This window comes from Podarcis cretensis (assembly GCF_951804945.1).
Source record: "Podarcis cretensis genome assembly, chromosome: 4".
Classification (NCBI taxonomy): Eukaryota; Metazoa; Chordata; class Lepidosauria; order Squamata; family Lacertidae; genus Podarcis; species Podarcis cretensis.
The window spans coordinates 88190794-88334972 of NC_137173.1; positions in this window are offsets into that span (position 1 = coordinate 88190794).

Below are 144179 nucleotides of genomic sequence, written 5' to 3' on the forward strand. Positions count from 1 at the left end.
AAATGTTGGGGTGGAGACAGAGGCAAAATATGGGAGTCCTCTCTTTATTCCAGCCATGCAAAAGTCAGAGTTTTCTTCCATTCAGACAAACAAGAAGTCCAATGACATGATGGTAAGAGCTTCCCATGTATCCACAAACCGATCAGCTTGTTGAAAGAGTATAGTGAACATGGCAATGTACCCAGACTGCTTTGCTGCATTGGAAGGGCTGTAGCTGAGCCATAAAGATGAATGGCAAATTGATTAAGAAATAAGATAAAGGGGGGAAATATATGTTTAGTTCATTAAATCAGAACGTATTTCTGAATGCTTTTCCTGATCTGATCCCCTAATCATCATCACCATCCATTGTGAGTGGGGTGAAAACCACAGCTGTGATATAGAATACTTTTGACATATTTCTGTCCTTTGTGAAATACAGTAGCTGTATTGCAGTACTGTAGGACCAGCTGTGCCTTTAAAACAACCCAGGTTCAATCCAGGTAGGTCTGGAAAGGATTCCTGCCTGCAACCTTGGCAAGTCATTGTTGACAATTCTGAGCTAGATGAAGCAATGTTCTGATTCAGCATAAGGCAGCATCCTATGATCCATCTGCAGTGCAATCAGGATTTCACACTACTTGACTTCAGCTATATGTTTACGTGTAATAAAATTACGATCCGCTAAATTCCATTTATGAATGTTCAATTGTGCTCTAAATTAGGTGTAATGCATTTAGACTGAATGTTTTATATAATTATAGGTGGAATATGTATTATTCATCTTTAATATTGTAACATATTCCTTGGAGCTGCTATAAAATTTAGCAGAAATCAGTATTTATGGAATTATTAACACTCATTTTATTGGATATATATTTTTCAAAGTTTATGAGTCTCAGAATGATATTGAAGAATTTGAGATTCCTTTTCTGTGTCTTTTGTTTCGGTATTCTTCGATACCCAGGAGAAATCATTTAACATTTGTTATCCACAGACTTCTTCTTCTTCTTCTTCTTCTTCTTCTTCTTCTTCTTCTTTTTGAGTTCCTTTTAATCAGATCTTTTCATCCTGGTAAGATTACTAGCTATTTCATTATAGGAATATAGTCACTACCACTGCAGTCCAATGTACAATTAAATGCATGCAAATACCATTGTTACCAACAGAGCTTAGAAAGAATAACAGAGGGTCAGCAGTGCAAATTGCAAAAAACGTGAGATGACAAGAAAAAGAAGAATCAGAAAAGACGAGGCAATTGGACTTACGGAAGGGCTAGAGCAAACTTTTCCAGAAGTGTCCCTTAAAAGAAGTGCCCCTTAAATCAAAAGAAACAAGTGCATTGAGCTAACTGGTTAAAGTAACCCATTGTAAATTGGAGCAGACAGGGCCATACAAATGACAATTTATCAGAATGAAGTTCCAGGTCAGGGTGAAGGCAATCAAAATGGCACATAACTCACTTTGGCAAGACTTTGAAAATCAATAGAGGCCAATGTAGCATAGGGCTGTGCAACTGAGGCTGAATAGGTGGCAGATGTAAGCTATCCGCTTCTTGTTTTTATATGTAGAATGGGCTCGAAAGCAAGTAATTTAGAAGATGCTGCTTGTAGAGAATGAAGTCTCCCCACCATCACCCCACCCAACAAACGCACAACTGTTCCAGGATTTCACCAAGGGCTTCTTCACAATCACAGGTTAATTCCTAAGCTGAAACCATCACTGACATAGGCAAGGAGTTGCTGCTCTTCTAGACTCTCAGGATATGCCAAGGCAGAACTATATAGCTGGGTTCTAAGAGCTTTAAGAACCTATCCTTGAGTTTGCTTTTCCCTCCTCACTTCCACTCATTTTCCCCTTGCATGCCTTGCCTTTTTAGATTGTGAACCTGAGGGCAGGGCAGTGGCAGAGCTGAGTGCAGCACACATGCCATGCACTCATGGGGCAATCCGCCCATGGGGAAGATCCACGCAGCTGTGCGATCCTCCCGGGGGGGGGGCGATCTTGGCCCGGGTGTGTGTGTGCTGAATGTCACCTCCCTTCAGGCTGAAAGGGGGTGACATTCGGCACCCCTCTCCCATGACTCTAAGGCCTACAGCGAGCCGGGAAAAGGGGGAGAGCGGGAGCAGCTGCTTCGCCAGTTTGCCCGCTTGCGCTTGCTGGGCTTGGGGGAGTTGTGGGCGGGGGTGCGAACGCCGAATGTCACCCCCCTTCAGGATGACATCCGGGGTGGCCTGCACCCCCCACACCCTTCCCATGCCCCTGGGGCAGGGACCATCTTAGTACAGTGGTACCTTGGGTTACAGACGCTTCAGGTTACAGACGCTTCAGGTTACAGACTCCGCTAACCCAGAAATAGTACCTCAGGTTAAGAACTTTGTATCAGGATGAGAACAGAAATCACGCGGCGGCAGTGGGAGGCCTCATTAGCTAAAGTGGTACGTCGGGTTAAGAACAGTTTCAGGTTAAGAAAGGACCTCCAGAATAAATTAAATTCTTAACCCGAGGTACCACTTTAGCTAATGGGGCCTCCCACTGCCGCTGCGCTGCCGCCGTGTGATTTCTGTTCTCATTCTGAGAACAGGTACCCTGAGGACCTTTCTAATTAAAAGGTGGAGTATACATCCCATACATATATACCTACATGCATACATACATACATACTACATTTGATATTATATATATGTGCGCTTTGAATTGTAAGTAAATTATGTCATGCATCCATCATATGATATTATGAATCTCTGTTTGTTGCTTGCTGGAATCCTTATTCATTACATCTTCCCATGCAAGAACAGCTAATTTGACCTGATACAAACTACTGAAACCAGTGGAAGTCTTCAGCAGAGTGATCCTTTTGGAATATTTTAACAGCAGCTTGCATGAACACAGATCCTCCAAGTTTCTATTTTCCAGGGACATACCTGATTTAGAAAAGCCATTCCAGATTCTGATTTGAACCCGGAATGTCCCACTTTCCCTGAGGATGTCCCTATTTTCATTGGAGAAATGTTGGCGGGTATGGAGTTTTCTGATCCCCGACCTGTCTGAAGGCAATCCTGTATAGGAAAGGGTTGGGTTTTTAAAAATATTTTAATGTTTCTTATGTTTTTATATATGTTGAAAGCTGCCCAGACTGGCTGGGGCAACCCAGTAAGATGAGAGGGGTATAAATAGTAAAATTGTCATTATGGAATGGGATGTCCCTATTTTCAGCAGAAAAGTGTTGGCAATTATGTGCACAGCTAATCTGACCTGATCGAAACAACTAAAAGCAGTAGAAGTCTTCAGCAGAATGATCCTTTTGGAATATTTTTAATAGGAGCTTGCTTGTTTCTGCAAGGAATTCAAATGAATGACTATGTTAATTGGAGTTTAAGGACATTACCAGGGGTAGTCAACACATGAATTGAGGTATGGTGACTGCCTTAGGCAGCAGGATTCACTGGGCCAGTAGATCCCAGTTTTAATCTTCCTTATCCCCTTGTTCCTGATGTAGATCTTCCTTCACCCCTTCTTCCCTAGCAGGGAGGGAAGCTCCATTTTAGGGTCTGCTTTAGGTGCCAAAATATCTTGAGCTGGCCCTGGACATTATTATTTTTCTTTTTCTTTTAAGATGCATTCACTGAGCTTGGTCCATTTAATTTAATAAACCCAACTCTTTACTATTGCATATAAATAAAAATGCATGGATAAAGTTGTGAATAGTTGAAGTTAAATAAAGTCACAACTGAAAGCAAATGGTGGGATATAACTTCTTCAATGCTGAGTATAATAAAATGAACATGAACTAACAGGCTGTGTTCTTGTTTTACAAACCCTTAAAACAAAAGGTTTAGGAGTACAAAACTGTAAAGTTCTCTCCATCACAGTTTGGCACAGTTTTTCTCTTATTCATATAATTTCATTAAGCATCATTGCAACACTGGCAGAGCAACCCAAACTTATTCATATAATTTGTGTTAGATATCCTTGCAATATTGTCAGAGCAATAATTTACACTGAGATAAATTATCCCAGCGTAACCTACCCCTATATCCAATTTTGTTCAGCAGCTGGCAGCTCCCAGCACCAGACTGCATTCAAAGTTCAATAAAATCAGCCATCGACAAAACATCAAAATGCCAAGTCATTTGTATTCCGATGGGCTTGGTAAAGGTAGAAAGGTTACAGCAGTAGTGAGGGCTGCCCAAAAAATGAAGGGTTGGAATTCAAGGATAGGAGAGCACTTGGTGAATTCATCCTTTCCTTTCTTTGGAGTAAATCTGTGCCTGAAAAATATATATTAGAAACTAAGCCCATCCATCAGCTTGTCTGTTGCATGTCATTCATGATGAGAAAGAGGAAAACTTCCTGAGCCATAAATCTGGGTTGTATTGCTAACCCTGAGAGTTCAATTGGTTTCCTTGGCCATGCCTAATGTGTCTGAATGAAGCTCTCTCAAGTGTCAAGAGGCCCAGTTTGACCGTTGATTCTTCAGTTATGTATTTTATCTTAGTCTGGGGACCAGACAGTTGTAACAGGTGTGTGTGTGTGTGTGTGTGTGAGAGAGAGAGAGAGAGAGAGAGGGAGAGAGAACCCAGCAGGTGCATCAACTACAGGGAGCCAAGGGGTCTCCAGGCCCCTCCATATCTGGGGGCAAGGGGCCAGCCCCCTGAATGTTGAGGAGGTGGAGAAGGAAAAGCGTGGAGCCAGGCTCCACACTCAGCCTTCTCTGACGGTTGGCCTTCCTGACCACAAGCCTCCTCCAATCATGCATACGACACGTGAAGATGCAATATGCTTTGTGCTCATCAGCAGGGTTGTGCTGGAGGGCTGGATCTTTTAATAATAATAATAATAATAATTTTTTATTTATACCCCGCCCTCCCCAGCCAAGGCCGGGCTCAGAGCGGCTTACAAGCAATAATAAAAACAAGATGAATGATTACAAACTTAAAAACAAAAATAAAATACAACATTAAAATAATGGAACATTAAAATATTAAAATGTAGCCTCATCGCAGGAGGAGAAGGAAAAGAAAGAAAGAAAAAAAGAGAGAGAGAGGGAGGGAGGGAATCAAATTGGCTGCAAGCCAAAGGCCAGGCGGAACAACTCTGTCTTACAGGCCCTGCGGAAAGAAATCAGATCCTGCAGGGCCCTGGTCTCATGAGGCAGAGCGTTCCACCAGGCCGGAGCCAGAGTTGAAAAGGCCCTGGCTCTGGTTGAAGCCAATCTAACTTCCTTAGGGCCCGGGACCACTAGGGTGTTGCTATTTATGGACCTTGAGGCTCTCCGTGGGGCAGTACTCTGACATGAGCCTCTGTTAGGGACTGGGCAGTGGAGGAATGATGGAGCCCGCCTCCCCATCCAGACCCTTCCAGGGAGGAGGAAGAGGGAGACAGTATAGATTTACAACAGGGGGTTGAGGGAGGTAGCAGCTCAGAGGCAGATGAGGGGGAAAGTTGGGAAATCATGGGAGAGCCAGAACAACACCCGGCTGATACATTGCCATTAGAAAGCATCCCAGACCCTCCATCTCCCAGAACCTAGTGAGCCTTAAAAGTAGGAGAGCAAAGAGCTCAAAGACAGAGGGCACCTAGCAGCACCCATAGAGGAGATGACGATGATGATGAATGAGGAAGTGGAAGAGAAGGGGGGGTGGAGATTGACTTGGGACGACACCATTATCCAAGAGTTGGGTTCTATAGCCTCTCTGTGTAAATTCTGAAATAAAAAAGGATGGTAAAAAAAATTTTTTTTTTGTCTTCATACTTTCCTGGGCAACCAGCTGGGAGCCACTTGGGAGTTGGGTGGTTGGTTGGAGTGGGAGTGAATTGGGATAGAGTCTGTGGGTAGGTTGAGTTAGTGTAGTGAAATAAGCTGAATCAGGAACAGTTAGGAGCTAGGAAGACAAGTAAATATCTGAGAGGTGGTTTAGTGAGTGAGAGCAGGTAGCGGAAGTTATAGGTCTGGATAGGCACCCCATGATTGTAATTGACCGATACCGTTTATGAAACCACATGCTTGTTAAACTGCAATAAATAAACAGAAGTTTATGTTCCAATTTAACCCTGACTGGACTCAGTATTGTACCAGGTAGGGCCTGGGTGGTGGCAGCAAGAAATAAAGTGGTGACACAGGGATCTATAGACGGTGAAACGTCCAGGGACCCTGTGTGATCACCACAATGGCATCCTGTGTGTGCGATGTCATGAGATGCACAACGCCCCCCCTCTATGTTGGGCACAACCCAGCATCTTAACCCTCCCTAAAAGCCTCCCAGCAGAGGTTTTTTATGGCAAGTATACAACAAGAAGTGAAATATAAAGCATGCCTGTTTGAACGACAACCAAACATTCTGGCTCTTTGATCCCCCTTCTTGGTATAACAGAATTGCAGTTCAAGTCACCCTTGGGCTCTTTGCATCACCTAATATTACATGTGGCTGGTTTCACCAAACCAGCTTCCTTTAAAATCACTGAAATCCTTGTGTGTGATGAGTTATGCCGGTCTGACCCTTTGAATGTCATCATCTAAGTTAATCGAATTGCCACTGTCCCAGGGTCGGCGTTGTGTTATTGAGTGGTAGCTGTCGAAAGCAATCAAAGGAAAGGGGGAAAGCTTTGCTGTTTTGAATGCAAAGAGTTTACTGCCACAGAAATTGATTGGATGTAAAGGATCGAAGTAAGCAGTGATTCAGTTAACTAAATCATACCCCCCTTTTTTAAAAAACAACAACAACAACAACAACAACCCAGTATCCAAGCTGACATGTTTGATGCCCTATAATGCTTGGAATTATGCATTGCCAGCAGTCCTTTTGTGGAGAGAATAAGAAAAAGAGAGCAATAATAATACACACACCCAATGACATTTCAAAAACATGCTACAAACATTTAACCCATTTTTGAGAAAGGCTTTAGTTGTGGGGATTATAAAAATCAGCCCCATGATAGTTCACTTCCACATCATCAAATACCTTGTCTATCCATACTTTAAGTGGGACATGCAAGTGTTGCAGGGTATTGGGCTTCTGTTCAGGGAACTAGCTTGTAATAAACCAAAAGAGAGAGGTCCCTCAACAAGGCATGCAAAATAATCAAGTCTCAAACCAAAGCATGGAAAAAATAATAAACTATATTGTGTATACCAGTGGTGGCCAAACTGGTATACTTATGTTTTGAGACTACAATTCCCATCACCCCTTGCTAACAGAACCAGTGGTCAGGGATGATGGGAATTGTAGTCCCAAAAAATCTATAGGGCCAAGTTTGGCCACCATTGGTGTATACAATAAGATATACTAAACAATGCAAAGTTGTGTCTCAGTGGAGCAATAAATAGTGAAGTAATAGTTTAAATGTATAGTTCTTATACATCAAGGAAGTGAAATAATTAACTGCTATGTCAGCTGAATAATACACCATCAGAATACTATACGGCAGCAGAAGAATAGTCGAAAACCCCAGAATTGTCTGCTATCCAAGCTCAAACCTCTTCAATATATCTCTATAGCCTTCAAAATAATCAAGGTGAAAACTGTTTTCTACAAAGAAATAATTATACAACCAATATGCCAAACCCCTCTAAAATGGGGCACTAAGATTCTAAAGAGAGGCAACAGGAAACAGCTCATAAAATGGTTTGTGATTTGTTATTTTGCAGGGATCCAGGGATCCAGCTAGCCAGCCAGCCCGTTTTCAAGGATACTCCATTGAATTCGCCCTCCCAGTAACAGACAGCATTTTGTGGCCAAACTGAACATGCTCAGTCTTCACTGGTCTGTTTTGGGGTGCCTTCTTTTAGGAGTCCCCCCCCCCAATAAATATTTTTTGCTTTCCATTTCTGCAAACCTTGGAACTGACACCTCCCTCTTGTGTGTAGTGTTTTTGCCAAAAATGGATCCACACTCAGAGAATGAGTTAACTATCAGTCCCTAGGAATGTGTACATCTTCCTCTGGTGTCCTGATTCTATGCAGCCAGAATGCCTGAAATAGATTTTGCTGACATGATTGTGTCACAATCTTGGCCCAGATTCCCTTCTAACCTCTAACAGAGTCAGAAAACAGCCTTCATGTTTCACTAGAAAAATTGCCTGTCTATAAATGTATCGCTTTGGCTTCTAGGCTTTTAACATTAATGGTTTGAGCTGAATTCAATGGAATTGGGTAGACAATATTTCAGATCATTTCAGACTGCTTTCACGCTGAAATATTGTGTCACTTTGCTTTGCAGCTGTCTCACCAAGACCAGTTTACAAGTTCACATTCCCAACGAAAGCTCCAGAAATGTAAATCACATGCTGCTCTAATTCAAGTCTTTTAATCTATATTGTGCATGCATGCATGCATGCATGCTGTTCAGTGCTATTCTAGAAAAAGAGGTGCCAGAACTTACCATGAACACCTCCCTTGTTCTCTTATAATGGCAATGGTACTGTGGCATTCGTACAGAGCCCCCGGTTGTTTCATGGACTATTGACCTGTACACCACTGCTTTATTCTTCCACTGCCACCAACCAAGTTTCTTCTGGTGAAATACTGAGTCTCAGTCAGGTTGTAAAGTCAACAACGAAGATTGTTCCCTCGTACCTACGGGACCACCTCTCCTGGTATGTACCACAGACGACCTTACGGTCTTCAAACAAAAATATCTTGGAGGTCCCGGGCCACATGGAGGTTAGGCTGGCCTCAACCAGAGCCAGGACTTTTTCAGCTGTGGCTCCGATCTGGTGGAACGCTCTGTCACAAGAGACTAGGGCCCTGCGGGACTTGTCATCTTTCCTCAGGGCCTGCAAGAAGAAGAAAAGAAGAGTTTGGATTTGATATCCCGCTTTATCACTACCGTAAGGAGTCTCAAAGCGGCTAACAATCTACTTTCCCTTCCTCCCCCACAACAAACACTCTGTGAGGTGAGTGTGGCTGAGAGACTTCAGAGAAGTGTGACTAGCCCAAGGTCACCCAGCAGCTGCATGTGGAGGAGCGGAGACGCGAACCCGGTTCCCCAGATTACGAGTCCACTGCTCTGAACCACTACAGCATGCTGGCTCAGCAAGACAGAACTGTTCTACCAGGCCTTTGGCCAAGGCACAGCCTGACCCCCTCCTTTGGTAATCCTCACAGAACTCTGGCCCAATGGTTGCCATTAATTTGATTTGAACTGATTGATAATGAATTGATTTTAGAATGCTATATTATTTTACTGTTGTTAGCCACTTCAGCTGGGGAGGGCGGGATATAAATAAAATTGTATTAGTATTATTATAAAGTTTATTGAGGAACCAACAAGTTTAAAATATGTTCAGAACAGTTTCTCAAATGCGCGCCCTTAATTAGATGTGGCACTATATCACACTGCCACACTCTTCTCTCTCAGTTCTATCCCTGTCTCTCAATCTAACTGTCACAACCACTATGTTTGACTTTTACTGCCTCTGTCTGACCCTCACTCCTCTAACTCCCCATGGTAAACCCCTGGGCTGAGCCTCAAAACCCGGTAGGCTCTGCTTCTGAGCTTTCTCATTGGTCAGTCTACATTAACCATTTCCATCCCCCTGTACGAACATAATCACAAGGAATGGGCAAACGCCACAGTATGTACTTTTGTGACCCAATGAAATCTTTAATAAAAACAATAGTAATAAAAATAATAATAATAGAATGCTTTTCATTTTATTGCTAGCAGACATCCAATGTGTTGGACAGCCTGTAAAATCCAGGTACAATTGTATCTCCCAACAATACATTGTTTATTAATAAAATGATGCCCCCCCCCTTTGCATGCCAGCGCTCTGAGCCAATTCATCAGATGGCATAAGTTAGCCCGGACCCATTGTGTAGCATAGAATGATTGTGATATAAGGCAATTGAGAGTTAGGGGCCTGGATCAATACACAAGGCATCGCTTTCTTTCTGCACGGTATGTTTTAAAATGTTTGTTTGAAAAGCCACAATTAAATGCCGCAACAGAAATGGAACATTCATATGCATTTAAATCACTTATTATAGATTTTGAAAGTTTTTATACAATTATGAGTTATGAGACTTTAGCATCCTAATTGGACGGCAGGACAGATGGGTAAAGACTTATTTAGGAGTGATGACTCCATTAGCATAACCCCTGCTATTCAATGGCTATTTGTTTATTCCTTTCTATCCTAATCATTACTCTCCCTGGAGCCTTTTAGAAGAAAAGTAAAAGTTTGGAGGAAATATTTATTTTGAATCGGGGTCACAATGACCTCGGGTAACAGTATATTTTTTTGCCATTCTTTCTGCATTCTTATACAAAGGCTTGAACATACAAATCATGACGATGAATAACACATCCTGCAACTATTGTGTGGCATCCTCCCACATAATTGTGCACCTTTTGTCTCACTCACACAAAGCCATTTGCAGTCTTCTTCTTACAGATTTTGCATGAACTAACCCTGGCGACCCTTAGCAGTTTGCAACCTGTTTATAATTTCTAAGTATTGTTCATATTTCCGGAGCTCTACCCATAATAAACAGGAAAAACAATCCATTATGGAGTTTGTCTATATTTTTACAACGGCGAGGGAAACTTCAATTAGCTTGCAAAATGTGTGTTGGATATTGGAGTGAGGAGAGCGTTGCGGAGGCAGCTGACAGCAAAGCTTTTTCATTTGCAGATTTTCTATCCTGCTTTTCTAAAGCGGGGGTGGGGATTGATTTCATTCATTATGAAGTAGCAATTAAGGTCAAAGGGTACCAGAATGAAAGACCTAAAATTGGTCAACAGGTCTTAGAGGTAAAGGTAAAGGGACCCCTGACCGTTAGGTCCAGTCATGGACGACTCTGGGGTTGCAGCGCTCATCTCGCTTTACTGGCCAAGGGAGCTGGCGTACAGCTTCCGGGTCATGTGGCCAGCATGACTAAGCCGCTTCTGGTGAACGGAAACGCTGGTTACCCTCCCGCTGGAGTGGTACCTATTTATCTACTTGCACTTTGACGTGCTTTCGAACTGCTAAGTTGGCAGGAGCAGGGACCGAGCAACGGGAGCTCACCCCGTCACGGGGTAAGTACATGTCATCCGTAGTGGTAACAAATGTGTTATTGAGCTAGGGACACCGGACTAGTACATTTGAAATGTCCTTAAGTCTAGTTAGCAAAATTTGGAGCCATTGTTGCTTCTTTTCCATCCATGAGTTAATCATCCAACCATGTGCTGTTGCATCCTGTTAAGCAGTACAGTTTAGCAGACAGGGATTGCTGGAGACACTGAGCAAAAAGCATTTGCCTCACCATGCTCTGCCCATTTGAACTGCACTAAGGACACAATCGCTTTAAGCCGATAGCATTGCGACCGATGGGCATGGCACCTGTCAGGTGCATACTGTACATTACTTTCTCAAGCAATCTGGGAGGACAAGAGGAGGGGAAACATCAACGTGCCCTTCAGCCTGAGCCTTGAAACGTCTTGATGAGAACATTTGAAAATTGTCAAATCGCTCCTTCACATGTCCCAGTACAACTATCAATTGAAAGATGCCCTTGAAACAAGCAGATCACGGTCTGCTTGATTGAAGGGATGTGAGGAACGAAACATCCTAATTTGCTTTATGTTATCTGGTGCATATTTAAATGATGGATCTCTCAAAATACTGGAAATGACACGGGCTCCTTAATAAAAGTCTGCCTAGTACGATAAGTAATGAAACTTGAAAATTGTGTTGACACTTCAGGCCAATCCATGTGACCCTTCAGCATGTTGCTGGCTCTCTACTTTCTCGCTGGGCTAATCCTTTTTGTCAGGCCAGATGCTAGGTCTCCTGGAGCAGAAGCAGTCTATATGTGGCACAAGCAACAGTAGTCCAACTTGCCACGGAAATATAGAATTGGATTCCACTTGATATAGGAATTAGAGACCCAGGGTGCAGATTATTTATATTTTTAAAATTTTTTCCAATATTAATTGCATTTAACCTTTGGCTAGAATGCATCCACAAATGATTCTTGCATGCCTGTATTTGTGACTCTTATGCTTTCCTTCTACCTTGCATTCCATCTCTCCCATTTGACCCTGAAAGTTGCACAAAAGTCAGGTAGTTGTTTATTTCCTTGACATATGATTGGAGGGCATTCCACAGGGCAGGTGCCACTACTGAGAAGGCCTTCTGCCTGGTTCCCTGCAACCTCACCTCTCGCAGTGAGGGAACTGCCAGAAGGCCGCTGATACCATATAACACCAGTCCTGAAAGACCTTCATTGGCTCTCTGTATGTTTCTGAGCACAATTTAAAGTGTTGGTGCTGACCTTAAAGGCCCTAAGTGGCCTCAGCCCAGTATACCTGAAGGAGCTTCTCCACTGCCATCATTCAGCCCAGACACTGAGGTCCAGCTCTGAGGGCCTTCCTTCACTGCGAGAAGTGATGTTACAGGGAACCAGGCAGATGGCCTTATTGGTAGTGGCACCTGCCCTGTGGAATGTCCTCCCATCAGTCATCAAGGAAATAAGCAACTACCTGACTTTTAGAAAACATCTGAAGGCAGCCCTGTTTAAATGTTTGAGGTTTTATCGTGTTTTTAGTATTCTTTTAGGAGCTGCCCAGAGTGGTTGGGGAAACCCAGCCAGATGGGTGGGGTATAAATAAACTGTTGTTGTTGTTGTTGTTGTTGTTAATGTGTTTGTATGCCAATTGTGAGTTAGCACCTGTGTCTCCTTGAGAGGTTCCAGAAACAGATACAGTGGTACCTTGGGATGCGAATGGGATCCATTCTGGAGTCCCGTTCACATCCAGAAGCAAATGTAACTAGTGACGGCACATCTGCGCACGCGTGCGTCACTTTTTGCCGCTTCTGCGCATGCACGTGATGCCATTTTGAGCATCTGTGCATGCGCGAGAGGTGAAACCCAGAAGTAACGCGCTCCGTTACTTCTGGGTTGCTGCGGAGCACAACTTGAACACACTCAACATGAAGCATATTCAACCCGAGGTATGACTGTATGAGAAAGGAATGTCAACAGTCCTCGTTGAAGGTCTAGTTGCCTAGATAAGTTGTAAGCTGAGACCACATGTTTTGGAGCAACCCAAAGAAGTTGATATCTGTAAGAAGACATTTTGCATCCCATGACTTGTAACCTCACCTTTCTTGATGTATGCAGAATGATGTTTAAAGATGTTTTGATGACTCTCTGTGTGCTGTGTGCTAGTAACCTATATAAGCTTTGTTCTGAAGGGCAGTCCTTCTAACTAGCAGCTGAGCAGCTGTTTGGCAAGGCTGTTCTATTGCAATAGTTTTAATTTAAATGCTGGGTCCCTCCTGAATGCTGGACTTGAATTAGTTTCCTTGGTTCTGTGGGCAATGAACAAGGTGGTGTAGAAACAAATGCTAACCACACACTTGATGGATTCCATATGCACATGGAATCTGTCTTGGTAAGGTGCTGTAGAAAAACCCAAGACTGGTCTTTAGCCTCCAAATTGTCAGTATTTTGTGGGAGAGATACAAGTGTATATTGAAACTTTGCATATTTAAAGTGCCCTGGCACAACAAATTCTTTCCCCTCCGACTTGGAAAGTGATTGGGGAAATTCATTTTTTAAGTCTATTTATTTACTACATTTATATCCCACTTTCCCTCCAAAGACCTTGAGATAGCATACATGGTTCTTGCTGCTCCACATCAACAACCTTCAAGGTTGAAGCCCTCAGCAAGCTTCAAGGCTGAATGGGAATTTGAACCCTGGTCTCCCAAGTCTTAACTCTGCCAACAACGGAATGCTGTGCTGAAAAGTGTAGAACAGTATTTTCCAGCCCTGGGTCTCCAGCTATTTTTGGACTACAACTCACATCATCCTTAGCTAGCAAGTGGTCAGGGATGATGGGAATTGTAGTCCAAAAACAGCTGGAGACCCAAGGTTGGGAAACCCTGGTATAAAATGAACAAATGATTAATAAGAAGGCATATAGACACTCCAGAAGCAAACCCTGAATGCATGCAAACCTATATCAAAAACATGGCCTAGCCAAGATGGCGCCGAGGTAAGACGCTCTTATCGGAGCTCAAAGAGATCTTTTAACTAAATGTTGCCGGCTCTCCTCCCTTTTGGATTCTATTTCCTTTCATTATTTCGCTGTGCGTTTGAACATTTTATCTTATCTTATCCTCCTCGGTGCCGGGACTTAATGAAGTTAAAGAAGTTTTAACGAAGGCTCTCAGACATTCCCTCTCGAGCACTAAGGCACTCCCTCCCAGTTACTCGTTACTTACCTCGCAGCAGTCCAGCTAGGACCGAATGAGAATTGAACGAGATTGTGACCAGAGAACTTTAGCACTTTATCATTCTATTTAGAAGTCTGATCTCATTGATTTAAGAATCTAGTAATGAGAAGAGGCAAAAGACCCAGGTGCCTTGATATAGAAACTGACACAGAGCCTTCTGGTTTTAAACAGAGTAATCTAGATAATTACCTGCTACCTCAAAAACAGCACGTATCTCCTCCCAAAACCTTCCTCAACTCCTTACATGGAAAGACAATTGAAGAGATATCCCTAGGAGTAAATGAGGACAAGGCTACTACTCCCATAACCGAGGCACAAGCACTAATTGATAGAAAGGTGGAGCTGCTGGAGGAATGCTGCCTATTGACTGCTCAAACAGTTCAAAAAATCTTTGAACAATTACAAAACATCTCCAAGAAGCTGGATAACCCAGATGAAAGGAGGCAACTCACTCCCTTTTTGCCATCCTTAACAACCCCTGGAAATAAACAGAACAAATACAAATTTATACCTCTAAATCAGTCAAAAATCAGAGGAAGCCCCCCTCACTCAATCAACCTGATACTGAGGCCATGTGAGATTGTTCTCCACATTTTTCCATATAGAGGACCCCTACCTTACTGGGAGTCATCTTTCTGGGCCAGACACCATCTAAATCTGCTCCTTGGTTCTGAGGGCGGAAGCATTGACTTAAAAGCAGTCAAGAGGCTCACTAACGACGGATATTCCAAAAAAGTACTACTAAGATTTGGTAGTCATAGAATCCCAACTAAAATCTTAAGGGTAAAGGCTCATTTAGCCCAGAAAGGAATTTTTCCGCGCCGACATTTTGAAGATATATCACCCAGACCATTGTTTGCATCTAAAAGACAGAATAAGATGAACAAGGCCATTCCACCAGAAGCCGACATCTCCCCTACCCCCGTGGAAGAACCCAGTAGATGGGAGAAACCGCAGTCAGCTACCCGGAAAATTACGCAAGAAAAATCCAAGCTCCCAAACCATGCGACTGTAGCATCAAATAACAACCTCGCCCTTGACACAATAGACTGGACAGTCCCAGAAGAAGAAGATCTGCTGAGTAATTTTGCCAAGCTACCAGATAAAGAACAAATAAACATACTCAGTAAATTGACGAAACTACAGGCCAGATTGACCGAAATTCACCGACAAGGTCAACAAAATGCAGTAGATACAATACACAATCAAACTTTACACTTGCCAGCCTTTTCCCCAAAATGCATAGTCAAAAAGAGAGCTGCAAATGGAACTTTCAAATGTATAGATGCAGAGCTACAAATCCAGCCGCCTTTAGAATATGAAACGGCAAGGAAAAACTCCAGTAATGAGACTACAAACTCCTGGCTGAGATATCAAATACTAGCTCCAAACGAAATAGGTACCCCTTATTTAAGTACCACAAAGGACTCTAACTTTGCCGAACAAAAGATGACCTCCAACAGACCTGACACACCGAGCTTAACACCTAATGAGGCCAAAGAAATGGAAGTAGAGACTAAAAACAGTCCTACTGTCCATAATAGCCCACCAACCACAGAAATCTCTCAGGAACAAGGAACAGTTAAGGAAGAAAATCAAGAAAGGGAGGAAATTCTAATTTCCCGCACTTTAAAAAAGAATCTAAAAGATCCACCATTACGTCCCCCACCGAAAGCAGCGACAAATGGCTGTATCTGCACAAGAAAAAATTCCTCGCTGGACTTAATGACAGAACTAGAATGACTAAATGCTGTCAACCAGCCACCAACCCAAAAACGGATCCTACGCCTGTTGTCCTGGAATATCGCAGGGTGGGGAAACAAAGACGGAGACCCAGACCTAATGAACTTCTTTAAGGATTTTGAACTAATACTCCTACAAGAAACATGGTCAACTAGAGATATTAAAATTAACGGATTCATCTCCTATACGAAACCCGCATTGAAAACAAACACGAAGGGCCGGCCGAAAGCAGGGTTCTGTTGTATGATCAAAGACAACTTAGGGTTTGAAATCAAGCAACTAGAAATATGTTTACCACTTGCACAAGCTCTACTTTTAACCCAAAAAAAAGACTCTTTGCTACTTGTAAATGTCTATATCCCCCCAACCAAAAACAACACCAGTAGTGAAAATTGGTCACAACTAACCTCTTATATAGAAAATCTGTCCGATAAATACCCAAATGCCTCACTGATAATAGCAGGTGATTTTAATGCCAGAGTGGGAACCAACAATGAACAACTATGTAGCAAACTAAATTGGAATACTGATAATGATATCGCACATGCCCTGAAAATAGGACGATTCTCCAGAGACAGGGTTGTTAACAACGAAGGCTTACGCCTACTTGAATTATGTAACAACTTTAATTTGCAGATTGTGAACGGTTCAACAAATGGCGATAGAAGCGGGGAGTTTACATACTTCTCCCCCCGAGGATGCAGTGTCATCGACTATATTCTTGTCCCTTATAATATTATAAATTCGATCATGGACCTCAAAATTGGAACGCGCACTGAAAGCGATCATCAGCCATTATTGCTGTCTATTAGCTTAAAGGACGAAACCAAAATAACTAAGCACAATATCATAGAACCTTCTCAATACAAACAAATGACCCAATTAAAATGGTCCCAGGAAATGAGTGCAGAAGTGGGGCATAAACTTACAGCTAACCTGAGAAAACAAGTATTATTCAACTTAAAGACCACTAATTCCTACTGTGATATTCCTAAAATTTATAATGAAATCTTCCAAATGCTTGTAGAGCTTAGTACTCCACCTAAAGTTTGGGAACTTAAATATAGCGCTAGCCCTTGGTTTGATGATGAATGTTTCCAGCTAAAAAGAAAACTGCGCCAAACATTTAAAAATAATCGCACTAAACTAGAGCCCTCTTATCTTGATGAAAAAAGAAAATACCATTATATTCTGGCCGAAAAGAAACAGAAATACGCAACCCAAAAATGGCTACAATTATTCGACTCAATTCAGAGTAAAAACAACAAAGCGTTCTGGAGCCTAGTGTACGGAGGACTGAAAGCCGAAAATCAACTAACTCTGCCACCAATTGCAGAATCCAAATGGTCCCAATACTTTACATCTGTATTTAACAATCTACACGGTGAACTTAAAGGAAATGAAACCATTAAAAATAAAATTAATAAACTCCAGGAGTGGCCAAGGGTAGAGGAAGAGGAAATTAGAGAGATAGTTAAAAACTTCAAATCGGGGAAATCTCCTGGGCCAGACGGTCTACCAATAGAACTATTTAAGACCTATATAGATTGGTGGGCAGAACCCTTAGCTCAATTGTTTACTCTTATAGATAAATATGGGACCATACCTGAGATATGGTTAAGATCAATAATTATTCCAATCTTTAAAAATGGCGACCCAAAAGAACCAAGGAATTATAGACCGATAAGCCTACTATCAGTGATAGGGAAAATCTACGCTAAGCACCTCTTATCTAAACTTCTTACCTGGATGAAAAATCTAAATTTACCAGGGAAAGAACAAATAGGTTTCTCCAAAGGTTGCTCTACTCTAGACCACTGTCTTACACTTATGCATCTGGTTGAAAAATACAGATCCCAAAGGCAATCTAAGATATACGCTGCTTTTGTAGATTTTCGTGGTGCATTCGACTCAATTGACCGCCCAAAGTTGTGGAGGAAACTCACAGAATTAAAAATTGATCAGCGCTTATTGATTCTAATGCAAAATCTACATTCTTCCAATACCTGTCAAGTCAAACTTAACACCAAAGGTCACCTCTCCTCAGACATCCCAAACTCGAAAGGGGTAAAACAAGGGTGTATTCTTGCCCCCTTTCTATTTAATTTATTTTTATCAGACTTGCCAGATTACCTTCAAAAAATAGAATCACATGCCCCTAAACTCAATCAGAAACCAGTTCCTCTCTTATTATACGCAGACGATGCTGTCTTACTATCACTAACGAGCTTGGGTCTGAAACGTCTTATATCTTCACTGATCCTTTACTGCGAATGTAACAAACTCTCTATAAATTATGAGAAGACAAAAATTTTGGTCTTCTCGAATGGTTGGAAATTAGAGAAATGGAAAATAAGAGGGCAAGAAATCCAACAAGTGAAAATCCATAGATATCTGGGAATCTTATTCCAGAGCAACTTAGGGTGGGCAACCCATCGCACAAATGCCATAAAACAGGCAAAGTGCATCTCATCAGCAGTTGCCCGTTTTTATTATCAGAAAGGTAATCAATTTATTCCTGCGGCCAATCAGATATTTCAAGCAAAAGTGCAATCCCAGATATTCTATGGTATCCCGCTATGGGTCCAAGCATATAACAGTGATATAAAAAAGATTCACTCCAGCTTTTTGAGACGTATTCTTGGACTCCCTCTTATGATCAAATATGAAACAATGTGTGCAGAAATAGGCATACACACAATGGAATACTGGGCATGGTCCACCTCAATAAAGTATTGGTTACGCTGCCATTTTCGCTGCCCTCCATCAAGTCTGCTCGCTGATTTGCTCAAAGACCCTTATAAATCAAGATGGTATCAGCACCTTGAAAAAAAAATTGAATCTTTAGGCATCGAGCTGGAGCTCCTGTACAATTCTAATGAGCAATATATTCTCCATAATATCCTAACTAGACTAAAGGATGTCGAGAGACAAAATATTATGGCAGCTGTAAACAAAATTTGCTCCCCCAGATTCTACGATTTAAATATCTTAGATTGCAGAGCCAATTACGTCTCTAAATTAATAATCCCAGCCCAACGTAGGGCTTTTATGCTGGCCCGTTTGAATGTTTTTCCCTCAGCATTTGTCTGGGGAAGATATCAAAACATTCCCAGAAGCAAGAGATTCTGCAGATGTTCTATGAATGTCCCGGACACTGTAGAGCATATCCTCTTTCATTGCCCATTGTACAGTACGCTCCGTCAACGCGTGCTGTCCCCCCTTTCGGGTGGTCTGGAACCCCAGCAAGCTGAATGTGTGGGACTCTACCTATCCGACGCTGACCAAAGGGTAACGGCGGGGGTAGCCGAGTTTTTGGCAGCAGTCCTCCAAGGAGCAGGTTAACAAGGAAAACCACTGATTCTATATGTATATATTTATATTTGTATGTAGCCAACTCCTGCCTTTTTATATATATCTCAAGGCTTTTATATGTTATTTTCCTTTTATGGTTTTACCTGCATAATGCCTAATAAAGGTTTGATAAGATAAGATATCAAAAACATCCTATGTTTTATCTCACAGATGACTGATTAAGCAAAATACTAGAGTCTTCTGAAAATAGGCATTTATTACATATTTTGACAGTTACAAATGTAATTGGGTTTTAATGCATGTTGAATGAAAAATGCAGCTATACATTTTGCTGAACTATTATTAATATTTTATATTGTACTATTATAGTACCATAATGGTATTATTTTTCCCAGTGTCCCTTGTAGAATAGTAGTCCATATTGTCTTTGTACTCGGAACATGGAGCCGAGCTTGGAAATGCAAAGTGAGCACAAAAATGTTCAGTTGCTAGCATTTATCACACAGCATCTAGAATTGATTCCAATACGCTAATGACGTCTAACATCCCCCTACTGAGAGGCAGTACAAAGGTTTTATAAATGATCCTCTTTAAAATATATTAGAGCTACTGAGTCTTTTGCTGCCAGCTTTTTGTTGTCATTCCTTCCATCCCTTAGGAAACATTAATTCCCACACCCTCTGCTAATGTGAATTGGCATGGCATTGAGTTCAATCAAACTCACAGAGCAGGACTTGAAGCAGCATGGATTGTGGTGACTTCACTTGCTCTTAAAATGCAAGAGTTGTGGTATTTATGACTTGCATTTCCAATCCCACAAATTTAAATCCATGGCCTGTGCCGTGTCTGGAGGTGGATAGAACTCAAGTTAAAAAGCAAGCTGATTACATTTCACAAATCTTGACGCAGATTTTTCTGCTTGCCCTTACTTTGTGCTTGTGCCTATGTGGATGCCAATATCTTACCTTGCTTTGTTAAGAATATGCTAGTGAACCAAGCTCGAAGTTTCCCCACAAATAACTGCATCACCTTCATATATGTTTACTCAACTGACACATGTATGGGGTCTTTCGGTGACCATCTTAATGCATCCCAAGGAGTTAGACATCTTTGTTTGCTGCCCCTACATATCTGAACTGATAAGTGAAGCCTGCCATCCTTTTTATTTTACAGTATTGTGACTGTAAACCACATGTTTTTCTTGAATGCTTTACCTGTTTTACTTCCTACAGTACGTACGTAGAATTAAATGCAGGTTTGTAGAAATGTTTCCCAGTAGAGAGAAATATCTGCCCACATGCAAAAATTGTAGGATGGTAGTTAAGCTGGAAAGCTTAGTCGGTAGGGCAGAAGACTCTTAATCTCAGGCCTATAGGTTCAAGCCCCATTTTGGGCAAAAGATTCCTGCATTGTAGGGGTGACCCTCAAGGTCCCTTCCAACTCTACAATTCTATGATAATTTCTTTGCACCCTGAAATTTTCCCGTGCCCACACTTTTTGTTTCATTGTACTTCATGAGGGAGTCCAAGATCTACTGCACTATTCCTCCTCCTTATTAAGTTAAAGGTAAAGGGTAAAGGGTAAAGGGACCCCTGACCATTAGGTCCAGTCGTGGCCGACTCTGGGGTTGTGGCGCTCATCTCGTTTATTGGCTGAGGGAGCCGGCGTACAGCTTCTAGGTCATGTGGCCAGCATGACTAAGCCTCTTCTGGTGAACCAGAGCAGCACACGGAAATGCCGTTTACCTTTCTGCCAGAGCTGTACCTATTTATCTACTTGCACTTTGACGTGCTTTTGAACTGCTAGGTTGGCAGGAGCAGGGACTGAACAACAGGAGCTCACCCTGTCACGGGGATTCGAACCACCAACCTTCTGATCGGCAAGTCCTAGGTTCTGTGGTTTAACCCACAGCGCCACCCGCGTCCCATCCTTATTAAGTTATGACTTCTTTATAGGGTGGTCACATGTCCTATTTTACAAGGACAGTCCTTTGAAGGAGGTATCCAGTTTATTTCTATTTAAATTATAGCATTTATTTCTAAACGTACAACTATGCACACACAAACATAAGTAGATGTCAGGCTTCAGGGAATCCGACTCTCCTCCCTCACGGTTGGCAGCCTGAAATGGGAAAACAAGAGGTTCTTACCAAGTCTTTTATTCAATATTTACAGAGAAAGACACAGGCATACTGTCCCTCTTGGATAATGGCATTGCTCTGAGTAAAGTCCCACCCCCTCCGTCTCTCCTATCATATATCATCCCTGTGCTGGCTGATCTGTGCTTTTTGCCTCTAAGCTTTGTGTTCTCCTACTCTCAATGCTCACCAGGACCTGGGAGAGGGGGGTCTGGCATGCTTCCCAAAGACTCTGAGTCTGTCAGCTGTCTCTCCCCTGGTGCTTCTTCTTCCTCCCTGCTCCTTTTCCAATATTCCCCAACTTCTCCCCTCTGCAGCCTCTGAACTGTGACCTTCTACAAACCACTGTTCTAAATCTATAGTGTCTTCCTCTTGTTTGGGAAGTGCAGGAGGAGGGGAGGGTCGGTCTCCCCCATTCCTCCTCAGTCCAGTCCCTGACAACAGAACCCAAAGTCCCATCCAGCATCTTGCTATCACAGTGGCTCACCAGGTGCCTAAAGGAAGCCCAGAAGTAGGACCTGAATGGACCATGTCTGATTCCTGACAACTGGCATTCAGGTACAACATATCCATCATGGTTGGTAGTCATTGATAGCTGTATCCTCCATGAATGTGTCTAATCCTCTTTAAAGCCATCCAAAATGGTGGACATCACTATCTCTTGTTCTATAGTTTAATTATGTGATGTGTTCTTCCAACATTCAACTTGGTTGGCTGGCTCCAGCTTCCAGTATCGTGACAACCCATTTTTTCAACATGGTGCATAATTTTATACTCCTCTATCATGTCCCCCTTTACTCTCCTTTCCCCCTCCCCCAACTAAAATGCCCCAAATGCTGTAACCTTTTTTCATAGATGTTCCAACCCTTTAATCGCTTAGGTTGCCCTTTTCGGAACCTTTTCCAGCTCTGTAAATAAATTAGCATGTGCAAATGTTATGCATATTTGTGCCCCCCTTTTTGATGATGTGTAAGGTTACTATTGGGACGCGGGTGGCGCTGTGGGTTAAACCACAGAGCCTAGGACTTGCCGAAGGTTGGCGGTTCAAATCCTCCCAACGGGGTGAGCTCCCGTTGCTCGGTCCCTGCTCCTGCCAACCTAGCAGTTCGAAAGCACGTCAAAGTGTAAGTAGATAAACAGCTCCGGCGGGAAGGTAAACGGCATTTCCGTGCGCTGCTCTGGTTCACCAGAAGTGGCTTAGTCATGCTGGCCACATGACCCCGAAAAACTGTCTGCGGAAGCGGACAAACGCCGGCTCCCTCGGCCTGTAAAATGAGATGAGAGCGACAACCCCAGAGTCATTCGCAACTGGACTTAATTGTCAGGGGCCCCTTTACCTTTACTTTTAAAGTTATGACCTTCCTCCTATTTCACTAGATGCTTCCCAGTTTGTAGCCAGGATCTGATTATCAGGTCTTCTTATTCCCCGAAGCCAGACTGCTCTACTTTCACACTCTTGTTTCTTCTGTACCGATATAAGGCTGATTTCCTGTTTGGCTAAGGAGTGTTCTTACCCTCTTTATCAAATATCATGCCTGCTATTTTGCTTTGGTTTTGTGGAGTCTAAAAAGCTTCATAAACACTGTATTGAATCACAGGGGCTCTTTGATACATTAGGCAGCAGAAATATAAGTCTGAGACAAAGTAAGGGCCAGTCAACACATTATGTGGAGGTAACTTTCCCCTGATATTTTGGTGTGTTGTGGTTTTCTTGTTTTTTGTTTTACTTATGATGAAAACCAGTCTTTTAAAATTGCAATCAGGAGCAGAGGAAAGGAGGCTGGAGAAATGATTCCAGACCCATTTCCTGCCAGCTGCTTGTCCTCTAAACACAACAACAATTGATCCATCAAACAAAATTGCCACCTACCTTCCTCGTCATGTGTAATTTGGCTGTACAGATCAAGTGTACCTGCATGATACACATCTTGAAAAAACACTTGTCTGTGGTTCGAGGACCCGACCCCCGCAATGTGGAATAAATACACAAGGACACATGATATAAGGTTAATGGGCAAGAATAATGCCACAACTTTATTGATTACAGCAGAGATAAGGTATTGGCTTAGGCATTGGATGTCTAAAACACGGGGGTTTATTCACCAGTAGGTGGAGCCTGTTGATGCTAATCCAACTATAGGCTCTCCCCTGATGTCACCGATGGTCGTGCCATGGCCTTCCGCCAAGCAGGCATCAGACAGAGTACACGACCGCTGGATTCCTTTAACGGAATACCCAAACATTGAAGGCATAGGCGATGGTCACACCTAGCTCTTCGACACACCACAACACATTAGTCCAATGCCTAACCTACCCACCAATACCACGAAAGTTGTGACGATTGGTATGAGGTAGGCGAAAAAAACAAAAAGCCTAATGCCAAATGGAAAAATTCCTACCAGGCCCCCTGGACAACCCGGGCGACCAACCTAAGGTCCATAGCAAGGCCAAGGAACTGAGACCCTGAGGTTAAAGGGAGTGGAGGGTGGGTGTCTCGTGACGGGACGACAGAGCAGAGAATGAGGCCGAGGAGGGGCTGGCGCCGCAGCACATAGGCTGCTAAACACGCCCCCTCGGCGGCACCTGGTTGGGTGCCTGCCGAGGGGAGTGGGCGCCAGCCAGGTGAGTGGGGGAGGCAGGGGGCTACTGCCCCCTGCTAGGGGCGGAGCTCGGGCTCCTGCCCACAACCACTCCCCTCTCTTCCAGGGAGGAGAGTCTTTGTTGCATCCAGTGCTATTTTTCTAGCAAAAGAGGTGCTGGAACTCACCATGAACACCTCCCTTGTTCTCTTACAATGGCCATGGAGCCCACCTGAGAGGTGCCAAAACTGAGTTCCTGTGAGTTCTGGCTGGAAAAAAAGCCCTGGTTGCATCCACACTTTTGATAAAGCATGTTCTCCTTCAAAGAGAGTACGTGTTGCAGTGGGGTCTGAACAGGCCACCCCTCTGTTGCTAGGTGGGTTAGTATGGATGACCATCCGCAGTGATTGGGTGGTTGGGTTACTGGGCAAATTTTGGTGTTGCCGTTTAGGGGGACAGACCAAAGGTTATAAAATCAAGTCACACAGCACTGACTGGGCTCTTTTGCTGCGTGCATCGGATCACCCGCCCACCCTCCCTAATCTAGGGCTATTGCGTTGACCTTGCTATGCCTGTCATGGGGTCGTCTGCTTTTGGGGCAGGGGCCTGGTAGGAATTTTGTCCATTTGGCTGATTGGCTGCTGCCATTTGGTTTTTACCTACTGCGTAGCAAATCATCACAACTTGTAAGGTTGCGGTTAGGCATTGGTTAAAAAATTGGTGGAGGGGTAAGTGCCTGCCCCTCCAATGCTGCTGCTAAAAGGGAATTCCGTTAAAGGAATCCAGGGGCTTGCCATTCTTTTGTCCGTACCCCTGAATGGGCTTAGGGCCACGCAAACCCCCGGCGGCATCTGGGGGGGGGTGATGAGGGTTTGGTGCCCGGCTCCATGCTCTCCCCAATATTGTTTTCCCTTACTGGCTTTCGCTGGAATCTGGAAGTCAGTTCTGTCCCTGGGCGTGGGGACAGATAGTCATAACCAGTGCCTAAGCAACCACTCACATTTATACATTTTAATAAAGTTGTGGCCAAAATTATGCCAAAAACCTTAAACAAAAATTATGTGTGAATTGTGAATTATTTAGGGGTGGCTTGGGGGACCTCGACACGCAACATAGATGTGCATCTAAACACATAAGTGTAGAGAGCCTTATTCTCCTGGTATGTTTATCATTCTTCCTGTTCCCTCAGGAATCTGATTATGATTAATCATTTATTGTACTAATAATTCATTAAGTCAGTCTACATTCCTAGAGAGTGGCCTAATACATTTCTATGTATCATAGCTTCATTATCCTTCATCCTGACTCAGTTTGGTATTTTAATGTACTGAAACAAATAATGCCATAAAGTTCACACAAATTCCTTTAAGGTATCCTCCCACCACAATGGAATGTTCAGTTCTGTGCTCCAAGCCAGTTATTTAAATTTCCCTATTATCCTAACCTTATCTAAGCACTAAAATGTGATCTAGAAATTCTAAGATGGGAAAGTAGGATATGCAATATGCAATTTCTCTTCTAATGAGTCGTGAGTGATTCCAAGCTATAATTGAGGGTTGTGTTTTGATTTTGAAATTGGTGTTGTTTCCCCTGTTTTGGCAATCCTTGAATATACTGTGTCAACAGTAGCCTGATTCAAACAATGTAATAAGCCAAGCCTTGGCTTAGTGAGACCGCACAATAGTATGGGCTGTAGAAGAGGAACTTGCAACAGTTTTGCACCTCCCTGGTCATTTTTGTTACCACACCATGCTGAGTTAATCCAGGCTTACAGCTCATGGCCAGAACTTACCCATAAGTCCCAGTTTGCCAAACTCAGTGGCTTAGCTCAGCAGAGTGTGGTGCAGCCACAAAAGGTCCGGGAGCAGTCTGCTCAGCCTCCCTGACGGGCGCCATTGCAGGCTAGCATTCCCCCACATCCCAGGCAGCAAAGGAAGCCTCTGGGCCAGATTGCTGCCTGGGTAATTGGTCCTGCCTACTCACCTAATCACCTAAGGGACGCAGGTGGCGCTGTGGGTTAAAGCCTCAGCGCCTAGGGCTTGCCGATCGAAAGGTCGGCGGTTCGAATCCCTGCGGCGGGGTGCGCTCCCGCTGCTCGGTCCCAGCGCCTGCCAACCTAGCAGTTCGAAAGCACCTCCGGGTGCAAGTAGATAAATAGGGACCGCTTACCAGCGGGAAGGTAAACGGCGTTTCCGTGTCCGGCTCTGGCTCGCCAGAGCAGCGATGTCACGCTGGCCACATGACCCGGAAGTGTCTCCGGACAGCGCTGGCCCCTGGCCTCTTAAGTGAGATGGGCGCACAACCCCAGAGTCTGTCAAGACTGGCCGATATGGGCAGGGGTACCTTTACCTTTACCTTTACTCACCTAATCAGGGACGTGGGTGTCGCTGTGGGTAAAACCTCAGTGCCTAGGATTTGCCGATCGTATGGTCAGCGGTTCGAATCCCCACGGCGGGGTGGGCTCCCGTCGTTAGGTCCCAGTGCCTGCCAACTGAGCAGTTCGAAAGCACCCCCAGGTGCAAGTAGATAAATAGGGACTGCTTACCAGCGGGAAGGTAAACGGCATTCCGTGTGCTGCGCTGGCTCGCCAGATGCAGCTTGTCACGCTGGCCACATGACCCGGAGGTGTCTGCGGAGAGCACTGGCTCCCGGCCTCTTAAGTGAGATGGGCGCACAACCCTAGAGTCTGTCAAGATTGGACCGTACGGGCAGGGGTACCTTTACCTTTACCTTACTCACCTAATCAGGACGCGGGTGGCGCTGTGGGTTAAACCACAGAGCCTAGGACTTGCCAATCAGAAGGTTGGCAGTTCGAATCCCCGCAACAGGGTGAGCTCCCGTTGCTCGGTCCCTGCTCCTGCCGACCTAGCAGTTCGAAAGCACGTCAAAGTGCAAGTAGATAAATAGGTACCACTCTGGTGGGAAGGTAAACGGCATTTCCGTGCGCTGCTCTGGTTCGCCAGAAGTGGCTTAGTCATGCTGGCCACATGACCTGGAAGCTGTACGCCGGCTCGCTTGGCCAATAAAGCGAGATGAGCGCCGCAACCCCAGAGTCAGTCACGACTGGACCTAATGGTCAGGGGTCCCTTTACCTTACTCACCTAATCAGCGTATCACAAGCAGGCATGGGCCACCAGGACGTGTGCTTAGCCCTCCTCTCCATTATATAACATAGGACCATGGCTTGCTCTGCAGCCACTTTTTGTTGGATCTCCCCCCGTCCCCTTTATATTGTTACAAAAGCCTGGTGCCTGCCCCTCTCTCTGCCAAGCATGCATGGGGCCACAGATGCACACACAGGGGCTGTGCCCCTTTGGATAATAGAAGACATGGGAGAGACTGTAATGCTTTTAGAAATAGGGTTTGTTTGCCTATTTACACCTTCAGTCTGCATGGAGGAAGTCCAGATCTTACAGCATATACATTCCCAGGGGCAGCAGCACAGGGATCCCTTAGGCTGCTTCCCTAAAAGATGGCTCAGAGCCTTACTTCTTCTTCCTTCTTCCTAGGAATCCCTGCAGGGAAAGGAGAATGTTAGCAGCTTTGAGACTCCTTAGGGTAGCGATAAAGCAGGATATCAAATCTGAATGTTCTTATGTGATGCCAATAAAGGTTACTTGACTTGACTTGACTTGACTTGACATCAAATCCAGTCTCCTCCTCCTCCTCCTCCTCTTCTTCTTCTTCTTCTTCTTCTTCTTCTTCTTCTTCTTCTTCTTCAAAACTCCCTCTTTCTGCCCCCATCTCCTTGACAATATCTTACCCCTCCACAGGCTCAATCATTGGTCAATCCTCAATGGCCAATCATTGTTCCCCTTAATGGTCTTAGCTTGGCCATGCTGGTTTGCATAAGCCAGCCCAGGAATTTCCCAAATTCCCTGTCAGGCACAGTTCTGCACTTTAATCCATATCCCAATTAACCAAAACCCTGGCATTTATTAATTTCTAGGGTTTCTCCATATCTATAGCAACATATTGCTGTTGCATGTTGTTCTGCTCTCCATGAAGTTGTTACAGCAAGTGCCACATTTTTAACCAGTGCTTTTCTTCTAGAAAAAAGGTGCTGGTACTGCATACCCTTGGGTACCCCAGAAAAAAGGACTATTGGGGGGATATGGTGCAGGCTTGGTTTAACATTCAATAAAGTGGTCCTTGTGGTTCTGGTTGGTTGTCATCCATCTGTCTTGGGAGACAATGGAAGAACTCACCTTCAGCAGTGAAGTCAAACCATGGGGGAGACATATTTTGTTGAAGCTGGGATCCAGTTGTGCTGGTGCAGACGTACCAGTGTGTTTCTTCTTTCTGTGCTCCTCACAGTGCTCATTCCTCCTCTGGTCCCTGCTGCAAGTACCTGACCTGACTGATTGTCTCCAGGCCCTGAGGTTGTCTACAAGGAATTCTCCCCCCCACACACACACACACCATGGCAGGGTTAATGAAGAAGTGGTGTTTGGATTTGATATCCCACTTTATCACTACCCTAAGGAGTCTCAAAGCGGCTAACATTCTCCTTTCCCTTCCTCCCCCACAACCAACACTCTGTGAGGTGAGTGGGGCTAAGAGACTTCAGAGAAGTGTGACTAGCCCAAGGTCACCCAGCAGCTGCATGTGGAGGAACAGAGACCCAAACCCGGTTCACCAGATTACAAGACTACCACTCTTAACTACTACACCACACTGGTTCTCCATCTGCCAGCCTCCATGCCACATTTGCAGACATCTTTCTAACACAGAGTTGATCTGCCAATGGGCCTGGTGCGTGAAGCCACCTCCCCGTATAGCACATCCTTGGGGATCCTGCCATCTTCCATTCTGTGTACATGACCAATGCAACCAGCTATTCATGCCTGTGTCTTCATAGCAGCCCTTGGCACCAAATCCTGGGTTCGGAAACACTGATGCCAATGCTTCTCCCCCAATGCAGTGCTACCCAGGATGCTTCATCACTCCTGTGTCCCGCTGTGCTGATGTGACCCATATCCAAGCACATGAGCACATGACACTAGCAGAGTCCAAGCAGAAGCTGAGCCTTGAGGTATGACATCTAAGCCTAATTTATTATGTGCAAAATCAAACGCAACAGAACAAGGAGAACATGGCTCCTCTCTCTCTTTCTTCCTCAGAGAGAAAAGCAAAGCAAAAGCTATACAGAATGGAACTTCCATTCCCATGACACCCAACACTGTGGAATGTAAACACAGACACGTGACAACAACAATCACACATCTGCAGCACGGAGGAATGAGATCCTGTGGTTAATCTGGCAGCAGGTTGTTTGTGTGTGTTTTTTTTTAAAAAAAACCAAATAGATAATTGTTTTTGATACAAATACTTATAACTGTGTGTGGGGAACCTCAACTTGCAAGAGTATGTCCTCTCCCTCTTCCCTTTGGTGAGGATGCCTTTTCAAAAATGATTCCTCCAGTAATGTGTATGCATGTGCTTTACTTTACTCATATGCTTATGATGGTCTCAAGACCAGTCATCTAGGATGTATTTTATCAGTGACACTGATGTCACTTATTCAGAACAGAACGTATTCTGTTTTTGTTGTTTTTTAAAAAATAATTTTTATCATGTATAGTATTTTTACTGGGCTCCCTTTGGGGAAGAATGGTGGGGTATAAATATGAAATAATGAATAATATACTTTGATGAAATCTAGCTTCTTGGTAGAAACTATCCCTTTGCCGGAAAACTGAAAACAGTAACAAGACGTATGTTATGCTTAGAACCAGAGGCTTAAAAACATTTGATGACACACAATGGCCACTCCCAACTAGTTTTTAAAGTCTTGTTTTCATTCAGCATTGAGTGCTAGCTATTTTGAACAAACAAAGCTTTGCCGAAGGGAAAGGGGGGCTCATATTATTTCCTTTAAAACTCAGCTTCACTGGAGAAGCTCACTTTATTTCTAGCCGGTATTAAATCATTGTATAAAATTATTTTCGTCAACAATTTTCCACTCTGGATGAATGGCATTTCTATCATTCCCTATCAAGCAATAAATTAAATTAACTACCGCCATGTGAAGCATACTGCTCTGCTTATTTCAGAATACTGCAGTCTACCTGAGCCATAAATCCAAGTGATCAATAGTTCACAAGGATGTGAATCATCTAATCACTTCTATAGGAATCGAGAATTGTTTCAGTCCCTGCACATAACTTCAAATCTCTGAGGCTGTAATTCCATTCAAACCAATGATTCTGTCTTAGTGAAAGCTGGTTACCCTTAACTTCCATTGCAATCAGTGAGGCTTAAATTAAAAAAGGTAAAGGGACCCCTGACCATTAGGTCCAGTCGTGGCCAACTCTGGGGTTGCGGCGCTCATCTCGCTTTATTGGCCGAGGGAGCCGGCGTACAGCTTCCGGGTCATGTGGCCAGCATGACTAAGCCACTTCTGGTGAACCAGAGCAGTGCACGGAAACACCGTTTACCTTCCCGCCGGAGCGGTACCTATTTATCTACTTGCACTTTGACGGGCTTTCGAGCTGCAAGGTTGGCAGGAGCAGGGACCGAGCAACAGGAGCTCACCCCGTTGCGGGGATTCAAACCGCCGACCTTCTGATCAGCAAGTCCTAGGCTCTGTGGTTTAACCCACAGCGCCACCCGTGTCCCAAGGGGCTTAAATTAGTAATGTATTAATTTCCAACTTAGTTTTACTCAGAATAGCCCCTCTGAAATGAATGGACTTAAGTTAGTCCTGTGAATTAATTACAAACGGTTGACTTTGGGTATGGATACAGCCCAATGTAGCTTAAGCCCAAGTGCTTTTCTCTGGATTGGGGCCAGCAAAGTCACACCACAAGACTAATAAATTGATTTGATCAGTCCAGATATTATACTTGCTACTCTGATTTTATCAAGAAGAAATAGAAAATAAAATACGTAACTTCATGATGGATTGTGCCGAGACTCTGAAGACAGTTTGTCGAGATATCCATAAACGATCTTTCTTTGGTTTTCATTTTACATGTCATCTCTCTCCTTTTAAAAATGGTGATGAGAGAGAGGGGAAAAACATTCCCAATTATGAATTAGATAAACAGTTTTCACTCTTTTCTCGGACAGCTTTATTCAGCTGCAACTTAAATATTTTTTTAAAAAAATCTATAAAAGCAGATTGTCAAATTGTATTATTTACAGCATATTTAGGATAACTAAAAAGAAAAAGCCATTTGTTGCAGATGCTGCAGTCAACAGCTTTGATATATGTATTGAGCCTGAGGCATGCTGGATTTCAATATTGTTTTCCATGAGAGGAAAATGTTTGATGCTGACAAAGGCATATGATCTTGCTTTTCTCTCATGGAGGATAATGGGGAAGAGTACACAGGGAGATCACTGGGATGCTACTGTTACCAGAGTCATGAAAACTTGCTCATGGCATGATTTTTAACTTGATTTAAAATAGGACAGGATGCCAGAGGATTTTGGCATTGGCAAATTCTAATGAACAAGGGCTGGCCTAAAATGATAAGAAGCCAATTTTCCCACCCAAATGTGTTCACCGTATACAGGAGTAATAACAAAATAACAGCTGGGGGAAGGGCAGGACCTGTGTTCATATCGGTGGAACATTCCAGAAAAAAGGAAAAATCAAACACTTTTGAGTGACTTTGTATTTTGTATGAGACATCTGTTTGAGCACCAATGCTAATAATCAGCAGTAACACCAGAGCCTTCATTTCCTCTGTCTCTAACATAACAAGATGCCTTTTTAAAAAAACCAAACTGTTTTCTTTTACCTCCTGCTGATAGCACAACTTTGGAGCTTCTGTATGTAATGCCATTGGTATTTCAAGACGGAGAGCTCCCTTCACTGTGGGAATGCAGGAAACTGCTTTGAAGGAGACAACAGTGCCAAGTGGGAACTCCCCAATGGTGTATCAATTATCTCACTGGAGGGCAGTGAATGAACAAGCAGACAGAATGAAGCAGTAATTTGGGAGAATGGGAAATACCCTTCCATTCATCCTGTCTGTGGAGGGGAAAACATTACTTGTCTCTCCCTTATGTATTATGCATTATTATGTCATAATGCAAACTTCAGATTGTCTAGGAAGAAGAAGGAGAAGAGTTTGGATTTGATATCCCGCCTTTCACTCCCTTTAAGGAGTCTCAAAGCGGCTAACATTCTCCTTTCCCTTCCTCCCCCACAACAAACACTCTGTGAGGTGAGTGGGGCTGAGAGACTTCAAAGAAGTGTGACTGGCCCAAGGTCACCCAGCAGCTGTATGTGGAGGAGCGGAGACGCGAACCCGGTTCCCCAGATTATGAGTCTACCGCTCTTAACCACTACACCACACTGGCTCAGTGTAGTTATGTTGGCACGCACATAATTACCCGGTTCAGAATGCAGATTTGTGCCACTTATGTAGGGTTGCCCTATTTCAAACAGTAAAAACCAGGACACCCCAAAAGTTGCTGAGCATTCTGAGGAAGACCCCAAAATTGTTACAAAAATGCCAAACAAAACCTGTGATATTTCAATTGACTTGCCTAAGATCCAGGACAAAGCACTACCTTTCGGAAATTCCCCCTGGACGTCAATTCTGCCTTTGAAATTCCAATAATGTCCGGGAAAATCCCTAACTTATGGCAGCCCTATGATACTTGACTGAGTTACATGAGTGGCATTTTCTAGATTGAAATGTATAATGAGGTTCTGTACTGGTGTTTTAGCTTTTCATTTTTATTTTTATTTTAAATTTTTTATTAGGTTTTCACATTTTATACACACACACACAACAAAAACAAAAACAAAAACAAAACATATATAATTTCATACTCTTACTTTCTTTACCCTCTTTCCTTGACTTCCCCCCACCCCCTCTTCATACATCCCAATTCCAATAATTAATTCAGCAAGTTCTTATTTCTCATCTTTAACATATTATTATTATTTTTAAAACTTAACTCTTTTTACTTGTCCACATTTAACTTATCCAATTCTCTTATAAACATTAAATCTTTTTTCTAAGGTCGACCTAATTTCCCTCCCACGAATTTCTCCCTTTATATTTTAATTAATTATATGACATAATGGCCAAATACAAAAATCATAAAATTTTAAAATTCTGTTCTCCCCTCCCTCCCTACCCCAGTTTCCATCCCTTATGTCCACAGAAACAGTTCCTAGCCCGGATTCCTCACATCCGAGGCCTTCAAGTCTCTGTCAGTCTCTCTCCGCCGATTTTGTTGGCAACCCTTTTTGTTGGTCCTCAGGTCTCGAAGGAGTTCAGTCGCAGTCACACCAAGTTTTCTTCCATCCAAAATACTTAAAAGTAGTTGCTGCAAAAGGTCAGCTGATCTCCCATACTCAAAGAGGAAGTCCCAATCATATTTCTTTATTCTTTTAAATTCCAGAATTCCAGGTACTCCAGGGACTTCCTCCTTCATCTTTCTCATCTTTTGCAGATTTGTAATCCGAAGATCTTCTTCTTTATTTCCTGACAGTATAGGCTTCTGATTGGTATTTTCCTTTTCCACTCCTTCTTTCCTCTCCACCTGTTCCAAAAATGTCAAGTTTTAGCTTTTCACTAGTCCTGTCAGGAGCTGGGAAGAAACAAAAGCTTGGCTTCCTCTGTACTGAAACCAAAGCTGTGACTTTGGGGACTCCCTAGGAACCTAGAGGAGGGAGATCTGTTGGAGTGTTAAAGCTGTGAGCTCTTCCATCTTCTGTTCACTCTGTATTTATCTGCAAATAAAACCAAATATTACAAAGACACCAGAGTTTCCAGTGACCTTCATTCCCGGGAAACTGAACCCAAAGTATGTGCTGGCACCCCTGAAGTCTCTCAGCCCTAATAGATTGGGGTGAGCCTAACACTATTTAATTCCTAGCCTTCCCAAGCATCAGTGGCAAATTGGGGGAGGCTGTTTTGCAACAGCCCAGAGTAGGTGAAAACATCTCCCTTTCCAAGGCCAGTAAGGAGGTCAAAGCTAACAAATTCCTACCCCAGCTTGATTATGCAATGAGTGGGCTAAAATGTCAGAAGTAAGGGATGTCTTTGAGACTTCCACTGCCACAGTGTCTAATGCAGTGTGAATAAGGGTTCTGTCACCCAACATATGTGGGAATATTCAGGGAGGTGGGAGAGGATATATTGTTTATTAATATCCTTCCTAACTTGTGCTAGCAAGTTCTATAACATGGCAGAGTTTTACATTCTCCTTTTTAAACGCACAGCAGATAGTTTGTTGCAGGCTTGTGTAAGCCTCTCACTATCATACAATTCAGTATTGAATTGTATATTCCTGGTAAATTCCCTTTTAATCCCTCTTAAAAAGAATAAACACGCCACAATCTGGTGTAAAGTATATAAAAGAAGTTTACTCACATCATCAGTTCACAGTTGGATCCCTGGAGGCAGACTTAGTTACAAAGTATGTACATTTGGATCTACCCCATAAGGGGGGATAACCCCAGTGACTGCAGACAGTTCACATGATGAAAGGAAGATGGGAAAAAGTCTAAAAGAAGGAAGTGTGCTGCCTTGTCCTTTTGTTACCTGGGCAGGTAAGGTCATACCCACCTGTAGTCACATGCAAGAGGAAGGATCCTGCAGGCCAGGAGGAAACAGGAAGTTTTTGACTGGATGGACCAAACTTTCCCCCACATGTCTTCTCTAGGAAAACAAGGAATGTTGTACTTGACTGCTACTTATGTATCACATCCCACAAAATAGTCACAGGCATGTTGGTTTCCTATGGTTGTGGATACACAAGATCAAAGCTACAAGGCCTAGGCACAGTTCACCATTAAGCAAGAGCCTTTGGCTCATCCAAACCCTTATGAGTTAGGAGAAAAAAACATACACAAACAGTGCAGAGAAGCTGCATTAGCACAGAACTCAAATATTGATAGGATCCCAAATTCAGAGACAGAAAAAAGGCATTTTTAATGCATATTTTGATCAATACAAGTTTTATATTTGGTTTGCAAAGCAGTCTGAAGTCAGAGTTTCATGCATGCAGATGCTTTCTCCCTCCACCTCCACTTTTAAAAATGGTGCCTATTTTGCAAGCTCATTCCGCTCCCCCACCGACCTGTTTCCAACAAAAGAAAGTTTTAGTCCAGGAAAGCGTTTTTAAACCAGTACGTCTTCCTGCTCAATTCTTAATATTAAAAAGGCATTAGTTTGCCTCTGCAAAACGCTTAACCTTTTTGGAGGCAGGAGGATCTATAGATCTGTTTATATTTGCCTCAGCATTCTGTCCTTCTCTGTGGCATTTAAATAATTAACCATGAACTATAATCTAGTAATGCCTCTTCTAGAAGCAAATTTCTTGCTTATCTTGTGTGTCTTTGGGAGGAAGAGATGTCATTTTAATTATACCTTGCCCATTCCGACTGATAGCAGAAAGGTAAATGAGGTGTTCATAAAACTGACCTTATATTGGAATTCCCAAGCCTGGTCTCTGGTTTGCATACTGCAGCTTCATTTAATCTTGCTCTTTAAGTTATTCCAATTGAGAACATTTGCTGGGCCTTCTGGTTCATTTTAAATTTCCAGAGCAATGTTGCCGGTTCCATCTTTAACCCTATGTGGAGAGAAAATGTATTTTCCACAGATTCAGAACCGTATTTCCCCCTGTCCCTTTCTTTCATTCTTAATGGGGAGGGGGCTCTATAGCCCTCAGTCTAATTTATTGAGGTGTGGAAGGGGGAACAGAGGAAGAAAATGGCTGTTGGGGGGGATACTGAAATGTGTGGGGCAACAGAAAAAGGAAAACATAACTGAAACAGATCAGTTCTGGCCTCTGGCATGGAAAGGGGGCAAGGGGAAGAAGGTTAAGTCAAAACAGACAGAGGGATGAAGGATGAGGGAACCTTCAGATTTGTGTCAGGATGATATGTACCAGTGTCAACATAGAGATGAGGGAGGAATTTGATTTAGTTTGCACTTAAAGACAAATGTATCAATTCACACTTTCCGAAACAACCCAAACTGAAACAAACTGAATTTTGCAATGCAATTCTCCATCAAGCCAATATTTACAACACACACACACACACACACACACAGAGAGAGAGAGAGAGAGAGAGAGAGAGAGAGAGAGAGAGAGAAACTGAGTATATTTGTGAAACTTTCATACAAAAATGCAGTGTATTAGGGAAAAACATAAAACTGCATATGTATAAGAGAAAAAATTCACAGTAAAATGTGAATGAAATTTCTTCAGGATTTTTTTTAGGGAAAAAAATCACAAATTTCAGCAGAAAACTGGGAACTGAATTTAAGATTGGAAAAAAGAGAAATGGAGAGAACCAAAAAGCTGGCATATCTTCTATGCCTACTCCAGCAGCTGTCTGAATAGGGGGAAGAGGGAGGGAGGAAAATGAACGTAAATGAAAGCATTAAGGCAAGGAGTGAAGTTGTTCTATCTGGTCTAGGGACACATTCCATTATAAACTGTAGAATTGTAGAGTTGGAAGAGACCACAAGGGTTATCTTAGTCCAACGCCCTGCAATGCAGAAGGGGCTCAAACCTACAACATTGAGGTTAAGAGTCTTGCAGTATGCCTGGAGTGGGCAGCACAAGAACCAAATGTGGGGAGTGCACCCTCCAGCTCTTTTCAGATTCTATATTGAATATTAGATATCAAGTTGAGTAAGACCTTGGATGTACTGGCTCTATCCCAACCTTTCTGGATCGAACAATTTACAACTGCATGCTCTTAGAAGCCTCTATGGAATTAGGAATCTCAACAGGGCAAGGTTTGTTTTTATGCATGGTCTTCTAAGCCTCTTTAGCTGAAGATACTTAGAGTCCCTCTTCAGAGCTTCATATCCAATGCACGAAGGCTAGGGTTGAACATGTGGGGGCTGTTGGGTGTGGAGTAAGCAGAACACCCCCATGGTCCTAGGCAGGTTTCTATTCTGTATCCAGGCATGACTTCTGAATATGGCACTGGACCAGAAGAAAGTCCATCACTCCTGTCTTCATTCTTCCATTGAAATAGGCAGCTACATTTACGGGTGTGAATATATCTGCCGAGGTGGAAATTCCAAAACAGCGGCAAAGCAAAATGACAGTTGACAGATGTTTCCTCTGCAAAATGGCCTGAAATAGTCACACTGAATCATGTCACTTTCAGAAGAAGTCACAAACGCCACAGTTCTAGAGATGCACAAGCACCCTGATGTTCACCCTGAAAAGTGTCAAGGCTCCCCCCCCCAAGCATTCCAAAAGAAAGTTTCTAAAGTGTTGAGCTCCCCCGCCTTGCCCATTTTTGCACATATTCTATTTGTGCGAGTATAGAAGACAATGACGAAGTGCCCTACTTTAAATGGCTTAGCCTTTATTTCATGGCGGAGCAGGGGAAGGCAACTGGCACTCTCAGGCCCCAGTGGAACATCTTCCCAGTCCCAGAATCCCTGCCAGGAAATGGATGCTTTGTGTATAAGGGGCTTTCAGAAGCCTCTGAGGCCACAGAAGAAGTGATGCATTGGGGATTTGAAGACGAGAGCAAGAGCGAGAGCGAAAGCGAGAGCGAGAGAGAGAGAGAGAGAGAGAAAGAGGGGTAACCACTCCTACCAATGATTAAATCTTATTCCCCCCAGGTGAAATACCTAATTACTTTCTCTCCCTCTCATCTGAGACTAGAAATCAGCAATTAAACAGTGAGGTACTCTCCCAAACAGCATGTTCTGAAGCTCTTCCCAGCATGGAAGTTAAACGGAAACTGTGAGAAGGTCAGTAGCCCTGCCCACGTGATGAGCAATTCCTGAAGATCTCATGTTGATAGCAGACAGGAAATAGCCCTTCATAAGATGTCAAACTGGCTAGGAATTCTCCATTTTTTCACAGTGCGGACATGATTCTCAAATTCTGGTCTGACCTATGGGCTCCTCCTTGCAACCTGCTTATTGAGCTTTCGTCCTGATTTGCTACAAAGCTTGCACAGACATTAGACCATATTTGGCTTTATGGTGCCTTCACTCTGATCTGCTTGCTGGGAGGTCCTGACTTGCTTGTGCATTCTTTATATGATCCTGTTCATCATTTGCTCATCCTATGCTTTTCAGTGCATTCCCCCAACACTTTCCTAACAGCAAAATGTCCAAGTTTTTTTTGTGTTTTTTTTTTTTTTGAGAACTTTTGTTTTTTATTGACTCGCTGGGTGAACACTGTTTGTGGATAGCAGTTACAGTACAAGGAAAAACAGGGAAACGGCCCCTTCCGTTTCTGACTAAGACAACAGAATTCATAAACGGAACTTTTTGTCAGAGCTATATGCGTTTCCGCAGTCAACTTTTACTCATGTGTCAGTAACCTTTCCTGGTAGGAAACTCTTTTTTTATATATATATAATATTTATTCAAATTTTGAAAATTACAAAAAAGAACAATAAAAAAGAAAAATAACAAAGACATAAAAAATATACACAAACAATTAAAAAACCCCAAAACAGATCAGACCTTTACATAGCTTTCTTTCCTTTGCTTATATCCTTGACCTCCTCACACCTCCCTTTTTTGTATTCTAGTTCAATTAGATGTTTTAGCAAATTCTTTCCAGCTTTGTTTTTATCCTAATAATTTATCTTAATATATTGTAATTCTCGTCTTTCACCAATTAATAAATCAATTTTAACCTAATCCTTTATATCATTTCTGCTAAAACCACATTACTTCATTCCAACAACCTTCTAACATTCCTTAATTTTACAATGTTTCTGTAAATAAACTTTGATTTTTTTCCAATCTTCTTCCACCAACTCTTCACCTTGACCTCCTGGTAGGAAACTCTACCCAACCTGCCCATGGAATGTCAGGCTTGAGAAAATAAAAGCCACAGAAGTTAGGCATCAGGCACAAGGGTAAAAAGGTTCAAGTAAGACAAGCATTATTTATTGTTCCAATAGGACGACCAGGACACTTTTTGGGCCTGGGTGATGTGAGAGAAGTTTGAGAGTGAATAGAATGGTTTGGGGATGGAGGGGAAACAGGGACAGGATTGTCATTGGGTCAGTTAAAAGCTCCATTCTCAAGTTGTTTTTTAAAGTGGATTTGTTGTGCAAGAGCAACACGGCACTTTAATCCACTTTAAATGTGCAAACTGAAATGTCTGGCTATGTGCTTGTATTTCTCCTGCAAAATATTGATAGTGAAAGCATCTTCTCATAGAGAAAGTGTTGGTGAAATGATGAGCCTTTGGGTGGCAGATGAAGGTGGAAAAAGATGTGCAAAGTGGATGGGATGTTCTTAGAATAAATAGGGATTGAATATTTTGTCTGTGTGCAGTAGCCTACTGGCATTTGGGGCAACTGACTGGGGTTTGTACATATTTCCCATGAACTTGAGAACCGAGGATGGCCCCAAACATTTTGCTGGCTAATACAAAGGAAAAGATCCTCGATCAAACCAGAAACTGGTTCTTTCTTCAACACTGGTGATGGGAGAGTGTTCACCACATCTGGTGGGAAGCAAGCTGCCTAAGAGAGTACAGCTAGGTCAGGAGTAGCCCATTCCTTCCCCTCAGCATCTGTTGCCTGATACACCTGCCTTACACTGCGTAATGATAGAGCTGACCCTAATGAGAGCTGGTAAAAGGGCAGAAAACAGAGAGAAAAATGCATGACTTAGTTTGCTATGGTATTCTTACTACTTAGCAGTGGTGGAAGGTCTGAGCATCCATGCATATATTCCAATGGTTTTGGTTTTTATTTTAAAAACAACAACAACCCAATATTTCATTGATTACAGTTGAAAAATATTCATTCTCTCTCTCTCTCTTATTACAGAAAAATTCTAGCGTGCTTGACCCTCTTTTTGGAAATTGCCCTGATATTTAGTTGTGCAATGACAGTTTCAACATGCATTCAAATAAAATATAAAACAGCCTCTTGTTTTATATTCTAACATTTAATGGGAAAACACATTTATTTCAATGGTTTTCCACAGGAAGGGGGTGAACATAAACAGTTGATTATGGCTGCCATTATTTATTTATTTTATGTATAAACCAAAGGCTTTACCAAACCACAGTTACTCCAACAAAAGTTGCACCAAGTAGAGACAAAGAAGAGAAACTGATAAATACTTTTGGTGATGTATTTTGAAAGTTCAGTGTCCAAAACCCTGAAGCAACATCACAACTGGTTAGTGTTGTTATTGAACGGTTGTTCTAGGCAACCACATAAACATGTTGCATTGGAAATGCTTCTCATCTCTCATTTTCCCAAATGATGTAGCAAATGTACAACACATTCAAGTGGTCAAAATGCTGATGAATGGGAGAAACATTTGCACAGAATTACACAGACAGCCTTGAACTTGATTTAGGTATAATTGAGCATTTCCTCACTTCGGAGACTCTCTGACAGCCTATGTCATTTTAACTACAGACAATTACAGTAGAGTTGCTAATGAGAATTTCGAAGCTTCAACTGGCTGCAATAAAAAATATGAAAAATGGAATAGAAATAAGACGGTATCAAAGCATAAGTGGCATGAAATTACAGGATGCAACATCAAGTAAAAAATATTGACTAAACACAAACTGTAGGGCAACCCAAGAACAGAACTGAAGATACAAGGTAATGTTGTGTTTAATTTTCATGAGATTCAATTTCAATTGCATTGCATTGCTTTCTAGTGGATGAATAGTGCAGGCCTTGTGTAGCACTTGCAAAAAGATCAATGCAACCTAGCTTTGAAAGTGGTGCCGCATTCCATAAAATGGTGTCTAAAAAAATTTTACACAAAGGTAAGTGAGCACTCAGGGTTCCTAAGGAAATCAACCCTGAGTGCTCACTGGAAGGACAGATCATGAAGCTGAGGCTCCAATACTTTGCCCACCTCATGAGAAGAGAAGACTCCCTGGAAAAGACCCTGATGCTGGGAAAGATGGAGGGCACAAGGAGAAGGGGACGACAGAGGACGAGATGGTTGGACAGTGTTCTCGAAGCTACAAGCATGAGTTTGACCAAACTGCAGGAGGCAGTGGAAGACAGAAGTGCCTGGCGTGCTCTGGTCCACGGGGTCACGAAGAGTCGGACACGACTAAACGACTAAACAACAACAATAACAACAATTTGCAAATGTTAGTGGAGAAAATGGATGACTTGTAGGTTGGTAGGTCCCACCCCAAAGTAAGCAGGGCAGCTTCTTTTACACCTTAGTTCTGACTAAGGTGCTTCTCTTCTCCTTCTCCTTTGGGATTTACCATCTACACCCTTGTGCAAATTAATTGAAACAAAGCATGTTTTCTATCTTACTCATAATCCTGTACTCAAAAGAAATACAAAACATCAGTTTGATCCTTTTTTTATGTAGGCTGATGCAATCATTATGTCAGCACCTACTGTATTGCATCAGATTTTAGAATCCTGTCCGGCCACCATTGTGTATGATACAATCATTACATCAGCAGCTACAGTATTTCAGCTTTAGAAACCTGACAGATGTGATTCGACCACCGTTTGAAATGAATGTGACACCTAGGAAACGTACAAAAATCGTAATTCTGCACAAACACACAGCTAAGACATATCAAAATATTGCTTCAGTGGTTGGTATGCATTTAGCAATTGTTAGCCGTGTCATCAAGCTGAAGCAGGAAACTGGATCAGTTTCTCCTAAACGTACAGGAAAGTGTGGTCGTAAGAAGAAAACAACTCCTAGAGTTGACTTTTACTTGCTTTGACAAACTAAAAAGGATCCCCACAAGACGAGTGATGCATTGAATATGAATTTGAAGGAGAAAGGAATCCAAATCAGTTCCTTCCTCTACAGTTCACATTTTTGTACAATCAACTATGAAATTCATTGTTTGTTTCAATTAATTTGCACAGGGGTGTAGGAATTTTGTTGCTTTTATGCCCCTATAAACTATTACTGTTCCAAGGTGAGGTTCACCCATGGAAAGTGCCCTGTGATCCACATTATTTGTGTTTTGTGTCCACCCTCTTCCCTTATTGTCAATGCCAGAGCCAATCACCCCATCACTACCTCCAGAGATGGATGCAGACAGAATCTGCAGGTTCATCATAGTTTTTTTCATCTGCCTCTGTCCATCTAATGCATCTCCCTCCACCTTTTGTGGAGAGAGGAGCTACTTTTGTGGTGTGCAAGCAAGGAGGAGGAAGAAGAACTACCCCACTCTTGGCCCTACAGATCTGCCCTTCCTCTGGTTAGCTTGGCATAGGTATTTTTCTCTCCTGTTTTGGCTTCTTGACCACTATTGTTGTGGTTGCTTGGTTAGCTTTTTGCCTCATTTCCTCTTCCTTTGTCTTTCCATTTCCCTCTCCCTTTTTCCTACACTGAAGTAAATAAAAAATAAAGTAAAATTCCCTGGGTGCACACCCTAATAAAATGTGCTGCACATTCCTATGAGGTCTGTAAGGGATTAACTATCTTCCCTGGGCAGAGTTTTCTTTGAGTTCAGCACTTAATTAGGCAATTAGAAGTCTGTGGCCTCATCACACATATTTGCAGAAGCGCCTGATGTGTGGCAGCCTCCCAGGATGCATTTACCCCCAAAGAGATCTAATCTAGCAGTTTTAATTTATGGATAGCTGATGTATCAAAATGCACCCCAAAAGAGGTTAATCTATCACTCACAGTGTAAGACAACTCTGGTTAACACACAATACATTTACATAACCAAGAACTTCAGATAGCAGAGGACTTGGGTATCAGTTCGATATATTGTACCTTGGTTGCAAGAAGCATCTCTGCAGGAGGAGCAGTCTCCTCATTATACATGTCACTGCATTTCTGTAGCCAACAATCAAATCCAGCTGCTTGATTGAGGTCGCTTGATCTTCAAGATCAATGTGGGGCTATGTTGAATGGAATTACGAAAAAAAAGTGTTTTCATCATGCTGGAGTTACACCACTTTATAAGCAGGAGTGTATTTGAAACAGAATATAGTATCTTGGGGCCTAATTAAGCTTCAGGGCCAATTAAACTTAAAGCCTGAGAATAGACATTAAATGGGACTTGATGGATAAGCTTTTTGCCAGTCTCGAAAGCGGAAAAGTTTGTCTGAGGAATATATGGCCACTGCAAACTCTTTGCCCATTGAACTCTCCTTTTGCAGGTTCCTAGAAGGCTTCTCACTGCAGCATAGTAAAAAGAAATTGTCCTTGCTGTTCCCATGCTTATGTCATGGCTGACAGGACCCCTTCACCAAACTACTGTTGGTGGCAGTAGTGGATGGCATCTCAGGATGGTTCATGAAGAAGAAGAGGAGGAGGAGGAGGAGGAGGAGTAGTTTGGATTTGATATCCTGCTTTATCACTACCCTAAGGAGTCTCAAAGCGGCTAACAATCTCCTTTCCCTTCCACCCCCACAACAAACGCTCTGTGAGGTGAGTGGGGCTGAGAGACGTCAAAGAAGTGTGACTGGCCCAAGGTCACCCAGCAGCTGCATGTGGAAGAGCGGGGAAGCGAACCCAGTTCACCAGATTAGGAGTCTACTGCTCCTAACCACTACACCACACTGGCATATTGTACTGACATACAATGACAATACAAAACTCACAAAATGCATAGTAAAAACAAGAACAACAACAAACCCACAATCCAGGTGTTTATTAATTTCCCCTTAACCCTTCATGCAATCTGTAAAAAATGAGCAAAAACCTTATTGCCTTAACATAGAAAAAGCCCCTCACGAGAATCCAGATTTGATCAGGAACAAAGGGAGAAACATTGCTACACAGTTCCAAATGAAACTGGAAACTAGTTTAACGAAAATTATGTGGGACAGTGCTGGTTGCAATGTGACTGAGGGAAAGGAGGCAGAGCTCTGCCCCGGAACATTTTCCTCACACTAAAGGCAACTTTGCAGACACTTCCAAAATAATGTCATATGGATGCAAGTCATCACCTTTGCTTAGAATGAGCATGAATCTCATTAGTGATACAAAATCAATTAAAAAAACCCTCTCTCTCTTTTATAGTCTAAGCATCAAGACTTTCCTTTTGTACACATTTAAGGCAACCCCTTATTTTGATCACTGCTCTCATGCTGATATGGAAAGCTGTCATCTTGCATCAGTGCTTTCTTCTTATGTATGCAAGTTTTCTCTGTAGTGGAGCAGGGACTACTTGCACGATGCCAGACTTCTTTGATTAATACCATAAATTAACTGTATCAGGAGCAGTAAACTATTCTGTAGAGCTGTCACTTTGAGTGCGGAATTGCTTCTTGCAACTTTGATTCTTCAATTATTTTTTAAGATGAAACTTTCTCATTGGCATGTATAACATTTAAAATATACACACAAAATGTTATTAATTATGTGGCAGGGTTCTAAATCAGGGTTTGAGGGGAAGGAATGCTTTAAAAAAATGACAAGTATGTGATAGCTGCGTATGTCAAAAGAATACCCGCTGAAATTTCAGAGGAAAATTTGACCTGCTCCCGCTGGAAGCCTCATTGTGTACTCATGTTATTTGCATGTAATTGGATTAGATTTAGGCCCAGTATATTTGCTTGTAGGTGCCATAATTCAAAGCACTGACACGGAGTTCTTTATCAGCATTGAAGCAGGAGAGGCAGATTTGCAGAGTCCAAATGCTTTAAGCTTGGCCAAAGCTGTTTTTAGGGCTAACAGCCCACAGAAACCGTGTGGAAGAGGATTCAGTTTTCGATCCATGGTTCTGAGACCAGGGTGACTTAGACCATCTGAGTGGGCAGCTTGAACCCTTCAAGTAAGCACAAGGTTCAAGGTGATTTGTATTCTTGGTGTAGGTTAAAAAACAGCTCAGGGCCGCAATACCTCAAGGACTGCATCTCTCCTTATGAACCTACCCAGACCCTGAGATCATCTTCTGAGGCCCTTCTTTGTTTGCCTCCTCCATGTGAGATCTGGAAGGTGGCAACATGAGAATGGGCCTTTTCTGTAATGGCTCCCCATGTGTGGAATGCTTTCTCCAGGAAGGTTTGCCTGGTACCTTAATTGTACACCTTTAGGTGCCAGGCAAAAACATTCCCCTTTAACGAGGCCTTTGGCTGATTGACATCCAATGTCCTTTTAAAATGTGTTGGGAGGATGACTGGGTTGTTCCTGTTTTTGTTTTTATTTGTTTTGTGTTTTTATATTGTGATTTTATGTTGTGAACCGCCCTGAGACCTGTGGGTTTGGGGTGGTATACAAAATGAACGAATGAATGAATTGTTGTCAGTAGCATGCTTCACCAGCACACAGAGGAGCAAAATCAGAACTAATATAAATAAAAATGAATTCAATTTTATTTATAATATACCATATTTTTCACTCTACAGGACACACTTTTCCCCCTCCAAAAATTAAGGGGAAATGTGTGTGTGTCCTATGGAGCACCCTATGGAGCGAATGCAAGCTCCTTGGCTTCAGCGATAGCAATCCGAAGCCTCTGAAGCGCAGAGGGAGTGCTCCCTCCGTGCTCCGGAGGCTTCGCGTTGCTTTTGCTGAAGCCTGGAGAGTGAGAGGGGTTGGTGCACACCGTCCCCTCTCGCTCTCCAGGCTTCAGGGATAGTCTTGCTCTCCTGACTTCAGCAAAAGGAACCCGAAGCCTGCGGAGCACAGCGGGAACTCATGCTGCACTCCGAAGGCTTCAGGGATAGCCTCCATAGCAGCGCACAGCCATAGCCATGCATGGCTTCCTCTTTAGCCGCGTGCAACCTCTCCAGCCAGGATGGATCCCGCTCGCTGTCTTGGCTTCTTTGCTCTTTGGGGCTGGGGGGGGGGACCCGGGCTTCCCCCGGCAGCCCCAGCAGCTCTGGGAGAAGCTGGGGAGAAGATTTTTTTTCTTGATTTCCCCCTCTGAAAACTAGGTGCGCCTTATGGTCTGGTGCGCCTTATGGAGCGAAAAATACGGTATTATGGAAGGTGAGATGTCAAGCAAGGATTGATGTCCTAAGTTCAGAGTGCTTGTACTAGTATATCATATCATACACAGCTCAGGACCAGGATACTGATAAGATTGTCTCACTGCTTATATACCCAACTGATCTCAGCACTCTACAGGAGATGGCCTCCTGCAGGTACGATCCCATCAGGAAGTCCTTTCTGTAAATTGTAGGAATTGGACCTTGAGTGAAGCAGCACCCGTCCTTTGGAACTCCATCTCTTACATTATGAAACAGAGGCCAGATTTACTGTCCTATCAACCCAAAATTTGTCACATGGAACAAGTAATTTGAGTAGGAATGTTTCAGTGAATGAATTTATTAGTTCTAACTTAACTTCATCAGCCAGTGTCCAGACTGTTTATATATACCCTGGCAAGCAAGGAGTGCTGGAGGTGGAGGAGGGGAGCTACATCTCAGGAAAGCGCTCAGAATAATGTAGAAGCTAATTTCACCTCGTTGCCTAGGCATCAGTAAACAATACAGGGAAAAGTCACTCTGCATTCTCAGTTTAGCTGCTTCTGTCTGCAGGAGAGTTAAGATCACCTTATTGACATCCTACAAATGCCAGTCTTAGTTGTTGTGCCGTCACTCATTGACTAAAGCCAGTTTCTCATAAAATAACCAGGCAGAATAGGGCCTGCACCTCTGTTTCATTTTTAAAAATATGGAACCTGGAATCCTAGGGCAGCTAGTGGTGCAAAAGTGCTAAAATCTTGGTAAAATCCAGCCGACCAGGCAATACAGCAACCCTGCACGCATGCACACCCACCCACCCTACCTTTCCCCATTGTAGCAATCTTAACTTCCCCTCCCACCCATGCTTCATGGAATGATTTTACCACCCCCTAGAGAAAAAAATGAAGGAAGCAGATTTCAAGGTGGGCAAAACAATAACAAATTGTTCCCTGCTGTTTCAAACCAGTCTCTATCATTACAGGCCATACAGTGAACTATTCATAGCCATTTCCCTACTGTGATTCTCAGCTCCCAATTCCCACCTCACTGGCCTCAGTGCCATGAATAAACATCAGCTTGGGTGTCAGGATAAACTAACACTGGGACAGATTTGAGCTGTCTCTTAACTTCCTAAATGAGCTGCTTGAGTGGATTCTGTCCAGTTAAATTTAGTTCTCTTTTCCATTAGATGATACAAGTGGAAAGTTAGGCTCTTAAAACTAGGACCAGTTCTTTAATAATATGAAGCCAACCTTACAGAGCTTTTCACTTCTGAAAAATTGGTCAGTAGTGACCATGTTTATATTTTGGTTTTTTAAATATTGACGGCTACTCCAACAGCAGATATGATACGTTCTAAATATTTCACTGTCTTTTCATAGAATAGAATCATAGAATCATAGAGTTGGAAGAGACCACAAGGGCCATCGAGTCCAACCCCCTGCCAAGCAGGAAACACCATCAGAGCACTCCTGACATATGGTTGTCAAGCCTCTGCTTAAAGACCTCCAAAGAAGGAGACTCCACCACACTCCTTGGTAGCAAATTCCACTGTCGAACAGCTCTTACTGTCAGGAAGTTCTTCCTAATGTTTAGGTGGAATCTTCTTTCTTGTAGTTTGGAGCCATTGCTCCGTGTCCGCTTCTCTGGAGCAGCAGAAAACAACCTTTCTCCCTCCTCTATGTGACATCCTTTTATATATTTGAACATGGCTATCATATCACCCCTTAACCTCCTCTTCTCCAGGCTAAACATGCCCAGCTCCCTTAGCCGTTCCTCATAAGGCATCATTTCCAGGCCTTTGACCATTTTGGTTGCCCTCCTCTGGACACGTTCCAGTTTGTCAGTGTCCTTCTTCAACTGTGGTGCCCAGAACTGGGCACAGTACTCCAGGTGAGGTCTGACCAGAGCAGAATACAGTGGCACTATTACTTCCCTTGATCTAGATGCTATACTCCTATTGATGCAGCCCAGAATTGCATTGGCTTTTTTAGCTGCCGCGTCACATTGTTGGCTCATGTCAAGTTTGTGGTCAACCAAGACTCCTAGATCCTTTTCACATGTACTGCTCTCAAGCCAGGTGTCACCCATCTTGTATTTGTGCCTCTCATTTTTTTTTTGCCCAAGTGCAATACTTTACATTTCTCCCTGTTAAAATTCATCTTGTTTGTTTTGGCCCAGTTCTCTAATCTGTCAAGGTCATTTTGAAGTGTGATCCTGTCCTCTGGGGTGTTAGCCACCCCTCCCAGTTTGGTGTCATCTGCAAATTTGATCAGGATGCCCTTGAGTCCATCATCCAAGTCGTTGATAAGATTGCTAGAGTGTTTCATAACCCGAATGGGATTCCATTCAACTTAAACAGGTAAAGACTGCTGGTTTAACTTTGTCTCATAGATCCATTTCAACATGTCAATAGCTGGATGGATATAAAGAACCATCTGGCATTAGTCAGAATATCTAAGAACATAAAGATATTTTGTTGAAATGCAACTGCATTTCTGATTCCTCTTTCATTTTCTGAACGAGTTCCACCAACACAACCTATGAACTGTGTGATGCCTGAATCTCTCTCTCTCTCTCTCTTTCTCTCTCTCTCTCACACAATATATATATATATATCCTGCAAGTGATCAGATTATTATTTAAAATGTCCTGGAATTCCTCTATGTGGTTGCTTAATAGAGTGATTATTCTGAAATGTTTGAATCTATGTCTTGCCCAATTATGCCTGTCCAGATTATGGTCTCTGAGTCTAATTAGTTCAGCAACGCCTGGAAGCATTTATGTTATTGCTGCTAATATACTGAGTTCCAACTGTTTGTGATCAAGTCTTTGATCACCCTTTTGAGCCCCCCTGGAGAGTTTGCTTTTTAACTTCCCAACTTCCCACATCAAAGCTAGACAAGGGATCCGCCATGATAATGGTATCAAAGGTGTCCAGTAGAGTGCCTTGACTGCTACAATGCCTAAGCAACTGGAATTAAATCAGCTATTTTACATGGAACACTTTTGGACAGCAGCTTGCTAATTGACTGTACAGGTTTACAGGTCAGCTTATGTTATATCTATTGACTGCTGCATGCCTCTCCTCGTCTTCAAAATTAGTTCTTCACAACACAGATGACAATAACTTCTCTTTGTAGAAGAATAACTGTACTTTGGGTTACTCCCACCTCATGTGGTTTCTCCTCAACAAACTGCAGTGCTCCAGATCAGAGCACTTAAGTTCCTCTCACTTTCCATGAAAGAGTGGTGCTTGCATTCCAAGGGAAATGGACAGAGATTAAAACTAAAACAAGTCAATTGGATATATGCTTGTCTAGAACAGCCACTTGATGATGTATGAGACAACGAGAAAGCTTAATCTATCAGTGTATTGAATCCTGTGCTGAGTTCAGAAGCATGGACTTAGAAGGGTGAGTACCGCCTAGCTTTTCAAGCCCTGCATCTGATAAATGTCCACTTTCCACCACTTATATCACAGAGAGTTCAACAGAACTTATTTTTAAAAAATTATTAACACCACATCAAAATGCATTTAAATTATAAAATGGCAGAGGGAAAAAACTATGAACTGATATAAGAACATAGGAAAAATCTATGCGCTTATATCAGTTCATACTATCTCAGCAATGCATAGCTTGGCAAGACTTGAGATAACAACAACAACAACAACAACATAAATGAATGAATGAATGAATAAATAAATAAATATTATTATTTTATTATTTATACCCCACCCATCTGGCTGGGGTTCCCCAGCCACTCTGGGTGGCTTACAGTACATATAAAACATAATGAAACACCAAACATTAAAAACTTCCCAATACAGGGCTGCCTTCATATGTCTTCTAAAAGTCAGATTGTTGTTCATTTCCTTGACATCTGATGGGAGGGTGTTCCACAGAGAGGGCACCACTACCAAGATTGCATCCTCATTAACTGGATACTACTCTAAGCTATTGAAAGGACTCAAGGTTACTAATAGGTATCAGGGTATAGTCTGAAGGCACATTATTAGCCCATTTAGCTGAAGCTAAGCAGGTCTGGGTCTGGTCAGTGGCTGGTTGGAAGAATGCCTGGGAACCACAATAGTAACATGTATGCCTCTTTGGATTAAGAAAAGTGATGGGGGAAAGGTGGAATATAAATGTGATACAATAAAATAAATAATCTGTTGCATTCACCTTACACAAGTGTTGAGGGTAGGAACATTTTACTTATCCCTTTAGCACAGGAATTTATTGGGTCCATTTACCCTAAAAATAATGATTCTGTCTTCTCTAAATCACCATGCACAAGTTAGTTTCAAACGGTTTATCACCAACCATCATATAACTGATAAATCCACCTTTCTTTGTGTGTTAGACTGTCAATATCATGGCAGATGAATTCAGCTTTTGGGTTTGAACCTTTCTCCTCAGAAAACTACAAGAGCTAGGAAAATAACCACATGGTCCAAAGAGTTTCAACAGAGTTATGTTGAATGATCAAACTGTTTTTATAATGGTTTCTAAAGGAGGGGTGCCATTTGAGACTATACCATGTCCAATATGTTCCTCTGTTAGTCAGACACTATTCTTTGCCTGTATATAAGAAGTAGAAAAACATGAAGAAGAAGAAGAAGAAGAAGAAGAAGAAGAAGAAGAAGAAGAAGAATTTTATATACTGCCCATGTGACTGGGTTGTCCCAGCTACTCTGGGTGGCTTTCAACTAATTAAAAATATTAAGCACAGTAAAACATCAAACGTTAAAAAACCCCTCCCCTGTACATTGTTAGATGCTGCCATGGGGTGGTACAAATAATGTTGCCATATGCATTTGTTTTAGGTGGGAATTGTCTGATGCATGGAATTCTCCCTTCCCTCTAAATTGGAAAATCAGATGTAATAGGCATTGTGCATGTGTGCGCTTCTTTTGCATCATTGTGGAAATTTATCCCATCAGGCATAGGTAATATTGAACCAGAAATCTTGTCCTCCATTTCTGGAATGTTTGCCCCTAATTAACATGTCCCCTCCCCTAAAGCAGGTGGATTCCCTCCCTTTGTGTCAGTACTTTGAAAGAAAACTATAAAGAGGGAACATCTAGACTGTGCTGAATTACTTTGCTTGGTTAGCACAGCTTGGAAGCTGACTGTGTATTGAATACTTGCTTTATGAGCAGCCTTAATCCTAAAGCAATCATGCTGAGGCTCTTAAGTACGGAAAAGAAGAAAGCTTGGTTTTATTAGAAGAAATACACACTGAATAGTAAAGAGTACCTAGTTCTGGCTAACTATGTTGGATATCCAAAGACAGATGCTTGGTCTTTGATGCCTGCAGGAGAGCAAACCGAAAGAATACCAGTCTAGCGCTTTAGGAGTGGTTCACACACGTTAGATAACAGTCTAGGAAGTTTGGAGGTTGCTTTATCTACCTTGTTGTTTAGTCGTTTAGTCATGTCCGACTCCTGGTGACCCCATGGACCAGAGCACGCCAGGCACTCCTGTCTTCCACTGCCTCCCGCAGTTTGGTCAAACTCATGCTGGTAGCTTCGAGAACACTATCCAGCCATCTTGTCCTCTGTTGTCCCCTTCTCCTTGTGCCCTCCATCTTTCCCAACATCAGGGTCTTTTCGAGGGAGTCTTCTCTTCTCATGAGGTGGCCAAAATATTGGAGTCTCAGCTTATCTACCTTATCTCCGTGCAAATCCCACCAGCATTATTACAGGCCAAGTTACATCCAAATACTTCCAACATATTGCCCCCACAAGATTAGCCACTCGCGCTGCTGCACAGATTGCTCTGGCAAACAAATAATTTCATCCCGATCCATTTCCCATGAGAACTTAATGTCAAAGTTGCAGTTATAAGGAGGATAGCACAGTAAGCTGTCAAAGAATTCCTGAGGTGGGAATACAAATTCCACCAGTGTACATGACACACTGTAAACGAGCAGAGACATCATGTGAGAACTCCACAAATCATGCAGAATGTGTAACATTTAAACCAGGCCCAAGTCCTCACACCACAAGGTGTATTTTTAGAGCAGTTGTTGTGCTCAAGAGAATCAACGGTCAGGTGCTTGTTTGAACTGGGCTTTTGGCCCTTCAAGCACCGTATTTTTCGCTCTATAAGACGCACCAGACCTAGTTTTTGGAGAAGGAAAACAAGGGGGGGGGGGAATCTGAATCTCAGAAGCCAGAAAAACAAGAGGGATCACAGCACAGTGAAAGCAGCGATCCCTCTTGCTGTTCTGGCTTCTGGGATAGCTGCGCAGCCTGCATTTGCTCCATAAGATGCACACACATTTCCCCTTACTTTTTAGGAGGGAAAAAGTGAGTCTTTAAGAGCAAAAAATACGGTAAATGTCATCCTTCCCCTAGTTATCTATCTATAGGTCTTTTCATCACAAAATACAGAAACAGGTCTGTTATGGGTGGGGAATCTCAGGCCCCTAGAGGCTGAATGCAACCTTCTAAGCTTCTCTATGTGGCCCTCAGGACCTCTCAATACACCACCCTCTACTGGTCTTGCTTCACATACCCCTCAAGTGTTTGTGCCTGGGAGGAATCATGGAATCATAGAGTTGGAAGGGACCATGAGGATCATCTAGTCCAACCTGTCAGTTTGCATTTCTTAGTAAAGAAAGTATTGATCTGATGTGTAGATATCTTTCCTATTCTAATTAATTCAAGAGGGTTCTGGAAGCTTCTCTGTGTGAAAGGAACAAGCAGAAGGTTCGTGATGTTTGGGTTATTCCTTCAGAGAAGCTGAGTACAGCTGGTTTAAACTGGTTCTCTTATCTCCCCAGTCAAGGTCATGCTAACTATAAAAGGAAGGCCAGAAGGAGCCTGGGTTTCACTCTTTTCTATCTTTCCAACTGTGTGGTGTTCTGCATATATTATACTTCGTGTTAAGTTTTAGTCTTATTGTGAGTTATTGTAAGTTTAAGTTAAGTTTGCTGCTACTGGACTTCTTACAGACAGTGCCATTCCTGAATGTATTGGATTTGTGACCATTATGCTCTTTTGCCTTCAGTAGCAGTAAAGCTCTGCTGGATGAAATACAATTGCCTCTGGTCTATTTTTGGGAATCCTGCAACATGTTTACATTTTTACTCTGCTAACCTCATGAGAAGACTCCCTGGAAAAGACCCTGATGTTGGGAAAGAAGAAGGGGACGACAGAGGATGAGATGGTTGGACAGTGTTCTCGAAGCTACGAACATGAGTTTGACCAAACTGCAGGAGGTAGTGGAAGACAGGAGTGTCTGGCATGCTCTGGTCCATGGGGTCATGAAGAGTCGGACACAACTAAACAACTAAACAACAAACTGGCTAAGATGTATAAAACTGAATCAGATAACGTGCTGGAAATGTAAGGGGAAAGGGGGTTGCTTTTTCCGTATGTGGTGGTCATGTAAAACAGTGAGAGCTTTTGGGGAAATAATTGCAAATGAACTGAAAAAAATGATGAAGGTATCCTTTACAAAAAGACAAGAAACTTTTCTTTTGGGAATAATAGACAAAGTGGTACCCAAGGACCAGAAAAAAAACAGCTGTTTATGTATGCAACAATGGCTGCAAGGATGATTTATATGCAGGAATGGAAAGAAGAAACAGTTCCAACCAAGGAGGACTCGTAGATAAAACTGAATGTGTGGAAATGGCTAAACTTATGGAAAGAATAAGAAACCAGGAAGAAAAAAACTTTTAACAAATACTGGGCAAAAATTATTGAATATTTGAAAAGTTATTGTACACAACTTAAAACGTCAGCAGGGTCAATATAAAAAAGGGGGTAATGAAAACTTAAGGAAATTTGTAGAGAAAAATTATTAATTAAGGAATTATTGTGGGTCTGCAACAGTAGAGATAAAAATGGAAGCAACCACAGATGGTGGGGGGAGTCGACCAGATGTTATTTTTGATTTTCTTAATTTAATGTTTCGCTGTATAATGGAAAACGATAAATAAAATTATTATTATTTAAATGCCCCCCAGCCCTGCAGTAGGTTTACAGAGAAATTCCTTTCCTCACTGTCTTTTAGTACTGGCTGGAGGTGAAATAAGACATCTACATGCTATGCAAAGGATACAAACACTGAGGAGAAGTTAGAGAGGAAAATATGATGGCTCTTCCATTTAAAGATGCAACATTAACTAGATAAGCAGCAGTATTCCCCTGGTATCTTAAATGGGAAGAGGCAACTACACCAGGGAAGCATTAATTGCCCTTGCTTCAGAACCTTGGTTGGAGAGATAAGAGCTTCTATCCCTCCTGCAAACAACCTCAATTAGTTAATTCCACTCTGCTTCTGAGCACTTAACAACTCCAACCCCAAAGATAAGCTATTATCTCTCAAAGCTGAATTTGTGAAAACAAGTACCTAATCACTCAGCAGCAAAGAGCAATTTAGTAATGAGGTTTGTTTACACAAGTACTCCCAATAGCCCCCATTGCCAAGATAAGCTGCCCTTGTATGCTGGCTAGCAAGTATGGAATTGGGCCTCCATTTGTAATAGGAAAAGCAGGTCTGTTTGCAAGGGACGTATTTGGAGGGGTGCGGTTACCTGGAAGCCAGGGTGCCTCCAGGCATGTCACTGTCTTGAAGAAGGGATTCAAGCACAAAGGATAAAATTAGGTTCACACAATTGAAGCGGATTAAAGCATTCTGTCACCTGAGTACCATGGAGACGGCTGCTGAATGCTTGAAGCAGGGTTTTGAGCTCTAAAGCCAACTCTAAGGCAAGTTTCTGCTCTATAAGCAACCCTTAGCATTTGTTTTTATCCTCTCTTCCATTTTATTTCTTAACTCCTTTTAGTGCTTCGTTTTGTTGTTTTAATTTATTGTTTTATCTGATTGTTTTATTGTTTTAACTCCACTAAACTATGAGGCTACATGAAGCTGGGACCCCTGACCATTGGGTCGAGTCGTGACCAACTCTGGGGTGGCAACGCTCATCTCGCTTTATTGGCCGAGGGAGCCAGCGTACAGCTTCCGGGTCATGTGGCCAGCATGACTAAGCCGCTTCTGGCAAACCAGAGCAGCGCACGGAAACGCCGTTCGCCTTCCCGCTGGAGCGGTACCTATTTATCTACTTGCACTTTGACATGCTTTCGAACTGCTAGGTTGGCAGGAGCAGGGACCGAGCAACGGGAGCTCACCCCATCGCAGGGATTTGAACTGCCGACCTTCTGATCGGCAAGCCCTAGGCTCAGTGGTTTAGACCACAGCACCACCCGCGTCCCTTATTTGCTAGGCAGTGCCAAATGCAAGGTCGAGCCAAAGTTTACAAGATAGTAGTTATAAATTAAGGAAGAGAAACATCTTGATTATCAAAACTGTTGACGAGCAAGCCCAGGTGGCAGCTGCAGAGAGTCTCCAAAACACTCCCTTCTGCTGGATTCTGTCACCCTCACACAACAAACTTACAACCCGGTGAGGCAATAGAAGCTGTTGGTCAACTTATGAAGTGGTGTGGAAGATGCCATAATCATAGGGTTGGGATGATCTCAAGATTTCAAGGAGAGGGGTGACCCATTGAAAGGGGCTGGCTGCCATCCTCCCAGACTTTCTTCTTCTTCCTCTCAAAGGCATTTTTTTCCAGCTTTCCCTCTCTTGCTTTAAATGCTCCCATTGGTGGTTTACAAGGTCAGAACCTTTAATTCCCTTATGGATGCTTAAGAACTTGAGTTTCACACAAGGGATAAGGAGAACTTTCTAGGATGAACTCTATAGGACAACTATCTCACCTTTCACACTGAGTTCACCCTAATGTTACCCCTTAGGAATTTGCAGAGACATATATCTTTTAACAACTAAGCTCAGAATTTTCCAAAACGGTTTACCATTACTGTTGTAATAAATATTATTGAATAACCAACATTTGAAACATGAAATGCATATAAGAAAAATAATTCATTAAGCAAAATAAGGCCTTTCTTTTAAGTCATTCATTTGTAAGTTAGTTTGTGCTTTGTTTGTAATAACCATTGCAGCATGTCACACTTCGGAAGATATTTTATACTAATAAACATAATGAAGCATCCATTTCCAGTAGAATTACAGCAATAAACCATGAGTTGGTCCTCACGGATTACGCTTGCATAAAGACATCTCCTCTCCCCCAAGCAAGGCTGCCACTGTAAGCCTGGCATTGTTAGCAGGAAGTAGTTCCATGGGGATTTATTTCCAAGTAAATATACTTAGGATCCAGCTTTCAGGTGATCATTATTACCACAATTATTGTTAAGATATTTGGGTAGTGTTTGCATTGCTAGTGATATTGCTACTATCAGCTGAAGAGAGCATTCTGGCATCTACAATCACATATTGGATCATATGCTATTGATAGGGAGTAACTGCCAGTTAAAAATAACTGCAATTAGTAGCATAATAATGATAATATAATTACAACAACAGTAGCAACAACAACAACAATGTGTGTGTATATATTTTCATAAGACTACGTTGCAGGTGTCTGTACGATCAGCAGGCACTGTGGTCTAAACCACTGAGTCTCTTGGGCTTCTTGACTGGAAGGTCAGCATTTTAAGTCCGCTCGACGGAGGTGAGCTCCTGTTGCTCTGTCCCAGCTCCTGCCAACCTAGCAGTCCAAAAGCATACCAGCACTAGTAGATAAATAGGTACCACTGCGGCAGAAAGGTAAACAGCATTTCTGTGCCCTCTGGTACTCATCATGGTGTCCTGTTGTGCCAGAAGCGGTTCAGTTATGCTGGCCACATAACCCAGAAAGCTGTCTGCAGACAAATACCGGCTCCCTCAGTCTGAAGTGAGATGAGCGCCACACCCCATAGTCGCCTTTGACTGGACTTAACCGTCCAGGTTTACCTTATATAGACAATATTCACCACACATATTTTCAAGCTGGTTCAGCCCACCAACAGATAAAAGGGATGCTGGATTCTTCTGCCCAAACTTAAATACAGGGTAGCAACTGTGACTCCATATAACACAGAATTTGATCTGAAGTGGGTCTGGAACCTGTCACATATTCCAGGTCCATTCCAGAAACAGCAATTATCGATGCACGGTCACATAATATGACTTGGGAATATCTCTTGACTGCACTAAGGCCCCCTCACTACACGTACCAAGTGTGGACTATGGAATCCATTGCAGAATATACAATCTTCTGTGGGATTTTGGCAGTGGATTAAATCCATTCCTAGCTGCATTAAAACAAAAACAAAAAACTTTTTTTGGAGTAGTGCCAAGCATTTTTATTTCTCAATATGAGTTGGTTTGCCCCACATGGGATTTTACACACTTACTTAGTTGAACCCATTGGGATACTTCCTCTCAGTGACAAGGATATGGTTCAGCCATTTTTTTTTCTGAGTGCAGGAATAACGTAATAAAATGGAAGGATTGATGCAAGGAAACAGCCATCCACCATCCTATTCTATGATTCCCAATGGGCCAGCCTAAAACAGTTTGCTGCAACAAACTGTCCCCCATATCCTAAAATCATGAGTGTGATACCTAAAACCTACCACCTGAGGCAGAAAATTCCATCAGCATCTCTCCCCCTGCAATAAATAAAGAAATACAGTCATTGTAACCTTAATATGTCAGAAGATATTGTCGGGGAGAGGGACACAGACACGTGATTTTCCCCATGGTGTGAATGCTCAAGGTTGTCTTAAATTTTCTTCTCATTTTTGGAGGACATTTTGTTCCTTACTTGATGAGCATGAAGAACCACAGCTGCTTTCACCCTGGTCAGACATCTCAGTGTCAGAAAGCAGTTTCACAGCACATGGGTTTGCATCTCTGGGAGAGACAAGAGATCCTCATATTTATGTATGTCTTTTAGAGATGCTTCAAGTTATTACAACAACCTGACACAAAGTCAGAAAGCAAGACATCTGTTTAGACTTTGTTGGGTCATTTTCAATAGTTTGGGGGCTAGATGAAAATGAAATACATGGATTAAAAAGGGTATTGTAGAAAAAGACAATGCATGGGATTTCAGCCTATATTGGGACTCAAGTATTTCAGTGTAGACATGCATGGAATTGATCTGTTAATTGGATAGATTAAGAGGGTGCCTACGATGAGCATGTTTAGTTCAAATCCATACTTATAAAAATTGTGAATGATGGGCACTATCCATGACAGCATACACACCATACATTTAAAGTACAAGGTAAAGGTAAAGGTACCCCTGACCATTAGGTCCAATCGCGGACGACTCTGGGGTTGCGCTCATCTCTCTCTGTAGGCTGAGGGAGCCGGTGTTTGTCCGCAGACAGCTTCCAGGTCATGTGGCCAGCATGACTAAGCCGCTACTGGCGAACCAGAGCAGCACACAAAAACACCATTTACCTTCCCGCCGGAGCGCTACCTATTTATCTACTTGCACTTTGATGTGCTTTCGAACTGCTAGGTTGGCTGGAGCTGGGACCGAGCAACGGGAGCTCACCCCGTTGTGGGGATTCGAACCGCCGACCTTCTGATCGGCAAGTCCTAGGCTCTGTGGTTTAACCCACAGCGCCACCCGCATCCCTTTATTTAAAGTACAAACCCCTCTGCAAAATCCTGGTAAATACAGTTTACCTCACCACAGAACTACAATTCCTAGCACTTTTAACAAACCATAGTCCCCATGATTCTCTCTGTGTGGATTTCTGGTGTATCCCACTTTCACAAAAGAGATTGTTCTTTCAGATAATCCTCATAATCTAGATACTGTATATGTGACTTTTCATTCACAAAAATGGCAAAGCAGCTTACAAACAATAAATAACAATAACATAATAGAACATCACAATTACAACATAAAGCATATAGAATAATTAACAAGTCATCCGTGAAACAATGACAAACCATCAGTAAAGCAATTAAAATATATAAAACTATTAACAAAACCACTAAAAAAAGAAAGAAAGCTAAACAGCACAATTACAACAAAAGTCACATTATAGGAGCATATTATAACTCCCTGTTCATTAATTGATGAGTTGATCAGTTGGGAACTGGCACTGTCTACAACTATGATATAACTGAAGGCAAGAGGCGGGGATTACTGAGTTTTGGTGTTGCACAGGGTGCCACTGGAATTTGAGACCCCAAGATCCTCCACGGTACAGTGGGAAGTTCAATAATACATTTCCAAGAAACAGAAGTGCTAGGGAAAGTAGAGAATGACCGCTCCCCGCCTAAAACGGGGGGCGCCCTTTGCGTAGACGCGTGCACCCCCTAGATCTGGAGCGGCTCCAACAGCATAGGCTTGGCTTTGCCTTCCCTCAGGTAGGATACCTGGAGGTCTCTGCCTACCTCAGTCAGTTGTCCAATCCCACCCGGGGGAAGCGTTGCCAAGGAGACCAGGCCAGGTAGGGGAGGGATTACCTGCCTACACAATAGAGGGAGGATCTTACCTGGGAATCCTCACTTGGCTCCAGAGCTTCTCCCACCCTACCCACCCTCAGTAAATGTCTTATTTTGCAGGTTAACTTTTCTTCACAGGTTTTGCAGGTTAACTTTTCTTCACAGGTATGCGGGCGCTGCTACGTTAAGGTCGCTGTTAAAGGGCCGGAAAGGATTTTCCCTGCATTGGCAGGTTTCGCCTTTCCCGTAGCAAAACGTCACAACTTTGGCGGTATCAGGCCTTGGGCGGAATCCTTTAGTCCATCTTCCTCTTTGCGGAGGTGATACCAGGGTTTCCCGTTAAAGGGGTTTTCTGAAGGGAGGCTTTGACCGTACGCCGAAAGGTCGTCATTGCTCTCCCCTGCGGCGGCGGCGTAACGGGGGTGGCTATCTCTGCTTGAACATATGTTCTCCAGAGCCGGCCCATTCCCCCCCCCCCACACACACACTGGATAACCCTGATGCTCCCTAGGTCCCCGGCTGGGGACTGGGGAGGGAGAACACCCAATGCCTGAGCCAAGGTCTACCCACATTTGAAATTTAATAAAGTTGTGGCCAATTTAATCCCATAGCATGTTGTCTTGAGTTGTTATTCCACATAACAGGGGGGACCGCGCAGGATCTGGGGACTCCGCCTGTCCACGCAAAGTTCCTACTATGGCACAGAGAACAGAGGATCTCTAGTGAGTACCATCCAAAATACTTTCTGGTCTTAGATAGCATGTGTTTTAGAGGGCGGGTGTGTGTGTATTTAGTGGAAGACACCAGTGACCATTTGAAAAGTAATACTAGAAAGAAGTGGACACATTTGGAGCTTTTATGCTATACCTTTCATGTGTTTGGGGACATAAGGAGAAGGAAGCTGTAAAAGTGATACTCATCCCCAGAAAATGTGAAAAGATGAAGAATGGTAAAACTTTGAACACACTCTTTAAGACAGCAGCATCACTTCAAGTTCAACCAGTGCTATTTTTTTTCTAGAAAAAGAGGTGCCAAAGCTCACCATTAACTTCTGTGAAGTTTGGCTGGGGGGGGGGAGCCCTTGCTTCAACCTTTCTGGTCAAATACTGTGCTTCTGTGGTATTGCATAGGCTTTGGCATCTAGCACTTGTGTAATTAATTTTCTATTTAAGGGAAAGGCCTCTAGAGTTCTGAGTGTTACAGCATATTTCTAATCTGCTGATTCTAGTACATTTCTCCCCTGAAAAGAACGATGATATCCATGTAGTACAAAACCGGGTTACACAGAGATCTCATATTTAGTATTTCTGGTACCACCTGAGCCCTTTCAGATTATAACAAACTGATGATGATCACTAGTGATGTTACTGAACTTGTTCTTCCAGGCTTGGAAATGTAACTTTCTGAGCAGTCAAAATATTTGCATCAGCTGCAAGGTGAGGTTTATGAACCCACACAGCATTTTCTCTAGCTCAGGTTTTAGTTCAAATTCAAATGATCTCCAGTGGAAATATCTTGAGGACGCATTGCTAGGAAGAAAACTGTCAGGACTTCCTTACATGAGGCTTCAGTTTAATGTTTAGTTTTCCACAGCACTTTACCCATAGGCAAAGCTTTTACCCCTTTGCTTACAGAAGGCAATGCTCCCTTTCTTCATTCTATAAAGATTTAACAGGATTGATTGTACTAATTCTCTCAGTAAAAGTTCTTCAGGCATTAGCAGCTTTCAAGACATTCATTTGGGTGTTAGTGTACCCTTTGTTTTAGGTTTCCACAGTGATTAATACTGCTCCGGTTTCCAGTCTGTAGATGCACCAAATTGTGTGTGTTAATGCACAAATAAATTTTAGGTCATTCTATAAGGCTGTAAAGGTAAGGGACCCCTGACAGTTAAGTCCTGTCACGAAGGACTCTGGGATTGCAGCGCTCATATCGCTTTACGGGCCGAGGGAGCCGAAGTTTGTCCGCAGACAGTTTTTCCAGGTCATGTGGCCAGCATGACTAAGCCGCTTCTGGCAAAACCAGAGCAGTACACAGAAATGCCATTTACCTTCCCACCGGAGTGGTACCTATTTATCTACTTACACTTTGACGTGCTTTGGAACTGCTAGGTTGGCAGGAGCAGGGACCGAGCAACGGGAGCTCACCCCATCGCAGGGATTCGAACCGCCAACCTTCTGACTGGCAAGCCCTAGGCTCAGTGGTTTAGACCACAGCGCCACCCGCGTCCCATTCATAACGTCAATGAATGCTCTGATACAAATGGCCAGCTTGTTCAGAGCAGTATCTCCTGCTCTGGGAACCTTCAAGGTTAAAACAACAATGAAACAACAGAGGATGCAAAGCAGTAAAAAGGACTGCAGTAGAACCTCAACCCTAGCTTTGTGGTCCATAAAGCTGCCATGTTCACCAACAAGATGCGAATAGCTTTCAAAGATGAGCAAAGTTTCCACAAATTCAACATGACAACAGAGATATACTTCCTCTCTTCCCATGCTGCAGTGGTAGGGAATCTTTTTTAAAACAAAGCCTGTTTTCCTTTCTGGGGTCCATACAGCAGTGGTGGGTGGGGCAGGGCAAGTAATGTAAACTTTTTACAGAATGTCTCTGTCCTTCACCCAGACATGATCAGAGTTCAGTGTGCACAACAGCACCACTCTGTTTCGCCTTGGTCAGACCACACCTGGATTACTGTGTCCTATTCTGGGCACCACAGTTTAAGAAGGGTGTTGACAAGCTGGAATGTGCACAGAGGAGGGCAAGAAGGTTATGATCAAGGGTGTGGAAACTAAGCCTTATGAGGAATGGTTGAAGGAGCTGGGTATGTTTAGCTTAGAAAAGAGGAGACTGCGAGGTGTTATGGTAGACATCTTCTAATATCTTAAGGGCCATCACATGGAAAAGGGAACAAGCTTGTTTTCTTCTGTTCTGGACTCAAACCAATGGCTTTAAGTTACAGGGGTACCTCGGGTTACAGATGCTTCAGGTTGCAGACGCTTCAGGTTACAGACTCCGCTAACCCAGAAATAGTACCTCGGGTTAAGAACTTTGCTTCAGGATGAGAACAGAAATCGCGTGCCAGCAGCGCGGCAGCAGCAGGAGGCCCCATTAGCTAAAGTGGTACTTCAGGTTAAGAACAGTTGCAGGTTAAGAAAAAAACCTCCGGAACGAATTAAGTTCTTAACCTGAGGTATCACAGTACGAGAAAGGAGATTCTAACTAAACACCAGAAAGAACTTTCTGACAGTAATAGCTGTTCAACAGTGGAATGGACTCCCTTGGGAGGTTGTGGACTCTCCTTCTTTGGTGGTTTTGAAGCAGAGGTTGGATGGTCATCTGTCATGGATGCTTTAGCTGAGATTCCTGCATTGTAGGGGGTTGGACTAGATGACCTTTGGAGTCCCTTCCAACTCTAAAATTCTATGATTCTACGTTACAGGTGTGGCCTGGGAAGATGTGTGTGTTTGTGTGTGTGTGCGTGAGAGAGAGAGAGAGAGAGAGAGAGAGAGAGAGTGTAATCTGGGAAGAATCCTAAATTTGGCATCCCCATTATGACTTGGCATCCCCATTATGACATTCCCGTACTCTGCTGCAGTCTTTTCAGCAGTCTGTTCTGCCCTCTAAGCCTCCTGCTTGATTTTCACCACGGCAATAACCTCATGCCACTGTTATCCTCCCCCCTACATTTTATTTTTTTAAAAGATTATATGCCATCCTTCAGAATAATCTTAAGGTTTGGTCGGCCAATTGGTGTCAAAAAAGGATAGAACTTTCTTTATGTACGCCACAACAGCAGCATGAATACTTATCGCAAAGTATTGGAAGACATAAGATCTACCCACTCTGGAAGAATGGCAGATGAAAGTAATAGACTATATGGAGTTGGCGGAAATGACTGGCAGAATCCGGGACCAGGGAGAAGAGTCGGTGGAAGAAGACTGGAATAAATTTAAAGATTATCTGCAGAAATATTGTAAAATTATTGAAAGTTAAAATGATGTTGGATTGAAACGAAGCGGTTTTAGCAACAAGGTTAAAATGAATTTGTAAAAATAGATTGATAACAGATGAAAATATAAAGTTATAAGGTGTTAAGATATTGGATTAAGATTAAAACAAAGAGGGAAAGGATTTGCTGAACTAAATAATGTGAATTGGAATACAGAAAAGGGAGGTGTGAGGGAGTCAGGGAAATAAGTAAAGGAAGTATAAGATAAAGAAAAGATGCATTTATTTTTAAGTGTTTTTTCTTTCTTCTTTTGTATTTTGTATTTTGAAATTTTCCCCGTGTATTTTTGTATTTTTCTTATCTCGTTTTCTTTGTTATTTTTCTTTATTAACCTTTTTTTGTTCTGTAAAACCTTAATAAATATATATTTTTTAAAAAAGAATAATCTTAAGGTTTGTCCGATATAGATAACTGCTTCACTCGCATTCTTAAAAGCAACGTCATTTTGGTATTAATACAACTGTGAATTTGCGGCACAGCACAGGAAAGTTGGAAGCTGTCTTACACCCAACCAGACCACTGGTCCATCTAAATCTCATCTACAATGACTGACAGAGTCTCTCCAGAGTTTCAGACAGTGAATATTCACAGCCTCACCTGGAGATGCCTGAGATTAAACCTTGGACCTTCTGCATCCAAAGCGGATTTTTTGGCACTGAGCTATGGCCCTTCCCATGTATTATGGTACTGTACATGTTTGATTAGCTATTTATCTTGTTATGAAGTTGCAATCACTAAATCTGTCATGTCACTGGACTCTCTCTCCATGCTTAATATTTCACATTTACTAAACTTTGAATCAGTCACATATCTCTTTGCAATATATCCCTGTTGAAGAAAATGACCATTGGTCAAATCTATGCACTACTCCGGATGTAAATGCAAAACACATCCGTGCTCATTGTACATCACTACTAAGTAATCTGTGTTTTGTAATTCCCAAGCAAACCTAACACAATATGCTGGAGAGGAAAAAGAATTAACCAGATTTTTTGAGTGCTCTATTGAGTTTTCCCTTTGAGGTTTCCGTGTGCTCGGCGAGCTTACTTAGCAGCTGAGAGGTAATGTGTTTAATGGCTCACATAGGGTTTGCCACACATTTACCAATGTCATGCCAGAAGGCTGGAATATGTTCAACTGAATTGCAAGAGGGCTCTGGGAATTGACTATTAAGAGAATTAATCCCCAGCTAAATTATTGCTGTGTTCACTTTACAATGGATGCAGAATTTATAACATGGTTAAAGAGCTCTTTCCTGGAAAAGCAGCCATTTCCAATAGTAAATATTAATGTCATTATGGCAAAATGAATAACCATCAAAAGTAGCCGAGACACAAGGATCCCTGGATGTGCATGAATATGTAACATACAATCTCTCTATAGGTTTTAAATGAACCAGTTTCATGGAACTTTCTCCTGCAGATGTCTCATTGAAATGAATGGGAGCTGCCAAGAGTACAGTACACTTTGGCAGGTCCGATTCATTTCACTGAGCTCCATGCGGGAGTGCAGTTGAAACACTGAAACACTGCTTTTTTATATATAAATATTTTCATTTACTTTCTGATATCATTCCAATAATAGCCTCATTATAAAAATGCCAATGTTTTCAATTAATACAATTATTAAAACTAATTACTGTATTTTTTTTGTATATAACACGACCCCATGTGTATGACAACCCCTATTTTTGGGGACTGCAACAAAAAAAATATTTTTTTGGGGGGGAGGGAAATTGTCCAGAGTTGTTGAGCTTTTTTTATGGGGGATGGGTCGTCAACACAAGAACAGACTATGGCACACACACCTCACCACTGCCATAATCGACCGCCCAGTTGTCGCAGCTGCACCCAATTGACAGCTGGCCTTGACACAGCAACCAATCACACGCCCAGTCGATGCTGCCAGTCTCCGGCTGCCGGCTGCTACCAATCACACGTTCCCACTCTGCTATCCGTGTATAAGACGACCCGCAAATTTTGCCTATTATTTCTAAGAAAAAATATCATCTTATACATGGTAAAATATGGTATTTATATACCAGATTATACAATTGAGTTAAAGTGGCCTCCTCATATGCTAGATTTGATGGGTTTCTCTTTGGTTATTTTTTTTATTTTCTGTGTTACAAAATATTAAAAATTTCAATTACATTCAAGATAATAATCCGGTATTCAGCAGCTGCCCAGAGTAGCTGGGGGAAACCCAGCCAGATGGGTGGCATATAAATAAATAAATTATTCTTATTATTATTCATTATCCCAGATCCCCCAAGCCCCAATGAGCATGACTGTCTCTCCCTGTGATGTCGGGGGAGACCTCCATTCCTGGCGCAGGCGGAAACAGGAAGCCCTGATACTGAAACACTGCTTTGTTCCTCAGCATCTCCCATTCATTTTGATGAATCTTGCACAGGAGAACCTCCCTTTGGATTGTGCCCTTTAGGGACTGATGCAAAGGAATATATGTATAACCAGATGGCAGCCAGCCAATGCTATGTAGCAGGGATGGAGAACCTGTAGCCTCCCAGATGTTGTTAGACTACAACTCCCTGACAATTGCAGTCATGCTCATTGGGGCTTGGGGGAGCTAGGATCCAACAAACCAGGAGGACCACAGGCTCCCCATCCCTGCTACCTGGGTTTTAAAGTGAGACAATAATAAATCAGTTGCTTATATGTGGAGCTCATCATTCATATGAGAAACTGTAACATATGGCTATCACACCATGGATTTGCTCTTCTGGTACCACAAATGTGAAAGAAGTCTAGATGTGTGTGTAGGGATGTGTATAAAAATTAGGAGAGGATATATTTGTTAGATGTTATCCTTCTTTACTCACATTATTCCCTTTGTCAGCAAAAATAAGGAATAATAATAATAATAATTTATTTATTTTTATGCCGTCCATCTGGCTGGGTTTCCCCAGCCACTCTGGGCAGCTCCCAACAGATTATTAAAAACACAATAAAACATCAAACATTAAAAACTTCCCTAAACAGGACTGCCTTCAGATGTCTTCTAAAAGTCAGATAGTTGTTTATTTCCTTGACATCTGATGGGAGGACATTACACAAGGCGGGCGCCATTACCTAGAAGGCCCTCTGCCTGGTTCCCTGCAACCTCACTTCTTGCAGGGAGGGAACCATCAGAAGGCCCTCGGAGCTGGACCTTAGTGTCCGGGCTGAACGATGGGGGTGGAGACACTCCTTCAGGTATACTGAGCTAAAGCTGTTGTTAGGCTATCTTTAACCTTAAAGTAATCCAGGATGCTCTGAGGCAGACTGGATTCCCCTGGAAGTTTCCCCCATTCACCACCCTTGAAACAATAAACATGCAAAGCAGTCTTCTTATAAGTAAAGACAGATTTATTCACTCAGTTTCACAGTAGCAGTCTTGAGGCAGGCTTAAAATGTAGTTACAGCTATACAGTACTGTTTAGATCAGAATGGAGTCTGAGCTGTGATTCAGACTCAGCACACGTCCTATATCCCTAGTCATTGATGAAGCACTGGAGAGAAGAGATCAGAGATCAGAGCAGGCTGGGGACATGACCAGCTTATATAGGCTGCACCCCTTTACTGTTAGTTTCTGTTTGCCACTGTGCAGTGCTCTTGGAGTTACAGGATTCTGTTTACATTCCAGAGACCTTCCAGTCTCACAGGAAAGGAGACGGGATGTAACCTTAGTGGTTTCCTGTTTCCTTTGTTCCTTTGCTCCTTTGTTCCAGTTGCTCTCTGCTCTCACAGGGAGAGGATGTATATTTCTTTGCTCTCTGTGTAGCTAGAAAATAAAGCATAGCAATGTAGCTCATACTATCTCATCCTTCCGTGTGCTGTTTTGATGCTCTGCTGGGACGACGTGCCTGAGGCCTTATCAAAGGATCAGGTTGTCAATTAACTGTGGGGAGGGGATTCCGAAGATGAGCCTTATCAGCTCGGTCGAATAGAGATTCCGACATTTACCTGGCTGGACACAGTGGGAGTGTCTCTCACAAGAAGATAAACGGTTACCTGTTGCCTATGCCAAACTTCTTCATCTGCAGTCAATAAAGTTGTGGCCTGATATGATCCCATCCAATGCTGTGGTGTCTTTTATGGGTTGCTCGTCTGAACAGAAGGGGGCAGGATCCTCAAGCTGGTGCACTCTCCTTCCTTGGAGGTTTTTAAGCAGATGTTTGATTTCCCTAAACAGGGAAGAGATCCTTGCATAACAGAGGTTTGTTCTAGATGACCCTTTGGGTCCCTTCCAACTCTACAATTCTGTGATTCTACGATAATAACGGATTAATGAACATGGTTGGCTCTATAATTTCCAATGCCTTCATGAGGGAGACAAAACAATTAATCATAGCATTTAGCACTGCTAGGAATAAACTAATGCCAAGATTACCAAACAAACAAAAGGCATAATGAATCCCTCCTCTCCAAAGCTATACCAATTATATGACAAAAGGGAGAAGAGGATTAGAATATGCCTCAGCAATCAATAAACTATTTAATTCAGAATGATAGTCTCTTTCCAGCCCCTCTGGTGGTCTCTCTGGGCAAAGCAAAATCTTTGGCAAATATAAAGTTTCTCTGATGTTTTTGGTTTCCCTTCCTTCAATAGCTGTGTGTTTCAGTTGAAGTATCTGACTGTCTGAAGTCAGATTCTCGCAATAAGCCTTTGACACAATTTACTAGAATGCAAACTTTGGGACATAAGAATAAGAATAAGAATAATAAATTTTATTTATACCCTGCCCTCCCCGGCCAGAGGTGGCTCAGGGTGGCTAACACCAGTAAAAATTACAGTAAAAAACATAATAGGGAGGGGGGAAAATTAAAATACAGGTTAAAATGCAATTTAAAATGCAGCCTCATTTTAAAAGTAGCCCATATATCACATAAAGGGAGGGCAACATAAGGATCAGACTGAGTCCAAACCAAAGGCCAGGTGGAACAGGCCCTGCAGAAAGAAATCAGATCTCGCAGGGCCCTGGTCTCATGAGGCAGAGCATTCCACCAGGCTGGAGCCAGTGTTGAAAAGGCCCTGGCCCTGGTTGAGGCTAATCTGACTTCCTTAGGGCCCGGGACCTCTAGAGGGTTGCTACTTATGGACCTTAAGGTCCTCTGTGGGGCATACCAGGAGAGGTGGTCCAGTAGGTACGTGGGTCCTAGGCCGCATAGAGCTTTAAAGGTCAAAGCCAGCACCTTAAACCTGACCCCGTACTCCACCGGGAGCCAGTGCAGTTGATAAAGCACTGGATGAATGTGATCCCATGGCAAGGACCCTGTAAGGAGGCTTGCCACGGCATTCTGCCCCCGCTGGAGGAAACAAGAGCTAAGCAGTGGCTTTTCACAGGGCTATTGGAAAATGATTTCCATACAGGAGAATAAAACATTTCTCTGTGAAAATGTTGGGAATGAGTACTTGCCACTAAGTGCAATGAAGGCAAAGGGGAATCAATCTTCCCTTCTGTCATTATTCAGTCTGTAACTCAGAAACAGCATCCTGTAAGGGCATCTTTCGAGGTGATGCCAACCAATTGGTACATTCTCCTCCTGCATCATGAGTGCTTTGTTTGTCTCTCCCAGGTTGGGAGGAACCTGCTGGTTGCATTCTGTTATTAATTTTCCTTTATTTAATGAATTATTGTTCCATGTTTGATCCACTCAGGTGGCAAGAAGTCCTGTTGATGATTAGGTCTCCCAATGGCCTGTGCTTTCCATGTCGGGGATCAGGTCCTCTCCATTGCCTGATGCCAAGATTTGGGTGCCTCTCAGAACATGGGAATGACATTTCTGGTTGTTCCATAGTTGTGACATCTCTGTTCTGGATGCAGCATGCAGCCTACTTGACCGACAAGCTGCCAAATCAGAATATCAGTCCATATATTCCTGTTTTTTTCAGCAGTGACTGGCAGCAGTGTTTCAGATAGGACCATTTCCCAGCCTTTGCATGCAAAACAGATACTCTACTGTCTACTTAATTAGTTATAGGCCTTTCCAAATCTTGAGAAGGGTCTGAAGAGGAGGAGGAACAGGGCTGCTGAATTTCTGTGAGGGATGCAAGGAAATGTGCTCTTGGGTACACAGTAGATGATAAAACAGTGAACATAAATGTATAATGTGTTGCACAGCATTTGGGTTACTTTGGTTCCCTGTGAACACTTAGAAGTTCACAATTTGTCATTGGGGTTAAGTTGGTTAAAACTATCCTCAGAGCTATTCTCCTTGCTCCTCATTTCCAGGTTAAATAAATTAAGGTGGGAATTTGGAAGAACCCTTTAACTGAAAGAAAGGTGGGACAGCATAAAGTGACATTAAGAAAGAGGTTTACAATTGCAGTAATGGGGATTTTCATTTGCCCCCTCCCCTTTTCTGCTCCTTTTTTTTTTCATTTAAAAATGTTTCCTAGTAGCTAGCATCCTTTCCAGAGGTACTTTGGAAATAGATGGTGGCAGTGTTGCTGCTGCACTGGAAAAATTACTGGCAGAGTTGGCAGTTTTAAGTTTTGAGAAAAATATTATAGATATAGATGATATAGATATAGATGATATAGATATAGATGATATAGATATAGATGATATAGATATAGATATAGATATAGATATAGATAGATATAGTAGATATAGTAGATATAGATGATATAGATATAGATGATATAGATACACATATATAGAGATATAGATAGATAGATAGATAGAGATATTCTATAAAGAGAAAAGGTGGAAAGTCGAAAAATGGGAGGAAATGAGCAAGCTATCTCTGCTGCCATTGTAAGTTCTTCCCCCCAAAAAAACCCCCAATCCTTTCAGGGGTTCAGTCACGGGTGCCTCTAATTCACCACATGTGGTATGGGTGGTAAATTGAGGGCAACTGTTTCAACCCCTGGCTACATTATTAAATATATATCTGCATTGTGAAAAAGCAACTTTGTATGGAAATCTGTCTGCAAATTATGGTTGTGTGTTTGTGTTTGTGTGTAAGAGATAGAGAGAGATAGAGAGAGGGTTGATGTGTTAATTGCTTATTGCTCAGATGTATTGATTTATTTGCTATTGCACACAGATATTTTCATTCTGTGAAAGTGGCTTAATAGGGGTTTCATATAGGGGTCTTTCCTCGGGATTGAATCTGGTACCTCCTATGTTCTTCTACTGCGCTATGGCCCTCCCCAACTCAGTTTGGGAAAAAGTAGACATTGTTTCACAAGGCATTTTATATTTTTATTTGGATCTGCATGAACGACGATGCGAAAGATGGCATTTGGGACTCTCATTCAGAATGTTGCTTTTGGCTGTACTTAGTAGGTAACTATCTAAGAGGGCAGACTGAATTCTGCTCATGTCTCCAGATGCTAACAAACTGAGCAGATTGGAGAAATAAGTGTTCTCAGTACAAGCTAAAAAGAACAACTGTTTTTAATTGAATGCTTTTGAATGCAGCCACTTTTCTAATACTAAAATATTGTCTCTCCATTTCTGTCTTTCTGTCTGCCTCTCTTTCTTTCTATGGAAATTTAGAATAAGATACAAAAGTCATCTCACAACAAAACGAGGTTTGGCTGAATTTTATCTCCATTCTTATTGGATATTAGAGCTTGGGCAGGGGCAGTCAGAAAGAAACATTTCTTCTGTGGGAGATGCTGATCAGGCATAGCAACAAAAATATTCTAAAATATTATTTAGAATATGTATTTAAGAACTGAACAACATATTTACTCGGAAGCATCACTGCATACTTATTCTCGGGTAAGTGTGCATAAGGTTGTGTGTTTTTGTTTAAAAGGTGAGGGAGAGGGAGATGGAGATAGGAGATAGCAGAGAGAGAGAGAGAGAGAGAGAGAGAGAGGGTGGATGACTGACATTTTATTCTTATCTGTTCAACAACACACAGAGTGGAGTGTGGCAGCTGTCCTTGCCTTCAGGGACAGAATCACTTTCTTATATTAGTTCCAAAGACGTGACAATCTCAAGTTAATTTATGACCGTTTTTCAGTGTAACAGGGGACACAAACATTCTGACAGTTATGAATTGTAGATGTTAAATGAAGGACCTGACATGAGAACTACATTGTTTGTACAAATTCCCAAGAGGACCCTCAAATTAACTCATGATCACAGAGAGAATTAGTACGGCTGTCTAGCTGCTTATTTCACTCTGTAAAAGCGTACAAGTAAACATTAGCAAACATCACTCATGTGAACACTTCATTTGCACAAACAATGTTGTAGGAGTTGCACATGGAAGGTCCTAACTGGTTCCTTGCATTTTAAGCCATGGTTACAAACTTCCATGGGGGGCGAGGATCCTGTGATGTTACATGGTTGTAGCAAGTAACAGTTCTTCTAGTGTTTTACAGAGATAATATTTGCCCCCAGAAAATTACATTTCACCAACTCTCCAATAGTTGATGGATAGAATCATCTCTGTTCAGGAGTTGTATTTATAAAGTCATCATTGTATATAGTTTCCCCTCTGGAACTTCCCTAAACAGAGCTGTCTTCGATGTCTTCTAAAAGTCAGATAGTTGTTTATTTCTTTGACATCTGATGGGAGGGCGTTCCACAGGGTGGGTGCTACTACTGAGAAGGCCCTCTGCCTGGTTCCCTGTAACCTCACTTCTCGCGGTGAGGGAACCGCCAGAAGGCCCTCGACGCTGAACCTCAGTGTCTGGGCTAAACGATGGGGATGGAGACACTCCTTCAGTTATACCCAACGAAAGTCTGCTGCCATTTACTAATTAACTGGCAGCCGGGTGATCTGGCCTTCCATTTGCTGGATCACTTGCATGGTCCAAGGCCTGGCCGCAACACTGCCCACCGAGGAAGGTGAGCAGATTTGCGTGCCAAGGCCCTGTGGCCCCACAGTTTCCTAGGGAAATGAATAGCCACAGATTTCTTCAAAGTGTTACAAAATTAAATTAAAAAGGTAAAGGGACCCCTGACCATTAGGTCCAGTTCCGGACAACTCTGGGGTTGCGGTGCTCATCTTGCTTTATTGGCCAAGGGAGCCAGCGTACAGCTTCCGGGTCTTGTGGCCAGCATGACTAAGCCGCTTCTGGCAAACCAGAGCAGTGCACGGAAACGCCATTTACCTTCCCGCCAGAGTGGTACCTATATATCTACTTGCACTTTGACGTGCTTTCGAACTGCTAGGTTGGCAGGAGCAGGGACCAAGCAATGGGAGCTCACCTTGTCACAGGGATTCGAACCGCCGACCTTCTGATTGGCAAGCCCTAGGCTCTGTGGTTTAGACCACAGCACCACCCATGTCCCATGTCCCAGATTTGCATGCCAAGGCCCTGTGGCCGCACAGTTTCCTAGGGAAATGAATAGCCACAGATTTATTCAAAGTGTTACAAAACTAAAATTACTACTGATAATAATAGACAGCTTGTAACAAAATTGATAATAATGGTTTGATGGGAGTAGAAATGAAGTAGTTGAAGGACACATTACCAGGGTTGGGAGAAGACATGCCTGGCTGGCTGAAACCTTGAATAGGAACACTCCATGCTACCTTTGGTTAAAGTTCTCACATGCCTCCTGTAGTGCAATCCTACAGAAAAAGCATCCATTTATGCTCCAGGAGAAATGTGAAAGATGGACAAAGGAGAAGAACAAGCACTGCAGCATGGGAGAACTGAAGAGTCTAGTGAATGGTACATGGGTGCGTTTCACATCCCGCCTAATGAGCCGACTGACGTACTAAACAATAATTCCATGATGAGATTAAAGGAGGGAAGGAATGAGACTGCAGCCTATGCTTCTCTAGGGATCCTAGACACCACGGCAGGCCTTTGCTGGTGATGACGTTTGATCTTGAAGGGCCTACAACTGTAAGCCAAATGCTATGTGTCCTCAGCATGAGGAATTCAAGATAAAGTGACATTTTTGTCCCCATGTCCTGCTTTTCTTTGCTGACACATTTCCAAATGGTTCTCTGCAACTGACTCTTAAGAGAGCTGTATTTTAACAGGCTGGCCACTTTTTCTTAAGGCCTGATATTCTACTTCGTTTCTGTTCAGCAGCTAAGAGCTGAAAGCCTCGACTTTGCTCTCATATATATGCAATCATTGCAGAACTGCAGCTCTTTCTCCCACCGCTGCCTTTTTTATTTCCTCTTCCATTCCCATGGGAACAATGAAGTCTTATAAATAAGTGCCGGCTGTAGAAACTACTGATCTTATTCCAGAAAAGACGTCTCCGCTCTACATTTTCCTTGGGCTTGAAAGACAGCAAATCTTGAGATATTTTCCTCCAAACACTGGTTTAGAGAAGTCCATAGGAAGTCTAGGATTGCAGCTATAACCTGTATTTAAAGTGCCATAAGATTTTAGGTTCCATTCTCATTCTCAATTGCTTCATGAAACAACGGACACACAACAGTGACAAGTTGACTGTGACTTGTGAACTTGGTATTTGCCCCTTCTTCAGATGAAGTGATCGGAGATCAGGTGATCCTGAAGACAAGCAATTCAGCTCATGAAAAGTTGACTCACCAGGCAGATAACACTTTTTAAAATGTCCAAAAGACTGGTATGTGTTCTCCACTCTCCGAAACCAGACAAAAAAATCTTGGGGAACACAGAAATGCTGTTTTCTATCTCCTTATATTGAGGATAGCGCTACACAAAAGGGAGAACAAAAATACTGTTGTATTAAAATGGATTTTAGACCAAAAGCAGCAGCATTGTTTCATTAAAGGGTTTCTTTTTAAGAAAGAAAGAAAGAAAGAAAGAAAGAAAGAAAGAAAGAAAGAAAGAATACCTCTTAGCACAGCACATAGTCAAGGTACTGATTTGCTTTCAACAGATGTAGTGATGGCCACCAGTTTGGATGGCTTTTAAAAATCGACAGATTTCTGGAGCATAAGGCTATCAAAGTCTACAAGTCCTGATGGCTATGTTCCAAATATGCTGTTGGAGACAGTATGCTTCTGAATACCAGTTTCTGGGAATCACAAATGGGGATTGTGCTATTGCGCACATTTCCTGATTCCAGACTTCCCACATATGTTTGGTTAGTTGCTGTGCGAACAGAGTGCTTGTCTAGATGTGTCTTTTGCCTGTTTCAATCGGGCTGTTCTTGTGCCCTTGGGTTCAGGGTGAAAAATCAGATGCGACTGTTTAGCTCATTCCTGAGTAATTATAATAATTAATAAGAATGATAAATTCATTACATTTGTTATATTAATGTATGATAAATGAGGTTAATAAGAATTTGGGCTTATAGTGGATGGGGCAAAGGGATAATGATTCAGCATATTAATTTGGTCTTCAATAATTGCCTAAGCTTATTTGGTATCACATATTTATGAGTTCAATATAGAGCAAAGAGAAATAGCTTTGCGACCTCTCTTACAGTCCTATAAACAAATTGTCTGTATACATGAACTGTAAAACTACAGTGAAGTAACTGTTCTCCAGGTTAGATTCTCAAGAAATCTGAGAAGATTGCTAGAACCGTAAGCATCTCGAGGGTAATTGACTATGTCAACAGTGCAGTTCTACGTGTGTTCACTCACAGTTCATCAAATTGTGTTGAAGGGGCTTACCCCTTAGTAAAGTGTGCCTATTACTGAAGCTTTACATACTATGTCCCATAATCTAAAAAGAAAAACAGAAACTCGATCCAATTTGGAGGTGGCAGGTAATCAGGTTGCTTCTCTTTCGTGGGTGCTGCTTTTACAAGAGAATGTCTGCCTGTCTTAGCACCCTTTTACAAAGGTATCACTCATGTGTGAATATATCCCTAGTCTAACTTTCAATTAGGAAAAAAATTGAGCTCTTAACCAGGATCTACTGATGCATGTACCAAGCTCTGAACACAAAGCGGAGCTCAACAACAACCACTAACAGAACCCCCTATTACATTTTTGGGTTATTGTTTTTTAAAGAACTGGGGCAGAGCTCTGTTTGGGGATGGGAATATGAAATCCTTGCTTAGTCAACACAATGTATCTAAAAGAGGCTAGTCAGTTATTCCTGCAACTTTAAGAGATCTCATTGAAGCCTTGATCTGAAGGCTTTTCTACTTGAAAAAATGGGGCCTCTAATCAACACAAATTATGCTTCATTGCCACAAGGCATGCAGTTAATGGTTTGGCTAATCATGTTTCTTCACATTGTAGGGTTGCCATATTCCCCAAAGTGAAAATCATAACAAACTATCCCAACTTGCCATATATCTGGGTTTTCCTGGACATTTTGATGATTCAGCAAAACTCCGCCTGGATGCCATTTTGGTGAGTGATTCCCAAATGTGTCCAGCAAAACTTGGACGTATGGCAGCCCTAGACCAGGCTTTTTATTCCAACTTAACTGACAGAATATGCCATTGCAATATTATGTATTAACAAATTATTACTGAAGAGTTCTTGGTTTACTTCATAAACTCTCTTTTTAAAAATCTACCTAAATGTTTATGGTCTCGGATTGAAACCATTCACCATTGGGACCAAGGCTTTAAAATCAGGTACAGTGGTTTACAAAGGTCATATATACCAGGAGTAACCTACGTGGTACTTTGTGTCAGCCCCAGTTAGCATGTTCAACATCCAGTAACATCTGGAGGGCATCAAATTGCTTGATATATACTCATATGTTCTTGTTTAAAATGGAATGTAAACTCACATCTTTGAATTATTTGCTTTGATACTTCATTTCTAAGCCAGTCAATATTTCAAGAAATCTCTAAGTGGTGTCCATTAGCTACAGTATAAAGATGATATCCGGTAAAATGAAAATGCAGCCTAAAACCAATAAAACAACAGTATAGAAGCATATACAAGCAAATAAAACAGAGATTGAAGAGAATCATGCACATAAAACATGGTCCAATCTTATGCCTGGTCAAATATGATTCCACATACTTCCGTTGTGCTTACTCTAGCCATCCCAAGACATTTCAAATTGTTTAGCTCAATAATGATCAGAGATACTGTTGCTGCACCTCAATGAAATAGTGGAATTGTTCATGAAAGGAGGAAGCAATCTGAGATGGTGCCTCTCATCGTGTGTCAATTGTAAACTGTTAAACTTGTTCTTGCAAGTCTTCCATTGTACACGTGTGAGCCACATAATACAAACCTTCATACATAAAAGACATATACTCCATCTCTCCATGTGTTGCTATGGTTTTCCCCTGACAATTCAACTTCAATTGTTTTCGTGTGTCTTATGATCACGATGTGTTGTGATTCAGCAGATGCATTTCTGAAAAGGCTTCAGATAGATCCCTATAGCGTTTTTAACACGGTTTTCTTATACTGGATGGCATGGTGAATTTGTAACAGTTTCTGAAGTGTGGCTTTCCATTCGAATCCCTAAGAAGAAGGAACTGAGGTAATTGGGAACTGCGGTGCACCAACCAGATATTACAGCAGAAAATATAATAATAGCATTGCCTTCCTCAGGGGGGGAATACAAAAGCTAGTCTGCACCCAGTTTTAGAAATATCAAGTCCTTACACAGATATAATAGATCTGTGCCATGGTGGCTTTCTTAGATCATTGCACAGCGATAAGGTCAGACTCTCAAAGTAAAAATATTACTAGCCTACAGTATTGTCCTCCTGGGACTAAGCCTTCCCTCCAGCACTTCTTGACTTCATAGCTGTAGATTAATGCTCTGATTCTTTCTCCAGCTCCAGATCCCCACTGTTATTGTTAATAGTGCTGTCCTCCTTGTTAATTGCATCACTCATGTATGGATATTCTGTACCAAGTGGGGAGGTCAAATTATATGGAAACCTCCTTGCCAGCATTAGCAGCTATGATGGAACAGGAATGGTGATGAAGTTCTTGCTCTGGAAATAGAAAGCCCTAAAGAACTTGCCACCAGGTTACTCAAAGAACATTCTGCCCCTGTGTAGACCTTTAAGATCACAGAATCGTAGAATTGTAGACTTGTAAGGGATCCAAACTTTTAAAAAATTCACCTACACTATGGTATCTGCCACTTAGCAGAAGGTTTTTCTGACCTTCATTGATGCAATATGGAAAACATCTGAAATGTGGATTAGCATTAACATTTATTCATGTACAAAATGGTTTCTAAGGTTCTTCAGAAGTTGCTATTCACTCACCGAGCACATAAACACACACACACTAGCTAAAGAGTACAAAAATCCCAAGTAGAGAACAATTAAGATAATTATTAAAGCACTTACCAAGACCGCTCCAACTGAGTTAATTTAAAAGGGCAGTTTTTATATAAAAGGGGGCTTTTGTCCTTCTGCATGTAGAATGTAGAAAGATAAAAATTGAGGCAGCAGTCAGCCTTTCAAATGTTACAGATTCTTTTCTTTTTTTAAAAAATAAAGTGCTTAAGTATATAGTTCTGCAGTCTCTGAATACATTCCAGCTAAAAAAGGACATTTGACAATTATTCTCTTTGCCTTTCATAGGACATAGCTCTAATCCATGTTGTGCCTTGTCAGTGAAGCCTCCTTTAACACTAATTGGCTGAGCTGGTGCGATGCCATGGAATGTTTATGAATATTCCAAATGCTCTGGGAGCAATGCTGTCAGAATGTTTGCATTCCAAATTCTATGAAGGAAGGTGAAGTTGTCAGTTTGGCAGGAATGAAAAACAGGGCTAATAAGGGAAGGAGCGCCAAAGAAACCTTGGTGTTTTCAGTCAGGCTATATCGGAAGGTCGGCAGTTTGAATCCCCGCGACGGGGGGAGCTCCCGTTGCTCGGTCCCAGCTCCTGCCAACCTAGCAGTTCGAAAGCATGTCAAAGTGCAAGTAGATAAATAGGTACCACTCCGGCGGGAAGGTAAACGGCATTTCCATGTGCTGCTCTGGTTTCGCCAGAAGCGGCTTAGTCATGCTGGCCACATGACCTGGAAAAACTGTCTGCGGACAAACAGCCAGTAAAGCGAGATGAGCGCAGCAACCCCAGAGTCGTTCGCGACTGGACTTAACTGTCAGGTGTCCTTTACCTTTTTATATGCCATGGAAAGGGGCAGAAAATACTGCTACAGAGACTTGCCCAGAGACTTGATGGGGGGGGCAGCTGACTCCCTGCCCCCCAGCTATGCCAATGGTGCTACTGTTCCCCAAATTTATTATGTTTTTATATTTGCTCAGTCTCTTGCTATGTGACAAGTGAACCGCTATAGACCTTTTTTGTCTTGCAAGGACACAACTTTCCTAAAATGTAAGATTTCTTCTTCCAAGACATGATGTTAATAGACAAGGTCCTGTTCATAGCTCCTGTTCAAGGTCCTGTTCATAGCTATCAGCAACTTGCTTCTCCCCCTCTCTCCTTGGCAACCTTGAAGAAATCATGTTTGAAATGGCCAATCATACATTAAATTTTTCTCAATCATAATATCATTGATTATCATTCAAAATAGTAATACTCTGCGGGACGCAGGTGGCGCTGTGGGTTAAAGCCTCAGCGCCTAGGGCTTGCCGATCGAAAGGTCGGCGGTTCGAATCCCTGCGGCGGGGTGCGCTCCTGCTGCTCGGTCCCAGCGCCTGCCAACCTAGCAGTTCGAAAGCACCTCCGGGTGCAAGTAGATAAATAGGGACCACTTACCAGCGGGAAGGTAAACGGCGTTTCCGTGTGCGGCTCTGGCTCTGGCCAGAGCAGCGATGTCACGCTGGCCACGTGACCCGGAAGTGTCTCTGGACAGCGCTGGCCGCTGGCCTCTTAAGTGAGATGGGCGCACAACCCCAGAGTCTGTCAAGACTGGCCCGTACGGGCAGGGGTACCTTTACCTTTACCTTTAAGGGTAATATGAATACATTAACAAATTCACAAAATATTCACCTTTGTTTTGCAAAATAATACCTTGTGGTGTGTGACACTACAAACTTATATTTGAAAATGTAAGGCAAACAGAGTAACATTGGGAGAAGTCATTTGCCAGGAATCTCAGTGGTCTGAGTTTCTTTTCTTTTTGCTTGCCCTTTTAAACAGCAATGAATTCCAGCGAAGGAACCAGTGAATAGTCTAATAGCCACATTGAAAGACATTCTGAAACTGACAGCTGACAGCATTTCTCAAAGCTCCATTCGCCCTGAAAGCCTAGACTGAGCCGCTGATCTTATGGGAAGCCAATCTGCTCCAGCCACTGTATCATTTTAAAATTCATTTCCCTGAATATCAAGGGAGCTATTCCCCTCTGTTGGGCAAATAAGTAGCAAAGTAAAACTGACAGGGTCCATATTGTTCAATAGTTTTGACAGTTAACCAAAGCTATTGAGAGCATCAGTTCAATTATTTGAAAGCTTCAGAACTTTATTCAAAAAGCTGTCAATCTTGCCCCTGTCACCAGCACAATACGCCCTGAAAAGGGTAAAAAATTCAGGTGGAATGGAAAGATAAGAATGGCTAAATAGGGCAACGTAAAGAAGGCATGGGAAACAATGTCTTGTTTTGTTTTAATTTAGGGTTATTTTGTTTAGCCATTACAGTGGTACCTCTGGTTACGAACTTAATTCGTTCTGGAGGTCCCTTCTTAACCTGAAACCGTTCTTTTTTTATAATACTTTTTATTGATTTTAATTATAATACATACCACAGAACTTTATCACTTATACAATCCTTTTGGACTTCCATCAGCACCTCTGATGATCCACCGTTTTAATCACTTCTTTTGCATTTCTTAACTTTATATTACCTTTAAATTTCTTAACTAATCATCCTCCCCCTTAACCATTTTTGCAATAATTGCAATAATACTCCTCACAAAACTTCTTGCAAACCTACAAACGTCATCTGATCTTCACAAATACTTTTCAAATAATCCGTAAATTTACTCCAGTCTTCTGTGAATCTCTGGTCCCGCCGATTTTGAATTCTTCCTGTTAGTTTGTCCAGTTCTGCATAGTCCATTAATTTCGTCCTCCATTCTTCTTTTGTCGGTAATTCTTCTTGCTTCCATTTTTGGGCCAATAATATTCTTGCTGCCGTTGTTGCATATAAAAAGAGCTTACATTCCTTTCTATTTATATCACTCCCTACAATGCCCAGTAAAAAACCTGAAACTGTTCTTAACCTGAGGTACCACTTTAGCTAATGGGGTCTCTCGCTGCCACCTTGCAGCCACTGTGCAATTTCTGTTCTCATCCTGAGGTAAAGTTCTTAACCTGAGGTACTACTTCTGGGTTAGCAGTCTGTAACCCGAAGTGTTTGTAACTCGAGGTACTACTGCAGTGTGCTCATGCAATGTAGTATATGGGATCTGGTGACTGGTGGTTGATAGAAATGCCAAACAGGTTTTGTCAATAAAAAAAATCGTCAGAGTTATCATTCAAAGTGATCAGAAACTGGCTGGAAGATTCAAGGCAGATGAGAGAATGTGTTACTTCGCACAGTGCATAGCTAAACTATGAAATTTGCTCCCACAAGATGCAGCAATGGAAGCCATTTGGATCACTTTAAAAGAGAATTATACAAATTCACTACAAACAGAAATGTAATTTGGACCACTTTAAAAGAGGATTATATAAATTCACTACAAACAGAAATGTCTAGGTCAGTGGCGTAGCGTGGGTAGTCAGCACCCGGGGCAAGGCAAGTAATTTGCGCCCCCTAACCCATGGATTTGCGCCCCCTAACCCGTGGATTTGCGCACCCTAACCCTAACCCCCAGATGTTGCGCCCAGTGCGGCCGGCCCCTCCTGCACCCCCCACGCTACGCCACTGGTCTAGGTTTGCATTTTATGTGGGTCTAACAATGTGTGGTCACTTTCACCTGTTAAATTGTCAACTAGTTTGTTGAACTTTATTTCAATATTTTATTGAAATAAAATTTAACATCCTCAGAAAGGCATGTGTGTTGGTCATATGCATATTTATTTATCATTTGATTATTTATCACTCTGGGAATTGGCAGGCAGAGCAGGCGAGAACAATTGGGTTGGGTCGATCACCCGCAGCCCTGAAGACGAGAGGCAGAGCCACTGAAACATGGTGGCAAAGGAGGTATTAGAACATTTTTTTCAACCTGGTGCCAAAATGATAATCTTACTTGTAAGGGCCTTCCCAGAACAGGGTTCCACCACAGAGAATAACACACACCTGTTTGTCTCACTTCATAAATTGAATCTGTAAGAGACAACACATTGCAGAAAGCTTTGTAAATTACCTCTGAGTGATGGCATATCCCCATGTGTCCATAAGACATGGCACCAACTATCGTGCCATTTGGGCATCTGGTGTGGATCATTTCGACACCAGGGCTATCAGTGTTGACAGTGGTACTGAAACTCTCAATGGTTGCACCATGGTTGCAAAGAGACTAAACCAGGGGTAAAGGTAAAGGGAGCCCTGACCATTAGGTCCAGTCATGGACAACTCTGGGGTTGTGGCGCTCATCTCACTTTATTGGCCGAGGGAGCCGGTCATGTGGCCAACATGACTAAGCCACTTCTGGCGAACCAGAGTAGCGTATGGAAATGCTGTTTACCTTCCCGCCGGAGCGGGATTTGCACTTTGATGTGCTTTTGAACTGCTAGGTTGGCAGGAGCAGGGACCGAGCAACGGGAGCTCACCCCATCGCGGGGATTCGAACCGCCAACCTTCTGATCAGCAAGCCCTAGGCTCTGTGGTTTAACCCACAGCACCACTCATGTAGCTAACCTGTATTCCCTTTGGACTCCAACTCCCATCATCTCCAGCCAGTAGAAGGTCACAGGTTCCCCATCCCTCTCCAAGAGTTAAATAAACATATTTCTATCTCAAAATATATCCATAACAATGGATTTTCTCAAAATACATTGCGCTATGAGATATACAGCTGTCTCTTGGGAAGTGTAAAAACTGGTAGATGGAGCTCATGTCAAATTGTACTGCGATACAAAGATCAAATTCCTCTGGCATCTCTAGTCTCTTTCCAGCAGTTTCTACATCATCATTTTGATGTGGACTTGGGCTTTTAACCCATGATTTTATGAAAACTCGCTTGGACATCAATTTTAACTGATGTCAATGGGATTCATTTTTAGCATAAATCCACAGAATGACTGGATTAGCAGGATTAAAATACAAACTGCCTCAGTGCTGTAGTATGACAAAATCCAGCAGATGCAACCTAAAAAAGGTAAAGGTAAAGGACCCCTGACAGTTAAATCCAGTTGCAGATGACTCTGGGGTTGCGGCGCTCATCTCGCTTTACTGGCCGAGGGAGCCGGTGTTTGTCCACAGACAGTTTTTCTGGGTCATGTGGCCAACACGACTAAGCCACTTCTGGCACAACGGAACACCAAAACCAGAGCAGTGCATGGAAACAGCGTTTACCTTCCCGTCGGAGCAGTACCTATTTATCTACTTGGACTTTTGGGCGTGCTTTCGAACGGCTAGGTTAGCAGGAGCTGGGACAGAGCAATGGGAGCTCACCCTGTCATGGGGATTCAAACTGCCGACCTTCTGATCTGCAAGCCCAAGAGGCTCAGTGGTTTAGACCTGCAACCTAGTACTGAGCTAATTGGCAGTCTGTGCAGTCAAACCAGGATCAGTGTAATATGCTCAAACTGTCTTGCCCTGGTGAGCCTCATGGCTGCTGAATTCTGCACCGGCTAAAGCTTCTGATCCATCTTCAGAGGCAGCCTATAACATGTTGCAGTAATCCAGCCTAGAGGTTAGAAGAGCATAGACAACAGAAGTTAGGCTATCCCTGTCCAGAAGCTGATGGAAGGCACTCAAAGCCACCGAGGCCACCTGAGCCTGAAGCAACAGCAGAGGATCCTGGATTTGCTCCTTCAGACTAATGAGGAAAGGAGTGGAAGCAGGGGAAGTTTCCAGTTGTTGGTGGTGGTGAAATTCAGAGTTGGGCTGTTTAGAAATTCACTCAACACACAAACGTCAAAAATTAGGCACAGTGTAAACTTGTTTCAAGGGACACGAGTGGCGCTGTAGGTTAAACCACAGAGCCTAGGACTTTCTGATCAGAAGGTCGGCGGTTCGAATCCCTGCAATGGGGTGAGCTCCCGTTGCTCGGTCCCTGCTCCTGCCCACCTAGCAGTTCGAAAGCACGTCAAAGTGCAAGTAGATAAATAGGTACCGCTCCGGCAGGAAGGTAAACAGTGTTTCCATGCGTGGCTCTGGTTCACCAGAAGTGGCTTAGTCATGCTGGCCACATGACCCAGAAGCTGTACGCTGGCTCCCTCGGCCAATAAAGCGAGATGAGCGCTGCAACCCCAGAGTCGGACACGACTAGACCTAATGGTCAGGGGACCCTTTACCTTTACCTAAACTTATTTCAGCAGAAACCCTTCTTGCTGCTATCCTTTTGTCATCCAAATGTGATGATTGGGCTCACTCTAAGGTCCCACGTATTGCTTTGGTCATGCACATGGGCACCATGGGGAATGTTTTGTCCCATGGCTCCTTGAGTGGAGACATCAGGAACCATAGAAACTGCTTCCGCCATGATTTGTGGTAGATACTTCGACACTCGTATGAGCACTATGCACAACAGTGTTCAGGGATCATGGAATCAGGAACAATGGGAAATGTAACCCTACAGAGAAGTCAGGAAATGGAACCTCATGAATAATGTTGCTTCAGCAGGGCCATCAGGAGCCATGGATATTATATTTCCCATGATTACTAAAGCCTGAGATGTTGCTGCATGCAATGATCATGGCAATGTCTAGGGCCTAATGAATATCCAATTGACAGACCTCCCTCCTGGGCTGGAAGTTTTGACTCAATTTCAAGCATTCAATAAACACTCAACAAATTTTTATTTGCTTGAACGCATTCTGAATTCGTACTTCAAGCACACAGAAGTGTTCTGTGTGCACTAATTTGAACTGTGCAAAAAGGATGACACCCCATCAGGGTTAGTGTGTAAAGTTGGCATGTGTAAATGAGTGAAACACACACATGTTACACGAGTGAAGGAAATAGATGCTTTCATGTTGCCAATTTATCCTTTTAACTTTTGGCTACAAACAGGAAAAATAAATAAAGGGAGAAGCAATCGGTTTGCTGTGAAAAAGTGTTTGTAATCAGAAAATGTAATACTTGATTACACAGCATTACCGAGATTTTAATAACAAACCTCCATGGAGTGTCTTTGCTTTTGGACATGAAAGATTAATTGCAAGCAGGAGGTATAAATATTTAGAGGCACAGAATGAATGCAGGATTAAACCAGCATTTGGGAGTGCTAGCCCTCTGCTCTTGCCTTGTAGCATAGCAACAAAGCAGATTTCAGGTAGGCTCACAAGGCATGCCCAGTAGAGGGTGATGTTGAACTATAATGTCGCTTATGATGAAATTGTAATAAACAACATAAAGCTACTTTCTTTCTTTTTGCACATTGTAATTAAAATCTACCAGTCTTCAAAGAGACTCTGTGGCAGGTTACGCTTTTGAAGAGACAACACTTGCACAACTTCTTTTGCTCAATCTACTATCTCGGTCTTGTTCCTTGGCAAAATAGCACTCTCTCCCCTGCCAACAAATTTTGTCCTCTTCCCCATGTTCTAACCTGCAACAAACAGAGCATGCTACCTCAAAACTGAGAAACAATTCCATGCTGTTGTATGAGGGAGGGAATCTGTGAAATTAGTTATGGATTCGTAGGGCCTCCAGGCTTACAATGGCTATAGAAAAGTATAGACTAAAGTGCAAAAACATGAAGAAAATCGATGCATGAAACCAGCTGAAGAGATGTGAGATTACAAGTGGAGTTCCCAACCAGCTAGACCAGACCAGAATTTTACCCACTTTACTGGTTGCTGAAACTGAAGGACAGAAATACAGATTAAAGTTGAAGTGCTACTTCTCATTTTACAAGAGTTTGCCCTAAACAAGACTGAGTTGTGAAGGCTCTCTAATGGATGACTCACACTTGCATGTGAAAGCCCCTTTTGACAGCTCATTAATGCATGCAAGTATCACTTGACAGTACAGTCATCAACTGATAAGTGTTAATATATTCACCACTCCTAAAGAGAATTCTGCATGCAGCCATGATCGTACAATTTTGGTTTAGGGCAAGGCTGTGCTACAGAAGCTGAAGCTGGATTTTACTTTGCTGTGCATGTAGCCTTAGGAAAAGGCTGTAAAATAAGAAGGTAAAAGGAATTGTGCAATCCCAGTTCTCTCAGAATTCATGAATTGAAGACTGGAAAGCAAGGATATACAGGTGAAACTGAGAAAATTAGAATATCGTGGAAAAGTTCATTTATTTCAGTAATTCAACTTAAAAGGTGAAACTAATATATGAGATAGACTCATGACATGCAAGGTGAGATATGTCAAGCCTTTATTTGTTATAATTGTGATGATCATGGCATACAGCTGATGAAAACCCCAAATTAACAATCTCAGAAAATTAGAATATTAAATGAAATCAGCAAAACAAGTATTGCAAATAGAGCAATATTGGACCTCTGAGAAGTAGAAGCATGCATATGTACTCAGTGCTTGGTTTGGGCCCCTTTTGCATCAATTACTGCCTCAATGCGGCGTGGCATGAATGCTATCAGCCTGTGGCACTGCTGAGGCATTATGGAAGACCAGGATGCTTCAATAGCAGCCTTCAGCTCTTCTGCATTGCTCGGTCTCATGTCTCTCATCTTTCTCTTGGCAATGCCCCAACTCTATGGGGTTCAGGTCAGGCGAGCTTGCTGGCCAATCAAGCACAGTAATCCCATGGGCACTGAACCAGGTTTTGGTACTTTTGGCAGTGTGGGCAGGTGCCAAAATCCTGCTGGAAAATGAAGTCAGCATCCCCATAAAGCTCGTCTGCGGAAGGAAGCATGAAGTGCTCCAAAATCTCCTGGTAGATGGCTGCATTGGCCCTGGACTTAATGAAGCACAGTGGACAACACCAGCTGATGACATGGCTTCCCAAATCTCTTTTCTGATGAGAGCAGCTTTTGCATCTCATTTGGAAACGAAGGCCCCAGAATCTGGAGAAAGCATGGGGAGGACACAATGCCAGATGCTTGAAGTCCAGTGTGAAGTTTCCACAGTCTGTGTTGATTTGAGGAGCCATGTCATCAGCAAAATCATGATATTTTCTTTGCCATTTCATGTATCACTGCTGCCAAGTTCTTCCTAGCAGCTGCCAACTGCCTCTCACCACCCTATAGTCCTGGTCCAATGACTACCATGAGTGACCTCTCAAACCTTGAAAGGGGAGGTTGTAGGAGGGAGGATCCCATCCTTGACAGCAGACAATGAGGCAGCTGATCTTACCAAAAACCTCTTCACTGGCATCGGAGTTAGAAATACTGTCTGGGAGTCACTTGTCCACAGTCCAAGCAGGAGGTTGTCAAGTGGGCAACACTGGAGAGCAAACATCCTATCATCCATGTGGGATGCTTTGACCCTGCAGGTTCAAGTGGAGGGATCAGCATAGCACATGGCAGCCACCAAGTCCTTGTTGACTGATGGTACCCTGTGGACAGAACCTGACTGGGAGCCCTTCCTACTCTCAAGTAGGACCCTGGCAGAGACACATGCCCGACTGGCATGTTCTCTCCCTCCTGGTCAATCGTTTGGGAGCTTCAAAAGCTTTCTTCTGCCCAAACATCACAGCGACCAATGCCAACAGACATCAGCACACTTAGGGATCCTCAGAGTCTTTGCAGCTTGAGTAACACACCTCAGCAACTCAGCATTTTGACTAATCTACTTTACATATAAACACACAAGGAGCACTGCAACATGACTCCCTCTCTCTCTAGCATCAGCTAGCAAAGAGAAAGAACAAAGGACAATAGTCCCACTTCACGGAACACAGTAACACAAACATCCTGTCTCCGTCACTTCCCACTTTGTGGATTCAAAAAATACACTGTCATGTGAAAGACAACAATCCCATGACTGCAGTCACAGAGCAGGAATTCTAACAGGTACCCTGTGGACAGAACCTGACTGGGAGCAGCGCTGCCTCCCCAGCCCTACTCCCAATACCTTTTCAAGCGACTCCCTGCTTTTTGAGCAGGTAACCTGGAACAAGCTTTGTGTTTGACGTCAGAACTCCCTTTCCAAGATCTCTTTCCACCCTCCGAAACAGAGATACAATGCTTCCTGTAGATTTTGGAAAGCTGTTCTGAAACCATAGCATTGTAGGATAAGCACTGAAAATGCAGAAGCAAGGTAGCAACATATTATTCATTTTCTTCCTCATTTTCCCAAAAGCTTCCACTGCTGTGCTATAAAGTAACAGATCGTTTAAGCTCAGAGCTGACTGCCAGCTATAAATTAGGAGAGAAAGTTTATGGAGAGTAGGAAGGGAGAAAGGTGTTCTTCCTTCCGGAACCAACCTGCATTCAGCATGGTCATAGAATCATAGCATTGTTGAATTGGAAGGGACCCAAGGGTCATCTAGTCCAACCCCATGCAGTTCAGGAAATCTGTCATCCCATAGCCATCTCACAGTGAGCTTGAACCACCAACCTTTCTGGTTAACAGCCAGACCCACTGCACCACAGAAGAGTGTTTCTAAAAATAAAAAAGCAATATATGGTACACATGACCTTAGCCTTAATCTCCATCTTCTTGGTAGTATAAGCTCTTATGGCCTCAACATTTCTCCTCACTGTCTTCAGCTGGTACCCTCCAAATTCTTTCTGCTTTTACACATCAACACAAACTAACCTAGTTTCAGTATAAGAGGGAATGGTGGCTCTCATGGAATCTATGTTTCATTTGGAAATCCTGGCATGTTTCACGTAAGCAGAACCCTTCAAATTTGTCTTGAAGTGTTTCTTCATGTGTAATTTGGTAGTAACTCTAGCATTACATTGCATGCATGAAGAAGCTACTACCTCCCGACTTCCTTTTTCAGATAAAATGAACCACAGTACAGAGCCTCTTGCCATTAGCATTCTTTCACAATCCAACAGTAATGGGTTACAGCGCTCTTCTTTTCACACATTTACCACTTGTTTGCTGTGGGAATTTCTTAATGTTAATGATTATGTCAGAAACATTCAAGAATATAAATAGTTGCATGAATGGGAGCAGCATCATTGACTTCATTGGGATTATTCAGGCACAGAGCTTTGCTTGTTTGCAAGTCTGGGCTTTAGCTATGTGAAATCAATTGCAAAACAATGACCTTCCTAGTAATTAAGATGTGTAATTGCAAACCTAGACATTATAGTCAGTGTATCATTCTGACCCATTTTGTCTCAGGTTCCCTTGAAAATATCTTGTTAATATTTTTTTTTGTAGCGTATCAGAAATACGGTTATGCGACATCTAGTTAACCTACAGTGATCCATTCAAAAGGTGATAGAATGTTCAGGCAGATAATTATATTTTCCTTGTGATCAGAGACAAGCTATCAGAAAGGCAGAAATATGTTGTTCTTTCTTATCATTTAGCTTGCCTAGAGCTAAACCTTTCTCTTTCTGTTTTCTCATAGACTGTCAAGGTGTTTCTATGGGGAAATCAGGTTGGCAAATCCCCAATCCTTGTCATTTCAGACTCCTCCTCCTTCTCCTTTGGAATTGCCCTCAATGCCCTCAATCTCCAGAGCCAGCCAGCAGTAACTCACACCAAGCAGGCTGGAGTTAACTCTTTATTAGCAAAAACAGGGTTTGCAAAGGAGTGTCAGGCCTAATGAGTACAACAATTCATCTCTGGCACGTCTTGCCCCCATGAAGCAGTTGATGTGACTGAAAGTCTCCACCACCCAAATGCTGCCTAAGTCCCTTCCTCTCCCCGTTTTTCCCCAAGCAATCTGAGGCTGCACTGAATGAAGATAACTTCTCTTCCTCCTACTTCACGCCTCTCCTGGTTCTGGGAGACCAGCAGGGAGGGGAGCTCCTTGCAGCATGGGGGAGACACACACATGCCTGTTCACCAGCTGGACTCCTCTCTTGCTCCAGCTGCCACAGCTGTTCCTCTCTGCCACAGACTTCCCCCCACATTCACTAATATTTGATACCTCTTAAGATTCTGACACCTCCTCCCAGTCTTCTCTCTCTACTCCCTCTGACCACTCATTGTCATCCCATCACCAGCCCTCTGACTCTGAGCCTTCTTCCCTTGGGCATTCCCCACATGTTGCCTCCCACCATTCCACTGTATCTAACCAGTTGATGACAACTGAGATCACACCTCCATCCTCCAACTTGGAAGGCAAGACCAGATGATTCAATAAGTTCATGGTCTTCCCTACACCTGTAGGACCCAACAGCCACTGAAAGAGGTACCGTATTTTTTGCTCTATAAGACGCACCAGACCACAAGACGCACCTAGTTTTTGGAGGATGAAAACAAGAAAAAAAAAATATTCTGAATCTCAGAAGCCAGAACAGCAAGAGGGAGCAAGAGGGATGTGCAGTGAAAGCAGCAATCCCTCTTGCTGTTCTGGCTTCTGGGATAGCTGTGCAGCCTGTTGGTTTCTATTTCCCTCACTGAGCAGCAAATGCAGTCACAAGGCTTTGTTTTGCATTCCACAGTCAGAGTTACTGTTGGGTTCCCACGGGAATGGGAGACTGGATGTGACGTTCACTGTTCTCTCGGTGTTCTTTGTTTCCGAGTTGAGTTGCTTCTCTGCTCTCGCAGAGGCAAGATGCATGTTTGTATTCTCTTAGCATAGAAGTGTAAATAAAGTTAAGAATACTGCTTATCCTTCCGCTGTGTGTGTGACGACGCTCTGCTTGGGCTCCAGATAAGACGAGCCTGTATCAGCTTCAGCTTCAGATGGGCCGAAGCTGGTCCAAACCTCACATTCACTCCATAAGACGCACACAAATTTCCCCTTACTTTTTAGGAGAGGAAAAGTGAGTCTTATAGAGCAAAGAATACAGTAAGTCTCCTTTAACTAAAAAGGCTTCTCTCTTCGAAGGTAGCACTAACCACCCAGACGATGCTTCAGCTCTATTTTATTTAGGTGGAATAAAGCACTCTGTCACCCTAGTGCAAATAATCCACTTTTAAAAGGAAATGAACTTTTTGCAGCCAGGAAATTGACATGGAAATGCATTGAAAAGTGAGATCCCTGCAGACTGGAGGTGGACTAATGTTGTCCCCATCTTCAAAAAGGAGGAAAAATAAGAGCCAGGTAATTATCGACCAGTGACCTTCACACTGATACCAGGAAAATCCTAGATAATTAAACAGTCTGTGAGAACTTAGAAAATGATGCTGTTATTACTAAGAACCAGCATAGGTTTCTTAAAAACAAGTCATTGCAGAGGAATAACATTTCCTTTTTTGATGGTGTTACAAACTTGGTGGATCAGTGGAATGCTGTGGATATAGTTTAAGGGTTTGGACAAAGTCCCAGATGATATTATTGTGAGACGCCTACCTTGTTCTGCTGCTGCACTGAGCTAAGCTGTGCATTGACTACATGTGTTGCTTTAGCTCTTTCTGGACTAACCAAGCTTGAGGTTTGTCTGGGATTGCTAAACCATAAGCCCCACTTCACGTAACATGCTAAACTAAACGGTGACTCAGCTTGGCTCGCCACAACAGTAGAATGACTGGAAGGAGCAAAACCATCACAATCTCATCTACAAGAGCCCAAACCATTGCATTAAGCCATAGTTTGGCTTAGCATGACAAGTTTACCAGGTGGATGTCCACTAGAAAACCTCCCAACTTCCCCCCCCTGATTTTCTTCTGTATCATCAGTTCTTGGGCTTCCTGTTGCAATCATGAACAGTGATCTCAATGTTTCCATCTCTTAATGAAGAATGATGGGCATAATCATTTGGAATCAAATTAGATTCTAATTAGTTTGCACATGGGCTTTAAAACAAAACTCTACCATTTCATGTAATATCCTTCAGACAGGCATATATTAAATATCTACTACCAAGAACAACCAAAGGCCAGCAATTGAAAGCAATAGCTATGCTTTTGGTATACAGCATCTAAACTAATAGTTTTGGTAGAAGGGCACAGGGAATCATTAAAACTGCCGTGTGGTGTGCACTGTCTCTGTACTCTCTTTCCAAAATGCTAAAAAAGAGAGATATCCACAGTGTCTCTTTCTTTATTGCCAGCAATCAAATTTGCAGTCCATCATTTTGTACAGCTGTTGCAGACTTTCAGTTTCAAAATTACATTTTCTTTTATAGAAACAAACTGAAATGCTTACTGCCAAAATATCCCTAATCTAAGCTGTGTTTGTATCTTCAACAACCCTTTATAGCTTCCATTTACCAAGTGTTTGTCTTGAAATTGTAGCACATTCATTGCTTCTGGTTTCATCTGCAGATATTGAAATTTTAATTTATTTATAAGCATCCCTTGAGTCTTGTAAGAAATTTCTATCACCATTTAGTTCCCTCCATGCTCTTGAAACTCTATATCAACATATACACATTCAGTGCTTGGAAAGTTCATTAAAAAAAGAAACTAGGCCTAGTTCAAGTTCATCCAAATGGACTTTTTCTCTTGTAAAATCTTCATTATCAAACCCAAGGTTCGTCAAACTCAAGATAGCCTGCTACTGTATGTTCTGAGGTTTTTATTGCTAGTCAGTTTGGTTTGTTCACAAGAAAAAGGGGGAATAAATCCATTGAACAAACATAAGGATACGCTTATTTGCTCTGAAAAATGATTCAATCATAGCAATTTATTGTACTCCATAAAGTGTCATTCTAAGTAAGTTAGACTAGAGCCCTAACCCCACTCACCTGGGAGTAAGTCCCACTGAATTAAGCACCCATGCTCGCTCTCTCTCTCTCTCTCTCTCTCTCTCTGTGTGTGTGTGTGTGTGTGTGTGAGAGAGAGAGAGAGAGAGAGAGAGATTGTGCTTATTGGGATGCAGTACCATTACTCATGGCAGCCATTTTGTGCTGGCATCCACAGCATATGTATCAATATATGAGTACCAGCACCTCTTCTTCTTAACAAAAACAAAAACACTGGGAAACATGATCTCATGGTGTTCACACAGGATGCTTCTGACTTGGCTAAGCAGAATGCAGGGGAGCTGCATTGAACATGGTGGGTCAGAAGCTGTATAGACCTGATCTAGGGTGACTAGATGAACATCATTCATATTATTGAGGGGAGTTGTTGACTTTTTCTCTGGGAAGTGTCCCAAGGGCCAGAGACAGAGACCTGGAGAGGTGCATTTGGCTCCTGTGTCTGAGGTTCCCCACCCCTGTAATAAAAGGTCCTCCTAGCACCTGTCCTACCATAGAGAACACTGGGTTCACATGTACCTCCCTTCCCCAGCTGCATATCCAATTCTTCAGATGGAGTACAATCCCATCTCATTATAAAATTCTGTCTAGAGCGACAGCTTTCCCAGCCAGCAACACCTTAATGCTAGCAGTATTTCTTGCAGCCTTGATGGATAAAAAATAACCATTCTAGGTGTTTGAGGAGTATGGTTCTTTTTATCTATGGAAATTCTAGTGCCCCTTCTTGATTAAATTGTTAAGTCACCAGCAAATATCAGATGCACTCAGGATTGTGAAGCTGCAATCAGGGCTTCATAATTCGAGCTCTGTCAAATTAGTATTGCCCCTCTCCTTCACCTTCTCTGATGTCTTCAGCTTTAATATGTTCCCCTGAGTTCAAACTTTGATGCAGACCTTTGCCTCATACTTACTCTTGTTTGAAAGCAGCGTGATGTGGTAATTAACAGAACAAGCTATGGAAACCCTGGTTCAAATATCAGTTTAGCTGTGAGTATGCAGAGTAGCTTTAGACAAACCATAGTGTCTCCGACTCCACTCCTATTTCTATCATGTGAGAGATGGTATGATACAGGCCACGTCTGTCTTGAGAATTTAGAGGGCTATGATAGCACTTTAAGAATATGGCTTCCCCCAAAGAATCATGGGAGCTGTCATTTGCTAAGGGTACTGAAAGATGTTTGGAGATGTTGTTGTTTAGTCGTGTCTGACTCTTCGTGACCCCATGGACCAGAGCACGACAGGCACTCCTGTCTTCCACTGCCTCCCGCAGTTTGGTCAAACTCATGCTGGTAGCTTTGAGAACACTGTCCAACCATCTCAGCCTCTGTAGTCCCCTTCTCATTGTGCCCCCAATCTTTCCCAACATCAGGGTCTTTTCCAGGGAGTCTTCTCTTCTCATGAGGTGGCCAAAGTACTGGAGCCTCAGCTTCAGGATCTGTCCTTCCAGTGAACACTCAGGGCTGATTTCCTTAAGAATGGATAGGTTTGATCTTCTTGCAGTCCATGGGACTCTCAAGAGTCTCCTCCAGCATCGTAATTCAAAAGCATCAATTCTTTGGCGATCAGCCTTCTTTATGGTCCAGCTCTCACTTCCATACATCACTACTGGGAAAACCATAGCTTTAACTATACTATTTGGAGATACAGAGATACAATTTCCAGAGTTCCATTGGAAGAGACATTTCCTCTTAAGCAACTCTAGCAATTGTAGCTGCATGAGGGGAACAGAGCTGCGAACTATTCTCAGGACCCTTAACAAACTATAGTTCCCAGGATTCTTTAGGAGAAGCCCTGACTGTCCCAGAAACTCCAGCGGGTACAGAATGCTGCAGCGAGGCTCTGCCATGGGAGCATATTCACTCAGTGCTTTTCCACTGCACTGGCTCCTGGTGAAGTACAGGGTCAGATTTAAGGTGCTGCTTTTGACCTTGAAGCCCTTCACGGCCTAGGACCCTCGTACCTACAGGACCGCTTCTCCTGGTATGCCCCACAGAAAGCCTCAAGGTCCATAAATAGCAACACCCTAGTGGTCCTGGGCCCTAAAGAAGTTAGATTAGCTTCAACTAGAGCCAGGGCCTTTTCAACTCTGGCTCCGTCTTGGTGGAACGCTCTGCCTCACGAGACCAGGGCCCTGCAGGCTCTGATTTCTTTCCGCAGGGCCTGTAAGACAGAGTTGTTCTGCTTGGCCTTTGGCTTGGAGCCAATTTGATTCCCTCCCTCTCTTTCTTTTTTCTTTTCCTTTCTCCTCCTGCGATGAGGCTACATTTTAATATTTTTATGTTTCAGTATTTTAATGTTGTATTTTAATTTGTTTTTTAAGCTGTAATCATTCAACTTGTTTTTATTATTGCTTGTTAGCCGCTCTGAGCCCGACCTTGGCTGGGGAGGGTGGGGTATAAAAAATTATTATTATTATTATTATTATTATTATTATTATTATTATTATTTAAGTGGTATAAGAATCCTTTAAGTGCTTAGTGTAGAAGTGGATACGGTCTTGCCTTACAGTAATTGGAATTAGTAAGTTTTTTAAAAAACAACAACAACTTACCGTATATAGATTCTTTCTTCTCACCCTCCCTCTGTCTATCGTTATTTCCGCAGACTACTCAAATTAATTTCTCTGCCCACAAAAAAGGCTTCCCACATTCTTTTTGCATTTTTATTATTCAAAATTTAGCCCCATAAGTTTTAGAATACATGATTGAAAAAAAATAATTACAAAGCCAATTAGGCACTTCACTTTGGGGGAGAAATGCCAATATATGGGCCTCTTAAGTCATGGTATAGAATGAACTGAATAGACCTTCCTGTTGTAATGGTCTGTTTAAGTGTATTGAAGACTAATATATAGCATAGTTGGGACAAGAGGGAAATGATTAACTGGACAACTGGGGAGAGAGTGAAACAGTAAGAAAGGTGAGGCCAAAAGCTGCTAGGTTATGGGACAGGAAGGTGGTGATTTGTTAGTTGCCAGTGACAGCAAAACTGCTGACAGGAAGAAGAGGCTGTAAGTAATAATTATATGAGTTGTCATCAAGGCAGTAGTTTGATTTTTTTTTTTTTAAAAAGAAAACATAATTACATAAGATAACAAGAAATGTTAGGAGATGACAAATAGATGATGATGATTGAGATGATTAGACACTTGTGGGAAAATGGATAAAGTTTCAGAAGCTGGAATAAGACATAAAATGGGGTTAGCCCCATAAGTCAATTTAAGAAAGTAACCAGAAGTCAGTGAAGTACCTAGTTTGCATACAGTCTAGATGTGCATGGGATGTTTCTTTCCACAAACATAGTCTCCATAGAACAAAAGGCTGGGTTCATTGTGGATATCGCCAAATGCCTTGAATGAGAAGAAACTCCAAAATCTGTTTCAGATTTTCTGTGGCAACTCAGAAGTGAATAAAATCTCCCTTTTCTCATTGCTGCACATGGGATGGTTGAGTCCCATATACATTGCACCATGTATCCTGTTCTGAGGAAACACACATTAAGAAGTGGCCAGGAGGCAACAGTATAACAACAGCAGAACATGCAGGAGGATCTCTATGTTTCATTAATCAGGCAGATTGTCTCTAGTTTGGTTTCCTTAAGCTTCCATGGCTATGTGGCAAAGCCTTCCACTCCTAGTGGATGTTGAGGTCGTGGCAAGGCTGCATACATTTTCACAAAATCTGGTCTTGGAAGTGGGTATAGAGCTTCAGCTTGCAAATGAGAGTGAGGTCAGGGAGAGTTGAAAGTCAACAAGGAACTGTAGCCATGTAGGCTTGTAGAAAAGGGAGGTATTAAAAGGAGGCACAGGAGGCAGGTAGGTGTGGAGGATTCCCTGGTCCTGAATGGGGTAACTGTGCCCCTGAAGGACCAGGTGCACAGCCTGGAAGTCATTTTGGACTCACAACTGTCCATGGAGGCACAGATCAAATCTGTGTCCAGGGCAGCTGTTTACCAGCTCCATCTGGTACGTAGGCTGAGACCCTATCTGCCTGCGGGTTGCCTCGCCAGAGTGGTGCATGCTCTGGTTATCTCCCACTTGGACTACTGCAATGCGCTCTACGTGGGGCTACCTTTGAAGGGGACCCGGAAACTACAACTAATCCAGAATGCAGCAGCTAGACTGGTGACTGGGAGCGGCCGCCGAGACCATATAACACTGGTCTTGAAAGGCCTACACTGGTCTTAAAAGGCCTACATTGGCTCCCAGTACGTTTCCGAGCACAATTCAAAGTGTTGGTGCTGACCTTTAAAGCCCTAAACAGCCTCGGTCCAGTATATCTGAAGGAGCGTCTCCACCCCCATCGTTCTACCCGGACACTGATGTCCAGCACCGAGGGCCTTCTGGCGGTTCCCTCATTGTGAGAAGCCAAGTTACAGGGAATTATTATTATTATTATAAAAGATCTTTACAGCTTTTTATTTTTTAAAAAAGTAAATTGTTATTGTTGTTGTTGTTAACAGAGGTACAGAATATTATTGGACATTAATTTATCTAGGCCTCTATTATTATTATTATTATTATTATTATTATTATTATCATTTATTTATTTCACACACTTCCACCCAAAGAAGCCCAGAGTGGAACACACAAGTGATAAAACCATTAGAACGTCTAGAAACAATTCAATTGCAGATGCAGACTTTGAATGATCCCTTCTTAAAAGGCTTCTTGGAAGAGAAAGGTCTGCAGAGACAGCAGCTGTCACATATGAATCAGGTATAAAATCTGTCCTAATAACTGACACCTTCAGTGATTGTGCATGAGTATTCATGCATAGAAAGTGAATAGTCAAGGACAATTCTAAGAGGTTTGCAATGTTCATCAAGATGCATTAATGCTTTTCAGAATTCAGAAGCTCCTACACTTCTAAACTATATCCTGATCACAAACTGGCAGCTCCTTCCATTAAAAAACAAACAAAAGCAAAAAAAGTTTAAAAATATTATTTGCATAAATATTTTAACAACAGCCATGTGCTTCTGCAAGTGTTTTAAAAAATGTTTTGGGGTTGAGTTTTATTTACATAAAACAGTATAGCTACTACCACACTGTAGCATTATCAGTTTCCATGACCTTTCAAGGGAATTTACAGTACAGTTGTACCTTGGAAGTCAAACAGAATCTGTTCTGGAAGTCATTTGACTTCCAAAACATTCGAAAAACCAAAGCACAGCTTCTGAATGGCTGCAGGAAGTTCCTGCAGCCAATCGAAAGCCACGGAAGCCCCATCGGACGTTCAGCTTCCAAAAGAACGTTTGAAAACCAGAACACTCACTTCCGGGTTTCTAATGTTCAGGAGCCGTTTTGTTCAGGAACCAAGGCATTTGAGATCCAAGGTACGACTGTATAAGAATAAACACAAGGGAAACAATAAAGGAAGGGGAGGCTGGGGTAAATAGGAAATTGGTGTGTTCTATATATTCCTCTATAAATTCTTAGCCTCAGTTACAGCAGAGCTTGATGTTTGTTTATCTTTCTAGGACATTCATTTTGTCTTCCATTTTGCATCTGTGATGGAACTCAAGATGGGTATGTGGCAGAAACTTTGTAGATTCTGATGTGGATTTTGAAGGAAGTAAAGAGATTCAGCATTGCAGGCTACAGTTTGAAGCATATGCATGGGAAGAAGAAAGGGTGGATTTGAGAAGAAGACCATGGATAAAGCTGGAGAAGGTGAAGTTTGCGGACAGGGATATAGTGGAAATCATGACTGAACTGATCAAAGCCATTGAGAAGTTGGAAGATACGGACAAAGAACTTGTGCTGGTTCTGGGAGTGCACAGGAAGCCAGTGAAGAGATTCACGGTTGGGTATCATGTGACCAGAACAATGAAAGAGATGCATGATTTTGACCAGAAAGTAATGGGCAGAGTTTAGGGGCCCGAGGTTACGAAATAAAAACTAGAAAAAAGGTTGTAGTAGTCCAGATGAGATATGACCTGAATGTGAATCAGAGTTTTTGCTAAGTGAACAGAAAGGGAAGGGTTTTGCACTCTTGTACCTTGGTTTATGAATTTAATCCATTCTGAAAGTCTGTTCTTAAATCAAAATGTTCTTAAACCAAGGCATGCTTTCCAATAGCAGCGGGGGACTCAGTTTACAAATGGAACACACTCAATAGGAAGCGAAACATGTTCTTATTCCAAGACAAAGTTCACAAACCAAAACACCTACTTCCGGGTTTGCAGCATTCTTAATCCAAGTTGTTCATAAACTAAGCTATTCTTAAACCAAGGTACCACTGTAAAGGCAAAAGAGACACAACTTGGCAATAGATTGAAGAAAGGGAATAAGTCTTATTTCATTGTCTGCAAGCCTTTTACTCATTTGGTCTGCTACAAGTAGTTTGAAATGTTGCACTGAAATACACTTTATTGAATTAATTTTAAGGGTGAAATGGAGATTTAAAAAAAATGAATGTGCCATCATGGAATTTTATTTTAGAGATGCACATTATGCACATTCTTCATTTATTCCCATAACTAATGGGAATGAAATGACAGGGTATTTTTGATAAGGTGAAGTATCATGGAGAACAGCCGTCTTTTACCATTCATTAATATTTATGCATAAGTTTGTGGTTTGATGAATATGCATGAATTTAGAGACTGAATTATTTAAACCATATTAGGAGGTGTGTTCCATTTTACAAGTCAATAATTGGTTCCCAAGTGGATAAACTGTGAGATTGTGAGCTGAATAGTTTATCCCAATAAGATGTGAATTATTGCTGAAGAAAAATTGAGTTCCTTCCTATTATGCTTGTTATAGTACAAGTGAAATTATTTGATTAGATATCAATAAGAGTGAAACTAATGACAAATTAATTAGACTAGCTCCCTCCCTCCACTTTGCTGAGTCAGCACTCTGATAAACCTATAATTAGAATCTCCAACTCTCTGGAATTCCATGAAGTTATGAAGATTTCTATCGATCTGTTTTCCTTCTATGCACAGTTTGCTTGCTTTTAAAATAATGCTGCAATAACGTAATCCTTTGGAGACCGTAGGAAAAAGAGCTCAAATTGGTATGCAGGTAAACATTGTGATAAATTTCAATGCATCAATGCAAAAACCTCATCCCATTTTTGAACATCTTCATCCCATTTTCAATTGACCTAAGCTCTTCAGAATTGGGGGCCAGCAAATTGGGGTAGGTTATAGGATTCTTTGACTTTTGAGGGAATTGTGGTGATGTCCCTTTTCGGGGGGTCAACAAAGATTCTTTTCAGTAGCCCAGTCATGATGTTTTATCCTCCCTAATTCCCTGGGAATAGTGTATGATGGCAAAATGTTGACTTCCTTCTGAGGAAGGAAAAAGGAATCGCTTTATTGTAAGTTAGGAGGACCCTTGTTTAACTGTAAAGCCAGTCACAATCTCCTTGGGTAACCTTAGGGAAACCACTATGTCTCAAGCCTGGCCCCCAACATCAATAGAAATATTTGCTCTATTAGCTGTGGAATATGGAAAAACTGACATACATACATGCAGACATACATATGTTTATTTCTCTTATACGCTGGAAATAATTAAAAAAACCTATTTTGTGCATGTCATAAACCTTAAACATAAATAATTTGACCGTGCCTGTGGGAGCTTTAGCATCTCAACACACGAAGACATAATTTTGCAGTCTTTTTAACCTTGTATCCCTTTTGAAAAATGCTATTGGGGTCACGAAGAGTTGGACATGGCTAAACAACTAAACAACAACAACAACTCTGTGCAAAGTTTCATTTAATTGCATATATATATATATATATATACACACACACACACACACACACATACATATATATATACATACTTATATCCACGAGAGGAATTGGGTGCCAAAGCATTGGTCCTATATACATCCCAATGAAATAAACTGGGCTTGGTCAGGGAAGATTAGGACTACATAAGTGGATATTCATTGAAAGCTATATCATGTTTGCAAAGCAAATGTTTAGCTAGAAACTGCTGAGCAATGAATACAACTTCTGGCATTGCCTTCAAATATGCAATTTATCGGAGCTAAAAATGATTTCATAATAGCATGTGGCAGCTTTCTCATATGAGAACTTTATTATTTATAATGTATAACCTTGAAACCATGCACCTGTTTCAATATTTATATGAAGAGATCAGTGAGTTAAAAGGGCTACCTTATGAAATATCGGGAAATTAATATAAGGAGTTGATCCAGTTATCTTTTTAAACCAATGCATAACAACAAAGAAGCAAGAACAAGCATTAGTGTCCAGTTATCCTCACAGAGCATCACAGGTTCAGTTACAGAATAATTTATTTCACACAATAAGCAGTTTTACTGGGGTGGGGGGAATGAGTTGAACCTTTATCAGCACATTTTGAATATGTGTCTGGATGAAATATCTGTTTAAACACAAAATTCATCAGGAAAAGGAAATTGTATGTGACGATTAATTCATGTTAGGCAGGCACAACAGAATTTGACTTAACACCAGGCCTACTATAGCAGGAGCTATTTCTACTGCTAAATTTATATTATCTTATAGACCTGCTATGGAACAGCTTTTTGGTATTTCACACATCAGGCAGATGCAAACCCAGGTTGGCCACTGAGTGTACTCCCATCAGGGAGCTGCTGTCTATCATAGCTCTTTTACAAGCTTTCAGGACCAGGAGTGCCAACTTGAATAAAATATTGGGGTGTGGGATGGGAAAGGTAAGCCCAACCCCACATAATCAATCACATGATGTAGTAGATGCACACCATTTGAACTGCAAGTCCTATCCACTTTGGGTGTGTGTGTGGTAAGCGCCCTCATTTATTTTATTGGGAGGGGGCCCTTAGGAGTTGGCTACTATAGTTGCAATCAAAATTATTCACACCCTCCCATTGCAAATCAGGTTTATGATCAAAATTTACGGACTTCCAGCTGTGTGCAAGGAGCAAATCAAACAAAAGCAATTGAAATAGCTCAATACAATGGATGCTTTCAGCTGAAGATGCAACTAATACTGACTTCTCCCATCTCTCTGTTATTCAAACCCTTCACGGCAAGCACCTTTAGTATTTAGTAGAGCAGCCTTTTGCTGCTATGACTTGCTGCACATGAGATGCATAGTCAGACAGCAGCTTCCGGCAGCATTCATGATGGAGCTTAGCCCATTCCTCATGAGCAATGGCCTCCAGTTCAGTAATATTTTGGGGTTTATGTGCTGCAACCAGAGATTTTCTATAGGGTGACTGTGGGTTGAATAATTCTGGTTGCAACTGTACATTCAGGACACACATTGGACCACCTGGCCCTCAAGGGGAACTTATGTATAACAGGGGCAGACCTTGAAAGAATCCTGTGCTGGAGCTGTCATGGAAATTTTGCTTGCAGCTAATCTCAGTTGAATTTTGAGATTCTGTCAGTGCAAGCATTACTGCTTACTTGAGAGAATAATCTCCCCTCTCCTCCCTCAAGTGTGCTGTTCTGGGGGTTCTCCTGACACCCCCGTTTGGGGTGGGGGCAGAGAGGGGCAGAGATGGTGGAAATCCCTGCTGTGTTAGTGGGACCTCTTGTTGCGTGTTCAGACCCAGAGACCTCCCCCCTAAAGAAATTCGCACTTGACTCAAATTTTGGTTTTGGTTTTTGGCAGAATTTAGGCCACAACTTTATTGATTACAGAAGGTGAGTGGTTGCAAAGGCTCTGGTTTGACTAGCTTCCTGCACTCTTGCAAGCAGCGCTGACCCAGGGCACCAGCATAGGTCAGCCAAGGGTGAACACCTGGGAAGGCGAAAAGCCGGGTACAGACTCTGTTCACCACCCAAATGCCCCCCTGGACTCAGGTATGGGCACAACCCCCTCTCAGGGGTTGACCATACCAGTTGAGTCCCTGGATACCTTTAACGGAATACCCTTCACATAGGGATGGTAAGACCACTCCCCCATCCCTATCACCTGAACCAGTGCCCATCTACAACCTTACAAGTTGTGACGAATTGCTGTGCGGCAGGTGAAACCCAAATGGCAACAGCCAATCAGCCAAGTGGGGAAATTCCTGCCATCCCCCTGTCTCAATGAGAGACGACACATGACGGCATAGCAAGGTCAAAGCACAATGCCCTAAAATTAGGGAGAGGTAGGCGGGTGTTCCAAATGCACGAACCAAAAGAGGAAGCTCTGGGTCATGTGCATAGGTATATATAGGTCCCTCAAACTGTTTGGACTGCGTCCCATTGGCCAGATTGTACCCAACATCGAGGGACCCAACAATCGGTTGTTGTGGCTAACCTATCAAACCCACCCACAACACAGGGGGTCAGTCTCCAGGTCTCACCGCAACACTTGCCCTCTTTTAGGGAGGACACGATCTACCACAACTACTTAAATGAATCCCACAATTTGCCACTATCCTTTGTCCAAATGCAAATGCATTTGAACCAATGAGACTTAAATTAGTTGCTATTTAACTGAAACTAACTTTCTTTGGCTTGTGGCCTAAGGCATCAGGGCATGGGCAGGATTTTTATGGGAAAACATTTTTCTGGGAAAACCCTTGGCGAAGATGCTTCTGTTAGAATTCCTGCTCCATGATTGCAGTCATGGGATTTTTGTCTATCACATGACGGTATATGTTTTGACCCCACAACGTGGGAAGTGACAGAGACAGGATGTTTGTGTTACTGTGTTCCATGAAGTGGGACTATTGTCCTTTGTTCTTTCTCTTTGCTGTCTGATGCTAGATATAGAGGGAGTCATGTTGCAGTGCTCCGTGTGTGTTTATATGTAAATAAAGTAGATTAGCCAAAATGCTGAGTAGCTGAGGTCTGTTATGCATGATGCGCAAACTCTGCGGATCCCTAAGTGTAACGGTGTCGGTTGGCATCAATCGCTGTGATGTTCGGGCTGAAGAAAGCTTTTGAAGCTCCCAAACAATCGGCCAGGAGGGAGAGAACATGTCAGTTGGGCATGTGTCTCTGCCAGGGACCTACTCGAGTGTACGCTGAACTCCTGACAGCTTCACCCTCGTGTGTTCCTGGTGGAGATAACCAGAGCGTCTGTCAAAAGGACCCACTGGGGTAAAGACACTTCACAGTGATGCATCTTCTTGAGGGTCACCACAGAATTTGGGGCTAGTCCCCTCCTTGAAATATTGGGGGGCCATCACCCCCCAGGTGGCACCCCTGTGAGGTGTTTATGCTGCGAGTCCCTCCTTCATAGGCTAAGGTTACATATGTGCATTTAATTAAACCATTCCTGCCAACCTAGCAGTTCGAAAGCATGTCATGTGCGAGTAGATAAATAGGGACCGCTCCGGTGGGAAGGTAAACGGCGTTTCTGTGTGCTGCTCTGGTTCGCCAGATGCGGCTTAGTCATGCTGGCCACATGACCCGGAAGCTGTCTGCGGACAAACCCCGGCTCCCTTGGCCTATAGAGCGAGATGAGCATGCAACCCCAGAGTCGGTCACGACTGGACCCAATGGTCAGGGTTCCCTTTACCTTTACCTTTAATTAAACCATGTATATTAAGACACCACAGTTTCCGTTGTCCCTCATTCCAAGGAAACCGAAACCTGGGTGGGTGCCTGGAACCTCACACGGCTCAGAGAGTGGGGTGGCATGCAAAATGAAATTATAGCGAAAGTAATTTTAATTCCCTTACACAATCTTCTCTCGCATATGCTCTTGTCAGATGTGGTCAGCAGAATAACGACAAATGCTCGCCAAGACAAGGCAGGCACCCTCTGTTTTACGATGCTGAATTTCTGATCAGTTTTCTTACAAACCGCAGGAAAGATTTATGTGCTAGATTTAAACACAGGGGAAAATATGCTGCTTGGCTGCCTCTCACCCTTGCTTGTGTCCCATTATATTTGCAAGAGGTGTGCTTGCTGAAGTCCCTTTATCCGCTCTGAATACATGCTTGTTTAATCTTTTAGAATCCCGACATTATAATTCTGGTTTGTGATTCACATATACCTCAAGCCTTCCTCTTCGATCACCTATGCCATGCAAGCAGTGAGTTATGTTTTAAATATTTATTTCACAGTGCATTTTTAAGAGAGTTGGAACATAGCAGCAATACCGTAAAGTTTTACAAGGGGATAAGAAGCTACTTTCCTTAATGAGCAGTACTGTTTGACCCGTGGCCTTATTTTTCATTCATTTAAAAATGAGGATCTCTGTGCAGTAAAGTTCTCTTGAGAATTGATGAATGCCATTAATTAAAAATGTTTTCCCCTGATATTTTTCTGTTACAAGAGAAAGAAGGAGAAAGAGAGATTTATTGGGGGAGGGGAGTAGAAGGAACTCAAAACATATACATTTTCAAATGTATATCTTTATAACATTTGAGGAGTGAGGATATTACCCCTCTATGATTGTCTATGTCGGGTTGCTCAACCATTGCTACCATGTCCTTTCCTTTAGTAGATGAAGATGATCAGGTGACAGCAAAAACTGCAAGGTTTTTAGTGGGGGCAATTAGAATAAGATCTATTATCTGATTATTGATGCAAACCCCCAAGATGTATTTTCTTCAGTTAAGTTTTTACCTCTATCTTCAGTACATTTTATTTTGTTTTATTGCTATGGCTAGTGGCTGATGCAAACAAAGATTCTTTTGATCCTGATTCATTTTCAAATAAGTTAATTTAATTTTGGCCTTAAATATGCCAAATGAAAATTATTTTGTGAACCGCCCTGAAATCTTATGATGAAGGGCAGTATATAACTGTAGTAAATACAATAAAATAAGGTGGGCATATAGGCAAGATCAAAAATGTATAGATGAAAGGGAAAGGCTGGAGCATGACCACAGCTCTGAGACCTTGGGTAACTGCATCAGGAAGATGGGTGATGGCAGTGGGTCAGAAGCAAAGTGCCTTTACCGTATTTTCCCGTCTATAATACACCCCCGTGTATAAGACACCCCCTATTTTAGGGGACCCCAATTTAAGACAATGGGGGAAATCTATCCGTGTATAAGACGTCCCCCCAAATTTTGGACATTATTTTTTAGGGGGGGGGGGGAATTAGTCTTATACACAGAAAAATAAGATAGTCTGCCATAACCAACATTTCTTTGGGAGTTTATTGTCAGGCGTCAGAGAATCCAACCCCCATGGTAGGTTGCCAGGAACGGATAAGAGAAGGAAAGTTCTTACCAACTGCTTTTTATTCAATATTCACAGAGAGGCTTAGAAATTCAGCCTCTTGGAATAATGGCGTTGCTCCAAGTGAGTCTCCACCCCCTCCCTCTCATGCGTCATCACTCTGGGTGCTGAGAAGTGCCCTCTGCCTCTGAGCTCTCTGCTCTCCTACTTTCAATGCTCGCTGGGTTCTGGGAGGGAGGGTCCGGAATGCTTTCTGAAGACACTGTGTCCATCATCTGTCACCCATCTGGTGCTTCTTCTTCCTCCTTTCCCATAATTTCCCAGCTCTTCCCCTCATCTGCTGTGATCTCCTTCAAACCCCTGTTGTAAATCTTAGCTATCTTCTCTGGAAGGGTCAGGCTGGGGAGGCAGTCTCCACCATCCCACCTTTGCCCAGTCCCTGACATTTATTGAGGTATAGCTGCATCTGACGAATGCATCACCCACCCAACTGCACAACATCCGCACAACATCATTGGGAAAAGATATCACTCATATCCCCTCCCAATTTAATCCAGAGTTATCATTTCCAAGGGAAAATCCAATATGTTCCCCTTCCTCCAAAAAAAATCTCTTGCCAGTGACTTGCTATCTACATGAACAACCAGTTTACAATATTAAGCCTCCATTTCAGAAGTGTGTTTTCTCTGCTGCAAATAGCTCCATGGCAACGGAACGACCATTTTGCCCAATACTCTCTAATAAAAAACATCTGACCCAGCTAAATGTATGCACTGCACATTTTTTGTAAGTCCACTGTCTGTTGTTTTAAGGGTTGTTTGAAACTCAAATAGTTAATGATAATGTAATAAAATGCCTCCTTTTAGAAAAAGGAAATGGAGGTGGCTTGCTTATCTTGCTAGGTTTTCTTTTGAAATTTCAAGCAATAAAGCCAATATTTTCAGCTGTAAGGAAGCTAAGCACTATTAGCAACATGCATATGATGCTGAGGACATTATAGCTGGTGATAATATTTGCAAGTATCTAAATAAGCATACTCAAGTGAATAGTAAATCCTAACTATGGGAATTTCTTGCAAGATGTTAGTTGTAACTAAAGTATCTTATGGTTTGGCATCATTTGAAAATGAACATTGGAGGGGGGGATAATGCTCTCATTTGGAATTCTAAATATTATATGTCTTGAATCTATCCATTGGCAAATGCAGTTATTGCCGTGCTGATGACACATTTTTGTGTGTGCATGTTTTCCATCTGCTCCTAAAAGCAGAAACTTTTGCTGTCTTAAGAAACTTCCCTTTCCAATAGTTCATAGGAAGATGTGGGTGGGGAAAAAATAAGAAAGAACGGGAAGGAATGACATCTGATTGGATGGGGAAATGTGGTGGTTTCAGAAGGCGACAAAGGCAATAATAATAATGATAATGATAATGATAATTTATTATTTTATACCCCACCCATCTGGCTGGGTTTTCCCAGCCACTCTGGGTGGCTCCCAACAGAATAATAATAATAATAATGCGATAAAACATTTAAAAAATCCCGAATAGGGCTGCCTTCAGATGTCTTTCAAAAGTCAGATAGTTGGTTATTTCCTTGACATCTGATGGGAGGGTGTTCCACAGGGAAGGCGCCACTACTGAGAAGGCCCTCTGCCTGGTTCCCTGTAACCTCACTTCTCGCGGTGAGGGAACTGCCAGAAGGTCCTCGGAGCTGGACCTCAGTGTCTTGGCTGAACGATGGGGGTGGAGATGCTCCTTCGGGTATATTGGGCCAAGGCTGTTTGAATTGTGCTCAGAAACATACTGGGAGACTGCAACAGATGAGCTTGTGGTTGTCAGGTTGCCCACTTGTGTCCCAAAGGATCTGGTTCACAGTCTGGGGATGTTTATTCACCCAACATTAGAGGCTCAAGGGACCAGTGCTCCTCCCGCGGAGGTTTTTAAGCAGAGGTTGGATGGCCACCTGTCATGGATACTTTAGCTAGAATTCTACATTGCAGGGGATTGGACTGTTCTGCCCTCAGGGTTCCTTCGAACTCTACAATCCTACAATTCTATGCTATCATTCTCCTTTTCATGGGAGAAATGTTGGAGGGTATGCCTTCACTGACATACAGTGGTACCTCGAGTTAAGAACTTAATTCGTTCCAGAGGTCTGTTCTTAATCTGAAACTGTTCTTAACCTGAGGTACCACTTTAGCTAATGGGGCCTCCCGCTGATGCCGCACAATTTTTGTTCTCATCCTGAAGCAAAGTTCTTAACCCGAGGTACTATTTCTAGGTTAGTGGAGTTTGTAACCTGAAGTGTCTGTAACCTGAGGTACCACTGTATTATCTTTGCCAGCATACATTTGATAGATGGGGGTGATTTGGCTGTTTTGTTACCAGTGTGCTGCCAAGATTCCTGTGGCTATTAGGGAGTTTGTTTTCTTCTGTTTTTATGGCATTATGTATTTATGTAAAATTGCTTGGAAACCTTTAAGTTACAAGTTTAAGAAATCTGGTAATGTGAAGATGGCTTACCATTCTTGAAGGTGGAATACTCTAGGCAACAGATAGATCTTGGTCTACTCTAGAAAAGCAATTCCTAGAGAATCCAATAGCACTCTCAAAAACCCTGTTGGATAATTTTATATTAGAAGCGCATGATTTAGCCATTCTGCTAATTTCCTGTTAATTGGACAAATGGAACAATCTTGTTTCCATGTGCCATTGGTGACATTGTAGCATTAATTTTAAGTAGAGTTTTATAACAAACCACCTTAGTTTTAATCTGTGAAACAATGTTAAAATTGCACTTACACTCAGCAAGTCGGTTTTAAATCACATATATATGCAGCCAGAAGGATTTGTTTCAGTAGAGACCATGGACTTTTAAAAAGTCATTGACTCAATGGATGCTGTATTCATGCTGAGAGGAAACTCATTAGCCTGGGCAAGCCTGCAATTGTTCAAGAGTGGAATCTGGAAACGGAAAAAACAAAGTAGATGCTAAAGCAGTGAGCATATCAGCATCCAGTTACTGCATCTTGCCACTTAACTAAGTTTTATTTAGGATAATAGAAAATTTAAACATTTGGTACATTGTAAATGTGTCAGATTTGTCCATTTACATCACTATAAATGCTGTGATTCTACAAAGATTATTATAATAGGCAGAAAGTGTGTTAACAGGATCTCCTGCTCTCACTCCTGCCATACAGCACAAATAACTGGGCTGAATTAAAATTGATTTGGCTTTTGTATCAGAATAAAACAAGTACAACGGAATGCAAAAGAATAAATTGTCTCTTTGTGCTGTGAAATCATCAATATTTATAAGCAAGGAAGTAAAACACAGAGCAAGGGATTACAGCCCAATGCTAGAAGACATACAATTTAGTCAAAGGATGAACTGGGGGGGGGGGAGTAGATGGCTTGTTTGGACTAGAAGTTGGAGTTGTGCCTTGCTGTGCCCTCAACTGAAAAATCAAGAGTTGTGTTGATTAAATCCTCTGAGTCCCAAATTAGAATCACAGAATTGTAGAGTTGGAAGGGGCCCTGAGGGTCATCTAGTCCAACCCCCAGCAATGCAGAAATCTCAACTAAAGCATCCATGGCAGATCACCATCCAACCTCTGCTTAAAAACCTCCAAGGAAGGAGAGTCCACAAGCTCCTTGCCATCCAGGTACGACTGCAGCTTGTGTAAGCAATTTGGGGATTTTGCATGTTTTCATTATTGAGGTGAACCCAAATCCTCCACCTCTGTTTTATGGGGAAAGAGATAAAAAGGAAAGATAGAGCTACTGCTTCTCTTGGAAAACATACAGTATCAAACCAACTTGTTCCATTAGTGCAAGGATTTCTGCTTGTGTAATGGACCTGCCCCCCTCTTCTCCCTCCATGGCCCCCTAAATACCAGACCCTCCAAGTATCCCCATTTTCCAGGGACAGTCCTGGATTTACAGAAGCCATCCTGGTTTTTTATTTGATCCCGGAATGTCCTGCTTTTCCTTAGGATGTCCCTATATTCATTAGAGAAATATTGGAGGGTACAGAGTCATACAACCTTTAGAATACATCTGAAGGAAGCCCTGTATAGTTTTATAAACGGCGTTTCCGTGCGTTCTGGTTTCTGTCATGGTGTCCTGTTGCACTAGAAGCAGTTTAGTCATGCTGGCCACATGACCTGGACAAATGTCTGCAGACAAATGCCTGCTCCCTCAGCCTGAAAGCAGAGATGAGCGCCACAACCCCATAGTCACCTTTGACTATACTTAACCGTCCAGGGGTCCTTTACATTTACACACACACACACACACACACACACACACACACACACACCCTTTTATATGTTGGAAGCCACTCAAAGTGGCCAGGGCAACTCAGTATGAAATACTTCCCAAGAAAACAGCCTGCCTATTGAATGATTTTTATGACATGGTAAACCAAACTATGGATGCGGGTGGCGCTGTGGGTTAAACCACAGAGCCTAGGACTTGCTGATCAGAAGGTCGACGGTTCGAATCCCTGCAACAGGGTGAGCTCCCGTTGCTCGTTCCCTGCTCCTGCCAACCTAGCAGTTCGAAAGCACGTCAAAGTGCAAGTAGATAAATAGGTCCCGCTCCAGTGGGAAGGTAAATGGCGTTTCTGTGCACTGCTCTGGTTTGCCAGAAGTGGCTTAGTCATGTTGGCCACATGACCCGGAAGCTGTACACCGGCTCCCTCAGCCAATAAAGCAAGATGAGTGCCGCAACCCCAGAGTTGGTCATGACTGGACCTAAGGGTCAGGGGTCCCTTTACCTTTGCCTTTTAAAACAAACTATGGCTTATCAAACAGAAGCCATGTTGCTTCCCCTCAGTCCTTTTAATGCATTAGTGAGCTAAGACAAGGTTTCCCTTAACACACTATCTAAACCTGGATTTCTGGTTAAACTCTCTTCTCACTAACCACAAGCTGTATCCAAGAATATACATGTGGCCTGAGTAAGGCATAGTTTGGTATACAGTGTCTTCTGAACCTGGTCAATGTGCAGAACAGCTGGGTGGATTTGAAATGCAACCCTATACATATCAACAAAGAAGCTAGTGCCATAGAGGCCAATGGAGCTTACTCCCAGATCAGTGGCTATAGGTCTAGAGCTGCACAGTCTTTGTCAAGTTCTATTAGTATTTCTCCCCCCTTGATTTAAGAAGGCTTCCTTCAGTGATGTAATCTGGAAGCTGCTGATTTACAGCAATGGGACAAATAGATCAGCTTAGGGTCTCAAGCGCTGGAAACAGAACATGGCAGGTAGTAAATAAAAAGAATGGATAGCAAAGATGTGAGATGGACAGCTTATCTAAATACAGTAAAACATGGAATAAATTTTACAGGAGGCTTCACAATTTATTTATTTATGTATTAGTTTTTCCTACTACCAATGAGGCAGCTGAAGCCGCATACCTATCAAGCCAAAATGTTGTTTTTTTTAATAAAAAAAGAGGGGGGGGGGGGGACAAGCAGACCATGTCTCAACACCAAGATCATAATGAAACTATGAAAAACCAGCACAGCCAAAATTAGATATAAAATAATCAACAGGAAAAAAGGAGTTCTTCAGTCACAAAGCTTTGATAAATGCTTTTCAAAAGAGAAACTTCTTAGCAATCCCAAGGCAGCCAAACCTACTTCACTCGGCAGAGTATTTCAGAATGGAGGTCATCATGGGACAAGCCCATCAAAACAAGAATACATGAATAAATGAAGTTAAATTCTTCATTTGGCTCTACAGTTTGGCTTACATCAATGCAATGGGAAGAGGGATTGTGTGAGGATGCACTCCCAAAGGCATTTGAGAAGAATTTCACCTGATCAACTAAATTGACAAGTTGTTGTTGTTACATTCCTGCCTTCACAAAATGTGCATGTATTTAGAAAGGTTTTCCTGCTCAGTGACATAAAAATGATTGCATGAATAGAACAGGTCCTGCAAATGCAAAATGACTGCTCCCCACATCAAATGGGGGGCATACTTTGTGTGGACGCACCCCTGATCCTACACGGCTCCTAGCAATATTGCCTGGCATTGCCCCCCCCACCTCCCAGCTGGATACCTGGAGGTTCCCGCCCAACCTCAGACAGTCAACCAATCCTGGTGGGGGAGGCGTTGCCAGGGGAGTTGGCCAGGTAGGGGGTGGGACTTCCCTACCCACACAATAGAGGGTGAAACTTATCTGGGGGATCACAGTCGGCTCCAGAGCTTCTCCCACCCCGCCCTCCCTCAGTTAAGCTTTCCTTTGGAGGTTAACTTCTTCTTTACAGGGGCCACTAGGGGCGCATTGGAAGATGGCCAACAATACCATCTCTCCGGCTCACACGAGGTAATTAAGAGGCTGATATGGGAGTATGCAGCCTCCCTTGTTGCCCCAAGGAAATGGGGAACACTGCCTTGCCTGCTGTGGCTATAAATCACCCACCAGATTCGAAAGAAGGGGGTGAGGGCACTAGGCACAAAGCCCTTGTGTGGGTCCGGCTCTCCCGGACGCTGTCTCTGATCGTGCACTAGCTGCATCAGCTCAAAATAAACAATTAGAGAGAGAAGCAAATACACATACTTCAAGTGAAGATCGGGAGTAAAGACTGCTAATTAAAGGGATCTCTGTGAAGTGGAAGCGACGGGCTGGATTTAACAATAAATCAAGAAGAAGAGTCATCAAAGGATTGGAATGTAGTGGAACTGAAAGGGGAAGGGGGGACTTTTCTTTTTTTGCCTTATGTGAGTACCTAATAACCCCCCCCCCAAGAAAAGAATCGTTGCAATTACTGATCACAAGCAGGAGGATTAAGAAATGTGTGGAAATAAATTATTAATCAAAGACATGGCTGGTGGGAAGATCGGGAAGGAATGAAAGTTCTGTGTGACGCAGCAATAAAAAGAGATTTGTTACGTCAGGCATGCCTACAGGAGGACGAGGGGGAGGAGGACCATGGAGTGTTACTATATCGGAATGTGAGTTGGACCTGATAGGGCCCCCTGAGAAAATTGATGAGAGACTGGCAGGCCTGTGGAAATCAACGGACAGACTGTGGGAATGTTTTGTATGGAGGTGCGGAAATGGCGTCTGTTTTTTTTTTTTTGACATGGCTCTTGGAGGAGTGTAAAATCCACACAGGATATAACAACGTTTGTTTTCAACCCGCTTGTGGAGACTATCAGAGATCACAAAGAAAGGAATATATGATAACCACAAGAAGAGGAGGAAAATAACAAAGAGAAGGTACATTAAAGCAGCAGCAAGAGAGATGTTTGGATCCCTTTTGGAGCACGAAGTATGGGTACCCCCAACAAAAATTTAAAAATTTGGCTGTGTAATTTGGAACTAATGTGATTTAGAATTAATGTGATGTGATTGGCCTGTTAATAAAAAATATTTTTTAAAAAACTTCTTCTTTACAGGTATGCTGGCGCTGCTATGTACTGGTCGCTGTGAAAGGGCCAGAAAGGAATTTTCCTGCATTGGCAGGTTTTGCCTTCCTTGTAGCAAAACGTCACAACTTTGGCGGTTTCAGGCCTTGGGTGGAATTCTTTAGTCTTTCTTCCCTAAAATGGGGGGTGTGGAGCATGAAACAGTGACCTCCACACACCCTGTGGCAGCGATCCCAGGGTTCCCCATTAAAGGGGTTGTTCTGAGGGGAGTCATTGGCCATACGGCGAGAGGCTGTCATTGGTCTCCTCTGTGTTGCAGTGAATTGTGGGGAAAGGCTCTCTGCTTGAACAGAAGTTCTCCAGAGCCAGTCCAACCCCACTCAGTCTGGATAACCCTAATGTTCCCCAGCTCCCTGGCTGGGGACTGGGAGGGATAAATGCCCAAGGCCTAAGCCAAGGTCTTCCTACATCTGAATCTTAAATAAAGTTGTGGCCAATTTTAATCCCACAACACAGTGTTGTGTGTCTTTATTCCATGTGGGAGCCAGCCTTGGGTTTAGGGGGTATCCGCCTGTCTGCACAATGTATATTTTTAGAACCCATCCTATTTTTGTGTTGAAATTTGTTGAAATTTGTTTATCTTTTTGATATTGTATTTTAAACTGTTGCGACCAGCCTTGGGGCAGACTTTGGTAATGAGGCACCCTGATCGAGGACAAAATTTGAACTGACACTGAGCTCCCCAAAATAGATGGTGAGATTTAAATTTATTAGTCACTGCCAACAGGAAGCATTGGAGCATTTTGCAACACTAAAATCACAACAGACAATGTTGTCGTTTAGTCGTGTCCGACTCTTCGTGACCCCATGGACCAGAGCACGCCAGGCACTCCTGTCTTCCACTGCCTCCTGCAGTTTGGTCAAACTCATGCTGGTAGCTTCGAGAACACTGTCCAACCATCTTGTCCTCTGTCGTCCCCTTCTCCTTGTGCCCTCCATCTTTCCCAACATCAGGGTCTTTTCCAGCGAGTCTTCTCTTCTCATGAGGTGGCCAAAGTACTGGAGCCTCAGCTTCACGATCTGTCCTTCCAGTAAGCACTCAGGGCTGATTTCCTTAAGAATGGATAGGTTTGATCTTCTTGCAGTCCATGGGACTCTCAAGAGTCTCCTCCAGCACCATAATTCAAAAGCATCAATTCTTTGGCGATCAGCCTTCTTTATGGTCCAGCTCTCACTTCCATACATCACCACTGGGAAAACCATAGCTTTAACTATACTATTTGGAGATAGGTAAAGGTAAAGGTATCCCTGCCCGTACGGGCCAGTCTTGACAGACTCTGGGGTTGTGCGCCCATCTCACTTAAGAGGCCAGGGGCCAGCGCTGTCCGGAGACACTTCCGGGTCACGTGGCCAGCGTGACATCGCTGCTCTGGCCAGAGCCAGAGCCAGAGCCAGAGCCAGAGCCGCACACGGAAACGCCGTTTACCTTCCCGCTGGTAAGCGGTCCCTATTTATCTACTTGCACCTGGAGGTGCTTTCGAACTGCTAGGTTGGCAGGCGCTGGGACCGAGCAGCGGGAGCGCACCCCGCCGCAGGGATTCGAACCGCCGACCTTTCGATCGGCAAGCCCTAGGCGCTGAGGCTTTAACCCACAGCGCCACCTGCGTCCCTTTTCCACCTGCGTCCCTTTTATTTGGAGATACAGAGATACAATTTCCAGAGTTCAGCTCTCACTTCCATACATCACCAATGGGAAAACCATAGCTTTTACTATACGGACCTTTGTTGGCAAGGTGATGTCTCTACTTTTTAAGATGCTGTCTACAACAGACAATACAATATACTAAAATCGGTAGGACAAAGCTAAAGAGAGAAAAGACCCAGAAAAAAACAACCTCCTCACCATTTGGTTAACAGTCAAATGTCTGTGAGAAGAGAAACATTTTAGTCACTCAATAAAGATGCCATGTTGGCAGCAACTGAGTCTCCCAGGTGCAGCATTCCACCAATGGGAGTGGACATTACAGGGAAAGCCCATCATCTCATTACCACTCTCTGGACCTCTTCTGAGACAAACATGGTCATGGCTCCCCCTAATGTATTCTGGGAAGGCAATCAATATTCTGGCCACTGCTGTTGCATAGAGGAATACAATTGCAAGGAACTGGAAGGGGGAGAAAAGAATGGCAAAACAAACTCTGTGAATTTGTAGAAATGGCAAAATTGACAGCAATTATTAGAGGCCACTCAAAACAGAGAATAATTAAAGAGTGGGATGGAGTGAGGGAATACATGAAAAAATATGGTTCTGGAATTGAATTACTAATAGAGAATGTGTAATGTGTAAAATTTGCAGGGATAAGCAAGAAAAAAAAACAGAATTAATTGGACAATTATTAAATTATAACAACACAACAAGATGGAAGAAGTAAACATTGAGATCACACATGGGTGAAGGGAAGTGGGGGAGTACATGGGAATTTATAATATCATTTATAATATGAATCTTCTAATTCCGTTGGACGTATATACAGCAAAGGGAAATTTAGAGTAATTAGGTATATTTTAATTTAGATAACTTATGTAATAGGTTTATGTTAGAAAACGAATATGGATTTTGAATTTGATGCTTGTAATTCTCTTTGGTTTTGGGGAAAAAAAGTATTCTGAGAAGGCCTCTCCTCTTCACGGAGGGGAGGTGTTGTGAGTGGGAACCGCTTCCCGTGCTCATAGGGTGTGTAACTCAGCCCCCTGCGTCACTGAGTCCTGTGCCCACTTCACACTCTCCAGCCAGCCTATACGGCTGGGTGGGAGTGTGGCTTAGCTGTATTTGAATGACTGTGGGCACACGGACTCTCCCTTCTTGTTCCTGGCTTCCTTGGATCACTCGCCCACCCTCCCTTAGGTTTTTTCCTTCATTTCTTGACCTTGCTATGGACTTCGGTTGGTCGCCTTGGTTGTCCAGGGGGCCTGGTAGGAATTGTTTTTCCCGCTTGGCAGATTGGCACCAGCCACTTGGTTTTTTGCCTACCTCGTAGCAAATCATCACAACTTTGTAACGTTTGCTGGTTAGGCATTGGAAAACACGTTGTGTCTCGGAGGGGAGGTTGTGGCCATCACCTACCCCTCCCCTTGAAGCGTATTCCATTAAAGGAATCCGGGGGTCATGGTTCCTCTCCAATGCCCTGGTGATGGCTTGGGCCATGGCTCGACCCCCAGTGACTCTAGGGAAAAGCTTCCAGTTGATTTGCATCAACAAACTTCCCCTACTGGTTGTTAACTCTTGTGTGACTCCCGGCAGAGCAGGCAGGAGTCAAGTATAGTCTGTTCGGATCCAGTGCCTAAGCCAATATCACTCACATTCTGTAACCAATAAAGTTGTAGCCTTCTTAGCCCATTAACCTAAATACTTGTGTCCATGTGTATTATTTTATCTCCAAGCAGGGGTGGGACCTCGACTCACAAGTGTAGTTTGCAAGGGTGCTGAGAGATATTGGGTGAGATGTGTTGAGAGAAGTAAGGTGAGCCCTATTCCCCTCTCAGAGCTACAGTTCTCTGAGTTTCATAGAGTTAGAGCAAGTTGAAGGTCTCCAACAAATTACCGCAAGGATCGATTTCTTTTTTCCTAACTTTATAGAAACTAGAATTATTTTGGAAATTTATGAAAGTTTCAAAAAAATATGGTGATTATAGAAAAAGAAAGTTCCCAATTAGTGGGAAATATGCTGTAGTTAAAAGTCATAGGAATGTTTTAAGTATGGAAAATGAAATCACGGAAATGCTGCATATGGTTTTAATGATGCATTTTCTGGCACCTGCAGCTAACATCTTGCATAATATGTTGACCTGCTTTTATAGTGCATGGCAGTTTGGAAAGCTACTTGAAGAGGTAAATAGCAAAAAATCACACGGAAGAAAGCAAGAGTATCTGAAGCATCTTGCAGTCTTTTGTGGATATCTGGGGGTGCTGAGAAAATAAACAAAACATGGAACCAGTGGCCACCTTTTGCACACTCTTAATGTAGATGAGAATGCACGAACCATACCTATGTATGCTACCTCCATAATATTTACAAATGAAAATATCTGCCTGCTCAGAAGTAAGTCCCACTGATTTCAGCAGAAGCTACTTCCAAGGTACACATGCATCAGATTGCAGCATTAATATAATTTCATATTGAAAATCCATTATGCTAATCTTTAAAGAAGTATACAGAATAAATTGGTGCTTAATTTACTATAGACTGTGCTACAGACACTCAGCGGTACTCATTCTTTTTCATTAAATGCTCTGAAATTGCTTTCTGGTTATTTGTTGTTGTTGTTTTGCATACTCTTGCATACGTTAACGTAAATGCTCTGAAAAGATTTATTTACTGTAGAAACATGCATATTATATTGTCCCCTGCTTTCAATTTACACGACAGGTTATCAGAGGAAATCAAATGAAACATGGCAGTGCTACAACCCAAAAATAAAATTATGAATTTGATCATAAACTTTGTTTTATTTTTCTATGCATACACCTTAACATTGCTCAGATGAAGAAAGGGACATTTCTCCTCCTCCCAAATAGACCCTCCTTGACCCCTATTTTTGCCACCGCCCCCATGGGACACAGCACACCGTCCTGAGAAAACCCCCCATTTTATTTTATTTTATTTTATTCTTTGGTAGATTTACAATAAGAAAAACACACACCAATCAATAAATCTTAGAAAGGGGCAAGATTAGACACAGACACAAAAAACATTTTGTAAAGGAAAAAAAATCAAGACTCCTTGATTTAGGAGTCTTGGTTGACCACAAACTTGACATGAGCCAACAGTGTGACGCGGCAGCTAAAAAAGCCAATGCAATTCTGGGCTGCATCAATAGGAGTATAGCATCTAGATCAAGGGAAGTAATATTGCCACTGTATTCTGCTCTGGTCAGAGCTCACCTGGGGTACTGTGTCCGGTTCTGGGCACCACAGTTCAAGAAGGACACTGACAAACTGGAACGTGTCCAGAGAGATGGTCAAAGGCCTGGAAACGATGCCTTATGAAGAACGGCTAAGGGAGCTGGGCATGTTTAGCCTGGAGAAGAGGAGGTTAAGGGGTGATATGATAGCCATGTTCAAATATATAAAAGGATGTCACATAGAGGAGGGAGAAAGGTTGTTTTCTGCTGCTCCAGAGAAGCGGACACAGAGCAATGGTTCCAAACTACAAGAAAGAAGATTCCACCTAAACATTAGGAAGAACTTCCTGACAGTAAGAGCTATTCGACAGTGGAATTTGCTGCCAAGGAGTGTGGTGGAGTCTCCTTCTTTGGAGGTCTTTAAGCAGAGGCTTGACAACCATATGTCAGGAGTGCTCTGATGGTGTTTCCTGCTTGGCAGGGGGTTGGACTCGATGGCCCTTGTGGTCTCTTCCAACTCTATGATTCTATGATTCTATGATTCCTTGTGCCTTTTTCACCCACCCAGGGCATCCCTGCCCTTTGCCTGCCCCTCAACGCAGGCATGTCACACAGGGTTGGACCCTGGCAGCAGCAGCAGCCTTGAGTAATAGAGTGGGGATTATAGAAAATGTGTGTGTTTCATTTGCACCAATAACTTGACAAAGGGCTTTCCCCACACATATTGGCTTGGATCTGGTAGATCCAGGATTTCTGTTCTCACAAGCTTGTTTCTCTGGTTTCTTCTCCTTCCCCGACAGCTCTAGCAAGCTTAACATCATTCTGGAAAGTCAGTGACTTTTTTGTGGGGGGTGGGGAGAGGAGGTTATGGCATGAAGGAGGCAGAAAAAACTCACGTCTTGTGAGTCTTAGAGCTCTTTAAAATCCACCTCAAAAAAGTTTGGGGGTTTTTTTAGTGTAATATGTGAATGAAGCAAATGGCACCTTCAGATGATCTGGTTATTGAGTGTATATCCTGATTTGCATCATAGGAGCCAACTGTTAAGGCCTGAGGTCTCTTCACCCCCCCCCCTAAAATATTTAAGGGGACTGGGTCTCATAAAGTTGATGGGCATTGCCATTCAAACAATGTGCATGTGCTATGTCATGTGGTCAGTTATGCAGGGTGGAACTTACCTGTCCCCCATATTGTATTCAATTTGACACCCCTGATTTGCATACAGCTTTCACGTAAGTTAGACTATGGCCATCCTGTTTAGTAATAAATTTGTTGCAGGGAGGCCAGTGAACAGCGTTTATACATCTTCCTGTTAAACATTCATACATCCCACACTTTTCAGCACATTTCCCCATTACAGTGGTACCTCGGGTTACAGACGCTTCAGGTTACAGATGCTTCAGGTTACAGACTCCACTAGCTCAGAAATAGTACCTCGGGTTAAGAACTTTGCTTCAGGATGAGAACAGAAATCGTGCAGTGGCAGCACGGTGGCAGCGGGAGGCCCCATTAGCTAAAGTGGTATCTCAGGTTAAGACCGGACCTCCAGAATGAATTAAGTTCTTAACCTGAGGTACCACTGTACTTTCTAAACCACAAAAGTCTGTTTAATTTTATAGTGATTTGTTGCGCCAGGTCAACAGAGTGTTTTAAACCACTTTCATTGTGCCAATCTAACTTTCTGGAATGCTCTTGAATCTATCCACAAAATCATGACAGCTTGGAGGTGACCAAATATGTATACATACTGCTCAGTTCTTTGGGGTGATTGTTATTGGCAACAACTCCCTGGTGAGTGTATATTTGGTCACAATTCGGAGTTTGCTGCTGCAGAACATATGGAGTAAAACTTCTTATTAAAAACAGACCAACTGCTTCCCCATTGTAATTTAGCAATGCCAAGTGCCACTTGATTGCCGAGACGCATAAACTGGCTTACCTGCTTCCACAGCTCCAAGTGGTGAACTCTACGCTTGGATGGAAAATTTTTCTACTTTGAAAAAAACTTTGCGTTCCGATCTGTGGAATTTGCTAAATGTGAAGAAGATGACTCTGAGGCGTTTGGGGTTCCAATCTAGTTAATTCTTTTCTGTTGACAGCTCCGACTGACATTTCAGGCATCGTGACTTGCTAATCCATCTTAATAAGCTTCTGGCATTGGCTCTCTTCACGCTCTTTCCCTCACAGTTTTCTTCTCACATCCTCCTTTCAGTGCATCATTATTCACAGAGTATGCAGAGAACCTGCAAAAGCTGAGCTTGCATTCCTTTAATTTTCATACAGGTCTCCTGTGAGTAGTTCCCCTTTCATGGTTCTTAATTTTTTAAAGCAAGAGCTCACTGACTTGCCCAATTGTTTTGTCAGAGAGGTCAAAATATACTGGAGGGGGAGAGGTACGGGGATTTTATTGATGGGCTAGGCTTAATCTCTCAATGAGAGACTTTTCTCCCTTTTGTTAAGTAATTTTCCTTTTATCTTCCATAAAGTTGTTTGGCTTCTGCTTCAAAAAGACACATAAAAACTAATGTTCCTTCCAAGAAGTTTATATTTTTACGTTCTTTTGGTGGGAAAGAGTTCTTTTAAGGGTCAATTACCTATCTGCCTTGGGACGTGGGTGGTGCTGTGGGTTAAACCACAGAGCCTAGGACTTGCCGATCAGAAGGTTGGCGGTTCAAATCCCCACGACGGAGTGAGCTCCTGTTGCTCGGTCCCAGCTCCTGCCAACCTAGCAGTTCGAAAGCACATCAAAGTGCAAGTGGATAAATAGGTACCGCTCCAGCGGAAAGGTAAACGGCCTTTCTGTGTGCTGCTCTGGTTCGCCAGAAGTGGCTTAGTCACGCTGGCCACATGACCCGGAAGCTGTACGACGGCTCCCTCGGCCAATAAAACGAGATGAGCGCCGCAACCCCAGAGTCAGCCATGACTGGACCTAATGGTCAGGGGTCCCTTACCTTTACCTTTACCTATATGCCTAATTAACCATTTTTTTAAAAAAAAAAACTTTTTAAAAGTGAATTTTTATTTTGTTCATCTTATTGGCCTGTCAAATTTGATGGGGAGATTTGGAGACTTATATGGTTGATGACTATGTTACATGAGGGCTCCATTCCCAGCCACTGCGTGAATTGGTACCTCCACACCAATATGCCCCATTACACTCCACTCTGCTGATGATGATTAACAACACATAGCCCTGTTCAGTCATCCCCCAATTTCTCCATACGGTTAGTAATGCATAAGGAGGAAAGTGAGGATGAACCTGGCAGGCCCTGTCTCTCCCACATATCTCGGTCACTGTCACTGTGTGTCGGGTGATTAGCTTCTGCAATGGGGAGTCTTATTCTATTTGAACAGGCTTCTCACGGTAAACCCTGGAAGATCAGGGTTTTAAATCACACAGGCAGCCAATTCAAGTACGACAGAGTCTCTGCTGTTCAGGATAGGTAGATCTGTCAATTTCTGTCATTTTATCATTTTTCCAACCTTAAAGCCTGTTCTCCACATTTCCACACCACTGTGCATTTTTTTTAAAGTCCCCATAAAAATTTGCCAGCATTTTTGTGCAAATATCTCCCAATATACATAGTTCTGTATGTGATGTTCCTTATGCATTTTTGCAAAACAATGCAGCTTTTGTATGTTATTCTCACTAATATGTGCATTTCAATGCACTCTTTGCAGAAGTCTATGAATTTTAGGTGCACACTATGAGGCTGATGAACTGCACTGCAAGATTCAGAGAAATACGAATTTTGAAGGACAGCTGTGTTTCAGTTCATATTTTCTTTCAGAAAGGGCAGATCAGGTAAATTCGCCTTTAAAAGTGAATCAAATTGAATTTTTCCTCCAGAAGTTAAACATTTAGGGGGCTTCAGGAACAGTGACAGGGAGGCGGTGAGCTCATACCTTCCCCTTGAGCAAGGATATTTGTGTGGAAGGAACAGAATGACTGGACAGGACTCATCATTCATCTTGCCAACCTGCAAACTGCCAAGCCCAAGATAATTTTCTTGCTATATATGGAGACTCAACAAGCTTCCAGTTTATTCCGCCTACCTGTGACTGCAAAACATGGAGGTTGTCTAGGACCCAGTGCTAGAAGGTGGGCTGTGTTTAGGATGCTTGTTCAGATCTGCTATAAACCTATTGTGCGAGGAATATTCTGGAGGCTACAAAACTGATTAGCATCTCCTATAATTACATGCAACCATTAGGTAATGTCCCTAACATTTTCGTCTCATTTAACATTTTGTTCGTATTTGAAGTATGCTTGCATGCTCATTTCTTTTACTCCAGGCAGCAAGAAACGGTAAAACTCATCCAGTCAGATGCAGCACTAGAGCCACATGGAGCAACTGGGTCAAAACAAAGAAATATCTTGTTAAAAAAACACGCACAAAAAGAGAGAGAGAGAGAGCCAGGAATGAGTTTCTTCTTGATTATGCAAGCTCTTTTTCATATTACCGAAGAGATTACAGAAGTGTTGCATGTTGATTTTCAAAGCATCAAAGAAAGTCCTAGTAATGATTAAATATTCTCTTCGCTGACAGCTCTCACGTCACGAAAATCAGTCCTGTATTCACTCAGCATGGGATTTTGTGGAACATGAATTTATCAGTGCTATTATCCAGCATTAATGACAGGGGGCTGAAACAGAAAGGTAGTGGTTTGCATAAAGGCGGATGGGAGCAGCTCAGGTGAGTTTTGAACTGGGAGGAAGGAGCTGGCTCTACTTTTTGACAAACTGAGGTAAGCTGCCTCAGGCAGAAGATGCCCAGGAACATAAGAAAGCTGTCTTATACCGCATCATATTATGTCCATATATCCGCAAATGGACAATTCTGATGGGCAGTAACTTCCCAGGGACTTGGTTAAAAGTCTGCTGTATTGATTTATTTATTGCATTTAGTGCAGTTAAAACAGTTGACAAAATGTGGACATAATATGGTCAGCCACCCCCCTGCCTGTGGGCCTTTTCTGGACCAGCTGCAGTTACCAGACCATTCTGAAAAGCAGCCTTACATATTAAGTATTGCAACAAACAGTCTAATCTTTCTCTCTCTTTTTTTTACACCAAAGATGTCCAAATTGAAACTGGGACCTTCTGTATGTAGCTCATATTCTTACCTGCTGAGTTATGGGCTCAGACCCTCCAAGTGTCCCTATTTTCCAGGGACAATCCTGGATTTACAGAAGCTGTCCCAGTTTCTGATTTGATTCCAGGATGTTCCCATGTCCCTGTTTTTCCTTAGGATATCCCTGTTTTCATTGGAGAAATGTTGGAGGGTATGGAGTTATGTGATCCTCGAGCCAAACTGATAAGTAACTATAGAACCTTTTAGAAGACATCTGAAGGCAGCCCAGTATGGGGAAGTCTTTTTAAAAAATGTTTAATGCTTTATTGTTTTCATATATGTTGGAAGCTGCCTAAAGTGGCTGGAGCAACCCAGTCAGATTGACTGGGTCATTATTATGACATCCCTATTTTCATAAGAGAAATATTGGAGGGTATGTGGGCTGTCCTCAATGACATTAAAGTAGTACGGTGCTGAAAACTGCTTCTCTGCACCCCCTCCCTGAAAAGAAATTCTCTCTTAATTAACAAAAAAGGAATTTACAGAGAAAAACATGGTGAAATTCTAATGTCGGGTGGGTGAGTTGTTTGGTTGTTTGGTTAAAAGGTAAAGGTAAAGGTACCCCTGCCCGTCAGGGCCAGTCGTGACCGACTCTAGGGTTGCACGCTCATCTCGCTCAAGAGGCCGGGGGCCAGCGCTGTCCTAAGACACCTCCGGGTCACGTGGCCAGTGTGACGAAGCTGCATCTGGCAAGCCAGCACCAGCGCCGCACACGGAAACGCCGTTTACCTTCCCGCTAGAAAGCGGTCCCTATTTATCTACTTGTGCTTAGGGGTGCTTTCGAACTGCTAGGTGGGCAGGAGCTGGGACTGAACGACGGGAGCTCACCCCGCCGCGGGGATTCGAACCACCGACCTTTCGATCAGCAAGTCCTGGGCTCTGTGGTTTAACCCACAGCGCTGCTGGTCTTAGTTCTGAGGTGATCAAAGGTGTTTTGTTCTTTTCCTTTCCTTTGTTCTACCAGTTAACTCTCTACTTGTCTGCATTCTGCCGCTTTCCCAGATGCCTTTGTTGCCTCTGGATTGCTCTTCCCTTCATTGCTTCTAATGGCTGCCTTCTTGAATTGGCTAAATTCAATTTTATCTCATATGATCGATTTCCTTCCTTCCTTCCTTCCTTCCTTCCTTCCTTCCTTCCTTCCTTCCTTCCCTCCCTCCCTCCCTCCCTCCCTCCCTCCTTCCTTCCTTATGTGATGTATTTATAACATACCTCTGTAGACACCTGAGCTTTCAAGCCAAGGCTTGGTGTGCATGGAAGATGCTAAACAAAGCACTGAGTGTCATGAAGAAAACTTGCATCAGCTTCTGCTAATGCAGCCTATCTATCCAGATAATATGCTTTAAAGCCGATAAATAAATTTGTGTCTGTCATGATGGTGGTAGAGTGGCTAAAGCAAACTAGGAGAAGATGCAAAAGAATAATACCTCAATTGATACGGTTCTATATGTTTAAGATTATTTATTTTTTAGGTAATTTGAAGAAAGTATGATTGTATTACAATTATATATAAAGAGGAATCATCATGTGACAACTCTGCAACCATTGAAATAGAAATGGGAACAGAAATTGCTGGTGTTCATTGTTTCATCCTACACCCGGAACGGAAATCACCCTAGCAAATATGATGACTATTTGCTGTTGTGGTTACTTCCAGTCTGTAAGTGATACATTATTTTTTACATTGCCCCAGTTGAACTGTGGGTCCTTTGCACTGAAATGAATGGGGTGGAATATCATTATGACAATATCATTTATGAAATTAATGACATGCATTATGTACATTATATAATTTCACCAGAGCAGACAGAGAGACAAGTGACATACCTCTTCAGCAGAGGGTGAACTGCTGTGGAATAGAAACAGTGATGCATGCAACAAATGCAGGTTGGAATGGGAAAAATGATGCCTTTTTGTGTATCCCTCTGTGTGTGATATCCTAGAAGGGGGGGGGGAGATCACCAGGTGCCCCTCTGAAGATGCTATTTGGATGATTTGTGAATGCATTTCTATCAATTAGTCACTTCGTCATATTGCTGCATTTCTGATGGTTATCTTTGAATAACTAGGTTTGCCTTGCCTGTACTGTTAAACGATTTTGAAAGAAGATTTATAACTTTCCCCCCTCTCCCACAGATCCAAAGTATTTAGAACTCACCTTGGAGGCAAAGAAGTTTCATTTCCTTGTGTCTGAATACACTTCTGCCACCTAAGCTTCCACCTCAATTGATTCAGAAATCGATTTGAAATTCTCCACTTTAGCTATTTTAAATCACAGCAATCGCCAAATAACAGGTATCAGTTCGAGTGATTTATATTTCTTATTGCCAAGTAAAATTTGGAAGAAGAAAAAGAGCTTCTAAGTGTGCAGTTTAAACTTTGTCTGAACTTTCTGAATTTCACGATCCTCATTGTCAGTAGATTTGCAGCACACACATCTTCCTCTTCTATATTCTTGGGCCATGCCTTGAAAATATATTTTACTTTTACATATAGGCTGAAGTTGATCATAGGCTGCATGTTTGATTTGAATAGCTTCTTGAAAATGTACCTTTCTTGGGTTTTTCCCCTGTGCACCACTCATATGTATAGCACATCAAGGACGGAATAATAATGATCACTACTGAGAATGTGAAGCTATGTGTCCCTAGAGCATGCACCATTTTCATAATCTAATAAGTGGGAGAGAATAGTTGGAAAATTGCTGTCAGAGAGAATCCTCTACTGAGATTTTCAAAAGAAGCTGCGGTGCTTACTGTACCGATGGGAGGACCTAGAGCATAGAGTGGGTGCATAGAGGGAAGTCATTCTAAGGAACACCAGCAGAAAACTAAAGCCTAGGTCAGCATTCATTTTGAGGTCACTTGTAAAAAGAATTCCACAGCATTGATTCTTCAACATCAACTTCATTGGACTGGTCACGTTGTGCAGATGCCTGAATATCATCTTCCAAAGCAAATACTTTATTCCAAACTTAAAAATGGAAAGTTTAATGCTGGTAGTCAACAAAAGAGGTTTAAAGACTGTCTCAAGACAAATCTTTAAAAATGTAGTATAAACACCAACAATTGGGAAACACTGGCCTGAGAGTGCTCCAGTTGGAGAACAGCCTTTACCAAAGGTGTCATGGGCTTTGAAGACACTCGAACTCAGGACGCAGGGGAGAAAAGTGCTAAGAGGAAGGCACACTTGGCAAATCCACACCGTGATCAACTCCCGTCCGGAAACCTATGTCCCCACTGTGGAAGGATGTGTGAATCCAGAATTGGCCTCCACAGTCACTTACGGACTCACTGTTTATGGAAGACAATCTTACTCAGCTACGAGTGATCACCAAGGAAGAAGAAGAAGAAGAAGAAGAAGAAGAAGAAGAAGAAGAAGAAGAAGAAGAAGAAGTAGTTGTTGTTGTTGTTCCCTGGAGCAAATGTTATGCATAGCTCTGCAAAATAAAAGTATTGTAAAGTAGAAATTGTTGTCTGAACATTTGAGCATTAAATTAAAGGGTTTTAGGTTTATTTCAGCCTTTCAAATTATTAGGAGCAACATGAGAGATATAGCTGGGTAGGTCAAAAGTCAAAAACCCCAAGTAGAAATTTCTCTAATAGTGACTGCATCATAACATGAGAGAAAAATTGGTGCATGCAAATAAAAAAAGTCTAAATGGTATTAAGCTATGCTCCTCTAAACAACTCTTGCAAACTCTTGACATGAATGCTAGTGGCTGCCAGAACTTCAAGTGCCCCCAAATGGAAACCCTCGCGGGATTTATGATGTGGAGTTTAGACTAGCTGAAAAAATATCCCATAAACTAAATCAATCAGTCAACTGACAGTGAATATCATCTGTAATTAGAAAGTCAGAAAGGAAATGTCAGATCAGATGTTAAATGAAATTCTCTCTGTCTGTTAAACTGACCTATTTTCTATTCATGTTTTATATAGTTCTGCACTTGCATGTCAATGCACTCTGCCCTACCCTCAAAAGCATTTCATAATATAGCACAATCTTTTGTCCTCTTCTTCTGTACGACTAAACACTGTAATATATTATTTATTTTCTTTTATTATTTGTTTTAATAGCCTCTCTTCCCACCACTATTCCTTTTCTCTTTCTTTCAGTTAGCCTCCGATTTATTTTCTTTGCTTGTATTTTGAATTCACTGCTTAAGGCTGATGAGAGACAAACTCATAAATATGCTAACTACAAATACCTGGGGATATTAACTCTCCCCACTTGTAAATTTCACTACTTTGAACTTTCTCCTGCTATAAAAACTGAACAATGCATGTTTTTTAAAAGGAGCACGAGCACCCTCATTAATTTTAATACTGTTTAAAAAGTTAATAATTAGGAACAGACACAGCCGCGTTTTAATGTCAACACCAGTGATGAATTAGTCATACAGATTTATGTAAACATAAAATATGTTTTGTCATGGATGCGCTTTAAAATGGCTTCATTATGAAATTATCTTCCAGTGGTGTTAGACACTGTTTGTTTGGTTTCTTATTACTCCAACCTCTGTCCTTGCAGTCTAAATCAAAACCTTCCCCTTCACCACTCCGTAATAAATTTCAAGTTGAGCCAAAGTTGGAGATGAGTTGCTGTTATTAAATAGCTGTTTAGTGCACTGTTCTGAGTTGTTGTGTATTTGCAGGATGGTGCAAATGTGGGTGTTCAGTTGACTTGGTTGCACAGTGTCCTGTGGCTTGTGCAAAAGGGCAGTGCTATATGGAATAATCTAAAAAAAAACTACAAAAAAGAAGCATCCCTGAACCCAATTCTCCTCCCATGAATTTCTTTTTAAAAAAGATATCCACTTATTGAAAAAAGGCTTGTTGAAGAAGTAAGGTATTCAATAGGCATCATATAAGGCTGCCATATATCTGGATTTTCCCAGACATTACCAGGATTTCAAAGGCATTGTTGTTGCTTTTTGAGCTCAGCAACTTTGGAGTTTGTCTAAAAAATGCTCAACAATTTCAGAGTCTTCCTTTAAAATAAACTCAAAAACGTTCAGGGTGTCCTTGTTTTCACTTTTTTGAAATATGGCAGCCCTAGCACCGTATAAACTGTGAACAGACCTCAAGATAAGATTATACAGTGTTTGCAAAAAAAAAAAAAAAGTCTTCTTCTGCATTGGTCAGTGACAGGTTGGATAGTAAGGTGTGAAAAGATCTTTTAGGAATCCTGCTCCATAGTTGCTTAGCGTATGGAATGCTTGGTGGATTGAGGAAAAGTGAACAGAAGCATTTGTGGGAAAGGGAGAAGGGGCTTAATGTGCTTTTTGACATGTTTTGTTGAAGCCCAGCTTAGCCTCCTACAAAACCTTTGGTATCGATGGAATCAGCTTCCCACAACTGCTGAGAAAATCAGAAGCCATGGAGGAGAGATTTGCTCTATCTCCATGCACCTGCAACTAATCCATACAGTGGTACCTTGGGTTAAGTACTTAATTCATTCCCTTGACTTTCATACTTATAATTCTCATTGTAGCTTTAATCTGTAAGCTTTCTTGTCCTCTATTTTGTCTTTAGCAAAATTGTTTGGAAGGCCTAATATAAACCAAATATACTTAATTCATTCTGGAGGTCCGTTCTTAACCTGAAACTGTTCTTAACCTGAAGCGCCACTTAAGCTAATGGCGACTCCCGCTGCTGCCACACTGCCGGAGCACAATTTATGTTCTCATCCTGAAGCAAAGTTCTTAACCTGAGGTACTATTTCTGTTTACCGTTTACCTTCCTGCCAGAGTGGTACCTATTTATCTATTTGCACTTTGATGTGCTTTCGAACTGCTAGGTTGGCAGGAGCAGGGACCGAGCAATGGGAGCTCACCCCATTGCGGGGATTTGAACCGTCGACCTTCTGATCGGCAAGTCCTAGGCTCTGTAGTTTAACCCACAGTGCCACCCGTGTTCCTCTGTTTAGCCAGGGCTAAACCAAAGCTGGCTGAGCTGAGGCCACGGTAAGAACTCCCAAGGGTGTTTGGGCAGTGTGGTGTATTGGGACTAGTGAGGGGCAAATTAGGCTAGATCCTGAGTCTGTTTAGCTCAGTAATATAACCTGACAACCCAGCGCAGGACACTACTTTAAACACTTGTCATCCCTTTACCAGGTTTATGCTGAATAGCAGCAACAACCCTGCTGCTGAATGGGGTTTGGATCTGAGGTAACTTTACGCCAGCTCAACTGAGGTAAATTTACACCAGCTTCTTGTGCGTAGGATCACTCCCTCGGTCATGTTCATTCATTTCCATGGGTCTACCCAAGGTCAGTTGGTTGCACTGTTCATCTCTTGGGGATAATCTAGTCAGTGATTCTAGAGGTTCAATTACATTTGAACAAATAGCAAAATAATTATAGTATTCTTTTGTCTCTCCTTATGATAACTTTATTTCTAGTGACTCTTATTTCTCGTTAGCAGATCAAAGGAATGATTATGTGTATGATTGGCATCATAATTACTTCTCCAGAGAGATAAAAACAGGAGCAATTTGGTAATTACCTAGTATTTCTGTTGGTGTAATAACTCTCATACTGATAACAAAAAGGTATCCAAATATTTGAGACAATTTCATTTGTTATGTTGGGGATATTATATATATATATATATATATATATATATATATAGAGGTAAAGGTACCCCTGCCCGTACGGGCCAGTCTTGACAGACTCTGGGGTTGTGCGCCCATCTCACTTAAGAGGCCGGGGGCCAGCGCTGTCCAGAGACACTTCCGGGTCACGTGGCCAGCGTGACAAAGCTGCATCTGGCGAGCCAGAGCCGCACACGGAAACGCCGTTTACCTTCCCGCTGGTAAGCGGTCCCTATTTATCTACTTGCACCCGGAGGTGCTTTCGAACTGCTAGGTTGGCAGGCGCTGGGACCGAGCAGCGGGAGCGCACCCCGCCGCAGGGATTCAAACCGCCGACCTTTCGATCGGCAACCCCTAGGCGCTGAGGCTTTAACCCACAGCGCCACCTGCGTCCCTATATATCTATATATATATATATAGATATATATATATCTATCTAGATTCTTGAATATATATATATATATATATATATATATATATATATATATTCAAGAATCTAGATAGATAGTGCTTGAGAACACATCTGGGATTTTCCATCTATGTCAAGATATATGTTCAAAGTCTGCCCCATCTCTTTTCTTTCATCCCTTTTCTTCTTCTACCTCCAAACATAATTTATCCACTACATTTTAGTTTGGTGATTTCTTACCTGTTCAAAGACTATAGTAAGAAATGCATTGTTTACAGGATTCCTTCCATTCACATTTAGTAGGAACTTGTGTGCCACAGGAGTTCTGTATTGTGCCTCCTGAGTTACCGAGATCCACTTAACAACAGAGGTGGTAGGTAGGCCTTTTCCCATCCTGAGGAATGCATTCCCTTCTGAGCAACATTCTGAGGGCCGCAAGCCAGTGGTGGGTGATGCCACAAGCAAGAGCAGAAGGGGATTTGAATGTAAAATTTACATTTGTAGAATAAGCTTGTCTCTCTGCACACACTCCTATCCTTCTCTGTCCTCCATCCAGACAAACAAGAGGCAATATCAGAGCACAAGGACAGATAAAAACATGAAAGAAACACATGAAAGCCATGGCTGGGGGTGGAATCCCCTGGGAGATTCCCAAGAATCAAATAAATATGTATTTAGGCCTGCATTTAACTTCCATATGAGTTTCCCACCCCTGCTTTATGAGCAGTGGCATAGCATTGGGGGGGGGGCAGAATGGCGGTGGCCCGGGGCATAACATTCTGAGGGGGCACAACCATGTACAACACCCATGTGTCCTGCCCCTGAGCTGGCAGGTGGCAGGGTTGCCAAGTTGAGAAAGTGTGTGGCCACTGCCACAAACAGCAGCAGCTCCAGCAGCCATGTACCCCTGGCACATGCCTCCAGCCCAGCTGCCCAGTCCACCATGGCAGCGTAGCACTTACCCTGCCCTGGGTACCAGCAACCCATGCTATGCCACTGTTTACAAGGCATTGAGTTTTTCTCTTTTTTTGTTGTTTAAGCAGTGTTTGCTGTATTAGACAAATGGCCCCACCACAGAGATACACAGTGGATCCTTGCCAGAAAGCTGCACCTGGCTGCAGCTCTCTGCCTTACGCCAACTGTTCTAGGAGGCCATAGACATACGTGTCCATTTCATATCTTACATGATAACTGCAACAAAGACTGACCTGACTTTGGTGCTCTGACATACATTACCACATTCAAGTGTTTCCCTTTTGCTTCTGTCAACTTCCTCTGGAGGAGAGATGAGGGAGCTGACTTCGAATCTTCTGGCCTGGTGAGAATCACCTTCCCCCTGTAAGTCTTTTTGAGTGCAATGAGAACAACACTAGCAGCTGGAACCTCTAGGAGGCTGGGGAAGAGGACTCGCAATAACTGCCCTTCCCAGCACTTCTTCCAGAGGAGAGGTGAGGGAGCTAGATAGGCACCATCTAGTTTGGTAAGACGACTCCACTCCCTCTGAACTGTATTCATCTATTATCTGCTAATTTTCATTTGGCTCAGTACTTGAAGATAGGGGTATAAGAAAGCATTGCTTCCTGTTCCACCCTGTATTTGTCACTGTTTCCATTCGGCTGCAGTTTGACTTATGCCAAAAACTACATTATTTGTGTTGCTGTTTCCTAAGGAAAAATTACATAACGCAAGTAATTTAAATAATTTACATAAATCCACTGTCTTCCACCACTCAGCTCCATTCATTTAAAGGCAAGGAAAGCAAATGCAAACAGTGTGGGGGAGAGAGGAAATGTAATCAATTGCATATCATTTGCAAACTGAAAGCAACAACGACAGTGAATATGGATCATATTAGCTGGATTGATTTCTTTTTTGTACACGGAACAGAAAAGCAAACACCAGCAATTTCTGATCCTATTTCCATTTTCATCAGAATTTTTTGGCATCCCTATTTTTGTATTAAGTTTCGACAGTTCTTTGTAATATCAAATGTATTCTATGTTCATCAGAAGCTTGATTCCGCTGTATGTGAAATTATTGAAGTGTTTTGTAACCTGGTTTCTTTCCCCACTACACCCCAATAGTTTGATCACAAGTGTTTGTTGTAAGTAACTTTGGCACAGCTCACTATGGAAAAACTGCATAGAAATACACAAAAGTTACTTTCATGGAAAGCATTTGAATGAAAAACAAGTAGGCCATAAGAAGTTTCTCTTTTTCTGTGTCCTGCATACCAGCAAACTGTGGTGAGCTGTCCATTGCACAATTAGAAAACACAAACTATAAGGGAAATGGAAAAAAAAAGATGTTAAAAAGTTCAGTTATCTGTTTTTCACCCTGCGGTACTCTACAGCCTAATAGAAAGCTTAAAAGAAACTTAAAAGAAAACCCGTAACCTTTAATTTGTAAGTAGAACTTGCTAATCATCCTAATCAATGTCTTTTAAATAATTTGAGTGAAGAATATTCAAGTCTTGTAGCATAATCAGAGATTACATTTTAAGCTTCTAAATATAAGCAAAGGAGCTGATTATATGCTGATGCTAGTCAGAGATTTAAATATACCAATCCAATGCCTTGCATTTAGCAAATTTTGTCCAAAGGATTAGGGAAAATGCATTATTCTAGCATCATATCTGTCTTGGAAGCAGAAAACAGCATTTGAAAACCAAACATATTGTTTGAGAGTAATAATTTATTGCTTGATCTTTTGATGAATAAACACATTTAATCACCTGATGCTTGTTCTGAGCTCCTAGCCAATGAACGGTCAATCTCTTTTTAGAGAATATTATATTTATAAAAGACATAGTTTTAATTTCAGTATAGAGTCATCTAGAAGTGAGTTACTATGTTAGTAAATATTTGACTGGAATGTGTAATATGTGTTTGTATGCATGCTTGTATGTTTAACTTCTAGAAATTGGAAAGAAAAGCATTGTATCAAACATAGTGCTAAGTAACTTGTTCCATTAGTGCAAGGATTTATGCTTATACAACATAACCTTCTCCCCTGCCCCTCTCCCCATGTGCTCCCAAAATTTATACAGGGTTCCTCCAAACCCTCCAAAAAAGGTTTCAGAAAAGGGCAGAACACCTGTGGGGAAGTGGGGAGAGTTCCATTGCAAGACTGAGAAACCTTGTGCTAAATGGGAAAGCACCTTGGATACCATCCCAAAAGGTTATTTCAAAATTTGTATCCTATTTTATATCTCCATGAAACCAATTATCTCAGACCCCTATTCCCCACACAAAACTACAATTCTCTGAGTGATTTAACAGTCAATACGTGTTCCCAGGAAACTCTGGGATCTGTAGCTCTGTGAGGAGAATAGGAACCTCCTACCAATTCTCAGCACTGTTTACAAATTACAGTTCCCAGGATTCTTTGGAAGAAGCCCAAAGTTAATTGAGAGTTTTCATCACTTTTGAGTCATTTACAGAACAATCCAATGTATATTTACTAGAAGTAGGTCTGGGAAGTGTTAAAGGTAAAGGTAAAGGTACCCCTGCCCGTACGGGCCAGTCTTGACAGACTCTGGGGTTGTGCGCCCATCTCACTTAAGAGGCCAGGGGCCAGCGCTGTCCGGAGACACTTCCGGGTCACGTGGCCAGCATGACATCGCTGCTCTGGCCAGAGCCAGAGCCAGAGCCGCACACGGAAACGCCATTTACCTTCCCGCTGGTAAGCGGTCCCTATTTATCTACTTGCACCCGGAGGTGCTTTCGAACTGCTAGGTTGGCAGGCGCTGGGACCGAGCAGCGGGAGCGCACCCCGCCGCAGGGATTCGAACCGCCGACCTTTCGATCGGCAAGTCCTAGGCGCTGAGGCTTTAACCCACAGCGCCACCTAGGAGGGCCTTAATCCTGTTCAATCCAAGAATGTTGCATTCTCTGAGGGTTTAGCAACATTTACCTTTCCTCTGCTCTTTCCAGCCATGGTTGTGATTTAAAGCTCCTTGTCCCAGCACCCTTCTTTTTGCTTTGAAGCTTCTCCTGTGAAAACCCACTCTTTGAAGCTCAATCGGAGCAAATGTCAATCTGCAGAAAACCGCAATTCACATTTGCTGTGATTCAGTTTTAAAGAGCGGGTTTTCGTTTTCAGGACAAAAACAAGCAATTGAACAGGCAGACAATGGGTTTCAGTGCTCTTGGTTCATCACAATAACTTCTTCCCTCTAGTTGTAGAGCATAATTAGTAAGGTAAAAAAAGGTAAGGACCCCTGAACTGTTAAGTCCAGTCAAAGGCGACTATGGGGTGTGGCGCTCATCTCCTCCATTGTTGAATAGACACCCCTATTTTCATCAGAGAAATGTTGAAAGGTATGTACACACTTATTAAATAATATAGGTAGGTGAAAAAGGCAAAGGACCCCTGGATGGTTAAGTACGGTCAAAGGCGACTATGGGGTTGCGGCACTCATCTTGCTTTCAGGCTGAGGGAGCCAGTGTTTGTCCACAGACAACTTTCTGGGTCATGTGGCCAGCATGACTAAACCGCTTCTGGTGCAACAGAAAGCTGTGATGGAAGCAGAGAGCAAGGACACACTGTTTTCCTTCTCGCTGCAGCAATACCTATTTATTTACTTGCACTGGTGTGCTTTCGAACTGCTAGGTTGGCAGGAGCAGGGACCGAGCAATGGGAGCTTACCCCATTGCAGGGATTCAAACTGCTGACCTTCCGATCAGCAAGCCCAAGAGGCTCAGTCATTTAGACCACAATGCCACCCACATCCCTGCATAATTAGTATCAGTGGTGGGTGACCACAAAAATAATCTGTGAGCTAAGGAGCTGTAAGCATTTGTTCCAAATATTTCACTCATGTAAGCCAATGGTTATCCTATATCTGCAGAATCTACTGTGCCACAGCACAACGTATTTTTTCTAGTGCCAGCACAGTCACTACACATTTTTCCCCAGTGACTTAAATGATCATGTATAGGCCCTGAGTGCCAAATTATCAATGTGTGCAAGAGCTATAAATTGCCATTGCTGTGGGAACAATAATTTTGTTCCTTTAATTTTAGGGCTTGTAAAATCTCAGTGTTAACATTTACAAAGTGTATTACTTTTCATAAATATTTCATTTCTTCGTCTGCATTGTGTTTGCTGTTAATAAAAAAAAGTTACAGTAAAGTAATTAAAAATGTTCCTTGTACGTATTTATGGTAGGCACACTGTGACCTCACTTTCCCCGCTCCTCCTGATTACTTTAATCAAATGAGAAATGAGGAAAGATGGTAATAATTTGCAATCGAAAGAAATTTATTATGTCAGCAGTTGCATGTAGAATGCATTAAAATCCCTTGTCTCCTCTGAGTTAACAAAATGAAACAAAGCAAACTATTTCCCCATAAATAATCAGAGTGTTCATTTATCTCTCATCAGTAAATAAATAACTTTATACTCTTCTTAAATCAAGTGTTACAACTTCAAGTAATTTGGAATTCTTGTTCTACACTGTATAAGATCCCAAATTCACTTAACATAGGATTGCGCATCGTGCAGAGGACATCTCCTGCTGGTTTTTCAGCAAATTCAATTATTAACCTCAATGCTTGTTATGCCTCTGATCTATTACCATGCTTGCTTGGGACATCTGTCTTTATAGACATCTGAAACCTATTCTTTGATCGGAGAGTCTAGAAATCTGAATCACTTAAGGGAATTTAACTAGCACCAGGAAGACCTCACCCCACAGTGGGCCAAATGTGTTCCACCAGAACACAATAATTCTGGTAGAACTGGTCCAGAAACTAGCACATTTGATGGAATGCACCTGGTCATAACATGTGGAATTTTAGGAATAAAGTCTAGGTAGTAAGCCTTTGCACAATTCTCTGGGTGTAAGACCCTTTCAGTAAATGGATTGCATCCAGCGCTTGCATGAAACTTGTGCAATCAATCCTTCCCTTCCCATTCTTCCTCCTAAAGCATAATGTAGACACACACCAACACACCAAGTGGTGGGACCTACTGCAATGAGGCTGCAGTGCGAGCAGGGAAACGGTGCAAAATTCGTTGGAGGATTCCTCCGCTGGATTTTGGGAAGTTCCCACCTCTCACTGTAGTACGACAGCTCATATTGTTGAGTATGCTCTCGGCTCCCAACCTTCTGTAGATGCTTTTTGGAGATGCAGGTGGCTTCAAAATGGTGGCTACGAAGGGAAAGCTTGGTTGCCTAAACTGCTTTCCATTCATGTGACCACTAGGTACAATTCAGCAGGATTTATTTCAGGATTGTGGATTGTGCTCTATATATGTTGCTGCCAGCAACATATATGAATGGAACCGCTCCATTCATATATGCACACCACTCCTTGCCGCAGGCTGAATGTGAGATACAGAAAGATGTCTCACACTATGAGCTGTTTAGGGGTGAGAAACACTCCCCTGCTTTGCCCAGCCAGCCCACAGCATCCCCTTCTTGCCCCCAAGTGTTTCCCCACCTGCAATTAGGCTCTTTTTGAGGGGGCAGAGGTAACCTTCAATTGACTACAGTCGACCACTTGCAGCACAAGGGACCATTGTCAGGGAAGTCACAGGTAGGGAGAGAAGGAATAGCTCTCACCTCTCCATATACTTCAATACTACACCACAAAAAACACCAATCCCAGACTGATAATTGGGGGGAAAATGAGTCTAGTAGAAGGCTTTCTTCAAGTCTATTTTTTGAGAGGAGTTCCAGGAAGATTACCTCCCACTCCAGTAAGTATGAGTGGGGAAAAACACCTTTTTCAAGGATAAGTACTAGGAATGGGGTGGGGGACACTGGGACGTAGGTGGTGCTGTGGGTTAAACCACAGAGCCTAGGACTTGCCGATCAGAAGGTCGGCGGTTCGAATCCCCATGACGGGGTGAGCTCCCATTGCTCGGTCCTTGCTCCTGCCAACCTAGCAGTTTGAAAGCACGTCAAAGTGCAAGTAGATAAATAGGTACCGCTCTGGCGGGACGGCAAAGGCGTTTCCGTGCGCTGCTCTGGTTCACCAGAAGCGGCTTAGCCATGCTGGCCACATGACCCGGAAGCTGTACGCCGGCTCCCTCAAGATGAGTGCCGCAACCCCAAAGTCGGTCACGACTGGACCTAATGGTCAGGGGTCCCTTTACCTTTATGTTTTACTAGGAATGGGAGTGGACATGCACATAAATATACATTTATGTGTATGCACAGGTACATATAAGTGAGGTATGTGTATGGGTGTTATTCATGTGTCTAATGGCCATGGTGATTTTTGTCCTGATCATACCCACAACATGCATGATTTTCCACTTTTGATGTACCTTTTAGTAGCAGTTGTAAGAAGTGTGCCTGAAATCAAAGAACTGGCACATTTCTATACTCGCACATTGACAGAAGGTATTGCCGATGGAGTAATTGCATATGTTTGCATTCCACCTTTAACAATCTGCTTTGGATGTCGCAACAGAAGAGGACATGAGAAGCCAGGCTATTCTGTGAAAACGTCTTGCCCTTCAGATCCTGAATGCCATAGCTGCCACAGTTGGATGCTTGTTCCCCTGAAAGCTTTTGTCATATAACAAATGGGAATAGATTTTCCTGTAACACAGAGTGAGCACCGCCTGGAGGTAAGCTATGATGACATTTTAGAAATATTTATACTTGTTAATAATATCTAAGTGATTTATTAACCAAAATGTTATTGTATTGTATTTTTATTTTGCAATGCCTGTTGTACCTTACCAATTATACTCGGAGAGTATATTTCTTTCTTTTCAAGACCTGTGATTTACAACGGTAATATTAAAGAATTGCTGCACAATGATACTGTCCATTTGAAGAGAAAGGACACTTGATAATAGGTTGGTTCTTCTAATGTTCAACGTTTTGTCCTCAGGTGTAGTAGGCACTGGATTTTGATTCTTTCAGAGGTTAAAAACTGAATGGGTATACCCAGTGCTATTTTTTCTTTAAAAAAGGATGCTGGAACTCACAATGAATGTCTCTGTTGTTCTCCTATACAGTCAAACCTTGGTTGTCGAACGTAATCCATTCTGGAGGCCCATTCGGCTTCTGAAATGTTCGACAACCAAGGCACAGCTTCTGATTGGCTACAGGAGCTTCCTTCACTCAGGCAGAAGCTGCGTCGGGTGTTCAGCTTCCAAAAAATGTTGGAAAACTGGAACACTTACTTTTGGGTTTTCAGCGTTCAAGAGCCGAAACGTACCAAAACAGAGCTGTTCGAGAACTGAGGTTTGACTGTATGAGGCTGGTTACAGTGGCGTAGTGTGGGGGGTCAGGGGCGGCCGGCCGCACCGGGCGCAACATCTGGGGTTAGGGCAAATCCACGGGTTAGGGGGCGCAAATCCACGGGTTAGGAGGCGCAAATTACTTGCCTTGCCCCGGGTGCTGACAACCCACGCTACGCCACTGGCTGGTTAAGTTTAGTTCTCTGCATTTCCACATCAGCTTCCATTCAAGTCCTCATGAAAATTCACCAGCAATTTAGTGCGAATTTTTCCTCACATTCACATTTTTGCAAAGCAGTTTCCCCAATGTAGTGTATTATTTTCAATAATATATGCATTTCTATGCACACCTTACATTACTGTATGCACATGCATTATACCAGTTGCTGAAGGCCATGGAAGAGGAGAATGCTTTTTTGCTCAGATCTTGTTTCCTACAGGCATCTGGTTTGCCACTGTGAGAAAAGGATCCTGGACTAGATTGTCCCTTGACCTGACCCAGCAGATGCTTATGCTCCTTTTTTTACATATTACTCGATTTGTTGTTGTGCAGGAACAGTTTTCTCAAACATCCTTCAGTTTTCCATCATTTGTTCCTATATGCAGCAATGACTTATTTCACAATACATGTCCTCAGGTTAGTACATTTCAGCCACACTATTTTAAAACCTTAGAATGTATTATCCTTTATTGTTTTTGTTGTTTAGTCATTTAGTCGTGTCCAACTCTTCGTGACCCCATGGACCAGAGCACGCCAGGCACTCCTGTCTTCCACTGCCTCCCGCAGTTTGGTCAGACTCATGTTTGTAGCTTCGAGAACACTGTCCAACCATCTCATCCTCTGTCGTCCCCTTCTTCTTGTGCCCTCCACCTTTCCCAACATCAGGGTCTTTTCCAGGGAGTCTTCTCTTCTCATGAGGTGGCCAAAGTACTGGAGTCTCAGCTTCAGGATCTGTCCTTCCAGTGAGCACTCAGGGCTGATTTCCTTAAGAATGGATAGGTTTGATCTTCTTGCAGTCCATGGGACTCTCAAGAGTCTCCTCCAGCACCCTAGTTCAAAAGCATCAATTCTTCGGCGATTACTCGATACACATTGCAAAATTCAGATAAGTGTGAATTTTGAAGGATGCCTGTCCTTCAATTCGCACTTTGTTTTAGAAACAATGACCTAGGTAGGTTCACCTTCAAATGCAAATGGAATCCCCTCCCCATCCCTATATAGAGTCCTGCATGCAACTGATGTGGATTACAATGAGACAGTCAAAGGTCTGGGGAGTTGGGGGGGGGGGACACAGGGTTCTTTTAAAAGAGGACTCCATTTTTTTAAAAAAAGTAAATTCAAATGATTCTACAGCAGAGGAGTATCAAAACCAAAAAGAAAGAAAAGACAAGACCAATATTTGTTTATTTAAAATGTTCACTTAGTGGGACAACTCTCTGGTGTCAGCTGCTTGACACAGATGTGAAGGGTTATTGGCAGCTGATGAAGTAGAGATGTTACTTCTGACAAGATGAATGGTACACTACTTATCCTTGTTGGCATTTCGAGATTGCTTTTGTGGTCAGCAGCGTCTTGTGTAGCATCACACAGAACATAAAATGCAACATCTACTGATCATTAAAAAGTGTTTTCCCTGCTTTTCAGTGAATTGATACCTTAGGAATACAAAGTGAAATGAGACCAGGGACTCATACTGTTGCATAGATTGTCTTTTTCCCCCATATTATGCAGATGAATACAGAATCCTAGTAAAGTTATGTCAACAAAGAATGAATATTTATTCCTTCTGCAGGCAAAAGAAATATGGATCTCCTCAACAAGGATGGCAAATGTGGCAAACAGGGAGACAAGATTAATGTTTCTAACAGTTAAACAAAACAAAAAGTGCTGTCATTGATTTGTAAGATCATTAACCGCCTTACAATGCTGTATCAAATGGTTTGCACCATGCAGAAGGCTGTGACGTGAATCATCAATCCTTTTAAGCTGCACCTTTATGTCTGTCTACTATAGGGTTGCAATACATCTGCGGAAACCTGGACATGTCATCTTTTGGGGGGCCAACATACCCATCCGGGCAGATTTTTGCATTTTAAAGGAAATGTCCAGATTTTTATTTTTTTTATTTGTGGGGGGGAGTTAGGGGGCACATGCATTCACGGGAGGCCGCTGTGTCCTGGAAGCAAAAGTGCTACAGCAGAGCGAGGTTATCACAGCAAAGATCAAGTAGGAGCTAGGGTCCTGCCTCCACACAGGCTGGTAGCAGCTCAGGTTTGGGTGGCTCAGGCTTAAGCTCAGGCTGCTCTGCATGTTGCGGTTGCTGGCAGCCCAAGGCAGAGAAAGAGATGCATGGGTGTGGGCGCCCTGTATACCACGGCCGCTGCCAGCCCAAGGCAGAGAAAGAGGCACACGAGCGCAGAGGTGGCCCTGTACACCTCTTTCCCCATCTTGGGATGGTAGTGGCTCAGGTTGGCCTCTATTTTGCTCTTCGGGATATAACAACCCTAGACAACACAGAGAACCTTGCCAGGCAAAGATACAACGCTCTCGGCCCAGTATACCTGAAGGAGCGTCTCCACCCCCATCGTTCTGCCCAGACACTGAGGTTTCAAGAAGCCAAGTTACAGGGAACCAGGCAGCCTGTGGAACTCCCTCCCACCCAGCCTGTGGAACTCCCTCCCACCAGATGTCAAAGAGAGAAACAACTACCAGACTTTTAGAATACATCTGAAGGCAGCCCTGATTAGGGAAGCTTTTAATGTTTGATGCACTATTGTATTTTAATATTTTGTTGGAAGCCAGCCAGAGTGGCTGGGGAAACCCAGCCAGATGGGCAGGGTATAAATAAATTATTATTATTATTATTATTATTATTATTATTATTATTATTACAAATGCATGCTCATTAGGTTGTGCACTTGGAGGGCCACAGGGTCCCTGCCCCTGCTAAATACAGGACTTAGGATGGGGCTCAGTAGCTTTGAGTCTTAATGGCTAGAATCGGAGTCAGGGAGCAGACAGCTCACAAGAGCATTCATTAATTTCTCCCATAAAAGTCAAAAAGTTGCCATTAATCCTTGGGAGCGGGTAAGGGGGTAGAGATGTAAAGCTTTAAACAGTATGGTGTTGCTATGTACTGAGGCACCACTGCCAATTCTGGGTGCCTGTCACACCAAATAGCTGGGCAGTCCCCTAATGCTGTGCCACCCATCACCATGATGATTAGGGAAAGAAGTCTGTCAAAGGCTGGGTTCTGTATCACTTGATGCATCAGCAGGAATGGAAAGTCTAGCTCAACAAATGCAAGGTCACAGCTGCTAAGATGCCATGTTAAATAAACATTGTACAATGGAATGAATTTTCTTCCACTCAGATAAACAGCTTCCATAATCCATTATGATTTAATGCTCTATTACCATTCCTGTGTCATTAAGTTCATGCGGTGAGAGTTGATTACATATTTGATGATGTGGGGCTGCCAATTTCTGAATGAATCCAGAGGGTCACATGCAAGAAGAATATTTATTACCACTTGGCTTGCACTGTAGCGCTATATTTTTTTCCTCTGGCTTCAGTTTCATCCGGCCCATAGTCTTCATAAAACGAACCTATATCGCTTTGTTCCCTGAAGTGCATTGTGCAGAAGTAATTGCCAACAATGCAATACTCTCGGAGAGTAATGACTAATTGCAAGTCTCACTGAAAAAGAAAACTATTAACTTTAGATGTTGCTTTCCTGAAAACCTGTTCTCAATAGCGGCTGAGGTTGCCACCTTTTCAAGGGACCACTGAAAGACGTGCCTTTAACTAGCAGATGTTAAACGGTTGCTGTGTAGACAAAAAGTGCCCAGGTTGCCATTAGTAGATTATTATTATGCCATCATTTACTACACTTATTTGGCACTTACAACATAAAATGTAGAATTGTAAAAAGCACACACATGCAAATACAAATTTTAGCAACTTTTAACTCTGGTCTCATAAAAAGAATTTAGGGAGGTGAATTTAGGGAGGTGGTCTCATAAAAAGAATTTAGGGAGGTGTTGTTGTTTAGTCGTGTCCGACTCTTCGTGACCCCATGGACCAGAGCACGCCAGGCACTCCTGTCTTCTACTGCCTCCCGCAGTTTGGTCAAACTCATGCTGGTAGCTTCGTGAACACTATCCAACCATCTCGTCCTCTGTCGTCCCCTTCTCCTTGTGCCCTCCATCTTTCCCAACATCAGGGTCTTTTCCATGGAGTCTTAACTTCTCATGAGATGGCCAAAGTATTGGAGCCCCAGTTTCAGGATCTGTCCTTCCAGGGAGCACTCAGGGCTGTTTTCCTTAAGAATGGAGAGGTTTGATCTTCTTGCAGTCCATGGGACTCTCAAGAGTCTCCTCCAGCACCCTAATTCAAAAGCATCAATTCTTCGGCCTTCTTTATCGTCCTGCTCTCACTTCCATACATCACTACTGGGAAAACCATAGCTTTTACCAAATGGACCTTTGTTGGCAAGGTGATGTCTCTGCTTTTTAAGATGCTGTCTAGGTTTGTCATTGCTTTTTCCCCAAGAAGCAGTCGTCTTTTAATTTCGTGACTGCTGTCACCATCTGCAGTGATCATGGAGCCCAAGAAAGTAAAATCTCTCACTGCCTCCATTTCATCCCCTTCTATTTGCCAGGAGGTGATGGGCCCAGTGGCCACGATCTTTGTTTTGTTTTTTTTTTATGTTGAGCTTCAGACCATATTTTGCGCTCTCCTCTTTCACCCTCATTAAAAGGTTCTTTAATTCCTCCTCACTTTCTGCCATCAAGGTTGTGTCATCTGCATATCTGAGGTTGTTAATATTTCTTCCGGCAGTCTTAATTCTGCTCTGCCCTACCCTGCCAGAATGGTGAACCCAGAACATTTCCTGTCTTTAGCAGCCTCCTATAAAGGACGCAGGTGGCGCTGTGGGTTAAAGCCTCAGCGCCTAGGGCTTGCCGATCGAAAGGTCGGCGGTTCGAATCCCTGCGGCGGGGTGCGCTCCCGCTGCTCGGTCCCAGCGCCTGCCAACCTAGCAGTTCGAAAGCACCTCCGGGTGCAAGTAGATAAATAGGGACCGCTTACCAGCGGGAAGGTAAACGGCGTTTCCGTGTGCGGCTCTGGCTCGCCAGAGCAGCGATGTCACGCTGGCCACGTGACCCGGAAGTGTCTCCGGACAGCGCTGGCCCCTGGCCTCTTAAGTGAGATGGGCGCACAACCCCAGAGTCTGTCAAGACTGGCCCGTACGGGCAGGGGTACCTTTACCTTTACCTTTATAAAGGAATAGGGGGTGACAGCTAGCAAGTTGATCAGTGTGTTGCATTCTAGCAGTGAATTACTCAGTAATGGCTGGGAACTGTAGTTTGTGAAAGGAGCTGAGAGTTAGGAGTCCACTAGTCTCCTCACTCACAAGATGAAAATTTCTGGAATTCCTTGTGAACAGGGATTGACTGTCAAACCACTCTAAGAACTGGAGCTCTCTGAGGGGAATAAGGGGGTCTCCTAAGAACTCTTATCACCATTAACAAACTACCTTTCCCAGGACACCATTCCTGTTACAATGGTATGATACTACTTTAAATGTATAGTGCATGTGGGGCTGTTAAAGTTGTTCAGTTGAATTCCTGATCTGGACCTTGTGCAGAAATGAATTCTCTCTACAGGAATGCACTTCAAAGCTTCACTGCAGAACAATCTTAAATACTGGTTACAATAAAAGTTATAAAATAGCAAACTAACACATTGCAAGTCAGTATGGAGGTTTAGTCCTTTATGCATTTCAGTAAATCTTGAAGCTATGAACATGAGTTTGACCAAGCTGGGGGAGGCAGTGGAAGACAGGAGTGCCTGGTGTGCTCTGGTCCATGGGGTCACGAAGAGTCGGACATGACTAAATGACTAAACAAAACAAAAAACTTTCTCTGGTCCCACACAGAGATCCTAAACTTGTTCATCAATGCAGAACTTCTCTGCAACTACTACTGCTAAACATCAACAAGCACACTCACATGCTTCTCAAATTTCAGCTTCCTGCTATGGGAGCTCTACAGTTAGTGTTTCTGGAGATGAGTCATCTGGTAGCTTATCTCACGCTAATGGAAAAATGCCAGCCTTCTCTGATGCTTTTTCCAGAGTGAAACCTCTTTTTTTGCCTATGGTAAACTTCTCATTACAGTATTATAAATGCAATGTATCAAAACACAGCATTTTATGTACATTAATCTTATAACTTTAACAGAGGCTACAGAAGCCTTCAAGGCATTGGTGATCTTTAATGACAGAGAAGTAAGGGGAGAAAAGTGACAAAGTGCAGGCAGGGAAATAAGTGAGGGAGTTTGATGCTTGGCAAACAGTTTGAGTCTTCAATGATTCACAGTGATTGAATCTTCTTCTGTCTCAGGATTGTGGCATCTATACCCTTTTTAGTGACACTTGATAGTTCTGCTTGTAGGATGGCCTTTTAAGTTCTATATTTATGCCTCATCTTCACATTTGAAACAGGAAAACTAAGAGGCTTTTACCAATGTCAACTGAAATCCCAAAGAGCATTGTCATCAATTTTTCCCGCAAAGGGGAAAGGAAAGGTCTGTCGAAACTATTTTAAGAGACCTCTGCACAATTTGGAACCCATTAAGCTGAACACAGCTAGCCAGCCATGTGCTGTAGTCTGCCTGATGCTTGCACAAAGCCAATGCCCTCACAAATTAAGGCAGTTGA